General features: G+C 36.2%; 5 protein-coding genes and 1 non-coding gene across 10 annotated transcripts; 1 reads left to right on the forward strand and 5 right to left on the reverse strand.

The window, feature by feature from the left end:
- Positions 1–11,950: 11,950 nt before the first annotated feature.
- LOC125655130 (tripartite motif-containing protein 55-like) lies at positions 11,951–44,881 on the reverse strand. Of its 2 annotated transcripts, XM_056142974.1 has the most exons (3): positions 44,762–44,881; positions 30,067–31,865; positions 11,951–17,579 (listed from the first exon to the last, which is right to left on the reverse strand). In XM_056142974.1, the coding sequence occupies exons 2-3, from the start codon at positions 30,081–30,083 to the stop codon at positions 15,899–15,901; spliced, it is 1,698 nt and encodes a 565-aa protein (XP_055998949.1). In that variant the 5' UTR covers positions 30,084–31,865; positions 44,762–44,881; the 3' UTR covers positions 11,951–15,898. The 2 variants fall into 2 exon arrangements, with proteins under 2 accessions (XP_055998949.1, XP_055998951.1); XM_056142976.1 differs by lacking the exon at positions 30,067–31,865 and having other exon boundaries at positions 44,810–44,872.
- Positions 44,882–52,575: 7,694 nt separating this feature from the next.
- On the reverse strand, positions 52,576–95,789 carry LOC125655122 (acylamino-acid-releasing enzyme-like). Of its 4 annotated transcripts, none has more exons than XM_056142961.1 (23): positions 95,744–95,789; positions 92,695–92,927; positions 92,302–92,395; positions 89,772–89,850; positions 88,806–88,939; positions 85,876–86,013; positions 83,730–83,818; positions 78,410–78,450; positions 78,191–78,312; positions 76,907–76,964; positions 74,954–75,054; positions 72,523–72,574; positions 71,029–71,114; positions 70,581–70,716; positions 70,405–70,482; positions 68,809–68,889; positions 66,051–66,139; positions 64,934–65,044; positions 63,428–63,476; positions 62,507–62,537; positions 61,770–61,872; positions 59,164–59,270; positions 52,576–55,731 (listed from the first exon to the last, which is right to left on the reverse strand). In XM_056142961.1, the coding sequence occupies exons 1-23, from the start codon at positions 95,753–95,755 to the stop codon at positions 55,629–55,631; spliced, it is 2,127 nt and encodes a 708-aa protein (XP_055998936.1). In that variant the 5' UTR covers positions 95,756–95,789; the 3' UTR covers positions 52,576–55,628. The 4 variants fall into 4 exon arrangements, with proteins under 4 accessions (XP_055998936.1, XP_055998938.1, XP_055998937.1 ...); XM_056142963.1 differs by lacking the exon at positions 95,744–95,789 and adding an exon at positions 95,591–95,729; XM_056142962.1 differs by lacking the exon at positions 95,744–95,789 and adding an exon at positions 94,259–94,352.
- Positions 52,824–53,183, reverse strand: LOC125655145 (DNA-directed RNA polymerases I and III subunit RPAC2-like). The gene has a single exon (XM_048885322.2). The coding sequence runs from the start codon at positions 53,181–53,183 to the stop codon at positions 52,824–52,826; it is 360 nt and encodes a 119-aa protein (XP_048741279.1).
- On the reverse strand, positions 85,352–85,425 carry Trnat-agu (transfer RNA threonine (anticodon AGU)). The gene has a single exon. It is a non-coding gene; the product is annotated as a tRNA-Thr (tRNA).
- Positions 95,790–95,965: 176 nt separating the features above from the next.
- Positions 95,966–111,769, forward strand: LOC125655144 (39S ribosomal protein L42, mitochondrial-like). Its single transcript, XM_048885321.2, has 6 exons — positions 95,966–96,080; positions 108,947–109,013; positions 109,449–109,536; positions 109,700–109,732; positions 110,457–110,578; positions 111,666–111,769. Exons 1-6 carry the CDS (start codon positions 96,005–96,007, stop codon positions 111,721–111,723), a joined length of 444 nt encoding a protein of 147 aa, XP_048741278.1. The 5' UTR covers positions 95,966–96,004; the 3' UTR covers positions 111,724–111,769.
- On the reverse strand, positions 100,215–108,625 carry LOC125655137 (uncharacterized). The gene is made up of 2 exons (XM_048885309.2): positions 107,981–108,625; positions 100,215–102,172 (listed from the first exon to the last, which is right to left on the reverse strand). The coding sequence occupies exons 1-2, from the start codon at positions 108,033–108,035 to the stop codon at positions 101,454–101,456; spliced, it is 774 nt and encodes a 257-aa protein (XP_048741266.1). The 5' UTR covers positions 108,036–108,625; the 3' UTR covers positions 100,215–101,453.
- Positions 111,770–122,114: the final 10,345 nt, after the last annotated feature.

The raw sequence follows: 122,114 nt of genomic DNA on the forward strand, positions 1-122,114 counted from the left end.
TGCGAGCATCAATTCTTTTAAAGAAAGCAAGAATTCAATTAAAAAGATCGTTAATTTTCATTGTGGATATGTAGTTGGATAGTTGCTCTTTGTAAAAGAATTATTGCTCGCATCAATGTCATTAATTTAAGAGAGCAATAATTCAATTTTTGCGGGCAATAATTGAAGAATTCAGCAGAATAATGAATGATATCAACGCATTCAATTAATGCGCGCAATAATTCAGAATCGAGGATATCATTAATGATTGGAAGAGACCTTCAATTGATTTGTTGCGTGCATCAAATGAATTGAGGATCTTCAAATAATTAAAAATATCTTCAATATTATTGGAGTTTATTTTAATTCGGTGTTACAGAAGTCAACGAAATTATAAAGTGTACACACACGGGAAAATTAGTCATATTACAGTTTCCATGGAAAACTCGAAAATGACCTGCCTTGGATTGGGGTACTATTGGTCGAAGTCACAGGGAGTGCGCGACGTATCGGGATTTAGCATATACGACGGTTCTATAAAATCTATATACATTTAGCTAATTATCAGCTCATTCTGAAAGTGCTGTATTTGACTGCTGTACATATGAAACTGCATTTGTCTACGCTTTAAAGGATGTTAGAGTGTAAATTTACACGATTAAATGTGATGAATATCAGAAGATTGATTGAATATTGTTTTACGTCCCCCTCGGGAATACTTCACTGATATGGAGACGTCACCACTGCAGGTGAAGGGCTGCAAAATTTAGGCCTATGCTCGGCAGTTATGGCCATTGAGCAGGGAGGGATCTTTATCGTGCCACACCTGCTGCGACCCGGGACCTCGTTTTCTGCGGTCTCATCCGAAGGACCGCCCCATTTAGTCGCCTCTTACGACAAGCAAGGGGGCACTGAGGACCTATTCTAACCCGGAACTCCACGGGATCAGAAGAAACACGTACTTTTGTAAATGTTAACGATCGTCGATAAAGTATAGCTACTGGTAACAGAGTACCTGTCAGAGATAAGTTGGCAATTAGTCGCCAGTTACTTGTCAAGTTAGCTAAAATTCATCAAACTCTCAAGTGATTCTCGAGAGAAAATTTTTAAAACACCTCATAAATCTTATGTTCACCGGAAGTCAACAAGGACGTAAACGAGTCTTGCGCCACCTATGTTTGAAATAGGGGAAAGAACTGACAAATATTCGTAATTGCATGTCCCTTTAGATTTTGATTTGATTTGATGTTTTCCGCCACACTCAACAATTTTTCAGTTATATGGTGGCGCCCAGTTTTTGTTGGTGGAAGAGAGAACCCAGATACAATGCACCTGGGAAGAGACCACCGACCTTCCGAAAGTAAACTGGGAAACGTTCTCACTTACCGGCGCGAGCAGGATTCGAACCCGCGCCGACAGAGGTGAGAGGCCGTGTGATTTTGAGCGCGATGCTCTAACCACTCGGACACGGAGGCCCCTAGTCCCTTTAGAAATGGATACTGTAAGTGGTTTTAATTTCGCGGTGCTAAAAGCGCACAAGTTTTCATATTAGTCTAATTGCAGTGGTTTTATTTTCGCGGAATTCATATTTTATTTCGACTACTGGTAACTGTTCAAAACGTATTGTGCCACACTTGCAAAATGATTGCGGTTGTTTTAATTTCGCGGGAAAATCCCCGACCGCGAACATAGCGAAATTAAAACCACTGCAATACTTTCCTCATTTAGAGTATGTCCCCTGATTTTAACAATTAACACGAATTCCCTTTACACAAGGAAACATCACAGGCATTTGAAGTATGGATAGTACTTACCCCCCCCCCCCTTGATAATTTCTATTTAGAGATTGGCTTTCTATCGGGTAGTATGTGTATTTTATTATACCGGTAGTTCTAAAGCTTACAAAAAGCGTGAAATTATTACATAAATCCACAGAAGGACGAAAAAGCCAGGGAATCCACACATCGCTGTAAAAAAATATCAAAAGGGGGGGGGGTAGTATCCATACTTCAGGTGCCCGTGGGATACATGGGGGGATAGTATCGATACTTCAGGTGCCCGTGGGATACATTGGGGGGATAGTATCCATACTTCAGGTGCCCGTGGGATATATTGTGTCAAGTTAGGTTGATAAATGGTCTGGTGGTTCCAGAGAAATTAGAAGATGTGAAAAGCTTAAGGATGAATAACACACCAGAGAGAGAAATGGGATATGAATGGAAAGTATAGGATATGTACAATACTATTTTAAAGTTTCAAATTCACCTATTTAGTTGAAAAATACAGTTTGTTTTAGAAAATAACCTGAAAATCCCTGCTAGACTCCAAAGCACAAACTACAGATCAACAATAGTTACGGTAACCTACTGACCCAGCTAGAAAATTAAATGTAGAAGGAATATACATGTACATATATTTACAATAGTAGTTACGATAACCTACTGACCCAGCTAGAGAATTTAATCTGGAAGGAATATACATGTACATGTATTTATGTTTTCATTCCAGTTTCAAGAGGAAGTCGGCCATGTGGCAAAGTATTATTCCTCCTTAAAATAACAAATTGACTTTGCTCGTGTCTATGGTTCAGGTCACAGGCCCTCCGGATGCCATGGTACCCCCCCCCCCCCACATGTGTCAAGGGTACATTGACCTTTGGAGGACCTGTCGTATGGAGTAAATGTTATTAAAAACTGTATAAGGACTCCACTTTTAAAATCCATGTACTCCAGGAGAAAGACCTGCAAACCCAGGAAAGAGCTAGATTGTTCCTACAATTATTCTTTTTGCTACAAAGTTTTTAAATACCAACTGTCCAAATTTTTGTCTGGACACCAAGAATTCCTTCAGACCAGTTGGAAGCAGGGTTGGGCGGTTAAAACCGCCCCCGATTTTAACCAGTGGTTTTAACCGTCCCGGTCAATTGTGATTTAAACTGTCCATTTTCCTATTTTTGTACATTTCTTGCAAAGATAAAGATAAATTAAGTCTTTTCATTATATGGATCAATTGTTGCTTAATATTTTTTCGTTAGATAATCAAATGCAATTTCATAAGGTTAATATATTCGGCACTGTATATAAATATAGCAACAAATAACACGAGCTCTACAGAGCTATATTAAACCGACTATCACAGACAAAATAAAATACAATACAAACTATAACGATCTGTCCTAGAGAGCTTTTCTCACGTGCGGGCGCGTTGGATTTGTCTACACCGACCAAAGAGTACACTTTTCCGTATAATTATTAGAGAGCAAAGGTGAAGGGGGAGGGTTAACCACCACACACTCTACTGCATTCGGAACACCTCGCCCTTTCCTCCGTTCCTACGTAAGAATCTCAAAACTTTCAGGAGTGTATGTTTAGACATAATAGGTACATTCCCAGATTTATGAATTCATGTATCATATTAAAAACTAATTCTATATTTCTAAGAAATGAACTTCAGAAGCAATTAGATGTAAAGGAAACACCTTATATGGAAATTTTTCACATTCTTTATAGGCCTCACTCAAAATTAGATATCAAGGAAACACCGTGTGATTACTTCTATACATGTATTATGACGTCACAGAAACATCGCTACAACAAAGTTTCTGAAGATTATAAATACTACCACATTTCGTCTCCGCTCATTATCCAATCTTAATTTATGCATAAATACTCGAGGTGTTTCGTGCTTCTTCTACAAAGGCCAATTACGCCAACGCTAAAACGCTGTGTAAGTAATGAATGAACCAGAATGGCGAGAATGACGTGTCAGAAATAACCAACATGATGCAACATCTAAATGAACGTGACTGTTAGTCTGGCATTGTGACGTCACAAAACAGTTTGTCTTTAAAAATATTTGTTTTATTAAGAAAAACTAAAGATAAAATGTATAAATTGTTACATCTGTACATACAGAAGAAGGTGAGTATCGCAATTTAGTATTGGAATTGTGGGTTGGGGGATCACTGACGTAATGCCATACAACATTGCAAACAAACTTAAGGTGATAGCTTTTCAAGTAAAAGCATTCATTTCCAGTTAGTCGTATTTTATAGTGCATATCCACCTTAATTGTGTTATAAACTCTTCGAAAAGCCAAATATCCGATTCACTTACTCTCATCTGGATATTTACGAATCGTGCACTTTGCTTGGAAAGATATATATTTATATAGACTTATTTACCTACCTAAAAGGTATGTACATACATAGACTATTGTCCACATATACATATATTGATGAACTGTAAGATAAAGAAAATAAAATCAACGACTCAATCATCAGTCCACCCACGTGGTGAAGGAAAATCTTAACGAACCTAATGACGAGTTTATCGACCGTCCGCTCTTTAAGCTTGAGGCCACGTTTTACAAAAGAATTGTGAATTATCTTTATTTTTTGCGTTATATAAATTATGCTTTTACTGTAAATAAAAATAATTTAGTTATGTAATTTTGCATAAATATATATAATCTCCTAAAAGTAATTCAGTTTACGAGGTTTTAGAAATCTGTAACATTTTTAGTGTTAAAACTAGTCGTAAGTTCTGTTGTAAAAACACGGCACAGATTTTTAGGAATCTCATTAACAAAAACCCCATCCCTTACTAATTTATGCATATGATGTCCTTTTCTCCTCATCCCCTCAATAGATTCAAGAAAATCGTGCTAGATAAAAAAAAATATATTGTCGTATCTGGTGTCTAGATATGTACTAAAACTAAGATAACTATATTTAATAGATTAGGTGCTTATGTGGCGAAATTCATGATAAAAACGTTTCGTATTCTCTTCTCCTTCTGAAAAAATAAATGGACCAAAATTGTTGATAACACTGCCTCTATATGCCTCAATTACACTCACCTGGATGAATGTCAGAAACTGGTTTGGATACACATATGTTTTGATTTGCAATTATTGATATCTGCAAACTAAGGTATGAAACTTTGATTTAAGACCTTAATTAAAGGGACTGATTCACGATTTCCCCCATAATTTCGATTTTCACTTTTAATGATCAAAATACATTGTCTAATGTGTTTAAAAGATTTTACATAAAAATTTGTTAAATACTTTAACACAGAAGCTCATTTTAGAGAGTTTATTATTTGTTTTGTAAACAAAGATTGTGGTATGTTATTGTTTACGAAATTTTCAAAAGAAATGGATATTGATCGAAGTTTATTATATCTTTCACATTTCAAGCATTCTTTGGGTAAAATGTGTCATTTAAAAGTTAGAATTTATAAGTATACAAAATTAAGATGTTTTATATTACAAAATTAACATATTACTGGCTTGTTTGAAAAGACTCGAGTCTTTGTTTACATAACAAAGATTTAAGGCTAAAATATTGCTGTTATTTTTGCGTTCAGAAGGTAAAAATTTTGGCTGTCAATATTAAATCAGTTATATTTTTAATGTTTGACATCCAAAATGAATTTTTTTTTCAAAAATCGTGAACCAGTCCCTTTAAGGATAATCAATTTAGGAGGTTAATTATTGTTGGCTTCTCTGCATTAGGTACAATGATAAAGAAATGTACATTTGTGCTATCCATACAGTAAATGTTGTTATCTTCTCTGCATTAGGTACAATGATAAAGAAATGTAGCTATTCATACAGTAAATATTGTTATCTGTGAATTGATACGCGAGAGCATGTTCTGTGTAATAAATTTTGAAATCGAGGCAGATGACTGACAAAGTAGTTGATGAGGGGTTTCAACACCCTCGTTTAAAATCAGCATTTAGCAAATTCTCTGGCCATTATAACGATCATTTTTACGAATACAACCTGTCATTGGATAAGATGCTGTCTGATATGTTTCATATCAATTGAAGTCTTTTTACACACGATTTTAACTAGGGATTACTCCGTTTACCCGATCGAGATATACGAATGACGGCGGGTGTGACCGGTCGACAGAATATGCTTACTCCTCCTATGCACCTGATCCCACCTCTGGTGTGTCCAGGGATTCGTGTTTGCCCTTCGGTATCTTCACCTTTCTACTCTACTGACAAACAGAAGAATGTTACATGGGTATCAACAGTCTCGTTTAAAGTTAACATTTCGCAAATTCTGTAGTTGTTATAATGAACCTGTCATTAAGTCGAATGTTGTCTGACGTATTTCATATCAATTGTTAGGCCATTCTTTATATACTGACTTTGACTTTGAATTACTCCGTTTACCTGACCAAGATAGGTTACTCACGGCGGGTATGACCGGTCAATATGAAATACTTACTCCTCCAATTGTTATGCATGCGTGAATATTGTTTTTGAATGCCTGTTTAATATGGTCTCTTTTCTTTACATACGGACTTTGACGACTACGGATTACTCTGTTTATATGATCAAGATATGTGACTCACTGCAGGTATGACCGGTCAATAAGGGATGCTTACTCCTCCTAGGTATCTGATTCCACCTCTGGTATGTCCAGGAATCCATGTTTGTCCTACTCTTAATTTTATATTCTTTATAGAATTTATGGGATTGATCACTTCTTCATGTAACTTATCCTACGATAATGCATGGTCTCTTGATATCTCTTACAGCCAAGCCCCCCCCCCCCTCCCCCCAATACACGTGGCTGCTGAACACAGATCTTTACCATAGCTAGTTTTTCTACAAATTGACTTACATTGAACGTTACATACACTGTATTTAACAAACACTATGTACATTGGTTGTACATGTAATGTTATAAATAGTAACTGACTATAAGTATATACAAATAGTTACAAGTATCAGGTTTATTGCGCTAACTTTCCTACATTAGGTACAAGAATAACTGATTATAATGCAACGGATTACAACTGTGCCGACATTTTTAATTGTCCTTATCTTATAGCTTAAGTATTGTTTGGTTAAATGTTTGTTGTGAATCATTCTCCATTTAAGCCCATCTTATGATCCCAGAAAAAGAATAATTATGCATAGATTAAAATATAGCAAGTTTATTGTTGTTTCGGATTTCAAAAATTTCGGTTGAGCATCACTGAAGAGACTTTATTTGTCGAAATGCGCATTTGGCGCATCTAAATTAGTACCGTATAAGTTTTAGATATATACAATAACTGATGTATATGTACAGGCGCGTAGCCAGAAAGAAAATTAAATGTATGCAAAAAAATGGCAAGGGATCTGGGGGTCGCATTGAGGCCTCCAGTGGGTCCAGATGGCGAAGCCCCTGGAATTTACCAATGAAAAAACCTATTTTTGTGCATAGAAACACGGTTTCTCGTCAATTTCCAAACCCAAATGAGTTTACAAATTTATTTTCTAAAGTGTTTTATTTTGCCAACCCACTGTATGCACAATGTATTTGGACTGACTTTACATTCGTTCTAAGAATGTTTTCGTTGTTTTCGAGTGATAGGGTCTATATATATATATATATATATATATATATATGTATGTATGTATGTATGTATGTATGTATGTATGTATGTATGTATGTATGTATGTATGTATGTATATATATATATATATATATATATATATATATATATATATATATATATATATATAGGGATAAATCTCCGATATAATCTTCTAGAGTGCTCGACGTGGCCTCACGGAGCTACATAAATTGACGATCAGATTGAGTTCAATCACATAACATTTATTTCTCTACAGGCTGTTTCGTAAGGGGATGGTTTCCCCTCACTCGTCGGGAGAAAAATGACATCTAACGAAAAACATCCGCGTGGCTGAGAATATGTTACACAGAAACATACTGGATAGTTGCTAAGCATGATTACACACAGGATTGAGTAAATAGAAATTTATGGGAATGACGGCAAGTGCTGACAAGTTCTGAACGCTTATTCAATGAGGATTTTTCGGGATGACATATTATAAAGAATTTCTCTGGAATACACTTTTTTGAAATGTTTGAGTATGATGATGTTTTTCCTAAAATTTCCCACTTGATTTTGTAGTCAATATTTTTGTCTTTCAATGTCCATATGAATTTGCTGAGCTCGGTGGTATTTTTTTTCGTGGAATTACGGAATGAATGAGTGTGGTTGGCGTATCTTAATTTGAACTCGGTGTCTGCTAGTCCCACGTAGCTCTCTTCTTGTCCATTATCGGCTCTGACTCTAGCTAAATACACAATTCCGTGGGCGCGACATTCACCGTTGAGCGGGCATTGGTCTTTGTTTCGGCAATTACACCTGTTACATGTATCTCCGGTCTGGCGCACTTGTTTGATTGAAGCGTTATGCGAGTCAATTACATTTTGCATGGATGGCATACAACTGTATGATATTTTAATAGTGTTTCTGTTGATAATCGGGCGTAGAACATGGCCTATCGGGAAACACTCATCTATAATTTTGAGAAACTGTTTACCCAAGTTTGTTTTTACGTTACTATCATATGGGGGGTTAAACCATGTAATGTTACGGGAACGATTTTTTCTGCTGTTCTGTTTAGTTTTGGCTGATTCGTCGTATGTTAGCTTGTATTTATAGCCGCTTTCATCAAGTGCTTTTTGGTATATGCCGGCGGCTTTGACGAATTCCTCTTTGTCCGATGAAATTAATGACAATCGGTGATTGATGCCTGATGGTATAGCTTTAAGTATGGAAGGCGGGTGGTTACTGCCGGAGTGTACGTAACGCGGAATGTTGCCGGGTTTCAAATACGGGGAATGTTTACTTGTATGTAAGTTCAACGTTACGTCCAAATAGTTGACCACCTTCTTGTTGGCATCTATAGTGATACGGAGACAAAGATGGCATATACATATATATGCCATACATATATATATATATATATATATGGTAAATGTTACTGATAACAAAGATTTACAACTCAGGTTGCAAGACCTATCTTTAGATTCTGGACAGGATCCAATCGTCGACACTCCGAATTACACTAAGAACTCACCACAGCACAGAAAAAAGCACAGTCCTACTGGAATCGGGAGAACTACCACTTAACCTACGTTGACTCCAACTTTCTCTAAGGTACTGGGTTAGGGTCTCCTCTGACAAAACAAATCCTGCATACATTATTGCAAGAAACTCATACATACTCATACACTGACACCAAATCCAGCGAAAGGTGGGGGAGGGTAGGAGAAATGGACCATTTGGCTACAAAATATGGAAATATACAAACACTTATCGGCTACCCGAGCCACCAATCAATAAATTACTACCAATGGCTCCATGGACCTTTCCTCCTACAGTTTGCACCAATATCGGCAATGCAGTCACCAAAACACAGTAACCCATTATAAGTTAAAGCAATGGCACTGCAATACATAGACATACACTACCAAGGGTTCCAAAAAATCTACACTGATGGAAGCAAATAACCCACCACAGGCAAAACGGGTGCAGTCATCTATGACCCCAGAGGTCCCATAGAGGAGGGGTATAGATGCACGGACATCTCTGTCTACTCGACGGAGATGGTTGCTCTAATTGCGGCACTCATATACATTCACAGTAAGGGATGTCGGAGAACGGTAATTCTCAGTGACTACCTTAGTGCAGTACGAATATTTCAAACTAGTAAGCCATATCTTCTCAACACCATCCGTACCCTCTTGCATCATTCCACACTATACAATCAACACATCCACTTCCAGTGGATACTTTCACATGTCGGCATTCAAGGAAACGAGACTGTCGACAACACTGCCAAAGAAGCACTAGGTCATAGCAAGGTTACATGTGACATATGGCTAGGGGTAAGAAATTTACAGCTCCATACATATAATCGGCATCTACAAACAACAGCTAAACTCAAACTCCAAACTCATAGCTAAAATCAAACCCAACCCATGCTCAAAACCTCTCAAATATCACTCTAACATACACTATGACAAAATCATCACACGCTTGAGTGTAGGAACAACCAATCTATTGGGCGATTTAGGTCAGTACACCAGGCACACAAACAACAAATGTACACACTGCCAGGTCCCAGAAACAATCGCCCATTACCTTTTACACTGTCCACTTCACAGCCACTATAGAACAAGCCTCATACAAACACTACACGCAGCAGGAGTCACTACCTTTTATCTTCAGACTCTGCTAACCATATCCACACTATCGTACCAGCAATATTAAAGTTTATTACATCCATTGGATATACTAACTATATCTAAGTGTGACTTATTGCTCTTGGCTCGAACTCCGTAACTTATTGTAGAGATACCCCAGTTGGGGTAGGAATCGGCCATTTGCTTTTGGTTGCATCTTCTCTCACTCTCCACTTCATCATCCTCTATCATCGTAGCGGTTTGTGTGGGTTGGCACTATGTCAGGTCAGAATTTGTCTTACTGACACCCTCAACTGTCAGACACTCCTGAATTAACACCTCTGGTGACAGGAGTGGCTGACAGTTATTCTTTTTAACCTTTAAGGGCCGCTGGAGGTATCAGTCACTTCTGTTAACTGTATGTTCCCGGCTATAACGCATGCCCACCGCCATTAAATTTATACACCAAAATACCCAAACATACCATAAACATATCACTTACCCTTGGCAGTTTCAGCTTATGCCTTTACCAAAATAATATACCCCCCTCAACTAATTCCTTTTATATAATGTGAAAATAAAAAAAAAAGACTAAGATGCATATCGTTCCCTAAAAACCCCCCACAAATCACAGCCAACACTCAAATACTACATCTCTAAGTCCTTAATATTAAAACTTTCCATTTAGGTCTATTATTAATTTATTTTGATATATCCAGGCATATCCTGGATTAAATATAGGATTCAGAATCCTATTCCCTCTATTATGAATAAAAGTATGCTCCTTAATAGGGTATAAAGCTCTCTGTGTTATAGTTTAAATTAGGCACACATGCACTTAAATTCTTTCAAGTAATTTTTATACAATAACGCATCGGTACTAGAGGCCAACTATCTCTTAAAGGCAGTAGTCTAACGCGTCTTCTGTGGTTTTCTCATAAAGTCATGGACGTGCGAGCTTGGTCAACTCCACGTTAAACACTTTCGGCGATAAATATCTTTGCACACACACCTATCCTTCTGCTTTCGGTCAATTAATAAGGAAGTTTAGGCGACTATCTAAATCATTTAGACAAATTGAAGCACAGAGTTGGTGAGTTTCTGCACTGGATCCGGTGTGGGGCTCCCTCGTACCTCCTTTGCCGCATCCTCAACACAGCCTTTAAGAAGACCGTCTCTACGATTTTACTGAGGGAGATCCGAGGGTCGATCGGCCACAGATGAAGAATATCAAGCTATCTTTAAGAAGCCTTTCCCCTGATTATACTGTGATCCGTGAGCGATCGACTGGAGGAAGAGGATATGGACCCATCCATCACCTTTTGGAGGACCTAACCATCCCCGGATTTTCAAGAAGGCCCGGCCTCGTTTCCAGGCACAATGGGATATTTTAACGGCAAAAACTCTATCTCTATCTCTCTTATATGATGTGTACGCAGTTGCGCCTGATATAGATATATAAAGCTACTGATTAGCGATATACGTGAGCGGATCAAAGGATCTAATTTTAATTAGATTGCACCAAAGGCATAGTGATATCACAAAGCCCTTCACCTGCAATGGTGACGTCTCCATATGAGTGAAAATTTTTCGAGAGGAATGTTAAACAATATAAAATGAACCAACCTCATCCTATGGCCAGCTTTTGTATTAAACATATTGACTTCAGGTGTTAAGGTAAATTACTCGAAATCAAGAAACTGTTCTCTTTTATTTATTATATATCTGTTTCCAACTCCTTCAACATGTTGACCCTAAAATCACTAAAGAAGATTGTTATCACATCTACCCAATATTAATATTTCTATAGAAAATGAAATGCAAATGTTGCAACCTTTAAATCTCTTCAACAAATTTCTTACATATATGTACATGTTCACTGTACTTGACCCTTTGACCCCAGAATCAATAAGTGTTATTTTCATATCATCAAAATAAAAGTAAAAGAGAAAATCAGTTAAGGCCAAAAAGACTGTTTATTTTCACCTCAATCATTTATTCATTCAAACATAAAACATTTTTTTTCTGAACCAAAATAGGAAATGAGACAGAACAAGATCTATTTCATTGTGTTCACCTCTTTATAATATTTGAGGTAATACTCCCTGCAATATACACTATCATTTCATAACTTTATCGACGTGAACATCTTCCATCTCCAAATACATGATCAATGCTTGAAATATATGATGTGTGTAACAGGAAAGGAGAAAATGCAACTGACCAGGCCGGAATTCAAACCTGGACCTCCTGAATCTTTAGTCAGGTGCTCTACCAACTGAGCTATCTGACCACCGATGATCGAACCCGGCTGACCGCTACATGTGTTTCTCACGACAACCAGATGACCTGAGCTGAGGTCAGTACATGTATACCACTGTCATTAGAAATATCAGCATCAAATACAAACATTTTATCTTTCTGTGCTACATACAAAAGATAGTACTGACAGAATAAGATATTACAATTTTTTTTAAATAGACATGTCTCAAAGAAATAGATCAGTCAATCTGAAACAAGAAGCCCATGGGCCACATTACTCACCTGAGTCACCCTGGCTCATATTTAAAGACTTTCCTATATATTGACATGTAAAACTTTTATCCACATTGTGGCCCCAAGCTACTCCCTGGGGCCATGATTTTTTCAAATTTGAATCTGCACTATGTCATGAAGCTTTCATGTAAATGTAAACTTTTCTGGCCAGTGATTTTTCAGAAGAAGATTTTTAATGATTTTCCCTATATATTTGTATGTAAAGATTTGATCCCCTACTGTGGCCCCATCTTACCCGCGGGGACCATGATTTTTACAAACTTCAATGTCCACTATGTCAGGAAGCTTTTGTGCAAATGTAAACTTCTTTAGCCTAATGGTTCTTTGGGAGAATTTTTTTAAAGATTTATTTCTATTTATTAGTTATGTAAAACTTAACCCCAAGGGTAAAAAGTTTAACAAACTTGAATCTGCACTATGTCAGAAAGCTTTCATGTAAATCTCAGCTTTTCTGGCTCAGTGGTTATTGAGAACAAGATTTTTCAAGATTTCCCTATATATTTGTATGTAAAACTTTGATCCCCCTATTGTTGTCTCATCTTACTCCCGGGGGTTATGATTTTAACAAACTTGAATCTGCACTATGTCAGAAAGCTTTCATGTAAATTTCCACTTTCCTGGCCCAGTAATTTTTGAGAAGAAGGGTTTTAAAGATTTTTCCTATATATTTGTATGTAAAACTTGTATCCCCTATTGTGGCCCCGGGGCATCCAGCTCCCGGTGGTCATAATTTTAACAAACTTGAATCTGCACTATGTCAGGAATCTTTCATGTAAATCTCAGCTCTTCTGACCCAGTGGTTCTTGAGAAGAAGATTTTTAAATGACCCCACCCTATTTTTGTGGTTATCTCCCCTTTGAAGTGGGCATGACCCTTCATTTGAACAAACTTGAAAGCCCTTTACCCAAGGATGCGTTTTGCTAAGTTTTGTTATTATTGGCCTAGTGGTTCTGGAGTAGAAGTCGAAAATGTAAAAAGTTTACAAACAGACGACGGACAACAGACGATCAGAAAAGCTCATTTGAGCTTTCAGCTCAGGTGAGCTAAAAAGTGAACAGGTTTACATGGAATAATAAAACATTTTCTAAAAGCTCGGGAGAAATATAATACCAACAAACAAAATTAATGGACAACTAGAAATATGTCCATAGGACATGAATACCCCGCCCGATGTGACATTTGTAATGCAATATGAAAATAAAGAACCCATGAGTCACCTTGGCCCATATTAAAAAATTTCACCTATATATTTGCATGTAAAATTTGATCCCCTATTGTGACCCCAACCTACCCAGTGGGCCATCATTTTTAGAAACATAAATCTGCACTATGTTAGAAAGCTGTCTTGTAAATTTGAACTTGTCTGGACTAGTGGTTCTTGAGAAGATTTATCAAGACTTTTCCTTATATATTTTCATGTAAAACTTATTTCTTATTGTGGTCCCACTCTACTCCAAGGGCAATAAATTTAACAAACTTGAATCTGCACAATGTAAGGAAGCTTCCATATAAATTTGAACTTTTCTGGCCCAGTGGTTCGGGAGAAGAAGTCGAAAACGTAAGAAGTTTACAGATGGACAGACAGACGACGGACAAAAGGTGATCAGAAAAGCTCACTTGAGCTTTCAGCTCAGGTTAGCTAACAACGGAAAGTTTTCATCAGAAATGCTCACATTATTGAGCCTTTGGCTCAAGTGAGCTAAAAAAAAACAAATCACGGTGTATCGCTACCTTCTTATGGCTTGATATTCTGTCCCCATTCACAATGGAAAATCAAAATCCTAAACCCTTTTTCTTTAAAGAAAATCATGCAGATTAAGGATGACCATAGGTGCGATTGAAGGGGAAATATCTTCATGTAAAAAAAACTTTATAGCTTTTTAATAGAGACAGAAAATTGCTGCACACTTTTTCATTCACCATATCATGAATTAGAAGAGAAATGCAGTGTTTTCACAATAGGGAATACACTTTGTTGTGTTAGTATCAGGGTTTAAACCTTTAGTGAACTTAGTCTGGTGTGGTGCTAGCCTTTATATAGGTAAATCTGAGTTGTGTTTAAGTTCAAAAGGGGCATAACTGCCAGAAAAAAAATATTGAATCAGAATTTCCTGGGAATATGCACATCTACACAGTGTGTCCTCATTAGCTACAAAGTTTCATGAAATTCTGTTGAGCGGCCTCAGAGGAGTTGCGCTGACAAGAACAGGACAAACGGGCTCGAAATTCTAAGTTCAAAAGGGGCACTGCATAACTGCCAGAAAAATTATTGAATCTGAATTTCCTGGGAATATTCACATCTACACAGTGTGTCCTTATTAACTACAAAGTTTCACAAACTTCTGTTGAATGTTCTCAAAGGAGTTGCGCTAACAAAACAGGGATGACGGACGGTTCAAAAATATTACACCCTTCGCAACTTCGTGGGGTATAATTAAAATTTGACTTGTAAATCTGATCCTCTATTATATGTCCTGGCTATATTAAGAAAGGGACGAAAACAATCTTCATTAATTGCTTTCAAACTCAGCTATACACCAAGATAGGAAATAGTGAGGTCAAGGTCATAGGGAAGGTCAAGGTCATAAAATAATACCACAGTGAATAGCTACCACTAATATGTATCAGTGTAAAAGGTTTCATAAAATATTGTCAATAGCTGCTTTGAAATTGACCTATACACCAAAATAGGAACTAGTGATATCAAGGTCACAAGGAAGGTCAAGGTCATATAATAATGCCACAGTTGAATTTTTACCACTAATATGCATCAGTGTAAGAGTTTTCATAAAAATAGTGTCAATACTTGAATACTTGTTTTATAACTGAGCTAAACATCAAATATGAAAAAGTGAGGTCAAGGTCACAGGAAATGTCAAGGTCAAAATTATTGATGCAGTTGTATAGATGATACTAATATGTATCAGAATGTAATGTTTGATGAAAACATCTTGTATAGTTTCTTTGAAACTGAGCTAAACACAAAGTGTGACAGAAGGACGGACATGACAAACACTACATGACCCGGGTATATTCATACCAGGCCATAAAAATGTCTAACATAGGAATGATAGGATGCTGCCATCATACAACTTGATTTGTGAGATAACATTCCAATAAGATCTGCTATCAGCAAAGTTTGTTATTTGTTGTGTTTTAGAAGTTGGACATACATTACATAATTTGTCATCCAGATAATTTAAAGAAGTTAAGTCTGGGGTAGAGTGTTTACAATTGAGATTTCGAAATCTCCGAATCATTCTCCACACATCCTGGCAGATGAAATAAGTTTTAACCATTTTTACCTCAAATATTTTGAAGTCTCTAACTTGCCTATAAACAATAGTATTTATTGTAGATATTTGATTTTCTTCACATTTCCACTATTAAACTCAGTAACAAATAAGTTGTCACTTTTGTCCACACATAAACTGAATGGATTATTCAGATCACAGTTGTCTATATAGCGGAGGAACTGTCCATTCTGGTCCAGAATGTGGATACAGTGGTTATCACGGTCTGCTGTCAGGATCTGACTCTGAATGTCTGTTGTGATTCCCCGCGGTCTGAATGCTTTGTTTTTGGTAGTAGAAGAATGACCAGTGTATCTAAATCGGAGTTTTCCATTCTGGTTGACCACCACTACTGCACAAGCTTCTGTGTCAGCCACACAGATATCCAGGTTTCTGTTCTCACTGATGTATTTGATTTTATTATTTCCTGAATATAGAGGCTTCCCCTCATCATCATACTGGATTGTTTGTTTCTCTGTGGAACCTGAGTAATGGACAACTTTGGATTGTGTTTGATCATCACTGTACACAGTAACCAGGAGATCACCAGAGGAGGTGACACAGAGTTGAGTGGGTATCAAGCCCTGTAGTCTGATCACCTCCTCTGTCTGTCCACTCTTCACTTTATTCACAGTGTTTGTTGTACTATCAGAGTACACTAGATCCCTATCACTTGTCACCGCTATATCATTTGGTGGTCCCCCTGATTTTGTTTTGATTGTATTGATAACTGTACCTTGAACATTAAAGCATTTCATATCACTGACTTCTGCACTTGTCCAGAATTCTTCTTCACTCAGACAGGTAACACTGCGGAAGTCTTTATACCCAGTATTTATTGTAGCGACGAGCTCTGGTTCATCCATCAGTTCTTTGGGTGAGGTTTCTGCTTTCTTCAGTGTGTAGCCATTTTCATCTCTGGTAAATGATAATGGTATCAAAGATCCCAGCGACTTGTAAAGCTGTTCACTGTCTATCGTGTTTGGACTAAATGTAGGCAGGGAGACTCGGACTTTGGGAGGAAGTTTTCTGAATTCTTTGTTTTGGGATCTGTATTCCATGGTCACAGACACTTCATTGGATTCCTCCATTTTCCCCAGAGTAATCAGTGATTGCTCAATAAGGGACTGTATCTGCTTTATTTCATCCAAATGTTTCTTCAGAATTTCCAGGTGTTTGATTTTCATCTCTTCTATTTCATGTTTCATTTTGTTGATGACATTGTCAATTTCTTTGTGCCATTCCTCTCCATGTTTTGTGAATACTGTTGTAAATTTCACATATTCTCCATCCAAATTGGTTATTTGAGTTTCTAAATCAGTGGACATTTCTTCATATGTTGGAGAAATAATGTTTTCTATCTCCTCTGAATCTTTTGTAATGTCTGCTTTTTTGTTCTTGTAGATTTCAGAAAGAATGGAAAATGTATGGCCCTTGTGTTTATCTGCAGATATAGTACACAAAGAACAGACAGACATGTCACATTCCTTGCAATGAAATTTACATTTTTCGGTTTGATGTCTGCTACACTTTGGATAGATCAATGTAGATTTTCGCTTTTGGAATGGTACCACTATGTGTTTTTGATAGTCATCAACAATGTGTTTTCCTATACAGGCAATGCATAGATTGACGTGGCAGAAATCACAGTACATCTGTACTATAGCCGTCTCACATAGGTCACATCGGACAACATCTTGGGCACTGCGGTGAGGGTCCATGGCTACTCTATATGTTCTACAATTGAAGAATATGAAATTTATTAACTGTAACACAACAATTTTGGTTAAATAAGTATACTAGTTAGAAAGTTTTATATAGACCCGTCATATATATAAAAAAGATCAAACACATAAATCATATATACCACCAAATCTTAATTCAAAACTGTCATATAGTCAGTACAAATATTTCAAACTATTTGATCAATTTGTATTTACTTTTCATCAGTGGCGGATCCAGGATTTTCAAAATGGGAGCCCACATGTAAAATCTGGAGTCTCCATCTATTTATACCAGTTATGTCTTGTACATATTTAGCGAAAAGTGTGTGTGCGTGTTGGGGGGGGGGGGGGGGGGGGGGGGGGGCTCTAAATCTGCCACTGTTTAATCAACTTTGATCCAATGTTTTCAATTCTTGGTCCTCAGTACCCCCTTGCTTGTCGTAAGAGGCGACTAAATGGGGAGATCCTTCAAATGAGACTGCAAAAACTCAGCAGGTGTGGCACGATAAAGATCCCTCCCTGCTCAATGGCCATAAGCGCCGAGCATAGGCCTAAATTTTGCACCCCTTCACCGGCGGTGGTGACGTCTCCATATGAGTGAAATATTCTCAAGAGAGACGTTAAACAATATTCAATCAATCAATCAATTCTTGGTAACAACTGAACTCAAATTAAACATGCTAAAAGGTTAACTTGGATTGTCCTTCTGATTGAACAGGTATCAACTCACTGTTATCCACTCGCGGAAATAGTTTTTAATTCTGATGTTAAGACGTTAATGATTTCCAATTTCGACTTTGTTATGATTTAAAACTATAATCAGAATAATATTTTAGGTCTAAAGTAAATTGAAAAATAAAATTACTCAAATGAAATAAAAGCAATTTATAATTGCCTTTAAAGAGGTTCGCACCTGAGATTTCGAGTAACGTCAATTTTTTTGGGAAGTGTATTTTTGATTTCTACATTGAAGGAGAATTAGGAAATTAAAAAGAAAATCTGGGGTTTCAACACTTGTTACTGAGCTACAGTGTTCTAAACATGACCTTTTTACACTTAAAAAAGCATAGCGCACTTGGTATGCAATTTCACCTACATAAATACTTCTTTCTTGAATATCATTTTTTTGCAAATATTCTACTATATAATGTCAGTTTATACTTGTGGTTACCCAAATTACGCAATAAACATATCTATATGTTGATAGTATCTTTATTTGATAAGCGTAAACATCACCGTGATTATATAGAGTATATAGTAGATGCAAGGTGAAGATAACGAACAGTGATCAATCTCATAACTCCTATAAACAATACAAAATAGATAGTTGGGCAAACACGGACCCCTGGACACACCAGAGGTGGGATCAGGTGTCTAGGAGGAGTAAACATCCCCTGTTGACCGGTCACACCCGCCGTGAGCCCTATATCCTGATCAGGTAAACGGAGTTATCCGCAGTCAAAATCAGTGTAGATGTAACGTGATGGGCCTCAAAAATTGCAAACTGTTGCAAAAGGCCACCCTAAACCAGAAATAAAACACTGAAATTGTTTTACTTGAGTATGACTGTAAGGTGGCCCTCTTGTTGAAAATGGCTAAAATATGAAAAAATCGTTCTCAAAATTTTCTCGACATTTAGCAGCCTGCCAAACGTGAAACCTTTAAACTTGCATCCCTGGGTGGCCTAGTGGTTTAGGTGCTCGGTAATCTTACACTTAAAGCATACATTCCGAGTTCAAGTCCAATATTTTCCTAATCTATTTTTTTTTTGCTTTACATCTTTTTTTGGTTGTTTTCTTGTGTGTGTGGTGTATTTGTGTGTTTTATATAAATGTGATACATATATCATAACAAATATTAGTCATTTTCATCATAACTTCCAATATTTGCAATTACGACTTAAAGAAAAGGAATTTATTCTGAGATCTCTGTAGTTCCATTTGTTTACACTAACCTGCTCCTGTATGCATAGGATTTTCAAATAGCAATGTGGCTGACGAAAAGCTAAACAAATACTACAAGAAAAGGGGCACAAATGCATAGCATGTAATAAGTAAAAATAGGTCAAGGGAGGAAAAATAACTGTTATGCAGTTTGAATTCTCAAAAGTAAACATAAACAAGCATTCTGAGAGTATTGCATACAAATACATAATCCATTACCGGAGGCAAAAATTAAGGTACCTCAACAATATTCGAAGTTCATTGCGAGACTAAAGTTATGGTAAAAGGGAAGATTGGGAAACCAGGATAGGAGTGGTTGGAAATCAACTACTACTCAGGTACAAAGACTAGACCAAGAAAACTAATTCAAAATCAATCTGTAACTTGTTATGGCAAAGCAATCATCATGAATATCAAATGAATATCTGCAATCATTACAAAAAAAAGTATGGAAAACTGATAATTCATGCTATTTTTCTAAATCCAAGGGCCATTACTTAGTGAAAAATCAATGGACCGAGACGAAATTCAAACCTGATTTGCAACTTGTTATGGCAAAGCAATGTAGCAAATATCAAATGAATATCTGCAAACACGTAAAAAAAAAAAAGTCCGGACAACTGATAATCCATGCTATTTTTCGAAGTCCAAGGGCCATAACTAAGTGAAAAATCAATGGACCGGGACCAAATTCAAACTTGATCTCTAACTTGTTATGGCAAAGTAATGTACCAAATATCAAATGAATATCTGCTAGCACAACAAAAAAGTCTGGAAAACTAATAATTCATGCTACTTTTCTTTTCTAAGTCCAAGGGCCATAACTATGTGAAAAATCATCGGACCGTGAAAAAAAATGGAACTTAATCTGTAACGTGGTATGGCAGAGCAAAATATCAAATATCAAATAAATATCTGCAAGAACAGAGAAAAAAAGGCGGAAAACTGGACTGACGGACAGACGCACGGAGCGCGAACCTAAAGTCCCCTTCGACTTCATCGGTAGGGGACTAAAAAACTCATGTAACAACTGCCATATGATATTTAGGCAAAGCTAAACACTCGAATTATCAACCAAAGGCAAATGAACTGATAAAATCTATTAAAGGCGCTGCAGAAAAAGACAGTGAGCTAAGTAATATGTAAAAGGGTTGTTGTGTGATATGAATGCAACTATGAAAATATTGTACCATTCATCATTCCACATAGGAACATGGTTTATTGATCAAAGAATGAGTCATATAAATGTCAGTAATGCTAAACTACAGCAGTTATTTATCTTGGTTAACGAAATATCAAAAACGATGGACTTGTATTTAAACATTACATGCCAGTCTATTATTAGAAACCGGTGTTTTCCTTTTAGTTTTCTGAGTCAGCCGTTTCGTCAGCAAAAGCGCTATACCTCTTTATTCAATTAAACTTGATTTGTCTGTTGGTGTCAACACAACATATGATAAGCAACACAAATCAATCATTAATTAAAATAGATACATAATCATGTCTTCTAACACTACAAATAAAAAAAGTTTAATACTGGTAATGGAAATAAATAATGACCTTTTTGCACCTGATATCCGAAAACACTCATGACCTCAAATTTGAGAGTTTAAAAGTGCATATTAGGAGTAATGTCAATTTATAAAATTTCACATGTTTTTCAAGGTCTTCTCTTAGGATTTGAAATAGAACTAAAAAAAGTGGGGGTTGGAGACCAAATTTTTAAATTATTGGCGAAATTATTGGATTTTTATACAAAATTTCAAGTAAATTAATTTGAACTTTTTTTCTATTTGGAAAAATATATCAATCAAATTTATATATTACAACATTTGAACTAATTTCAAGTCTCATCTACTTTTATCATGAAATTTTAAACTAAAATACACGTTTAGGAGTATAGAAATAGAAAATATATTGGATGAAAGACAAACTGTAATGTCATGCAGATTTAGAACGTTTTGATTAATCAATCCTTTCGCCACAAAATATAGTCCCTGCAAAACCTTCAAAATTAAAATTGATACATTTTTTTTCAATTGGATAGGGTTCAGTAATAATTTGGCATCTATGTGATACGCATGTTCACATAAAATGCTGTTATCGAAGGCTGCAAACTATTTGAGTTGTCTTTCATTGCTCTCCAATTACTTCCCTTGGGCATATATAAATTAAGTGCCCCGGATTAAATCAACCTTTTCCATTTATAACTGCTACACACAGGTTGGTGTTCTCCTATTTCACAAGAATTTGTATTTAATATCTGAATTTTCAAAACCCAAACCCACGCAACCTGAATTGTTCTGTTGTCTTTGCTTTTTCTTCTGAAACCAGAATACTGCTTGTGCTTGTTTTATCTTTCAGGTTACACTCTCCCAAATAAATGACTTTGGTGTGACGGATGAGCACATTGCCCAACGATCGGCTTATTATGTACATGTGAAAAATATGACATTTGATTTGAAAATTCGGCCTTGATTTCTGCTCCTCCCAGGCTTAAGGCCATGTTTGTTTGATGTGTTTGAATCTCGACCTTGATCTCTGTATCTCCCAAGGTGAAGGTCATATGTTGAATTTGTTTTTAAATTTGACCTTGACTTCTACATCTCCCAGGGTCAAGGTCATCCCTAATTGATGTTGACTTTGATATGATGCTTTTAGGGCTTGCTATTTGTGTGAGGCAGCCCACAATTTGAACTTGATTTGTTTGCTTTTGATACTTTAATCAGCGGTGCCCTTTATTGCCAAATAAAATCTATAAACACGTATTGCTTGTGTCTGTTTGCCCTCTCTGAGATAAATGTGTAATATGTTTGCACCAATGGGAAACATCTAGTATCTCCAAATAAAAAATAATGTAAACATTAGAAAAAATTATCTGGCTGAATTATTCTCCTATGTAGTCTTTGTCTCTGTGAAAGTCCAAACATATTTGAAAATAAATCAAACAACAAAAAATAAACAAGAGTCCTATTGGCCACATTGCTCACCTTGGCCCATATTTAAAGATTTTCCCTACATATTCGCATGTAAAATTTTGATTTCTATAGTGACCCAAACCTACCCCTGGGGGCTATGATTTTTACAAACTTGAATCTGTACTATGTCAGGAAGCTTTCACGCAGTCTTCGATGTTAACCGGTGGCCCGATGCCAGTGGGATCTAGCTTCTAAAAATATTTAACCCAGGAGTCCAGCGGGCCTGTAAATGTTTTCTTATATATGTTCTGTATATATTAACACCTATTCTCATATAATGTGGACACTTTACTGATTAACCTGTCCCCTTGCCTTGAACATGTTGATAAAAGCAGAATACTCATAGAAATTGCATTTTTCATCAAACTTTCACATGTTGTGATTAAAATTGTAACTGTGGTCCACATAGTTTTATAAATTTATTAACGACAACCACGGGAAGGGCAAGATTTCATGGATTTCGCCATGTCACATTTTAGGGTACCATATAAGGCCATCTGTATATAACCACTTAACTTCACTTGAATATAAAATTTTTGATACAAATAGTTTGAGGAGATTACCGGCTTTTATTCTGAATTAAATGCAGAATTGTTTTGACATTAAGGCATTTACGATTACTGATGAACATATGTCTCCAAGAACGATGCAATCTACGTTACCAGCATTTTAATCGAGATGGTTTGGGATTAAATGTTCATTCTTAAAGGATTAAAATCGTATTTCAACATAAAATTATATAAATTATACAAATCAAACCCATATTTTATAACTATAAAACACATATTGAAGACAATTCTTCTTAACGGTCGGATTTTCGAGCGTACGGATAAGAATGTAATCTACGTAATCGCTCTGCAACAAAACCATTTAATAACTAAAAGTAAATCTGTTTGAACGCTTGTTGTAATAAGGTGTCATAAAGTGATACAAATTCTGATAAATTTAATACAATAACATCTGTGATACTAGTACGTATCAATGTGACAAACATATAATGCCATTATTTTATATGCTACGTATTTGTTGTCATTGTCTGAATAAAGAATATAAATAGAAACAAGTAAAATCGTCCGTTTGCTGATTATCGATTTCAATGTTAGGTATGCTTACTTGCTATTATTTATCAAAAAATAAATATGAATATAGGTGATGGTATTTATATATATATTCCTTATGAACTTCCCTTGCACTACACAAGGAACTACACGTAGACTTATAAAAATGAAACAAGAAATTAAAATAATGCTGCCAGCTTGCTACAGTAGTTGAATCTGCTGTTTTAAAAATTCAAAGAAAGAAAACAAATTTTAAAATGTGACATTTTCATTTAAGTTACATTACAAAGATTGTGAAATATTGACGATTTGTAATCTACGTTATCTCCTTTTTGATCACTATCGTAACACTATCATTTAGATTAGTGTGCGATATTTTGTTTATTTCATAACTATACAAGTCGATCTATCATTTATATGTAACACTTTAGAAAATTTTCTCCTTCTCTTTACAGTGATAGAGTTAAAAAATCTTTGATCTGAAACAATTGCTCTAAAGAATAAGGAATTGTTTGATTAATCTAGAGATAATATAAATGTTTCTTTACTAATTTTACAATTTGTATATCAAAGACTTTCGTACATTGTAAACTCTCAAAATCAAGTAATTTTTTTAATGTAACAATATATTGAATTAAGATGTTTTGCTAAACTGTGTAGATAACGTAGATTACAAACTGAAAATGAACAGATCTATTCCAATGAGCATTATTTTTTAATGATTTGTGGTTGAGTGTTAAATTTTTGAAATTTTATGTTATGAATGTTCTTCGTTCATAACCTATCTTTCAAAAAAGTATTCTAAAAACTTTATTTTTTTTTAAATTCTTCAGAAAAAGTGTCCACATTATATTAGAATAGGTGTATACACATACACATCATTTAATTGAGAGTAGTATCATCAATTCAAAATATTGAGCAGACAATATCTTCCTATGTCAAGAGCGGATTGACCATGTGACCTAATAATCAATAGGGTTCATCAACTCCTGAAGATGTACCAGTGTACCAAGTTTGATGTCTGTCAAGCAAAGGGTTCTAAAGATATTGAACGGACAGTATATTCCTATGTGCAGTTTGACCCTTGACCCTTGACCATGTGACCTCAAAATCATTAGTAGTCATCTTCTCCTGAAGATGTACCAGTGTAACAAGCTTGATGTCTGTCAAGCAAAGGGTTCTCAAAATATTGAACGTACAGTATATTCTTATGTCCAGTTTGACCCTTGACCATGTGACCTCAAAATCATTAGTAGTCATCTTCTCCTGAAGATGTACCAGTGTACTATGTTTGATGTCTGTCAAGCAAAGGGTTCTCAAGATATTGAGCGGACAGTATATTCCTATGTCCAGTTTGACCCTTGACCGCACACCCTCAAAATCAATAGGTGTAATTTTCTCCTGATGATGTACCAATGTACCAAGTTTAATGTCTGTCAAGCAAAGGGTTCTCAAGATATTGAACAGACAGTATATTCCTATGTCCAGTTTGACCCTTGACCTTTGACCATAAAATCAATAGGAGTCATCTTCTTCTAAAGATATACCAATGTACCAGGTTTGATGTCTGTCAAGCAAAGGATTCTCAAGACATTGAGTGGTCAATATATTCCTATGTCCAGTTTGACCCTTAACCTTTGACCATGTGACTTCAAAATCAATAGGGGTTATTCACTTTTTAAGATGTACCAGTGTACCAAGTCTGATGTCTGTCAAGCAAAGGGTTCTCAAGATATTGAGCGGACAGTATATTCCTATGTCTAGAGTAGATTGACCCTTCACCTTTAACCTTTTGACCTGAAAAAAATAGGGGTCCTCTTCTTTTCATAACCAATTCACACATGAAATATCATTACGATCAAGTGAATGGTTCTCAAGATATTGAGCGGACAACATGTGGTCTACCGACCGACCAACCAACCGACAGGTGCAAACCAATATGAAGGGGGGCATAATAAAATCAATCAATCTCATCCCATTACAAGTTTTTGTATTAAACATATTGACTTCAGGTGTTAAGGTACATTACTCGAAAACAAGAAACTGTTCTCTTTTATTTATTATATATCTTTCCAGCTCCTTTGTTGTCACATCTACCCAATATCAATATTTCAATATAAAATGAAATGCAAATGTTGCAACCTTTAAACCTCTTCAAACAATTTCGTACATATATGTACATGTTCACTGTACTTGACCTTTTAACCCCCAAATCAATAGGTGTCATTTTCATACCATCAAAATTAACCTAAGTAAAAGTGAAGGCCAAAAAGATTTTTTCACTTTCAATCATTTATTCATCCAAACATAATATATTTTTATTTTCTGAATCAAAATAAGAAACGAGACAAAACAACATTTATTTCATATACTAAGTAAATTGTGTTCACCTCTTTATAATATTTCAGTTGATCTATTTCCTTTCAATTTTGTTTATCTCTTTATAATATTTCAAGTGATCCTCCCTGCAATCTACACTATCATTTCATAACTTTATCGACATGAACATCTTTATCTCCAAATACATGATCTATGCTTGAAATACATGATGTGTGCAACAAAAAAGGGGAAAATGCAACTGACCAGGTCGGAATTCGAACCTGGACCTCCTGAATCTCTAGTCAGGTGCTCTACCAAATTAACTATCTGACCACTAATGATCGAACCCGGCTGACCGCTACATGTGTTTCTCACGACAACCAGATGACCTGAGTTGAGGTCAGTACATGTAAACCACTGTCATTAGAAATATCAGCATCAAATACAAGCAGTTTCTCTTTCTGTGTTACATACACAAGATAGTACTGACAGAACGTACAGAAAAAGATATTACAAAAATTTAAAATAGACATGTCTAAACAAAAAATAATTAAGTCAATCTGAAACAAGAGGCCCATGGGCCACATTGTTCACCTTTGGTCATATTTAAAGATTTTCCCATAAATTGACATGTAAAACTTTGATCCATATTGTGGCCCCAACCTACTCCCGGGGGCCACGATTTTTACAAATTTGAATCTGCACTATGTCATGAAGCTTTCATGTAAATGTAATCTTTTCTGGCCAGTGATTTCTCAGAAGAAGATTTTTAATGATTTTCCCTATGTATTTGTATGTAAAGTTTGATCCCCTACGGTGGTCCCATCTTACCCGCGGGGACCATGATTTTTACAAACTTCAATGTCCACCATGTCAGGAAGCTTTTGTGCAAATGTAAACTTCTTTAGCCAAATGGTCCTTAAGGAGAAAATTTTTAAAGATTTATTTCTATTCATTAGTTATGTAAAACTTTGATCCCCTATTGTGGCCCAATCCTAACAGCAGGGGTCATGAGTTTAACAAACTTGAATCTGCACTATGTCAGAAAGCTTTCATGTAAATTTCAGCTTTTCTGGCTCAGTGGTTGTTGAGAAGATTTTTCAAGATTTTCCCTATATATTTGTATGTAAAACTTTGATTCCCTATTGTCGCCTCATCTTACTCCCGGGGGTCATGATTTTAACAAACTTGAATCTTGAATCTGCACTATGTCAGAAAGCTTTCATGTAAATTTTCATTTTCCTCGCCCAGTAGTTTTTGAGTAGAAGATTTTAAAAGATTTTCCATGTATATTTGTATGTAAAACTTTGATCCCCTATTGTCACCTCATCTTACCCCCGGGGGTCATGATTTTAAAAATCTTGAATCTGCACTATGTCAGGAAGCTTTCATGTAAATGTCACCTCTTGTGGCCCAGTGGTTTTTGAGAAGATTTTGAAATGACCCCACCCTATTGTTGCATTTTTGTGATTATCTCCCCTTTGAAGGAGGCATGGCCATTCATTTGAACAAATTTGAAAGCCCTTTACCCAAGGATGCTTTTCGCCAAGTTTTGTTATAATTGGCCCAATGGTTCTGGAGTGGAATTTGAAAATGTAAAAGGTTTACAAACAGACAGACAACGGACAAAAGGCGATCGGAAACGCTGATTTGAGCTAAAATGTGAACAGGTTTACGTGGAATGATATAACATTTCCGAACAATCTCGGGAGAAATATAATACCAACAGACAAAATTAATGGATAACTAGAAATATGTCCATAGGACATGAATTTCACATGACCGATGTGACATTTGTAATGCAATGTGAAAATAAGGGACCCATGAGTCATCTTGGCCCATATCCAAACATTTTCCCTATATATTTGCATGTAAAATGTTGATCCCTTATTGTGACCCCAACCTACTCGGTGGGCCATAATTTTTAGAAACATAAATCTGCACTATGTCAGAAAGCTGCCTTATAAATTTGAACTTTTCTGGACTAGTGGTTATTGAGAAAGACTTTTTCCTATATATTTTCATGTAAAACTTTGATTCCTTATTGTGGTACCACTCTACACCCAAGGGCCATGAATTTAACAAACTTGAATCTGCATAATGTCTGGAAACTTCCATGTAAATTTGAATTTTTCTGGCCCAGTGGTTAGGAAGAAGTCGAAAACGTAAAAACTTTACAGATGGACATACAGACGATGGACAAAAGGCAATCACAAAAGCTCACTTGAACTTTCAGCTCAGGTTAGCTAACAACAAAAAGTTTTGATCAGAAATGCTCACATTATTGAGGCTTTGGCTCAAGTGAGCTAAAAAAAATCAGGGTGTATCGGTACCTTCTCATGGCTTTATATTCTGCCCCATTCACAATGGAAAATAGGTTGCATTTTTTCATTTTGTGGAAAAAATCAAAACACTTTACCCTTTTTTCTTTAAAGAAAATCATGCAGATTAAGGATGACCATAGGTGCGATTGAAGGGGAAATATCTTCATGTAAAAAACTGTATAGCTTTTCAATAGAGACAGAAAATTTTACACACTTTTTTCATTCACCATATCATGAATTAGAAGAGAAATGCAGTGCTTTCACAATAGGGAATACACTTTGTTGTGTTAGTATCAGGGTTTAAACCTTTAGTGAACTTAGTCTGGTGTGGTGCTAGCCTTTATATAGGTAAATCTGAGTTGTGTTTAAGTTCAAAAGGGCATAACTGCCAGAAAAATTATTGAATCAGAATTTCCTGGGAATATATGTGTGCACATCTACACAGTGTGTCCTTATTAGCTACAAAGTTTCATGAAATTCTGTTGAGCGGCGATGCCGGTGTCAGAGGAACGAGTTCGAAATTCTAAGTTCAATAGGGGCATGGCATAACTGCCAGAAAAATTATTGAATCAGAATTTGCTGGGAATATTCACATCTACACAGTGTGTCCTTATTTACTACAAAGTTTCACAAAATTCTGTTGAGCGGTCTCAAAGGAGTTGCGCTAACAAAAAAAGGGATGACGGACGGTTCATAAACATTACACCCTTCGCAACTTGTTTGCGTGGGGTATAATTAAAATTTGACTTGTAAATCTGCTGCTCTACTATATGCCCTGGCCATATTAAGAAAGGGACGAAAAAAATCTTCATTAATTGCTTTGAAACTGAGCTAAACACCAAGATAGGAAATAGTGAGGTTAAGGTCATAGGGAGGTCAAGATCACAACATAATACCACAGTGAATAGCTACCACTAATATGTATCAGTGTAAAAGTTTTCATAAAAATATTGTTAATAGCTGCTTTGACCTAACCACTAAAATAGGAACTAGTGATATCAAGGTCACAAGGAAGGTGAAGGTCACAAAATAATACCACAGTTGAATTTTTACCACTAATATGCATCAGTGTAAGAGTTTTCATAAAAATAATGTCAATACTTGAATAGTTGCTTTAATATGTATACAATGTGACCGTTGAGACGAGCGAAGACCCATGATATCTTACAACACGACTTTAGGCATTTCATTTAACGCGGGAAATATAACGCGGTTGATGTAAACAGTGCATTGTGACGTCATCATTAGCTGTGATATTTATTTTCTTTCAAACCAATCAATTATCCACAACAAAACGTACGAAGGTATGGGAAAGCTTGTTTGGAATTTAAAATCATGTGTGGTACTTTCCAAACTATTTATTTGTTTTATCTACGGGGGTTGTCAATGAAGTATAACGCAGTGACGGCGACATTTTTCCGGAGGCATTATGGGTAATCCCCATCATTTTTCACCTGATGAAGAGGAAACCACATGACTCAATTGCGTAATCATTGGAGCAAGCTCGTCGCATCGCTATAATTGAGCTAAACATCAAATATGAAAAAGTAAAGTCAAGGTCACAGGAAAGGTGAAGGTCAAAATTATTGATGCAGTTGAATAGATGATACTAATATGTATTCGAATGTAAGGTTTGATGAAAACATCTTGTATAGTTTCTTTGAAACTGAGCTAAACACAGTGCTAAATGCAAAGTGTGACGGAAGGACATGACAAACACTACATGACCCGGACATATTCATGGCAGGCCATAAAAAATGTCTAAGATAGGAATGATAGGATGATGCCATCATACAACTTGTTTTGTGAGATAACATACCAATAAGATCTGCTATCAGTAACATTTGTTATTTGTTGTGTTTTAGAAAGTGAACATACATTACATAATTTGTCATCCAGATAATTTACAGAGATGGGACAGGGAGTGAAGTCTGGAGTGGAGTGTCCACAATTGACATTTCGAAATCTCCGAATCATTCTCCACACATCCTGACAGATGAAATAAGTTTTAACCATTTATCTCAATACTTTGAAGTCTCTAACGTGGCTATAAACAATAGTATTCATTGTAAATATTTGATTTTCTTCACATTTCCACTAAAATACTCAGCAACAAACAAGTTGTCACTTTTGTCCACACATAAACCGAATGGATTCTTCAGATCACAGTTATCTATATAGCGGAGGAACTGTCCATTCTGGTCCAGGATGTGGATACAGTGGTTACCACGGTCTGCTGTCAGGATCTGACTCTGGCTGTCTGTTGTGATTCCCCGGGGTTTGAATGCTTCAGTTTTAGCATTAGATAAGTCACCAGTGTATCTAAATCGGAGTTTTCCGGCCTGGTTGACCACCACTACTGCACCAGATTCAGAGTCTGCCACACAGATATCCAGGTTTCTGTTCTCACTTATGTATTTAATTGTATTATTTCCTGAATATAGAGGCTTCCCCTCATCATCATACTGGATTGTTTGTTTCTCTGTGGAACCTGAGTAACGGACAACTTTGGATTGTGTTTTATCATCACTGTACATGGTAACCAGGAGATCACCAGAGGAGGTGACACAGAGATTGCCAGGTCTCCAGCCCTGTAGTCTGATCACCTCCTCTGTCTGTCCACTCTTCACTTTATTCACAGTATTTGTTGTACTATCAGAGTACACTAGATCCCCATCACTTGTCACCGCTATATCACGTGGCCATCCCCCTGATTTTGTTTTGATTGTATTGATAACTGTACCTTGAACATTAAAGCATTTCATATCACCGACTTCTGCACTTGTCCAGAATTCTTCTTCACTCAGACAGGTAACACTGCGGAGACCTTCATACCCAGTATTTATTGTAGTGACAAGCTCTGGTTCATCCATGAGTTCTTTGGGTGAGGTTTTTGCTTTCTTCAGTGTGTAGCCATTTTTATCTGTGGTAAATGATAATGGTATCAAAGATCCCAGTGACTTGTAAAGCTGTTCACTGTCTATCGTGTTTGGACTAAATGTAGGCAGTGAGACTCGGACTTTGGGAGGAAGTTTTCTGAATTCTTTGTTTTGGGATCTGTATTCCATGGTCACAGACACTTCATTGGATTCCTCCATTTTCCCCAGAGTAATCAGTGATTGCTCAATAAGGGACTGTATCTGCTTAATTTCATCCAAATGTTTCTTCAGAATTTCCAGGTGTTTGATTTTCATCTCTTCTATTTCATTTTTCATTTTGTTGATGACATTGTCAATTTCTTTGTGCCATTTCTCTCCATGTTTTGTGAATACTGTCTTGAATTTTGCATATTCCCCATCCAAGTTGGTTATTTGAGTTTCTAAATCAGTGGCCATTTCTTCATATGTTGGAAAAATAATGTTTTCTATCTCCTCTGAATCTTTCATAATGTCTGCTTTTTTGTTGTTGTAGATTTCAGAAAGAATGGAAAATGTATGGCCCTTGTGTTTATCTGTAGATATAGTAGTACACAAGGAACAGACAGACATGTCACATTCCTTACAAAGTAATTCACAAACTTTGTTTTGATGTGTACTACACTTTGGATAGATCAAGGTAGATTTTCGGTTTTGGAATGGTACCACTATGTGTTTTTGATAGTCATCAGCAACGTGTTTTCCTATACAGGCGATGCATAGGTTGACGTGGCAGAAATCACAGTACATCTGTTTTTAATTCTGATGTTAAGATGTTGATGGTTTCCAATTTCAACTTTGTTATGATTTAAAAATATAATCAGAATAATAACTTAGGTCTAAAGTAAATTGAAAAATAACATTACTGAAATGAAATAAAAGCAATCTATAATTGCCTTTAAAGAGATTTGCCTGAGATTTCGAGTAATGCCATTTTATTTTTTTTGGAAGTGTGTTTTTTATTTCTACTGTAACATCAATTTGAAGGAAAATTAGGAAATTAAAAAGAAAATCTGGGGTTTCAACACTTGTTACTGAGCTACAGTGTTTTAAACATGACCTTTTTACACTGAAATAAAAAGTATAGCGCACTTAGTATGCAATTTCACCTACATAAATACTTCTTTCTTGAATATAATTTTTTGCAAATATTCTACTATACAATGTCAGTTTATAATTGTGGTTACCCAAATTACGCAATAAACAGATCTATATGTTGATAGTATCTTTATTTGATAAGCGTATACATCACCGTGATTATATAGAATATGTAGTAGATGGAACGTGATGGGCTTAAAAAAATTGCAAACTGTTGCAAATGTCTGCGAACCAGAGATAAAACACTGAAATTGTTTTACTTGAGTATGACTGTATATAAGTCCAATTGAGGAAAGGTTTAAGGTGGCCCTCTTGTTGAAAATAGCTAAAATATGAAAAAATCGTTCTCAAAAATTATCTCGAGATTTAGTAGCCTGCCAAACGTGAAACTTTTAAACTTACATGCCTGGGTGGCCTAGTGATTTAGGTCCTCGGTAATCTTACACTTAAGGTAGATAAATACTATTAGAAATTTCTGTCAATCAAAATTTTTTTCATTTAAACAACTAATAAACTAACTAAAAAACCCATATTAGACATATCTTTGCGGGTTTATTTTTATACTATGTGCTACAGAGCACATATACCCCCAAATGTAAAAGCCAAATTTTAACACAAGAATGCATGATCTCATGTTTTATTAAAAATATGCACCAAAGCACATCATATTAAGCTATACTATATCAAAACCAATAGCTATTCATTTACTGAGAGAATTTTTAAAGATATTCAATTGAAAACATACACAATTGCTGTTTAATCTGCTCACATCCTTCAGAAAAAAATCACAGAATATCGCAATTTTGAAAAACTCAAAATCTAAATTGTTTACATGCCAGTTTTTCTTTAAAAATATTTAGAATTATATCTAAGGTTAACAAAAAAAACCATATTTTACAATAGTTGACCAGAGATAGTTTGCAAAATAGTTTCTTGAATACGGAAACCCCCATTTTTAAATTTAAGTTTTACAATTATTCTTTGCACACTTTGAAAATAGTAAATTGTAACAGTAAATATAGTCTTAAAATCAAGATTAACAGAATATGACAATATATACACACACACATACACACACACATATATATATATACATATATACACACACATACATATGTAAAACATACTGACAATTTTGTCCTACCAGACAATTAGACCCCTTCCTTTTTCTCAAAATATTTTGGTGTGTGTGTTATTCTTTTTTTTTTTTTGGCTATCAATAATATCATACATAAAAATACCTACATGCTATCTCCTACTTATAGAAAAAATAAATATAGTGTAACATATATGTAGATTCTGGCAACTACAGCTCATGTACAAATAATTTTGTTTCTTGAAAGTACTTGTGAAGAAGAGTTCAAATATTCAACAACTTTGCTGATGATTTTCTGAGGATTTATAATTCTGGGTTTCTTTGAACTAAACACAAACTCACTAAAAGCTGTTTGAATTCCACTGTGAGGGTCACGCCTATGTATGATTTTTAACTTGTTCAAGCTTAGATTGCAAGCTATATATTGAGCCTTTTAGAGATCAATGTAGATATCATATTGCTTTGCACCATTGGAGCTAGTGAGGACTTGTCAATATAATAATTCATGGTAAATATATCTGAAGATTCACATTTGAAGGCCAAATTTGACTCGTACAGTTCTCGTAGACTACGAACATCAGACAAAGAAGTTATAACTGGAACTTTCTAGTCGGTGTTTAAAATTTAAAACCGAATACGTAAAAGCTTTCCTTAAAGCATACATTCTGAGTTCAAGTCCAATGTTTTCCCAACCTTTTTTTTTTTTGCTTTACATTTTTTGGGTTGTTTTCTTGTGTGTGTGGTGTGTGTGCGTGTGTTTTATATAAATGTTATACATGCAAGGTGAAGATAACGAACAGTGATCAATCTCATATGAAGGAACATATATCGAGCGACAAGTATCCTCGGGGACAGACACATATTAGTCATTTTCATCATAACTTCCAATATTTGCAATTACGACTTAAAGAAAAGGAATTTATTCTGAGATCTCTGTGGTTCCATTTGTTTACACTAATCTGCTCCTGTATGCGCAGGATTTTCAAATAGCAATGTGGCTGACGAAAAGCTAAACAAATACTACAAGAAAAGGGCCACAAATGCATAGCATGTAATAAGTAAAAATAGGTCAAGGGAAGAGAATAACTGTTATGCAGTTTGACTTCGCAAAAGTAAATATAAACAAGCATTTTGAGAGTAATACATAGTTCCCTACCGGAGGCAAAAATTAATGGACCTCAACAGTATTCGAAGTTCATTGCGAGACTAAAGTTATGGTAAAAGGGAAGATTGGAAAACCAGGATAGGAGTGGTTGGAAATCAACTACTACTCAGGTACAAAGACTAGACCAAGAAAACTAATTCAAAATCAATCTGTAACTTGTTATGGCAAAGCAATCATCATGGTGTAATGAATATCAAATGAATATCTGCAATCATTACAAAAAAGTCTGGAAAACTGATAATTCATGCTATTTTTCTAAATCCAAGGGCCATAACTTGGTGAGAAATCGAGGGACCGAAACAAAATTCGAACTTGATCTGTAACTTGTTATGGCAAAGCAATGTACCAAATATCAAATGAATATCTGCAAGCACAACCAAAAAAAAAGTCCGGACAACTGATAATCCATGCTATTTTTCTAAGTCCAAGGGCCATAACTAAGTGAAAAATCAATGGACCGGGACCAAATTCAAACTTAATCTTTAACTTGTTATGGCAAAGCAATGTACCAAATATCAAATGAATACCTGCAAGCACAACCAAAAAAAAGTCCGGACAACAGATATTCCATGCTATTTTTCTAAGTCCAAGGGCCACAACTAAGTGAAAAATCAATGGACCGGGACCAAATTCAAACTTGATCTCTAACTTGTTATGACAAAGCAATGTACCAAATATCAAATGAATATCTGCAAGCACAACATAAAACTCCGGAAAACTAATAATTCATGTTATTTTTCTAAGTCCAAGGGCCATAACTATGTGAAAAATCAACGGACCGAGAAAAAGATGGAACTTAATCTGTAACTTGGTATGGCAGAGCAAAATATCAAATATCAAACAAGAGATGTTTGTAAAACACATATGCCCCCCATGGTGCATAATTGAAAAGCGTTATACACACACATCATTTAATTGATAGTAGTATCATCAATTCAAAATATTGAGCAGACATTATCTTCCTATGTCAAGAGTGAATTGACAATGTGACCTAAAAATCAAAAGGATCGGGTGAATTCGGGTCATCTACTCCTTATGCTGTACCAGTGTAACAAGTTTGGTGTCAATCAAGCAAATAATTCTTAAAATATAGGAGACAATATATTACTATGTCCAGTTCAACTATTGACTTTTGACCTCAAAATTAATATGGGTCATCTGGATCTCCTGAAGATGTACCAGTGTACCAAATTTGATGTCTGTCAAGCAAAGGGTTCTCAAGATATTGAACAGACAGTATATTCCAATGCCCAGTTTGACCCATGACCTTTAAACATGTGACCTCAAAATCAATAGGGGTCATTTTCTCCTGAAGATGTACCAGTGTACCAAGTTTGATGTCTATCAAGCAGAGGGTTCTCAAGATATTGTGCACACAGTATATTCCTTTGCCCAGTTTGACCCTTGATCTTTGACTATGTGACCTCAAAATCAATAGGAGTACTCTTCTCCTGAAGATGTACCAGTGTACAAAGTTTGATGTCTGTCAAGCAAAGGGTTCTCAAGATATTGAATGGACAGTATATTCCTATGTCTAGTTTGACCCTTGACCTTTGACCATGTGACCTCAAAATCAATAGGGGTGATCTTCTCCTGAAGACGTACCAGTGTACCAAATTTGATGTCTGTCAAGAAAAGGGTTCTCAAGATACTGAGCAGAGTATATTCCAAAGTCCAGTTTGATCTTTGACCTTTAAACATGTGACCTCAAAATCAATAGGGGTCATTTTCTCCTGAAGATGTACCAGTGTACCAAGTTTGATGTCTGTCAAAAAAAGGGTTCTCAAGATATTGTGCGGACAGTATATTCCTGTGTCCAGTGTGACCCTTGACCATGTGACCTCAAAATCAATATGGGTCATTTTCTCCTGAAGGCGAATCAGGGTACCAAGTTTGATGTCTGTCAAGCAAAGGGTTCTCAAGATACTGAGCAGACAGTATATTCCCATGTCTAGTTTGACCCTGACCTTTGACCATGTGACCTCAAAATCAATAGGGGTCATCTTCTTTTGAAGATGTACTGGTGTACCAAGTTTGATGTCTGTCAAGCAAAGGGTTCTCTAGACATTGAATGGTCAGTATATTCCTTTGCCCAGTTTGACCCTTGACTTTTGACAATGACCTCAAAATCAATAGGGGTCATCTACTCCTTAGGATGTACCAGTGTGCAAAGGTTGATGTCTTTCAAGCAAAGGGTTCTCAAGATATTGAGCGGACATTATATCCCCATGTCCAGAGTAGATTGACCCTTGACCTTTGACCTTTTGAAATGAAAAACAGTAGGGGTCCTCTTCTACTCATTACCAACCCACAGATGAAATATCATTATCATCAAGTGAATGGTTTTCAAGATATTGAGCGGACAACATGTGATCTACCGACCGACCAACCGACAGGTGTAAACCAATATGCCCCTCTTCTTTGAAGGAGGCATAATAAATATCTGCAAGAACAGAGAAAAAAGTGCGGAAAACTGGACAGACGAACAGACGCACGGAGCGCGAACCTAAAGCCCCCTTCAACTTCGTCGGTAGGGGACTGAAAACTCATGTAGCAACTGTGATATGATAGTTAGGCAAAGCTAAACACTCGAATTATCAACCGAAGGGAAATAAACTGATGAAATCTATTAAAGGTGCTGCAGAAAAAGACAGTGAGCTAAGTAATGGGTAAAAGGGTTGTTGTGTGATATGAATGCACCTTTGAAAATATTGTACCGTTCATCATTCCACATAGGAACATGGTTTATTAATCAAAGAACGACTCATATAAAAGTCAGTAATGCTAAACTACAGCAGTTAAATGATGGACTTGTATTTAAACATAACATGCCAGTCTATTATTAGAAACCGGTGTTTTCCTTTTAGTTTTCTGAGTCGCCAAAAGCGCTATACCTCTTTATTCAATTAAAATTGATTTGTCTGTTGTTGTCAACACAACATATGATAAGCAACACAAATCAATCATTAATTAAAATAGATACATAATCATGTCTTCTAACACTATAAATAGAAAAAGTTTAATACTGGTAATGGAAATAAATAATGACCTTTTTGCACCTGATATTCGAAAACATTCATGACATCAAATTTGAGAGTTTAAAAGGGCATATTAGGAGTAATGTCAATTTATAAAATTTCACGCTTTTCAAGGTCTTCTCATAGCATTTAAAATGGAACTAAAAAAAGTGGGAGTTTGAGACAACATTTTTAAATTATTGGCGAAATTATTGGATTTTTATACAAAATTTCAAGTAAATTAATTTGAACTTTTTTAATAATCGGGGAAATACGTCTTTAAGAGTAGAGAAATAGAAGATATATTGGATGAAAGACAAACTGTAATGTCATGCAGATTTAGAACGTTTTGATTAATCAATCCTTTCGCCACAAAATATAGTCCCTGCAAAACCTTCAAAATTAAAATTCACACATTTTTTTCAATTGGATAGGTTCAGTAATAATTTGGCATCTATGTGATACGCATGTTCACATAAAATGCTGTTATCGAAGGCTGCAAACCATTTGAGTCGTCTTCCATTGCTCTCCAATTACTTCCCTTGCGCATATGTAAATTAAGTGCCTCGGATTAAATCAACCTTTTCCATTTATAACTGCTACACACAGGTTGGTGTTCTCCTATTTCACAAGAATTTGTATTTAATATCTGAATTTTCAAAACCCAAACCCACCCACCCTAAATTGTTCTGTTGTCTTTGCTTTTTCTTCTGAAACCAGGATACTGCTTGTGCTTCTTTTATCTTTCAGGTTACACTCTCCCAAATAAATGTCAGTGCGGCTGATACAGAAACAATTACTTTGGTGTGACGGATGAGCACATTGCCCAACAAGCGGCTTATTATGTACATGTGAAAAATATGACATTTGATTTGAAAATTCGGCCTTGATTTCTGCTCCTCTCAGGCTTAAGGCCATGTTTGTTTGATGTGTTTGAATCTCGACCTTGACTTCTGCATATCCCAGGGTCAAGGTCATCCCTAATTGATGTTGAATTTGATATGATGCTTTTGGGGCTTGCTATTTGTGGGAGGCAGCCCACAATTTGAACTTGATTTGTTTGCTTTTGATACTTTAATCAGCGGTGCAATATATAAACACGTATTGCTTGTGTCTGTTTGCCCTCTCTGAGAATTCAGGGCTTGAAGCTTACTTTTGAAGTCTCCAGGCCAGCCGGACTGATGGGGTATAATTTCAACCAGTCCGCAGAAAAATTTACCAGTCCAACAGTTTTCCAGAAATAATTAAACATATATATTTTGTTAATGTTATTAGAATGAATTGAACTCAGACAATATTGTTTCACTTAAATAGGGGATTTCTATTTACCAATCCGATTCGTCTGTTATATCTACAGATCGAAGCATGCCAAATGTGTGTATAAAATTTCATAAGTATATTTTCCAAAATCATGCTTTAGAAAATTAACCAGTCCCATCGGACTGACTGAAACAAATGTTAGTCAGTCCGCCAGACTTTTAACCAGTCACAGACTGACGGGCATATGTTAATTTCGAGCCCTGTGAGATAAATGTGTAATATGTTTGCACCAATGGGGAAACATCAAGTATAGATGCATCTTCAAATAAAAAATAATGTAAACATTAGAAAAAATTATCTGGCTGAATTATTCTCCTATGTAGTCTTCGTCTCTGTGAAAGTCCAAACATATTTGAAAATAAACCAAACAGCAAAAAATAAACAAGAGTCCTATGGGCCACATTGCTCGCCTTGGTCCATATCTAAAGATTTTCCCTACATATTCGCATGTAAAATTTTGATTTCTATAGTGACCCAAACCTACCCCCGGGGGCCATGCTTTTTACAAACTTGAATCTGTACTATGTCAGGAAGCTTTCATGCAGTCTTCGATGTTAACCGGTGGCCCGATGCCAGTGGGATCGGGCTTCTAAGAATATTTAACCCAGGAGTCCAGCGGGCCTGTAAATGTTTTCTTATATATGTTCTGTATATATTACAAATAAAGCGCGAGATTGACTCAAACTTTGTCATGACTAGCAGTCACATTTGGCATCGTAAAACCATCAACCATGCTGCCTTTTCTGAAGTATAGGGAGGGGGCTCGTCTGGGAAATTCCAAACCTCCCAAGTGTATTTCACAATCACAACCATCAGATCCAAATAAAAAAACGGTCGTACGAAAAGAAAAGACAACGAAAATTCATGCACCATTAGACCGAGGGTAGGCCTTGGCTAAGATTTGATTCTGGAGAAAACAAAATGTTTTGTGTATACAAAACAAAGTAGAACATGAGTTGCTGATGTATCTGCGAGATTAATATGTTGAAAAATAAAATCAGATGTATTATTTTAATGTCAGTTGTTCTCTAACTATGGTCATCTTGATATGTATTTTCCTACAGTAAAACAATTCAACATGCATGTATCTATAGTGTAGAATCAGCATGCAGCACCTGGCAAATGACAAGTGGTCAAATTAGAAAAAACATTTGGGCATGTAAAATATTGTTCGGGCTTGCAAAATTATTATACTGGAAAGTCCGAAGGGCCTGTGCTTCACAAAGTTTTTCGTGAAGACTGTTTCATGTAAATAGAAACATTTTTGGCCCAGTGGTTCTTGGGAAGATTTACAAAAGTTTTTCCTATATATATGCATGTCAAACTTTGATTCCCTATTGTGGCCCAACCCTACCCCCGGGGGCCATGATTTTTACAAACCTGATCTGCAATATGTCAGGAAGCTTTCATGTAAATGAAACCTTCTCTAGCCCAATGGTTCTTGAGAAGATTTTTAAAGATTTTCCCTTGTATGTAAAACATTTATCCCCTATAGTGCCCCCCTACCCCCCAGGACCATGGTTTTAACAAACTCCAATCTGCACTACATCAGGAAGCTGTCATGTAACAAGAGGTACTGTGAGCAATGCTCACTAAGAATGCCCCCCGCTTACCCCAATCTCCCAAAGGGTGTTGGTAATAAGTATAAACTACCTCTTTTCTGAGTGTAAAAAACAAATGGCATGACAAACCGAACCATATTGCTACTTCGATGTCCAGTGCGCATGACCTTTGACCTTTTGACCCCAAAATCGATAGGGAACATCTTCATCCCATGGGTAGTCCATATGTATGATATGGTGACTGTAGGTGGAAAGGATAACGCTTTAGAGCCCGGAAACCATATTGCTTCTTCGATGTCCAGTGCGCTTGACCTTTTGACCCCAAAATCGATAGGGAACATCTTCATCCCATGGGTAGTCCATATGTATGATATGGTGACGGTAGGTGGAAAGGATAATGCTTTAGAGTCCGGAAACCATTGCGTCTACAGACGGACGGACGGACGGACGGACAGACGGACAACCCGATTCCAGTATACCCCCCCCACAACTTGTTGCGGGGGGTATAAATATAAACTTTCTGGCTCAGTGGTTCTTGAGAACATGGTCCCTATATATTTGTATGTAAAATTTGATACCCTATTGTGGCCCCATCATACCCCCGGGGGCCATTATCTGAACAAACTTGAATCTACTTTATACCAGGAAAATTCCAGGTAAATCTCCACTCTTATGGCCCAGTGGTTCTTGGGAAGAAGATTTTTAAAGACTTTCTATAGATATTTGCAAGTAAAACTGTGGTACCTTATTGTTGCCCTGCCCTTACCCCGAGGGTCATGATTTTCACAAACAAGAACCTCCAGTATGTCAGGAATATTTCATGTAAATTTCAGTTTTTCTGGCTCAGTGGTTATTGAGAAGAAGATCTTTAAATATCCCACCCTATTTTTGCATTTTTGTGATTATCTCCCATTTGAAAGGAGCATGGGCCTTCATTTGAAGAAAGTTGATCCTCTTTACCCAAGGTTGATTTGTGCCAAGTTTGGTTAAAATTGCCCCAGTGGTTTTGAAAAACAAGATGAAATTCAAAATGTGAAAAGTTCGCGCCTACAGACAATTGACCTTCAATGAGAAAAGGGCTAGCTACTTGTATTTGGTTTGAGCCTTTGGCTCAGGTGAGCTAAAAAGTTCTCGTCTTTCGACCATTGATGACATATCATCATAGTTATGTTTATTCACCAATCAAGGGCCCTTGGGGGCGTGTACAGGTTAACAAGCAATTAATTATAACAATGAAAGTAAATAACACTCATTCAGAAGTACTAATACTGTCAGAGTTTACACTTCTGCACTGCACACATCTATAATTATATAAGAAATACTGATTTTTGTGATTATCTTCCCTTTGAATGGGACATGGCCCTTCATTTGAAAACTTGAAAGCCCTTCACCCAAGGATGTTTTGGCCAATATCGGTTGAAATTGGCCCAGTGGTTCTGGAGAAGAAGTCGAAAATGTAAAAAGTTTACAGAGAGACGACGGACAACAGGCGATCAGAATAGCTCACTTGAGCTTTCATCTCAGGTGAGCTAATAAATAAGAATAATAGCACTATGTGAATTTTGTTTTTGAAAGCATGATTTGTTGACCTGATTACAGATTTACAGGGGGCACCAATGGACATAGTTTCTGTGAAAACGAGGGAGTTATTTATATTCGGTCTTTCTATCCCCTCGTTTCTGTCCAAGCCTTCAAAAAGTATGTGGGAAATCAGTCGCGCTTCGGTTTGAATTTATTTCAGTTTACATTTGATGTGAATCGTTCGAAAACTTACATAAATCAATTCATGAATGATTTTGCCGCAAGGGAATACAATTGAAACCATTCAATTCCACACGAAAGCAACGATAATCGTCGTCATTTCAAACACAACAGCCCTTCGCTGTCAAATTCGCCTCCATGATAAACAATGACTTCAGCGCATGCGTCACCTCATTTTGTAAAACAGCTTGAGGCCCAAGAGGGGTGAAATGAGTTACTATTAGTAAATCGCACACAAATCTAACCTTTTCCAGTTTATTTCTCATCACACACATTGCATTTCATATCTGTGAATGGACTTATTCTTCTGAATATGAAAATAATGAATTACTGGAAACAAAATAATTAAAAAAATGTAATTGGGAATAAAAAATATTTAAAAAAGGCCACTCAAACGTGCAAAGTGGGTAGTGTGTACTGCATTCCTGAAATGGGATTAAATATCATTTAAGGAACCGCATCTCATGTGTCTATCGCCCCTTTATATTCATTCATTTCTATTTTCATATTTGTTATTATTATATTTATTCATTATACCTTCTTTTTTTAGGGGGGGGGGGGGGGGGGGGGGGGGGGGGGGGGGGGGGCGTGTATCTTCTTATAGGGAATTTCATACCATGAATTGAAAAACAACAAATCTATGACAGAACAACAAACCAGTGACAGAAGAACTTTATCTGTTTATACAGACTGTTAAACTGCAAATCAATGAAGGTTATTAATTTCAGTCCACCTAACATTTGTTGGCGGATCTCGACAGGGGGGGGGGGGGGGGGGGGTCCACGGGCTGCAATTCTCCTTTTGATTTTGGAGTGGGAGAGAGAGAGAGTTTATTTATGCGGGGAAATGACTTTTGATCGTCCACGTCTCTCCAATACGAGGTCAGCGCTTGGAAACAGAAATGGTCAGTCGTAGATTTAGTTGATACCAAGTGGAATGCTTGTCGGAATTCAATAAAGATATTTTCCAACCAGTAGAAATTATAATTCTTCATCGGCTACACCTTACCCATTACCAATTGCAAACCAGAAAGGTCCTTTTCAGTTCAACATTTACTTGTAAAGATGTACTTTACGTTCCACAATGGGCAAGGAGAGACTTTTTGGAGTTTTAGTGTCATTAATGAACGATTACCCCAACATCCAGCTGGACATTAATCATCTAACAAAGAGATTCATTCACATGCATTCGAAATAATCAATTGAACTCTTTTAGGGAAAATGACAGATCATCAATGCTGGATCAAAACTTAATTAATATTTATGGGGGGGGGGGGGGGGGTCGAAACTCCTGCAAGTTTATGCGATCCGACATCCATATTCATGTACACTGATTATTATTTTCAACATAATAAAATTTTGTTTTAAGGGGGAGGGGGTGTTGATGAAGACTAAGTGAATTAAGTTTTTGTCAGATATTAAACATTTATCAATGAATATTGTCAATATAAACGTTAGTCATATCTAATTCTGTTTTAAAGGATGTTTTAATCGGTAACTAACTTATAAAACTGCAAGCATACGATAAAAAAATATGTACACTGTACAAAACACATACCATGCTATTAACAACAGTCAACAGATCCTCTGATTAATCCTCTTTGAAAATCTATGTTCGCGCCTGATATTATGGTCGAGATCAATCAAAACAATATTTAATCCCATACATTTCAAGACTTCTGTTTATCTTTTTTCTTTCTTTTTTTTTTAATTATTATTTCTTTTTTTCTTTTTCTTTTTTTTCTTTTTTATTTTGTTTGTTACAACAATGACATTTTGAAAACAAACAGCACAGCAAAAACAATATGCACACTTATTTCAGACAATATCGAAGTTGCGATTACATATAAATTACGTACATTTTCTTCTATTTTTCATTTCAACAAACACTTTGAATAATTTATGTAGCAACTTCCTTTTTATCTATATTGTTTTCTGTATTTTCAAATTCAGAAAAATATGTCCATTCACAAAAATACGATGCGTGTGATGAAAAAATAAACTGAAAAAGTTAGATTTGTGAGCGATTTCACCCCTCTTGGGGCTCAAGCTGTTTTACAAAATGAGGTGACGCATGCGCTGAAGTCATTGTTTATCATGGAGGCGAATTTGACAGCGAAAGGCTGTTGTGTTTGAAATGACGACGATTATCGTTGCTTTCGTGTGGAATTGAATGGTTTCAATTGTATTCCCTTGCGGCAAAATCATTCATGAATTGATTTATGTAAGTTTTCGAACGATTCACATCAAATGTAAGCTGAAATAAATTCAAACCGAAGCGCGACTGATTTCCCACATACTTTTTGAAGGCTTGGACAGAAACGAGGGGGATAGAAAGACCGAATATAAACAACACCCTCGTTTCCACAGAAACTACAATGAACAGTGCCTGTTAACAGTCTGGTATATGTAATAAATCATTGTACCAGACGGTTGGTCTTGTACTCCCAGTAGCCAAGACAGCTCAGCTTACAAGTGTAAAACATGAAGAAACAAAATGTGCACGCCATTGTTAAGTAGGTCTACACGCCATTGTTGAGCCTGAGATAAAGCTAGTTAGCATTAGCAGATTCCAACTTTCGTTTTAACTTAGTTAAGTTTGCTCATTATTTCTAAATAATTAGATTCATGGAGAAAAACGAAATTTGGATGACAAGTTATTCTTCCAGTAATTAATCATAACGTTACCTGTAGCAGTACACTTCTCTAGTAAGGTCTCATCGCACTTCCATATATGTTTAATGACGTGTCTTGATTGGTATGTCACATGACAAAGGGAGACAAGAGCGCTGTGGTGTCATTCTGAAATTGAGAGTTACCTCTCTTGTCGTAGGATACCTATGTTTCTGTTCATGTGTGCCTGGAATATGGATTATGTATTTTTACTATTCCCCTAGTACTGTTATGATGTTGATATTATGAAAATAAATCAAAATCAATACCCCCACCCCATTCTTCTTTTTACAATACATTTGAAAGATGCATAATTTTCTTGTCAATTAATTTAATTCTTCCATTTTTTGGTTTTATTCGATCACGTTTTCATCTGATAAGAATGTTACCTTACACAAAATGTGAGTTGAATCATCGAATTTCAAAGATTAGAATAATTAGTCAGTGCAATTAGAAATTAATTAAAGATTGAAATAATCAGAGTTTTCTTGTAAAAACGTTTTTCTACAACGTTTCTAAAAGTAAGTAAGTAAGTAAGTAAATTTTATTTAAAGTCGACACTGTATACAAATAGCAACAAATAACATGAGCTCTACAGAGCTCTTAAACCGACTATCACAGACAAAATAAAATACAATACAAACTATAACTATCTGTCCTAGAGAGCTTTTCTCACGTGCGGGCGCGCTGGATTTGTCTACACCGACCAAAGAGTAGGCTACACTTTTCCGTATAATTTATTAAAGAGCAAAGGCGTACAGGGGGGGGGGGGGGGGGGACCCACACCCTGTACAGGACACACGTTCGCTAGCCTAATGCACCGATATATTTAACCTCTCTCTCAACTCTCTCTCTCTCTCTCTCTCTCTCTCTCTCTCTCTCTCAGTGAGGCAGACATTTTGCAGATTTCCCCCTCCTTCTTTTTTATGCAATCATTTAATTATAAACGAGTTTAAAATGTAAAGACAAAAATGGAAAAAGAGAAAAGATCGAAATTTTAAACAATCATCAAAACAACTTGGAGTCACAAAATCAAGAAATATTTTTCAAGTATGGCATGTCAAATGTATGTATTTCCGTATAAATGGACATTAAAACATATTTTTGTGAATGATAATAATAATAATTCTAGATAACGGAGGATATTTTACTAGCAATCATATTCATCAATAATATGTTGTGCACTTTAGTTGCATTACATGAATTTGCATTTGATTCAATATACTTTGTGTAAATTGACTACACCGGTGTAAAGCAATGAAATGCGAGATTTCAACAGCTGTAAGTGGAATATGACACCGTACCAAAACAAACAACCACAAGGTCTTTACAGGAAACTTCAAATCGTGGGGTAGGGGTAGGCGCTCTTACTTCAATTCATGGAGTCAATATTCATAACTTCAAGTTTCTCTTCTTCCCATTCATTACTATCAAAATAAATATGGGGATGGGCATCATAATCATCCAATATACTGTTATGATGCCCGCACCAATTCATTTATTGTCTCATCGATTGGTGAGCGCATCAATGTGGTGGAATTATTGTTTGAAAAATTTCATTTGGAGCTCGGTATTATAAATGATTTGATGATCTCATTAATTCAGTTTAAATGAATGCAAGCATCAATTCGTTTAAAGAAGGCAAGAATTCAATTAAAGAGATCGTTAATTTTCATTGTGATATGTTGGATATAGTTGCTCTTTGTAAAAGAATTATTGCGCGCATCAATGTCATTAATTCAAGACAGCAATAATTCAATTTTTGCGCGCAATAATTGAGGAATTCAGAAGAATAATGAATGCTATCAACGCATTCAATTAATGCGCGCAATAATTCAGAATCGAAAATATCATTGATGATTGGAAGAGATTTTCAATTCATTTGTTGCGCGCATCTGCTGTACATAAAAAAACTGAATTTTTCTACTACCTATATTGAATCTTTAAAGGATGGTAGAGTGTAAATTTACACGACTAAATGCGATGAATATCAGGAGAAACACGTACTTTTGTGATTGTCGATAAAGTATAGCTACTGATAACAGAGTACTTGTCAGGGGAAAATTGGCAATTAGTCGCCCGTTACTTGTCAAGTTACCTAATACTCATCAAACGCTCAAGTGATTCTCGAGAGAAAAATTATAGAATACCTTACTCATTCTCATGTCCCTTTACACTTGCATACTACTTACCCCCCCCCCCCCGGTTTTTTTGGGGGGGATAATTTCTTTCTTAGAGATTGATCTTCCACCGGGTGGTAAGTGTATATACCGGTAGTTCTGAGGCCAATCTCTAAAGCTTACATCAAGCGTGAAAGGATTACATAAATTCGTTAAAGGATGAGATAGGCAGGGTATCCACACATTTCCGAGAAATTATCGCTGCAAAACAATTATCAAAAATGGGGGGTAAGTATCCATATTGCAGGTGCCCGTGGGATACATTGTGTCAAGTTAGGTTCATTTATGGTCTGGTGGTTCCAGAGAAATTAGCAGATGTGAACAGTTTAAGGAGAATGTGATATGGGTGGAAAGTATAGGCTATAAAATATCAAATTCACCTATTTAGTTAAAAAATGCGGTTTTTGTAGAAAATAACCTGGAAATACCCGCTAGACTCAAACTATAGATCAGCTGTAGCTACGGTAACCTACTGACCCAGCAGAATTAAATCTACAAGGAATATACGATGCAAGTTGTTTCGGCCTTTTTACAGTTCGGCCCTAGGTTCGTTCGGCCTCAAGTTTTTTCGGCCTTAGATACCTAGTCGTTTCGGCCTTAGATACCTAGTCGTTTCGGCCCAAGTTTCGTAAGCGACAAAATATCGACAATATGATGTTGTTTTTGTTAATATAGATGTGTAATGAATTTATGCTATTGTTGTTTGTTGCATGGAAGCTGTTCGAGTGTAAGCTTTTGAGACTTTAATGAGGAGGAAATTTTGTATGATGAGGAAATAATTGGAGGTAGGCTTAGTGTTAGAAAAGATTATGAAATATATACAAAATTGTTCAAATTTTCTTTTTCATGATGCTTAGCAAATTGTGATACCATGATAATTAATGTAACAGAGACAATTTTATGCCTCTGTGCTATTCGACAGTCCCTTAAAGGCGAAGCGAGCAGGATTGTGATGAATTTAGGTGTTGAAGCAACACTATCTGATATTCTCACTAGATTAGACAGTGTTTATGGACTTGTCGACAGAGCAGAGGCTATTCTTGCGGAATTTTATTCAGCACGACAGAAACCCACTGAAGACATATCATCGTGAAGTTGCAGATTAGAGGACATTATGTGCAAAGTGCGACAGATTAAAGACATTGATTCTAGTGAAAAGGATTCCATGCTACACAACATGTTGTGGATTGGACTTGAACCTTCACTTAAGAACATCACTAGATACCTGTTTGACAGCATCCAAAGATTTGATGAACTTAGAGTGGCTTTAAGGAGAGTGGAACAGGAACACAAGAATGATAGAGACAATCCTGTAGAAAACAGAAATTCTATGGATCCGCCCGTGGAGATCGTATAAAAATGATATTGGAACCTGGATTTCAATGTTTTAAATGATGTAAATGAACCATTTGGCGGTATTCTTGAATCCAAAAATTTTGATGAAGTAATAGCGGCTTCAAATCAGTGAAGCCGCAGGGTATGGTCATTTTGTAAGTTAGCATTTTTCATCGACTTTCCCAGCTGTGTACAATTATTTTTTGAACTGTCAGTAAACGATGCATTCAGCTACAAAGCTATATCCCATCTTTCATGATGGATCCACAGTTTACGCAGTCTTTTCTTTTCAAATGACTTGGTTGAGTTGGGAATTTCGAAAAAAAATAAATCACATCTCCCCTTCGCATTAATGTAATTAACTGCTTGCCAGGTAGGCATCAACCTATTTATTCCTAAGATCTACCATATGCACATCTTTGATGATCTCACAGGTGCTTGGGTTCAGGACCACCCCCCATCCCCCCCCCCACCCCGAATAAGCTACATGAGTTGATTTAATCAATTTTTGTTGAAAATATTTCTAATGCATGTCAACAACGTCTTGCATATCCATAAAGTCCAAAATACATGTAATTCAAAATAAGCCCTTTAAAAAAATACCCTCACTGGTTATTATAAGTTCTGTTATAATAACCAGTGAGGGTATTTTTTTTTCAAGGGCTTATTTTGAATTATTTTGGACTTTATGGGTATGCAAGACGATTGTATTTGGGGGTGGGGTGGGGTGGGGTGGGTTATTGATTGTGTCAAGTCGATGTTTGGAAATAATACTTGACGTTAGGATATTCTCTTTCGAGAAATGTTGAATATTTGAAGTGAAGTGCATATAACGTTATAGATCTGTCAAGAACGACATTAAAACAAAATTTTTTTTATCTGCAGCAACTTTTTAATTTTTTACCAAAGAAAGCAGACGATATAGGCTATAGAACTTCTCTATCCGCTGGACTGTAAAAATCGGATATATAGACCTAATGTATATTGACAATTCAGAAATATTGTGCAAAAATACATGTTAACACAATCTTAATCTCAAACTCCAATGAGTATTGTCATCTTTCAATGTTAGGTCGCAATGCTTCTTCACAACGTTTTTTTTGGGACCGCCGCGGCGGCCGAGAGGTTAGCGTGTTCGCCCCACATGCGGTAGGCCGGGGTTGCAATCCCGGCCGCGACACACCTAAGTCGATAAAATACAGGTAGTGACAGTTCCATCGCCAAGCGCTCGGCATCAGGTGTGAATGTCACGGGTCCTCGGAGATGACCTTAAAAACAGATTACCCGTGTCACAGTAGGTGTGGCACGCTAAAGAACCCTCACTGCTCAATGGCCGTAAGCCCTCCACCGGTCTTGGTGACGTCTCCATATGAGTGAAAAATTCTCGAGCGAGACGTTAAGCAAGATACAATCAATTATTAGCATATCATAATTCTGAATTATTATTTTCGCTTTCATGAATAATTTCATTTCACAAGATGGGCGCATTGGGTTCTTTTGGTTGGCGTTAATTATTTCCTCATCCAAATATTCGAAAACACAATGCTTTTCAGATCAAAATTTGGCTCCAATAAGTGAACAAAAGAAACAGACTTCTACGCAAGACTGGTTATATTGTCAGATTATTAAAAAAAAAAAAGCTTTATTCATAATTTGCATTGTCAATGGGTTTACCTGAGCCTGTCCATTCTTAGAACAAAAGATGTAATGTTTTAAGTAGGATATAAACCTCAAACTGTCCATTTTGTGAGAGAAAGAACTGATCTCGGCCCTACGGGCCTCAACCAGTTCTTTCTCTCACAGAATGGACAGTTTTTGGCTTATATCTTTACAGAAATAAGTAAGATGAGAAAAAAGACTTAATTTATTGGTATTACAAAGGTATTTAAAAGTGAGGCCGAAATGACTAGGGCCGAAACGACATCAGGCCGAAAAAACTTGGGGCCGAACTGGAAAAAGGCCGAAACGACCAGAAATCGGAATATACATGTATTTACAACATTCAAGTTTCAAAAGGAAGTCAGTCATTATGACAAAGTATTTTTCCTCCTTAAAAATAACAGATTGACTTTGGTCGAAAAACCTTGCTTGAGCCTATAGTTCAGGTCACAGGCCCTCTGAATGTTGTGGTACCCTCAATACATGTATTTATATTTACAACAATAGTTACTGTTACGGGGTTTAATCATAAGGAAAGCCATTAAGGTCATAACTACATTACTACATAGCGAAATATGGAAGACCATTATAGAATCCAATAAAAGTTTATGTTTTGCAACTTACATATTTTATTTACACTAAAAATAAAATAAATTATTGATATTAATTCACCCTACTACATTACGGTAACCTACTGACCCAGCTAGAGAATTAAATCTAGAAGGAATATACATGTACATATATTTTCATTCAAGTTTCAAAAGGAATTCAGTCATTATGACGAAGTATTTTTCCTCCTTAAAAATAACAGATTGACTTTGGTCAGAAAACCTTGCTTGAGCCTATGGTTCAGGTCACAGGCCCTCCGAACATCATGGTACCCTCAATACATATATATATATCAAGGCTACATGTTCAACTACACTAAAATTTGGAGGTAAGCTAAAAGAGATATGGAGTAAATGCTATTAAAAACTGTACAAGGACTCCACTTTCAAAATTCACGTACTCCAGCATAAAGGTCTAGGGATCCAGGAAAAAGCTAAATTGTTCCTACAAATATACTTTTTGCTACTAAGTTTTTAAATACAGACAATCCAATTTTTTGTCTTCTGGACACCAAGAATTCCTTCAGACCAGTTGGAAGTGATATAACCTTTCAATGTTCATTCAGATTCAAAAATCATATTTTATAAATCTGTTGCTCCTTATATCATAGTGTCTAATAACACCTCTGGGATATCCAGGGGTCCGTGTTTGCCCAGATATCTATTTTGTATTGCTTATAGGAGTTATGAGATTGATCGCTGTTAGTTATCTTCACCTTTCACTCAATCTTTATACTTGTGTGAAGGCAATAACTTCACTAAGCTCAGAACTGAGAGTATGGTCATGGCAATGCTTCAGGTCTACTTCAAACTGTCCCAATCTGGGGCGCACATTATTCTCTTTTGAGAAGTCGAGAGGCATAGCCTTCATCGACTTCTCTTCGCAAGCATTCATATTTTGATTCTGGAAAACGTGTAAATGCCGGAGTCGGTGTCGGTTTATGCTTCGACCGACGTTTCAACTCAGATGTGCCTGGATTTATGCAATAGACAAATTGTTTTCAAACATTTAGCAGTAATGCACTAAACTGTCACAAGGAAATCAACACTTAATTGCTTTTAATCCATTTTCAACATGTCCCCTGTCCCGGGTTTACGTTAACTGGTCTTGGGAGCTGTCACAATAGGGGACCAGTTAAGAGAAAGCAGGCTGACGTAAACAGAGTTGTGATTTCCTTGTGTCGGTTTTGTGTATTGCTATTAAATGTTTGAAAACAAGTTGTCTATTGCGTAAATCCAGGCACATCTGAGTCGAAACGTCGGTCGAAGCTTAAACCGTCACCGACTCCGGCATTTACACGTTTTCCAGAATCAAAACATGAATGCTTGCGAAGAGAAGTCGATGAAGGCTATGCCTTTCGACTTCTCTAAAGAGAATAGGGCGCACATGAATGGTAGCACAAAGCTCGGACCTACATGTAATTTTTAACACCCCCTCCCCCCACTAAACATAATTCATTTGTCTATGCCTATCTCCACACTCTCTGGTTAGGGTCACTTTGGTATGCTATTTCCATTCACCATATACTAGGTTGCATTCTTTAAGTTTCCGTCATTTGTTGATCTCTCCTAAAAAGAGGCACATTTCCTCTAGGAAACAAAGTCAACTACATGCAAATTCAAAATTTTCTGTATCCAGGCTTTGGTCTTAGTTTTCATTTGAAAATTTCGACAAGGCTAAAATCAGGGGATTAAAACGTTCTCTCAAGTCTGAATCAATATCAGGATAAAATAACCATCTTATGGTATTTCAGAATGTTTAAATCCATTTTCGATAGGGGGATTTGAACCCCCCCCCCCCCCCCCCCCCGGACCACTTTCCAGACCCTTGCCACTTTGTGTTTACACTTCTATTTGTCATTTGTTAGGCCCGGTGTCAATCAATTGTAATAGCTAGCCTTGCTTTAGGTCTATGTGTTTGTACAGGCCATAATTTTTTGTTGCCATGTTCTACAGCAGTGTCCATCGACAAGGTAAAAATAAAAACTGAGAAAAGTTGTTCATGAACAGACATTCAAAATTATTATTAACGGAATTTGTGACATCATCATAATTCTTTTTTTACAACACTTCAGATATTAATCAACATCTTTTACAGTTACTATAACAATAAATGTCTGGGTTGCTTGTTTTAATGGCATTATACACACAGTGGCAACATGTTGGAATTTGTATAATCGACAAAACAGATTTTTCACACAGCCTGTCATAAAACTGAGAAACTATTGCGCAACTACAAATCAATTTTCAAGCATCAGCCATTTCAACATCTGATGAGAAATTGCGTCGTTTATATTCCTGAACACTAGATTGAAAGGTCTCCAGCACGTGCTCACAAACACTGTTGAGATCCTTTAGTCCTTTCTTCAACACCTCCGTACTTTCGTCGCCGTGAGTTTGAATTCTGAAGTTAATTTTGTTTTCTGACGGATGAGGAACACTGTAGCCACAGAATTGAACACCGGGGTTCTTCATGATCATATACCTCAGAGAATTTCCCAAAGTGTGGTCCTCATTATGAAACACAAATGTCTTACATGTTTCGTCTAATGACCCAGAATCCACGACTTCTAACCGTTTCTTATTCGATTGATCGCTACTCTCCATTGAGCCGGGTTTCACATGTGTATATTTTGAAATTTTTGCAATTCCGAACCCGATCGTAATATCGATGTGCATTTACATTGATCTATTATTCGCCTTGTTATTTTAGCCTAGTCTGCCTTTCAGGAGCGGTCGGGGGTGGGGGTGGGAGTGAGAGTCTACTTTGTTTTAAAAATATATTTTATACGTAATGTACACTCAACGGTCAAAAGTATTTTCGCACTGCTAACTCTCACTGTAATAGCTATATATAGGCCTATTCGTTAAAACATTCAATCATATTTTAAGAACTTCACCAAAATTTGATAATTAATGTTATCATTTTGAAATTTTCAGAATATATAATTATGTAGAGTTCACTCAAGATTCATGACAAATGTTACTTTTAGTATTATTTTATGTGGGTCAATTTCTGAACTACAAGGTAGATTTTTTAAAATGCCAATTAATATGAACTGTATAAGATTAAGTTCAAATAAAGTTCTTACAACATGATTATCCTTGTGAGTGTTCAAAAATTGCAACACATATAGAACAAATAGCAATGACAGAATTAAATCTAGGTGATTATGCATGATTAGTGAATTTTTTATAGTGATAGCTGTAGTAGAAATAGTTTTATTATATATAGTGCTTTAAAACTTGTATCATTCAATGAATTATATAGTGAAAATTAGCAGTGCTGAAATGCTTTTGATCCTTAGTTGTATATTTCTCCATACCTCACCACGTAAAACACATACCTCACCACGTAAAACACATACCTCACCACGTAAAACACAAATCCAAAAATACCACACCACGTAAAACACATACCTCACCACGTAAGACACAAATCTGAAACTACTATTTCAGTGGCAGGCATTTTTCCTCTGATATCAAGTGAATTATTTATTTATTGCTTTGTTCTCAAATTCTATGTACTTGTAATTCTAGGGGTGCACGTTCTGCTTACTTTAATCAATATACACACAGATATTCACGTCACAATATAATAAAAAGTGCTGTTAATATTGATGTCACAATCATCTAGTGATGTAAACAGATGTGAAGTCACAATCATCTAGTGATGTAAACAGATGTGACATCACAATCATCAAGTAATGAATCAAAGTAGACCCCAAGCATTTACAATGCTGTGTCCATTTTCACAAAAAAACTTATAACTAAGATAACAAATTTTCGTATCTACCTTATATTCAACTGAGTGCAACTATGCCCCAAGTAAGAATGCCAGTTTTTCTGCTATGTATACACTAAGTTTTGCTCATTTAGAAATATGTGATTGAAGAATTGCAAAAGAATTAGAGTGTTTTAAACTTTTTATCTTAATCGCAAGATGTTTTGTGAAAAGGGCCACAGGTTTTTATGGCTCAGTAAGAGTCGGGGGTGGGTGGGTGTATTTCCTGTAGAATCTCTAGGAAAAACTATCAAAACTGTGGTATATGTATGTACTAAGAATCCATAATAGTACTGTGATATTACACACAAAATTCAGGCATTCATCACACAGAATGTAATGAAAGACATCCAAAGATATAAATAAACATATTTTCAATTGCTATCAATTGTGCAAAATATGTTTATTTGTAAAATAGAACATGAATTCTTCTGACTAAAATGTAGACTATTACTTTAAACACTGCATATTACACATTTCATACTGAGGTAAATTATTAGAACTTTGGGAGAAAAATCGGAAGGTATATTTCAAATCACAAAATACTCCCTGATCACTCATTGTCATAAAAAATAATACATTATGTGCTATTGCAACCCCTTCTCATCATCAATCACTAACATGGCTGAGTGTAAAAGTATTTTGATATGGTAATCTATCTCTGAGGTATCTATTCCTTTGTATGTACCTCTTCAATGCTCCCTCAGGGGGGCCCAAAAATATCTATCTTGCACCTTGTAATATGCACTACATACCATATTGCAAGGTCAACATTTAAATCATTGTGAGTGCCTTATTTGATTTGTCACAAATAATATTATGCATTATCGATGGTCAATATAATAATAATCATAATAAAATTTATATAGCACCTTATATAAAACAAAATTAATCCAAGGCGGTTCACAAGGGTAAGAAGAGAAAAGCAACAATAAAACACAATACATGTAAAATGAAATTAAATGACAGTATGACATAAGATCTTATATCTGTAGAATTATTGAATTATCAAAATAAGAAAATTATAATTAAGATCGATAACTGAAAGGTTCATTAAATTTGAAGACTCTTATCACTGGTGTTGGGTTTTTCATCCGGAAATCCTGATTCCAAGTCAATCATCCAGCAATTACTTTCCTGATTACAATGCTTATTCATTGGCCTTGACCACAACACATTATTACTTAGCTGCTACCACGCTTCGTTACAGAATTTACTGGGTGTTTTAAACAGTAATTAAAACTGTCACATGATCGAATCCGTGAACTCTAGTCCAGGTGTTGCCAGAACCAGTCCAGAACGTTGATGCAGGCGTCCGCCGAGGCCTCCACTTTGTCGATGGGATGACAGTTATCTTTGTACCCAATCAACCTACAGAAAGTTAGACATTATTTATAAATCTACCTACAGAAAGTTAGACAGTATACTGATAAACAGGGGATGCTTACTCCTCCTAGGCACCTGATCCCACCTGTGGTGTGTCCAGGGGTCCGTGTTTGCCCAACTATCTATTTTGTATTGCTTGTAGGAGTTATGAGATTGATCACTGTTCGTTATCTTCACCTTACAGTATAGTGATAATGAATAGTCAACCTACAGAAAGTTAGACATTATTTATAAATCTACCTACAGAAAGTTAGACAGTATACTGATAATGAATAGTCAACCTACAGAAAGTTAGACAGTATACCAATAATGAATAGTCAACCTACAGAAAGTTATACAGTATATACTGATAATGAATAGTCAACCTACAGAAAGTTATACAGTATACTGATAATGAATAGTCAACCTACAGAAAGTTATACAGTATACTGATAATGAATAGTCAACCTACAGAAAGTTATACAGTATACTGATAACGAATAGTCAACCTACAGAAAGTTATACAGTATACTGATAATGAATAGTCAACCTACAGAAAGTTAGACAGTATACTGATAATGAATAGTCAACCTACAGAAAGTTATACAGTATACTGATAATGAATAGTCAACCTACAGAAAGTTATACAGTATACCGATAATGAATAGTGAACCTACAGAAAGTTAGACAGTATACTGATAATGAATAGTCAACCTACAGAAAGTTACACAGTATACTGATAATGAATAGTCAACCTACAGAAAGTTAGACAGTATACTGATAATGAATAGTCAACCTAAAGTTAGACAGTATACCAATAATGAATAGTCAACCTACAGAACGTTATACAGTATACTGATAACGAATACTCAACCTACAGAAAGTTAGACAGTATACCAATAATGAATAGTCAACCTACAGAACGTTATACAGTATACTGATAACGAATAGTCAACCTACAGAAAGTTATACAGTATACTGATAATGAATAGTCAACCTAAAGTTAGACAGTATACCAATAATGAATAGTCAACCTACAGAACGTTATACAGTATACTGATAACGAATAGTCAACCTACAGAAAGTTAGACAGTATACCAATAATGAATAGTCAACCTACAGAACGTTATACAGTATACTGATAACGAATAGTCAACCTACAGAAAGTTAGACAGTATACCAATAATGAATAGTCAACCTACAGAACGTTATACAGTATACTGATAACGAATAGTCAACCTACAGAAAGTTACACATTATTTATAAATCAACCTACAGAAAGTTAGACAGTATATACTGATAATGAATAGTCGACCTACAGAGAGTTATACAGCATACTGATAATGAATAGTCAACCTACAGAAAGTTATACAGTATACTGATAACGAATAGTAAACCTACAGAAAGTTAGACAGTATACTGATAATGAATAGTCAACCTAAAGTTATACAGTATACTGATAACGAATAGTCAACCTACAGAAAGTTAGACAGTATACTGATAATGAATAGTCAACCTACAGAAAGTTAGACAGTATACTGATAATGAATAGTCAACCTAAAGTTATACAGTATACTGATAACGAATAGTCAACCTACAGAAAGTTAAGACAGTATACTGATAATGAATAGTCAACCTACAGAAAGTTAGACAGTATGAACTAGATCGTTATAACGACTATAGAATTTGTGAAATGCTGACTTTAAACGAGGTATGTGTAATAGACAATACATGTGTATTATCATTGTATACAAAACAACTTTCATGCAGTTTTGGCTTTTCTGGGCTACTGATTTCTGAGGATAAAAGGTCCTCACCCCTTTTTCATCATTTTAATAATTTCCCCTCAATGGAAAGGTGCACAACTCTTTATTTGAATAATCTTGAATACAAAATTTGGTTAAATTGGTCCAGTGGTTCTTTAAAAGAATTGAAAATGAGATTTATTGACAATGACTACAACATCAAACGGTGGACACTTGGACCTTCGGGTCAGGTGAGCTAAAAACAAGAAACTGGGTGACAAATTAATTTTGTTGGTTAGAAGTCACAGAAAGTGTTATCACTGCCACCAATGTTAGCGAGACCATGTTTCTGGTTCAGCTTGCTTATTCTTTTGTCAACAGGATTTTCTCCACAAAACATCTGAGGAGTGTTTGAAAGACAAACAGATCTAGATGTACAGTCAAGACATAGTCAGATACACTGAGTAAATTTTGAGTTTTAATTTGGAATCAGTAAAGTTATCCATAGAGTTTACGTGTCAATGATTTGGTATCATGAATGTTGGTACACTGCGGTGTAATGTGTGATGGTGTGTATAACTAATTAACACAAATGTAATGTAAACCATCACATCCAAGTCGATTTTCTTACACATGACTCTCTTTTCTCCATTTTTTTGGTGGGGTTACATGGGGTGTGGGACATTTAATGGTGGAGGAGAGTTTGGGGTTACATGGGGTGGGGGACATTTAATGGTGGAGGAGAGTTTGGGGTTACATGGGGTGGGGGACATTTAATGGTGGAGGAGAGTTTGGGGTTACATGAGGTGGGGGACATTTAATGGTGGAGGAGAGTTTGGGGTTACATGGGGTGGGGGACATTTAATGGTGGAGGAGAGTTTGGGATTACATAGGGTGGGAGACATTTAATGGTGGAGGAGAGTTTGGGGTGGGAGACATTTAATGGTGGAGGAGAGTTTGGGGTGGGAGACATTTAATGGTGGAGGAGAGTTTGGTAACAACGCAGTTCAGTTGGCAATATATCTGATCAATTCCATTCTCGTAAATTATGTTTTATCCCTTCCCATTACAAAAAAAAAAAAAAAGAGGCCCAAGGGCCATACCGCTCACCTGAGTCACCTTGGCTCATATTTAAAGATTTTCCCTATATATTTGTATGCAAAACTTTGACCCCCCCTTGTGACCCCATCCTACCCCTGGGGGCCATGATTTTAACAAACTGAAATCTGCATATGTCAGGAAGCTTTCATGTAAATCTCAGCTTTTCTGGCTCAGTGGTTCTTGAGAAGAAGATTTTTAAAGATTTATCCTACATATTAGTATGTAAAATTTGATCCCCTATTGTGGCCCCATCCAACCCCTCGGGGGCCATGATTTGAACAAACTTGAATCTGCATTATGTCAGGAAGCTTTCATGTCTGACTCTATGGTTCTTGAGAAGAAGATTTTTAAATGACCCACCCTATTTTTGCGATTATCTCCCCTTTGAAAGGGACATGGCCCTTAATTTGAACAAACTTGAAAGCCCTTCTCTCAAGGATGTTTTGTGGCAAATTTGGTTGAAATTGGTCCAGTGGTTCTTGAGAAGAAGATGAAAATGTGAGAAGTTTACGACACTGACAACAGACAAATTTTGATCAGAAAAGCCCACTTTGGCTCAAGTGAGCTAAAATCGGATATAATTCTGTCTGACCTGCATTTTTTGTTCCTGGCCTTCATCTGTTTGTAATATTCCTCACCCTGTTTTGGAGGAACACGGGCATCATCTAACCCAAGCATAATCAACAGTGGGGCCTGTACCTACATAATACAAAACAAGAGGTACTGTGAGCAATGCTCACTAAGAATACCCCCCGCTTACCCCAATCTCCCAAAGGGTGTTGGTAATAGGTAAAACTTCAGTATTATGATCCAAAAGGTATCTAGGAACACAGCATCTCCATGCGATGAAAAAAGCCATTAAAGAATTCAAATGGAAACCATATTGCTACTTCGATGTCCAGTGCGCATGACCTTTGACCTTTTGACCCCAAAAATGATAGGGAACATCTTCATCCCATGGGTAGTCCATATGTATGATATGGTGACTGTAGGTGGAAAGGATAACACTTTAGAGCCCGGAAACCATATTGCTACTTCGATGTCCAGTGCGCTTGACCTTTGACCTTTTGACCCCAAAATCGACAGGGAACATCTTCATCCCATGGGTAGTCCATATGTATGATATGGTGACTGTAGGTGGAAAGGATAACGCTTTAGAGCCCGGAAACCATATTGCTACTTCGATGTCCAGTGTGATTGACCTTTGACCTTTTGACCCCAAAATCAATAGGGAACATCTTCATCCCATGGGTAGTCCATATGTATGATATGGTGACTGTAGGTGGAAAGGATAACCCTTTAGAGCCCGGAAACCATTTTACTACTTCGATGTCCAGTGCACTTGACCTTTGACCTTTTGACCCCAAAATCGATACGGAACATCTTCATCCCATGGGTAGTCCATATGTATGATATGGTGACTGTAGGTGGAAAGGATAACGCTTTAGAGCCCGGAAACCATATTATTACTTCGATGTCCAGTGTGCTTGACCTTTGACCTTTTGACCCCAAAATCGATAGGGAACATCTTCATCCCATGGGTAGTCCATATATATGATATGGTGACGGTAGGTGGAAAGGATAATGCTTTAGAGTCCGGAAACCATTGCGTCTACAGACGGACGGACGGACAGACAGACGGACAACCCGATTCCAGTATACCCCCCCCCCCCCCCCCCACAACTTGTTGCGGGGGGTATAATAATCAACAGCGGGCCTGTACCTACATAATACATACAAAATAATCAACAGCAGGGCCTGTACCTATATAATACAACTATGTAAGTACATGTATCATGATTGTTTTTTGCTGTAATCACAGATCATTAATATCAATATAAAAAAATACATAATCATATTAATCTTTATTTGATTAAAAAAGCATCAGATATTGTATAAACACATTGACAAAAGTAAAAGTTCTTGTTTTGATCTATTAGAATTAAACAAGCCTCGGAATCTGTAAAAGCTGTACATAACTGTGTGTGTCACATCTACAGTATGTATGTGTGTGTGGATGATCAGTTCTGTGTCACATCTACAGTATGTGTGTGTGTGGAATGATCAGTTCTGTGTCACATCTACAGTATGTATGTGTGTGGAATGATCAGTTCTGTGTCACATCTACAGTATGTATGTGTGTGGAATGATCAGTTCTGTGTCACATCTACAATATGTATGTGTGTGGAATGATCAGTTCTGTGTCACATCTACAGTATGTATGTGTGTGTGTGTGGAATGATCAGTTCTGTGTCACATCTACAGTATGTGTGTGTGTGTGTGTGTGGAATGATCAGTTCTGTGTCACATCTACAATATGTATGTGTGTGGAATGATCAGTTCTGAGGTACATGTAAATTATGTGCTATTTATACCATGAAACCAAATACAACTGTGTTTTCAAAACTGTTTTATAATTTCATTATTGCAGGAATTAGTAACCTAAAGACCTCTATATGTTCCAAGATTCTTCATGATGGATACGTACATACATGTATATATAATATGCAACTTGTAAGAATATTCATGATGCATTTGATACATTGATATGCATTCAATTATCAGCCTGTTGTGAAATTGTCAAAAGAATTGATAACTTTGATAATGTGAATCCCCCCCCCCCCCCCCCCCCCCCCCCCCCCCCCCCCCCCCCCCCATTGATCCATTGATAAAAAGAGAATAAGTAAAATTCTTGAACACAAATTGTAACTATTTTGGTGAAATCCAAATTGAACGATGCGACAAAATTATTAGTCTAAGAAACTGAAATTATGTTATGAAAGAAATCAAAAGCATTCATCCACAGGAACCTGAAGCATGGATACTACTTACATCCTCCCCCTTTTTAATAGTTTTTTTTTTTAGGCGATAATTTCTCTGAAATGTGTGGATTCCCTGTCTACCTCATCCCTCTTTCAATATTCTATGTAATTAATTGTTTCATACTTTTGTAAGCTTTAGAGATTGGCCTTCTACCATTATGTATTTTATTATGTATCCTGTTCATTGACAGAGAGTTTGTGTTAGCAGTATTGATAAATTTGTTCTTTTACTGCAAGAAGGCATTGCCCTAGCAAATACTAAAACGATCTAAATGACACAAACAATGCAAATACACTAATTACACACATATCTTACCTACATAATGTAGAGGAGACATCTTCCACATTTCTATACATACATTAATTACACACATACCTTATCTACATATTGTAGGGGCGACTTCTTCCACATTTCCGTTAATTTCTCTCCAGTTGTTAAGGAATCATATGTAAATTCAAATCCACTCTCTGTATGGCACCTGTAAAAACAAATGTATTACCTCCGAATGGCAACCTTTGATTGTAAATCCTGTTGAACCTAAATAAAATTTTCAACATCAACAAATACAGCATTGAGAATTTTCAGAGCCAAATTTGATATCCATATCCATATCATTGATTACAGAAGTGGATTTTTCTTTCTGTGATGTAAGAATTATCACAGTTCTAACCTGAGTCACTTTACAGAGACGTGATTGTGACTTCAGATTTAGCCCTGCAGATATATGTTATTGGACAACTGTCACTACATGAGGATGCTTGATTTTTTATTTTTTTTTTTTGACAAACTGTTTGCCAGTTTGGTGGTTGAGAAAACTCTGATGAATTTCCACTAAAGATCTTTGGATCTCTACTAAGGCCCTGCCCACACACTTCATTCTTGTCCCCTAAAGTAGAATATCAATTTGAAAACATCTGGCTACATACATGAACATACATGTAAATGTTGTTCTCAAAAAGAGAGTGCTTACATATTTCCTACAGGTGGTCCTAACGTAATCTTAGAATCCCTATTGTGGTCTCAAAAGCACGCTAATAACAGAGACATTTTTTTTATGAAATGCAGCTTTGTGTAAAATCAGATGTAGAGATGTTTCTATTCCTTGACCTTACCAATCTGGAATGTCTGATTCTGGCATCATACCTAAAAAGACAAGTAAACAAATAAAACATTCTGACTGGGTCAACCAAATCTGTATTACAATTAATAAATCCATCCTAGATATTACAGTAAAAACAGTTATAACAGTTCGTTATAACCAAACTTCATTATACAGTAAAACACGATTATAGTGAACCTCCAGGGCCAGCAATAAACAGTTCATTATAACCAAACTTCATTATACAGTAAAACACAGTTATAACAAACCCCCAGGTCAGCAAAACCATTTCATTATCATCAAACTTTGTTACAGTGTAAAACTTATACGGTACCAATTTTGATGCACCAGATGCGCATTTTGACAAATAATGTCTCTTCAGTGATGCTCAACCGAAATATTTGAAATCCGAAATAACTATGAAGTTTTAGATCTAAATATAGCCAAAAACAGCGTGCCAAACAAGTGGAGCCAAATTCGTCCAAGGATAAGAGCTATGCATGAGGGAGATAATCCTTAATTTTTAAATGAATTTCTAAATTTTATAACAGCAATTAAATATACATCCGTATTTTCAAGCTAGTAACGAAGTACTTAGCTACTGGGCTGTAGAGACCCTCGGGGACTAACAGTCCACCAGCAGAGGCCTCGACCCAGGGGTCATATATTCAATAAAATTTTCATTATTTTCTTCCCATAGGGGAATAAATATCACTTCGTATTCAGCCTGAATTTGTTTTAAGTGTGTTGTTATAAGCACATTTTACTGTACATAATAAACAGGGTGAGGTACATATACTTTCCATAGAAGTCCGACATGATATGGGGAATCAGATATCTACATAATTATATCTTATTGTTAGTGCTATGATTAATTCTATTTTCGACACACCTTGACCAATGAAAGAGGAAGAAATAACAAAGGTTTCCTTACTTGCTATATTTGTCACTGGGTTTCTACAACAAGCTACTTTGTAAAACTCCTGTAAAAATAAATACCACGTGTTTAAGATGTATACAACACATGTTCAAGAAGTATACCATACATGTTCACTAGGACAGTCAGAACATAAATGTATAGTCCAACTAGGATAGTCAGAATATAAATGTATAGTCCAACTAGGATAGTCAGAATATAAATGTATAGTCCAACTAGGATAGTCAGAATATAAATGTATAGTCCAACTAGGATAGTCAGAATATAAATGTATAGTCCAACTAGGATAGTCAGAATATAAATGTATAGTCCAACTAGGATAGTCAGAATATAAATGTATAGTCCAACTAGGATAGTCAGAATATAAATGTATAGTCCGACAGTCAGAATATAAATGTATAGTCCAACTAGGATAGTCAGAATATAAATGTATAGTCCAACTAGGATAGTCAGAATATAAATGTATAGTCTGACAGTCAGAATATAAATGTATAGTCCAACTAGGATAGTCAGAATATAAATGTATAGTCCGACAGTCAGAATATAAATGTATAGTCCGACTAGGATAGTCAAAATATAAATGTATAGTCCGACTAGGATAGTCAGAATATAAATGTATAGTCCGACTAGGACAGTCAGAATATAAATGTATAGTCCAACTAGGATAGTCAGAATATAAATGTATAGTCCAACTAGGATAGTCAGAATAAAAATGTATAGTACAACTAGGATAGTCAGAATATAAATGTATAGTCCGACTAGGACAGTCAGAATATAAATGTATAGTCCAACTAGGATAGTCAGAATATAAATGTATAGTCCGACAGTCAGAATAAAAATTTATAGTCCAACTAGGATAGTCAGAATAAATGTATAGTCCAACTAGGATAGTCAGAATATAAATGTATAGTCCAACTAGGATAGTCAGAATATAAATGTATAGTCCAACTAGGATAGTCAGAATATAAATGTATAGTCCGACTAGGACAGTCAGAATATAAATGTATAGTCCAACTAGGATAGTCAGGATATAAATGTATAGTCCAACTAGGATAGTCAGGATATAAATGTATAGTCCAACTAGGATAGTCAGAACACAAACATAAATTCAATCTACATTGTAACATAGTCAGAATACATGTCATACTAATGATGTAGCATCAGATTAAAAATATACAAACTAATTACATATTCAGATGAGTTGTTAGAACCTACATGACTACTTACAGAGACAGAATACTCACCCATCAGATGACTTGTTATAAATATTCCCTAAGACTACTTTATTGGATAGTGATCAATCAGATGTGTTGTAGAAATTTTTTTATGAATACATGTACTTACTGGATATTGGCCAATCAGATGCGTTGTAGAAAATTTTCTATGAATACATGTACTTACTGGATATTGGCCAATCAGATGTGTTGTAGAAAATTTTCTATGAAGACTTACCGGATATTGGCCAATCAGATGTGTTGTAGGAAATTACCCATGAATACTTACTGGATATTGGCCAATCAGATGAGTTGTTAGAAATCCTCCATGGGATCCACCAAACACAGCTACTTTACTTTCATCTATTTGATCTAATTTCACAACACTCTCAGCAACTTCCTGCAACAAGGAACAAAGTATGTTACATACATAGAATATCATAAAACAAATAACTCCCCTCTTGTAAAACTATAATTCTCTCACATTATTACAATGGGATATGTTTTAATAGTTAGTCTGATGAAATGACAACCTCTGAGTGAATCATCCTTCAACAGAAATTTCTTTCTACATAGAATTACATGGTGTGCTTTCATTTCTTACACCCTTAAAATCATTTGTACCTGGTACAATATCAGCTAATAAGTGTAACATTTCTATTGGACACAAAATCCGCTGATAAATGTAATATTTCCACTCCACACATCATCTAATAAGTGTAACATTTCTATTGGAAAATAAATATCCCTTAAGACTACTTTATTGGATAGTGATCAATCAGATGTGTTGTAGAATTTTTTTTATGAATACATGTACTTACTGGATATTGGCCAATCAGATGTGTTGTAGAAAATTTTCTATGAATACATGTACTTACTGGATATCAACTGATAAATGTAATATTTCCAATAGTTGTTACTTGGTTGGAATGGCAAAACCATTATTAATTATAAAATATAATCACTTCTAAAACAATTTTCATCCATGGTTTCTTTTTTAAAAATGACCCTTTGTACTGTATATTAATGGTTTATAAGTGCACTATTTTTCCCCGCGTAAGGTAGACAGATTAAGCACGACGTCTGAGCCACGGATTCAAAACAAATTCAATCAGCTGTTTCTACCATACTGGGGATCATCTCAAAATTAAGTGAAAAGAAGACGTATGAGATAAATAGAACATCTATAATTGCGTATTTTGATATTTGGTTTATCCAACTCGTTGATATGGTGTATTTATTTGCTCGGCAAGCCTCGCGAATAAATACACCATATCAACTCGTTGGATAAACCAAATATCAAAACACGCAATATAGATATCCTCTATCTACTCCACACAAAATCAGCTGATAAGCGTAACATTTCTATTGGACACAACATCAGCTGATAAGTCTAATATTTCTACCTGACAATCTTTCACATCCATGTCCCCTACATTCCCAGGCAAGGAGCGAAGACTGTTGTCTCCGTAACCAATGGAGCCTCGGTAGTTAACTGGGAAGAAAAAATAATACTCATTGTAATAAATAATATAATATGGTATCAATATATACTCAGTCTTCACGAAAAACTTTGTGAAGCACAGGCCCTTTGGGCCTCCCAGTATAATAATTTTGCAAGCCCGAACAACATTTTAATGGCCCAAAATGTTTTTTCTAATTTGACCACTTGTCATTTGCAAGGTACAAGCATGTTCTACTGTAGGAAAATACATATCCAGATGACCATAGTTAAAGAACAACTGACATTATTATATCTTATTTTATTTTTCAACAGATGACATCAGAAGCTCATGTTCTACTGTGTTTTGTATACACCACGTACAAAACATTGTTTTCTCTCGAATTAAATCTCAGCAAAGGCCCACCCTCAGTCCAATGGGGCTTAACTTTTCGATCTTTTTTTCTCCTTGTATTACTGGTTTTTTATTTTTTTATTTATTTGGATCTGATGGTTGTGATTGCGAAATACGCTTGTGAGGTTTGGAATTTCACTGACGAGCCCCCTCCCTACACAGGTTGAATATCATTTTACGTCCCTCTTGAAAATATTTCACTCATATGGAAACGTCACCACTGCCGGTGAAGGGCTACATAATTTAGGCCTATGCTCGTCGCTTATGGCCATCAAGCAGGAAGGGATCTTTATCGTGCCACACTTGCTGTGACATGGGGCCTCGGTTTTTGCCATCTCATCCGAAGGACCGCCCCTATTAGTCGCCTCTTACAACAAGCAAGGGGGTACTGAGGACCTATTCTAACCCGAAACCCCACAGGAATCCCAACACGGACATTGGAAGTTAATGTAAATATATACAGTGGAACCCCGTTATTACGTTTTCCATTTTGTCACGATAAAATAACGTAATACCGGGGGCAACGTAATAAACGTTCCCAGTTAAATCCGTTAAAAATATCATTTGGAAATTGTATATCGTCCGTTGGTACTCCGTGAAGGGGTGTGTGAATATATCTTTACTGTTTCTTTGTTTAAAAGACTATGATACTTTGTTTTATTTACATCTTATCTTTAATGTCCGTAATTCTTCGTGTTCTTATCCCTTTTCTTTATTTCGGTGTAGGATACATAAGGATGTTTTGATAAACGTTGCTTTTTCTGCATTCGTTTGGACCGCCATTTTGTTCAACTTTAAAACAATGCGTTCATGTAAATTTCTCTCAATAACTCGTTCCGGTTCGTATTCAACATTCGTATTTAAAAAATAACAAAACATCGTTTTTATTAAGTTCTCTAATTACACAATACACAACACAATAAAAAAATCCCACCCCAAAAACAACAAAACTATAGACACAAAACGCACACGATACCCAACACTTGCACACTTCTCACCAACGATAAACATGCACGGAGAACAATTTAAGCGCAATCCACATAAAAAAAAAATATAATGATGCACGAAGATTTCATTTATAACGCTAAATGATGGCACTAAAATCACGTGCGCTTCAAGGGATTTTAAAATATTCACTGAGGTAAATGCCGTGCACAAATCGGCCGATAGATTGGTGTATGTATGGACGAGATTTACGAACACCCAAGCTGCATGTCCAAACAACGAACAATTTTTTTAATTGAACACCTTTAGTGACCTATGTCCAATCAGTTACCCAAGCGGTTGTAACATTGCTACGATAAATTTTGTCTTTCTTGTTTGGTACCAAAGCTGTCCGTGAATAGAGTTTTAATAGCGAAGGTAATCACACTATGCTGAACACGCAGGTGGTTGAGAAATTATTTCTTTGATTATCAAAATATGAAAAATGAAGTAAATTTCATAGAGTACAGTTTCTAAATAAACATTATTTAATTGTTTATCACTGGCTTCTATACGGGGTATTCACCTGTATTGATGTCGCTAGATCTATCGAAGCGTGATCAGTCAAGCGTCTCTAATCCCCAAACAGACCAGGAAATTTACGTGGTGACTGCCTCAGGCAGTCAAGGTGTGAATGGCTTATTATTTTGAGAATCACTATTGAATAATTAAGGGTTTATTACGTTTTTGTCGGAATATTTACAACGTAATACCGAGTCCCGGCATTTTAGGACAACGTAATAACGAGGTCTATTTTATATAGGTTTGTTAAGAAATGGTTTTGTGCTTTGAAATTCCAACGTAATATGCGGACTAACGTAATAAAGGGGGAACGTAATAACGGGGTTCCACTGTAGTATGTGCATGTATTGTTTATATATGCACACACTATATACTTACATTAACTTCCAGTGCCTGTGCCTCCCTATACTTCATAAAAGGCAGGATGGTTGATCATTTTTCGATGCGAAATTTCATTGCTACATGTAAGTCATGCAATATATACAATAAAACATTTACAGGCCCTCTGGACTCCTGGGTTATATATTTTTAGAAGCCTGATCTCGATTTTACTGGCCTCAGGCATCGGGCCACCGGTTAACGTCGAAGACTGATTACTTTAAAATAATGAAACCTTACACTGAGATGTCAGTATCATACATTGTGATCGTTCCATATAGTGAAAAGCCATGGAGGTGGAAATACTGTGCGCTCTAACATTTTATGACAATAAGTAAACATCTTAGACGAGTGTCAACATTTCAATGAGGGAAATACAAGTAATTTTCATGCATTTGAACTACCTGTAAATCTATAAACTTACTGTATATCACTGCAAATCCAGAGAGCGTAAAAACAGCAGGGAAAAGCTTGAAATCTGTAGTGAACACTGAATGCGGACCACCTGTAAAATCATATCATGTTTATCTGTAGAGGAGGGATGCGTTTCCATTACAAAATCAAATGTACAAGTCCCTGTATTTAGGATGGACGATGCAAGTGTAGAGAGAACGGGACACAGAGGGGTGATGGTGAGAAAATGGAGGGGGGTGGTGAGGGAGAGAGGGCTGGGAATAAGAAGGAACTAGAGTTTGAAGAAAGATATTGTAAAAGATAGAAGAAGGAATTTGTTTTAATCACCCTCACTCTCTTGTACACACTTTTTCAGCTCTAATGAGCTTTTCTGATCGCCTGTTGTCCGTCATCTGTCCATTTGTAAACTTTTCAACATTTTTGACTTCTTACAGACCACTGAGCCAATTTAAACTAAACTTGGTAAGAAGCATCCTTAAGCGAAAGGCTTTCAAGTTTGTTCAAATGAAGGGCCATACTCCCTTCAAAGGGGAGATAATAACAAAAATGCAAAAATAGGGTGAGGTCATTTAAAAATCTTCTCAGGGACCGCTGAGCTAGAAGAGCTGAAGTTTAAATGAAAGCTTCCTGACATAGTGCAGATTCAAGTTTGTTAAAATCATGGCCCCTGGGGTAGGATGGGGTCACAATAGTGGATCAAAGTTTTACATACAAATACATAGGGAAAATCTTTAAAAATCTTTTCAAGAACCACTGGGCTTGGAAAGTACAAATTTACATGAAAGATTCCTGACATAGTGCAGATTCAAGTTTGTTAAAACCATGACCCTGGGGGTAGGATGGGGCCATAAAAGACGATCAAAGTTTACATACAAATATATAGAGAAAACTATTTAAAAATCCTCTTCTTAAGAACCTCTGGGCTAGGAAAGAACAAATTTACATGAACATTTCCTGACATAGTTCAGATTCAAGTTTGTTAAAATCATGACCTCTGGGGATAGGATGGAGCCATAATAGGGGATCAAAGTTTTACATACAAATATATTGGGAAAAATCTTTAAAAATCTTCTTCCTAAAAACCACTGGAACAGGAAAGTACAAATTTACATGAAAGCTTTCTGAAATAGTGCAGATTCAAGTTGTTAAAATCATGGCCCCCGGGGGTAGGATGGCCCACAATAGGGGATCAAAGTTTTACATACAAATATACATGTATAAAGAAAATTTTTAAAAATCTTCTCAAGAACCATTGAGCCAAAGAAGTTTACATCTACATGAAAACTTCCTGACATAGTGCAAATTCAAGTTAGTAAAAATCATGGCCCCCAGGGGTAGGATGGGGCCACAACAGGGGATCAAAGTTTTACATACAAATATAAAGGGAAAATCTTTAAATATGGGAGAAGGTGACTCAGGTAAGCAATGCGGCCCATGGATCTCCTGATGATATTACTTTATTGAATACTGTTCAAGTATTTCCAGTGTTACCAGAAAATAATGAACAGAGTCTTTGAAGTTAACATTTATTTTACATTATTTATTGAGGTCGCAAAATGATGGTGAACATTTAAAAATCAAATAATGTACTGCTACAAATACTCACCATGAGGGAACACAATTAAGGGGTGTTTATCTTTGCCGTTTTTCGGTGTGACTAGAATACCTTCATATTCAAGTGTACCTGTAAAAAAAAAAATGAAAATGTGTCTATGAAATAAACTTGAATTAAAATTCTCATGAATATACAGATATAAAGACTCTAATGTATATATAACCTACCAACTTTAGGGTGAGGTCGATTTGTCGGGAGGAATTTAAGGACCTCAAAATTGATGTCCAGAGATGGCTCGGGGTCATCTAGAGGTTGGAACACCGCTGTAGATTCTTGTCCACTCTCTGGAAGTCTGCATATACTCTAAAAATAGATGTCATCAATATCAAACCCAACCCTTGTGACTGGGGACATCATGCTCATCCAGGACACACAGGGTACTCCTTACTTTTAAGGAGTGCATCTGTAAAGAATTCTTTCTTTCTTTTTATTTTCACTGCCCCTTTTGATGCTGTAATTCAGAAGTTTACACGTTTTCTGGAAACCATTTGAAAATTAATCATGCTAAGGCCCAGCTTCTTACAAAACATGGCAGTTGGTTAATGCTGTAAATCAGAAGTTTACACATTTTCTGGAAAGTTTGAAAATTAATCATACTATGGCCAAGCTTCTTACAAAATATGGCAGTTGATTGATGCTGGAGTGAAGGACTAACAGCCTGTTGTCAATAACATCAGTGACCCTCAGACAGGTGTGGGATTCTGAAAAATAAAACATTCTGTTCTTGAGCTCACATTTCTACATTATACTTATTTAACCTCTTTTTAAAGTATGAGATTCATATCCTATAAAAATCAGAAAAATGTTGTTTACTTCACGAGAAAAAGATTGAATGTCATAAAACGCACCACTGAGAATGGGCGTGAAAAATGGCATTAACTTCACGAGAAAAAGATTGAATGTCATAAAACGCACCACTGAGAATGGGCGTGAAAAATGGTGTTAACTTCACGACAAAAAGATTGAATGTCATAAAACGCACTGAGAATGAGCGTGAAAAATGGTGTTAACTTCACGAGAAAAAGATTGAATGTAATAAAACGCACCACTGAGAATGGGCGTGAAAAATGGTGTTAACTTCACGACAAAAAGATTGAATGTAATAAAACGCACCACTGAGAATGGGCGTGAAAAATGGTGTTAACTTCACGACAAAAAGATTGAATGTAATAAAACGCACTGAGAATGAGCGTGAAAAATGGTGTTAACTTCACGAGAAAAAGATTGAATGTAATAAAACGCACCACTGAGAATGGGCGTGAAAAATGGCGTTAACTTCACGAGAAAAAGATTGAATGTCATAAAACGCACCACTGAGAATGGGCGTGAAAAATGGTGTTAACTTCACGAGAAAAAGATTGAATGTAATAAAACGCACCACTGAGAATGGGCGTGAAAAATGGTGTTAACTTCACAACAAAAAGATTGAATGTCATAAAACGCACTGAGAATGAGCGTGAAAAATGGTGTTAACTTCACGAGAAAAAGATTGAATGTAATAAAACGCACCACTGAGAATGGGCGTGAAAAATGGTGTTAACTTCACGACAAAAAGATTGAATGTAATAAAACGCACTGAGAATGAGCGTGAAAAATGGTGTTAACTTCACGAGAAAAAGATTGAATGTCATAAAACGCACCACTGAGAATGGGTGTGAAAAATGGTGTTAACTTCACGACAAAAAGATTGAATGTAATAAAACGCACCACTGAGAATGGGCGTGAAAAATGGTGTTAACTTCACGACAAAAAGATTGAATGTCATAAAACGCACCACTGAGAATGGGTGTGAAAAATGGTGTTAACTTCACGACAAAAAGATTGAATGTAATAAAACGCACCACTGAGAATGGGCGTGAAAAATGGTGTTAACTTCACGACAAAAAGATTGAATGTAATAAAACGCACCACTGAGAATGGGCGTGAAAAATGGTGTTAACTTCACGACAAAAAGATTGAATGTAATAAAACGCACCACTGAGAATGGGCGTGAAAAATGGTGTTAACTTCACGAGAAAAAGATTGAATGTAATAAAACGCACCACTGAGAATGGGCGTGAAAAATGGTGTTAACTTCACGAGAAAAAGATTGAATGTAATAAAACGCACCACTGAGAATGGGCGTGATCTTTCCGGTCTCCGTGTTCACCACCAGCACTCCCTGGATATATAAACAAACAGATGAAAAAGTGTCTCAGACTCATCTAACAGTCTCAGACTCATCTAACAGTCTCAGACTCGTCTAACAGTGTCAGACTCATCTAACAGTGTCAATCAAATGTCTCACTCATCTAACAGTCTCATCTAACAGTCTCAGACTCATCTAATAGTGTCAGACTCATCTAACAGTGTCAATCTAATGTCACAGACTCATCTAACAGTGTCAATCAAATGTCACAGACTCATCTAACAGTGTCAGACTCATCTAACAGTCTCAGACTCATCTAACAGTGTCAATCCAATGTTACAGACTCATCTAACAGTGTCAATCAAATGTCTCAGACTCATCTAACAGTGTCAATCCAATGTCTCAGATTCATCTAACAGCATCAATCAAATGTCTCAGACTCATCTAACAGTGTCAATCAAATGTCACAGACTCATCTAACAGTGTCATACTCATCTAACAGTGTCAGACTCATCTAACAGTGTCAGACTCATCTAACAGTGTCAATCCAATGTCACAGACTCATATAACAGTGTCAATTAAATGTCTCAGACTCATCTAACAGTGTCAATCAAATGTTTCAGACTCATCTAACAGTGTCAATCAAATGTCACAGACTCATCTAACAGTGTCAGACTCATCTAACAGTCTCAGACTCATCTAACAGTGTCAGACTCATCTAACAGTCTCAGACTCATCTAACAGTGTCAATCCAATGTCACAGACTCATCTAACAGTGTCAATCAAATGTCTCAGACTCATCTAACAGTGTCAATCCAATGTCTCAGATTCATCTAACAGTATCAATCAAATGTCTCAGACTCATCTAACAGTGTCAATCAAATGTCACAGACTCATCTAACAGTGTCATACTCATCTAACAGTCTCAGACTCATCTAACAGTCTCAGACTCATCTAACAGTCTCAGACTCATCTAACGGTATCAATCAAATGTCTCAGACTCATCTAACAGTGTCAATCCAATGTTACAGACTCATCTAACAGTGTCAATCAAATGTCACAGACTCATCTAACAGTCTCAGACTCATCTAACAGTCTCAGACTCATCTAACAGTGTCAATTAAATGTCTCAGATTCATCTAACAGTGTCAATCCAATGTTACAGACTCATCTAACAGTGTCAATCAAATGTCACAGACTCATCTAACAGTCTCAGACTCATCTAACAGTCTCAGACTCATCTAACAGTGTCAATTAAATGTCTCAGATTCATCTAACAGTGTCAATCAAATGTCTCAGACTCATCTAACAGTGTCAATTAAATGTCACAGACTCATCTAACAGTGTCAGACTCATCTAACAGTGTCAATCTAATGTCACAGAATCATCTAACAGTGTCAATCAAATGTTCTTGACTCATTGTTCACGATATTTATTTTATTTTCATTCATTATTTATTATAGTCTTCTATATGTAAGACTTTTATTCACGAGAGCTCTATTTTTGTGAATGGCCAGTCTTGTGAAATTACACGTAAATAATGTTCTCGTAAATCATAAATGACATGTGATTTATAGTTCTCACAAGTAATTACACAATTCTCAGCTAATTAGGTCTCTTTCAATCAAGACATTTTAAACTTTACAAATTTTGGTGTATACATAGACATATCTTGTAAATTGAATAGAGGCACCAAGAGCGGGCATCCATGACAATAGGCAGTCAGTACAATATCCGACTGGGCTACCCCGCTAGGCAGTCAGCACAATATCCGACTGGGCTACCCCGCTAGGCAGTCAGCACAATATCCGACTGGGCTACCCCGCTAGGCAGTCAGTACAATATCCGACTGGGCTACCCTGATAGGCAGCAGTCAGCACATTATCCGACTGGGCTACCCCGCTAGGCAGTCAGCACAATATCCGACTGGGCTACCCCGCTAGGCAGTCAGCACAATATCTGACTGGGCTACCCCGCTAGGCAGTCAGTACAATATCCAACTGGGCTACCCTGCTAGGCAGCAGTCAGCACAATATCCGACTGGGCTACCCCGCTAGGCAGTCAGTACAATATCCAACTGGGCTACCCTGCTAGGCAGCAGTCAGCACATTATCCGACTGGGCTACCCCGCTAGGCAGTTAGAGTGAAAAGGAATATATAAGTATTGATGACATTTGTATTTTCATTCATGTTTCACAAAAAGTCAGCCATTATTACCACATGTTAATCCTCCTTAATATCTCTGTATTTCACGACTGAAAAGTTAAATGATACTCCTTATCAACGTCCATGCACAATACTGTTTACAGACCGAAAAATCACTTTAACTCCGAACAGTTTTACTGCAAACACCTTACTGGGGAGAAAAGTGAGACCGAAAATGAATGAAATTGACTTATCAAATACAAATACCAGCTGACGTCTCCACACACTGTTGATGAAGACCCTCTTCCCGTCCGACGTCCAGCATCTCTGAGGTAGCGACATAGAGTACACACCAGGACAGTCATCCCCTACAAATTCCGTACAGCGAGATAAAGAAGCAGACATGACAGTAACTAGAGTTCACGATGCATGGTCAGTCAAAAGCTCACTCTCTCTACATTCCTTATAGTGCGTACTTAATTTGGATAAATTGTTGTTCAGCAGAAATTCACAAGAATATAAAATTTTGAATATCATAACTCAATGGACTTACCAGGTAGATGCACATACATGTAAATCAGTGATAACAAATTAAATGTGAGAATTTTACAGATTATTATTTACTTTCGTATCAGAACGAATCCACAATACCCAACTACAACTACTCCATATAAACAGAAATTCATGTGACCCGAGTAAGCCAGATCAGCCAATCAGAGCTCAGAGTAAGCCAGACCAGCCAATCAGAGCTCCCAGTCGGGACCCGAGTAAGCCAGATCAGCCAATCAGAGCTCTGAGTAAGCCAGATCAGCCAATCAGAGCTCCCAGTCGGGACCCGAGTAAGCCAGATCAGCCAATCAGAGCTCCCAGTCAGGACCTGAGTAAGCCAGATCAGCCAATCAGAGCTCCGAGTAAGCCAGACCAGCCAATCAGAGCTCCCAGTCAGGACCCGAGTAAGTCAGATCAGCCAATCAGAGCTCCCAGAATCAGTACATAGTACATGTAGTACTGCTACATTAATGTAATCATTCTGTATATACTCCACTACAGCTTTCACATTGAGATGGAGTCTCTCTGCTCATTCATTAAAACATCAGAAGTGTTGATCTTGAGGAGTTTGTACATGATAGTTATACAAGGACAGCGATATCTACAGCTGTATGTATGTTACACAAGGACAAAGATATTGTTTTTTGTCGTTGATATCTTTACAAAATGTAAAGATAGTCATTTCCTCATCAATGCACAGCAGTTGTGACAATATGTGTATGAATCTTGATAAATATAGTGCGTCAATTTTAACGGCTGGGAATTCCAACAAGAATGAAAGCAAAATATAAAATTTAATATAAACAAGAGGTACTGTGAGCAATGCTCACTAAGAATACCCCCCCCCCCCCCTTCTCCCGATTATCCAAATCTCTCAAAGGGTGTTGTTAATAGGTATAAATTACCTCTTTCCTGAGTGTAAGAAAGAAAAGGCATGAAAAAACATTGGGTAGTCTCTTCTCTAGGAGCACTTGACCTTTGACCTTTTCACCCCAAAATTGATAGGGAACATCTTCGTCCCATGGGTAGTCCATATATATGATATGGTGACTGTAGGTGGAAAGGATAACGCTTTAGAGCCCGGAAACCATTGTGTCTACTGACGGACAGAGACAATAAGATTCCTGTAACCCAAACCCCCCCCCCCCCCCCCCCCCCCCACCTTTGTTGCGGGAGGTATGAAAATAAATTTCATGTTTGAAAATACATAAAATAATTTTTTTTTATTCTGTATATACATACATACAAACATACATACATAAGATACCAAGGATAACCCATTAAGCTCGAAAGCTTATTTCCAATGGGGTCCTTTTGATGCATGGATGTTTGCGCTAGGGGGTCATTTATGTGGGAGGAAACCAGAGTACCCAGAGGAAACCCACGTGTCCGAGCGGATGACCGCCATACCCTCTCACCTACAACCACTGCCGATCACGGGGATCGAACTCAGGTCGCAGTGGTGTGAAGCGAGAGTGCTACCTCTGCGCTACCCAGACACCCAAATACATCAGGGTTTAATTATGACACTTCAAGCCAGCATACTTTTCCTTAAGTGCCAACACACTGCATGACGTAAGCTGGCATGAAGCACCACAATTCACATCCTCCTGTACATGTATTTTCAAAATGAAATTTATTTGGACTATATATACTCTGGAGTGATAATACCTTTGGGATCTTTCACAATATCCACCAGAACAGTTAGTTTTCCCGTCTTCATGTCACACTGTAAAACAACCACAGTCACCATACAATAAGCATCATCAGAATGAATGCGGTAGATAGATCTTATCTCTATTTAGTAAACAATGACATGTACATACTACAACAAACTGTCGGAACAAAATATAATGCCATTATAGCATCAAAAATAAAATAACAGTGATTCAGAATTAAAAATATTATTTCTTGGGATCGAGTATATCATACTTTTCAAATGATAAAAGAATGACAAATTAAAACCCCCGAAGCTTATTTCCACTGGGGTCCACTAACAGTGAACGCAGTAAAATGTCCAAGAACATACATGAGAAAATATATACACCTTCTCCCAAAATTGATATCTACATGATATAATACGCTAACCTTTTGACCTCAAAGTCAATAGGGTCATCTTCTATACCTATGAAATTTAATGGCTATTTTATCATTAAAAGATTCTTAAATTCCATATAAATATGTCACATAACAATTACTATATGCATGCAAAAGAACCCAATGACATTTGACCCTTTCACTAGAAATCAATAGGGGTCATCTACTAGAACAATCGTAACTACTCGGCTATTTCCGTAACCGCAAATGAACCTCGTATGCAGATTGACGCCATCAGAGTTGGTTGCTACATTGTATGTGTACACAAATTAATGTAACTATGACGTCACAGTCTTATGTTACAATATGAAACGCGAGCTTTCAAATGCATTTAAAATGTCATATATATCTAAGGTATTCTACCACTATCATTTTCCACTAAGTTCATGTTTATGTAATAGAGTGAATAAGACGTTAATAATACCAAAACTGAATCTGTGGGGAAAATTTAAATAACACACTATGGAGGGATTCGGTTCTGGCCTTTTAACCTCATCCACAGGCGCGCTTCCGGCGAAGAAATGCATCGATTTGATGCAATTCTTGCGCCGTCGATCCACGTCCGAGTCTTCTTACCAGTTACGAAAAAGGATGAGCGCGTGATCCGATTGCTACTAGAAAAGACCAACCTGCCTATGAAGTTTGATTACCATTGATAAACATAAGATTCTCTAGTTATCAGTGGAACAACTGATGAATGCACCTGAGAGTAACCTTTGACCTTTTGACCTGAAAATCAATAGCAGTCATCTGGTTGTAATGGCGTAATCTCTGCTGACAGACGCAGTGATGTATATGTGACTTTCTCCCTCAAAAGGGAGCATGAGAGAGAGAAAGAGAGAGAGAGAGAGAGAATACCATCATCAGTCTAGAACATTGGTAGTGTGGGCCCCCAATAGCGTTGTCTAAGTAAATCAACTTTGATCCATCTGGACTCAATCTTGGCAGCCAGCTTGCTCTGTTTTCTTCACTGAGTTGCTCTGTTTGGATTTGTACAGAACATAAATTTCACTGTTGTTCAATAACGGATAGCAAAAAAAACTATTTGATGTTTTATGTTGTTAAAACTAAACTTACTGATGGTTGATGTTTTCAAGTCCAAAAGGTAAATTGCTGACCTACAAGATTACAAAAAAAGATTCATTAACCATTATTAACAACTCCAATGTGCAAAGTTAGTGATAGACCAACAGACAAAATCTATAGGAAATATGTCCGGTCTATAGCAAGGTGAATATGTCATGACCGGTTTGCCTATAGAGTGAACTAATGCAATATCTTCAAGACAGTTACACATTTTTGACATTCTGTAATTGAATAATCATTTAATTGCTTCTAAACTATCATCAAAGAATAAACAGTGCTGTAAATAATTTAATCAAAATGAAGTTATATATCTGTCTCAAGTTATGAAAGAAATTAAAGATCTCTGTTACTATATTGTTCGTCTGTAGTGAATCAGTCAGGTCAACAGAAAGTGAAATCGTGGTCTAGTGAATCAGTCAGGTCAACAGAAAGTGAAATCGTGGTCTAGTGAATCAGTCAGGTCAACAGAAAGTGAAATCGTGGTCTAGTGAATCAGTCAGGTCAACAGAAAGTGAAATCGTGGTCTAGTGAATCAGTCAGGTCAACAGAAAGTGAAATCGTGGTCTAGTGAATCAGTCAGGTCAACAGAAAGTGAAATCGTGGTCTAGTGAATCAGTCAGGTCAACAGAAAGTGAAATCGCGGTCTAGTGAATCAGTCAGGTCAACAGAAAGTGAAATCGTGGTCTAGTGAATCAGTCAGGTCAACAGAAAGTGAAATCGTGGTCTAGTGAATCAGTCAGGTCAACAGAAAGTGAAATCGCGGTCTAGTGAATCAGTCAGGTCAACAGAAAGTGAAATCGTGGTCTAGTGAATCAGTCAGGTCAACAGAAAGTGAAATCGTGGTCTAGTGAATCAGTCAGGTCAACAGAAAGTGAAATCGCGGTCTAGTGAATCAGTCAGGTCAACAGAAAGTGAAATCGTGGTCTAGTGAATCAGTCAGGTCAACAGAAAGTGAAATCGCGGTCTAGTGAATCAGTCAGGTCAACAGAAAGTGAAATCGTGGTCTAGTGAATCAGTCAGGTCAACAGAAAGTGAAATCGTGGTCTAGTGAATCAGTCAGGTCAACAGAAAGTGAAATCGTGGTCTAGTGAATCAGTCAGGTCAACAGAAAGTGAAATCGTGGTCTAGTGAATCAGTCAGGTCAACAGAAAGTGAAATCGTGGTCTAGTGAATCAGTCAGGTCAACAGAAAGTGAAATCGTGGTCTAGTGAATCAGTCAGGTCAACAGAAAGTGAAATCGTGGTCTAGTGAATCAGTCAGGTCAACAGAAAGTGAAATCGTGGTCTAGTGAATCAGTCAGGTCAACAGAAAGTGAAATCGCGGTCTAGTGAATCAGTCAGGTCAACAGAAAGTGAAATCGCGGTCTAGTGAATCAGTCAGGTCAACAGAAAGTGAAATCGCGGTCTAGTGAATCAGTCAGGTCAACAGAAAGTGAAATCGCGGTCTAGTGAATCAGTCAGGTCAACAGAAAGTGAAATCGCGGTCTAGTGAATCAGTCAGGTCAACAGAAAGTGAAATCGCGGTCTAGTGAATCAGTCAGGTCAACAGAAAGTGAAATCGCGGTCTAGTGAATCAGTCAGGTCAACAGAAAGTGAAATCGCGGTCTAGTGAATCAGTCAGGTCAACAGAAAGTGAAATCGTGGTCTAGTGAATCAGTCAGGTCAACAGAAAGTGAAATCGTGGTCTAGTGAATCAGTCAGGTCAACAGAAAGTGAAATCGTGGTCTAGTGAATCAGTCAGGTCAACAGAAAGTGAAATCGTGGTCTAGTGAATCAGTCAGGTCAACAGAAAGTGAAATCGTGGTCTAGTGAATCAGTCAGGTCAACAGAAAGTGAAATCGTGGTCTAGTGAATCAGTCAGGTCAACAGAAAGTGAAATCGTGGTCTGTAGTGAATCAGTCAGGTCAACAGAAAGTGAAATCGTGGTCTAGTGAATCAGTCAGGTCAACAGAAAGTGAAATCGTGGTCTAGTGAATCAGTCAGGTCAACAGAAAGTGAAATCGTGGTCTAGTGAATCAGTCAGGTCAACAGAAAGTGAAATCGCGGTCTAGTGAATCAGTCAGGTCAACAGAAAGTGAAATCGCGGTCTAGTGAATCAGTCAGGTCAACAGAAAGTGAAATCGCGGTCTAGTGAATCAGTCAGGTCAACAGAAAGTGAAATCGCGGTCTAGTGAATCAGTCAGGTCAACAGAAAGTGAAATCGCGGTCTAGTGAATCAGTCAGGTCAACAGAAAGTGAAATCGCGGTCTAGTGAATCAGTCAGGTCAACAGAAAGTGAAATCGCGGTCTAGTGAATCAGTCAGGTCAACAGAAAGTGAAATCGCGGTCTAGTGAATCAGTCAGGTCAACAGAAAGTGAAATCGCGGTCTAGTGAATCAGTCAGGTCAACAGAAAGTGAAATCGCGGTCTAGTGAATCAGTCAGGTCAACAGAAAGTGAAATCGCGGTCTAGTGAATCAGTCAGGTCAACAGAAAGTGAAATCGCGGTCTAGTGAATCAGTCAGGTCAACAGAAAGTGAAATCGCGGTCTAGTGAATCAGTCAGGTCAACAGAAAGTGAAATCGCGGTCTAGTGAATCAGTCAGGTCAACAGAAAGTGAAATCGCGGTCTAGTGAATCAGTCAGGTCAACAGAAAGTGAAATCGCGGTCTAGTGAATCAGTCAGGTCAACAGAAAGTGAAATCGCGGTCTAGTGAATCAGTCAGGTCAACAGAAAGTGAAATCGCGGTCTAGTGAATCAGTCAGGTCAACAGAAAGTGAAATCGTGGTCTAGTGAATCAGTCAGGTCAACAGAAAGTGAAATCGTGGTCTAGTGAATCAGTCAGGTCAACAGAAAGTGAAATCGTGGTCTAGTGAATCAGTCAGGTCAACAGAAAGTGAAATCGTGGTCTAGTGAATCAGTTAGGTCAACAGAAAGTGAAATCGTGGTCTAGTGAATCAGTTAGGTCAACAGAAAGTGAAATCGTGGTCTAGTGAATCAGTCAGGTCAACAGAAAGTGAAATCGTGGTCTAGTGAATCAGTCAGGTCAACAGAAAGTGAAATCGTGGTCTAGTGAATCAGTCAGGTCAACAGAAAGTGAAATCGTGGTCTAGTGAATCAGTCAGGTCAACAGAAAGTGAAATCGTGGTCTAGTGAATCAGTCAGGTCAACAGAAAGTGAAATCGCGGTCTAGTGAATCAGTCAGGTCAACAGAAAGTGAAATCGCGGTCTAGTGAATCAGTCAGGTCAACAGAAAGTGAAATCGCGGTCTAGTGAATCAGTCAGGTCAACAGAAAGTGAAATCGCGGTCTAGTGAATCAGTCAGGTCAACAGAAAGTGAAATCGCGGTCTAGTGAATCAGTCAGGTCAACAGAAAGTGAAATCGCGGTCTAGTGAATCAGTCAGGTCAACAGAAAGTGAAATCGTGGTCTAGTGAATCAGTCAGGTCAACAGAAAGTGAAATCGCGGTCTAGTGAATCAGTCAGGTCAACAGAAAGTGAAATCGCGGTCTAGTGAATCAGTCAGGTCAACAGAAAGTGAAATCGCGGTCTAGTGAATCAGTCAGGTCAACAGAAAGTGAAATCGCGGTCTAGTGAATCAGTCAGGTCAACAGAAAGTGAAATCGCGGTCTAGTGAATCAGTCAGGTCAACAGAAAGTGAAATCGCGGTCTAGTGAATCAGTCAGGTCAACAGAAAGTGAAATCGTGGTCTAGTGAATCAGTCAGGTCAACAGAAAGTGAAATCGTGGTCTAGTGAATCAGTCAGGTCAACAGAAAGTGAAATCGTGGTCTAGTGAATCAGTCAGGTCAACAGAAAGTGAAATCGTGGTCTAGTGAATCAGTCAGGTCAACAGAAAGTGAAATCGTGGTCTAGTGAATCAGTCAGGTCAACAGAAAGTGAAATCGTGGTCTAGTGAATCAGTCAGGTCAACAGAAAGTGAAATCGTGGTCTAGTGAATCAGTCAGGTCAACAGAAAGTGAAATCGTGGTCTAGTGAATCAGTCAGGTCAACAGAAAGTGAAATCGTGGTCTAGTGAATCAGTTAGGTCAACAGAAAGTGAAATCGTGGTCTAGTGAATCAGTCAGGTCAACAGAAAGTGAAATCGTGGTCTAGTGAATCAGTCAGGTCAACAGAAAGTGAAATCGTGGTCTAGTGAATCAGTCAGGTCAACAGAAAGTGAAATCGTGGTCTAGTGAATCAGTCAGGTCAACAGAAAGTGAAATCGTGGTCTAGTGAATCAGTCAGGTCAACAGAAAGTGAAATCGTGGTCTAGTGAATCAGTTAGGTCAACAGAAAGTGAAATCGTGGTCTAGTGAATCAGTCAGGTCAACAGAAAGTGAAATCGTGGTCTAGTGAATCAGTCAGGTCAACAGAAAGTGAAATCGTGGTCTAGTGAATCAGTCAGGTCAACAGAAAGTGAAATCGTGGTCTAGTAAATCAGTCAGGTCAACAGAAAGTGAAATCGTGGTCTAGTGAATCAGTCAGGTCAACAGAAAGTGAAATCGTGGTCTGTAGTAAATCAGTCAGGTCAACAGAAAGTGAAATCGTGGTCTGTAGTGAATCAGTCAGGTCAACAGAAAGTGAAATCGTGGTCTAGTGAATCAGTCAGGTCAACAGAAAGTGAAATCGTGGTCTAGTGAATCAGTCAGGTCAACAGAAAGTGAAATCGTGGTCTAGTAAATCAGTCAGGTCAACAGAAAGTGAAATCGTGGTCTAGTAAATCAGTCAGGTCAACAGAAAGTGAAATCGTGGTCTGTAGTAAATCAGTCAGGTCAACAGAAAGTGAAATCGTGGTCTGTAGTAAATCAGTCAGGTCAACAGAAAGTGAAATCGTGGTCTAGTAAATCAGTCAGGTCAACAGAAAGTGAAATCGTGGTCTAGTAAATCAGTCAGGTCAACAGAAAGTGAAATCGTGGTCTGTAGTAAATCAGTCAGGTCAACAGAAAGTGAAATCGTGGTCTAGTGAATCAGTCAGGTCAACAGAAAGTGAAATCGTGGTCTAGTAAATCAGTCAGGTCAACAGAAAGTGAAATCGTGGTCTAGTGAATCAGTCAGGTCAACAGAAAGTGAAATCGTGGTCTAGTGAATCAGTCAGGTCAACAGAAAGTGAAATCGTGGTCTAGTGAATCAGTCAGGTCAACAGAAAGTGAAATCGTGGTCTGTAGTGAATCAGTCAGGTCAACAGAATTTGAAATCATGGTCTAGACCAATTGTCTTTAGTAAAGAAAAGTAAGTTTTGCACCTTGCAGCTCAAAGTTTCTATGAAAAATCTGGAAACATGTAAAGTTTTTACATTGATTGACATAAACTACAATATCTATAAATAGAACTTGCTTTCTGATTGGACAGTAGGTCAGTCCCAGCCGGTATGGTTCTTGCTTCCAACCCACAAACACCAATTCATCCTTTGGAGTCCAGATGGCCTAGTAAACATTTAAGAAGTCAGTGGGATGGTACATCAATAAAAAATTATCACTATTATTATTATTGTAGTATAGGAGAGAGGAGAAAATCTTTGGCTGGACAGGGAATTGAACTCGGGACCGCTGCATTACTAGTCAGGTGCTCTAACCACTGAGCTATCCAGGCTGATATCCATGGTCCGTATAGCCCTAATTACTACATTCCTCCCTCCTTAAATATCTTGACACTTGAAGTCATCAACTCAGGATCGTAATCCCCATGCAGGCATTTTCACCCGTCAGTTGCAGGGGCGGGTCTATGGCACCTTTAAAACATTTTTGTTATGCAATCCTTTGTCTTTTTAGGCTTTTATATAGAAGAAAGTCCCCTTGTAGTGAAAAGGTTACCTGTAGGTGTCCAATAAGTTGACAATTGCTGTCTATTATTTTTAAGAATGGACAGATACTGTCCGTTCTTAAAAATAATGGACAGTAATTGTCAACTTATTGGACAGTGCCAGGTAAACCCAATAACTTATTTGACGTCTACAGGTGGGCTGAAAATAAGAGAAAGACAATATGTTTGTCAAGAGATATAAATTTGATTTTAAATTCCCTACAAGTAAGAATCAACACAGATATCGGAAAAATCACTGAAACACTTAAAATGATATTTCCCCTTTAAGTTACTAGAATTCTCTGCTTCAACTTTAAGATTTATAATTTTTAAAATTCCATTGGCCATTATTATATCACATCAAAACTTAAATTTGAAAGACATATTTCCATACTGTATTTGAATTTCGCTGAATTCAGAGGCACATTCCAAAACTTCTTCACAATGCTTTTTTAATGTTTTTTTTTATTAGCATATCCTAATTCTGAATTATTATTTTCACTTTCATGAATAATTTCATTTAACAAGTTGGGCGTATTGAGTTCTTTTGGCTGGTATTAATTATTTCCTCATCCAAATATTCGAAAACACAATGCTTTTTAAAATCAAAATTTGGCTCAATAACTTTCTCACCTTCCATATCCAGAATATAACGCTCATTAAGATAATATTTGCAGCACTTTCATTAAAAATCCTTAAATTTTGATTGTGCAATGAAAATGCTCTCCCCATCAGTGGAAGACATGTTGATATGGCTCAGTACTATAGAGTGAGTGAATATAAAATCTGCAGTACAAGACTACTTATGCGACACTGTCCAATAAGTGAACAAAAGAAACCGACTTCTACACAAGACTGGTTATATTGTCAGACTATTCAAAATAGCTTTATTCATAATTACCATTGTCAGTGGATTTACCTGAGACTGTCCATTCTTAGAACAAAAGATGTTACAGTTATGTTTTAAGTAGGATATAAGCCTCAAACTGTCCATTCTACGAGCCTCGATCAGTTCTTTCTCTCACAGAACGGACAGTTTTTGGCTTATATCCTTTACGTAGTGTATATATATATATATATATATGTATATATATATATATATATATATATATATATATATAAAAATGTAGTATATATAGGAGAGAGGAGAAAATCTTTGGCTGGACCGGGAATCGAACCCGGGACCCCTGCATTACTAGTCAGGTGCTCTAACCACTGAGCTATCCAGGCCGATATCCACGGTCCGTATAGCCCCAATTACTACATTATCATTATTATCATTATTTTATTCATTTATAAAGCGCAGAATTACATTTAGTTTCTATTAGAATTACATTTAGTTTCTATTAGAATTACAGATAGTTTCTATTAGAATTACAGATAGTTTCTATTAGAATTACAGATAGTTTCTATTAGAATTACAGATAGTTTGCGCTGATGTGTAACAGGAATGGAGAAAATTTAAGGCTGGACCGGGAATCAAAACCAGGACCCCTTCTGGTGCTCTATCCACCGACTTATCCAAGCTCATATCCGTGGTCCATATAATCCAAACAACTACTCATATATCTTTCAATATTTCAATTCCCTATATATTACAAGCTCTTTGCAAAATTAATTTCAAAGTCTACCAGCACAGCACAAAGTATTAACTGAATGGCATAATGTTATACTGTATTACCTGTCCAACAGAGAGATCACTGGGAATGGTGTCCAGCGTGTTTATATCCCCACTCTCTAGGTCCAGGACATTTAACGCCAGATTGTGTTTACTTATCAGCTGTTCTCCCCAGTCCTGCTTGAAGTCATGCTCGTGACCCTAACAATAAAACAAAACATACTCAGGTCACTGGAAAAACACAGCTTACAAAATTTGAAATTAGATCCAATTTATTTGTATTTTAAATTTCTAAAGATCTATAAGTAGCAACAACCATGCTCGCTAGGTGGCGCGTCATGTTCTATTTCTATTTCTACAGGAAAAGTGGGACGAGGTTCCACCCATTTTTTACGGGCTAGTATGGATAAACCTAGAGCCTACGAATGATGCGAAGTTGTCATGATCGTTCGAATCTAAAATAGCTATATTTAGCGTATCTCACGTAATTAGGCACATTCCAGAAAATTCCTTTGAGATTGAAGCGATTAAGCAGAGCGAGTATATGTAAACATTTACTTAACGGTGAAATACGCAACAAAGAGTGACATATTAATACATTTTATGCATGAATAAATTATACTGAGGTCAAACATGGACGATAATTGCCCGTGTTCATATAGTATTTGATTGATTTAGATATCCAGGGAAAGATAACTCCCATTATCACGCCTCAGACAAAATTGTTGAAATCTAATTGGTCAGATCTTGGTCACATGACGCTGTGAAAAAAACCGTATCATGCGAGTAAAATCCATATTGGGCTAGTAATTTTATTTATAGTCGGGTTCGACTTGCAGCCGTGTCAAAAGTAAAGACATTTGACTAAGTTGTATGATATAGACCCCCACATATACAGTTAGAGGTCTTCGACGTGATAAATTCGTTACACAGTTAGTTAGTGACCTGATACGGAAAAATACATGGTGTGAAAAGAAAACCCGTATCGGGCGAGGCGAAGCTCTAATATTATTAACGTACTCACAACGTACCGGTGGTATACATTAATACAATGTTTATACATTTTTGAATGATGAGTGAATCTTTATTTTCATCAGAATCTTTTCCATCACACTCACAGACCAGGTCCCCATACCCCTACCAGTGTCAATCTGTGACTGATAGCAGTGCGGTATTTAATTTGATATAGTCTAGAAGAAATTCGAAATATGGTAGTGACATTTCTTCCTCACTGAATTAGCTGGATTTTTAGCGTTTAAAGAAAAGTGGGGCATGGACTGGGGGGTTAAAAATGCTATTTGCCAAATTTTCAACAATATTAATTACAAGGCAAGGCAAAAGGGGTCATAAGCTACAGATGATGCAATTTTCTTAATTAGTGACTTACTTACAGATAAATCAGGGACCTATATACTATAGTTAGTATATAGGTCCCTAGATAAATAAAGTAACTTACAAATATTTTATTTATTTATTTATCTATCATTTCATTTCATTTTTTTTTTTAATATCATGGTTTGTACTTGAAGAGTTATCGCAATAAAGTGACATTAATTATTAGTGTTACAAAAAAATCTGATCATGCAGTTTTTAAATTTCTGAATTTTGAAAAAATAAATAATAGATTCTGATACCACTCAGCCCCCCGACTGGCCAGAGAATTCTGCTTCTGTCAATTCTGATGCAACTAGCTCAGCCCCCAGACTGGCCAGAGAGTCCACTGTTTCGGTAAATTCTGATAATGATGCAACTCAGCCCCCCCCCCCCCCCCTGCTCTACCAGAAGTTCTCGGAAAAGACCTGTTGATGTTTAATAAATCAGTTTTCCTATCAATTTTACTTTTGCTCCTGTTCATCAGTTCATTAGGCTATGGCCCAATCTGATTAAATTTAAGATCGTTGATCCGCTCCGTATTCCTCTTCCTTTCCTGTATCTGTGAAGTCCAGAGGTGAGATATATTCTTTCCAAAACAACTAAGAATGTTCATGGAACAATTTAGTATTAATTGTTTTCCTTTTATGTTGTATGCCTTATTTCAAGAAATAACTTTCAAGTCACTTTTTAATGTGAAATGGAACATTTTCAATTTTTGACAACCTAACGGTAGGGGTGTTTAAGACACTATACCTCATTTTCTGTAAGGAAGTGGAGTAAAAGGAATTCAGAATTGGATTCAGCATACTCAAAATTGGTAATTACACCTGCTTTTTATTGTTTTGGGTAATGGTGTTTCAAGAAATAAAGTTGGGTCACTTTTTGATGCGAAATGAAACATTTTCCGTTTTTGGCAACCTGACGGTAGGGGTGTTTAAGACACTATACCTCATTTTCTGTAAGGAAGTGGAGTAAAAGGAATTCAGAATTGGATTCAGCATACTCAAAATTGGTAATTGCACCTGATTTTTATTGTTTTGGGTAATTTTAAAAAAATGGGTGGTGGTTGCTACTATAAGGCTTGACAATCACGTTGTTCCTCTCCATCCTATACAGCGGTATATATATCCAGAACACAATTTGCAGCCTGTCTATAAATAACCGTAAACCATCCCTAACCATGTTTTCTTTTTGTGCCATCAAATTTCATGATTTTGCCAAACACGATTTTCTTTGTACATAATTTCCAGACAACTTATGTCCCTTTAATTCATTCATCTAGAATAAAAACTTTGTGTTTTACTATGATCATTACAAAATTTCATGATCATTTCGGAACCAGCGGACTGTCTACAGACACTGAATAAAAGTACCAGAATGGTAAAAAATATCTCACTATTTTCTCACATTATTGCATTATTGTACGCCATCACAACATTAATCCTCTTTAATGATAAAGCAATATTCTAACGTTTCAATAGTATTCATTTTTACAAGTTGACTTAAAAACATTTTGAGTGTACATGTATATTTTGAAGGAAAAAATATTTTACATGAAAATTATGGTGTTAGAGAATTTTTACAGTTCTAGTACTTCTGACTACTGCCTGTATATTTACCCTGACCGGGGGTTCTCCATCAGTTTTCTCTCCTGCTTTGGTATCAAAGAATGACACCATCTTGGGTGGCTTCCTCTCTGCTACGTATAACAGCTTTGTCTCATCTTTAGACCAATGCAGACTCCCAAACTGACCTGCAGAGGAATGGAAGAACAAGCTCAATGACATAAAAAAAAATCAAATTTGGGTCTTAGATACACCAAATTATTCAATATTCTTTTATACAGTATAAGAAAAAAATTCAAAACTCCCTCTTTAATATCAATATCTAAGGTTTGTTTTTCAAGTTTAATAAATCTGTATCTCACACCACAAGACAACAACAACAACAACAACAACAACAAACAACAAACAACAACAACAAACTTATCATACTGAAGACAGTTTTATTAGCTGCTTTAGAATACTTAAGGATCTTGAAACTACCGGCTAAATACTTTAGACATTTATTGACTTAAGACAAAACATGGCTTAAAGGGACTGATTCATGATTTTCCCCAAAATTGTCTTTTTCACTTTTAATGATCAAAATCTACTGTCTAATGTGTTTAAAAGGTAGAGAGTTTATTATTTGTTTTGTAAACAAAGATTGCGGTATGATATTGTTTACGAAATTTTCAAAAGAAATGTATATCGATCTAAGTTTATTATATCTTTCACATTTCAAACATTTTTAGGGTAAAATGTGTCATCTAAAAGTTAAAATTTGTGACTACGCAAAATTAAGATGCTTTATATTACAAAATCAATATTTCACTTGCTTGTTTGTAAACATAAAATGACTCGAGTCTTTGCTTACATAACACAGATTTAAAAAATATTGCTTTTATTCTTGCATTCAGAAGGTCCTAATTTTGGCTGTCAAAATTAAATGAGTTATATTTTTAATGTTTAACATCAAAAATGAAAAATATTTTTATCAAAAATTGTGAACCAGTCCCTTTAAGATATTAAGATATACATTACCATCCTTAGTGCAGATCTTCCCATGTTTTTCTTTGCCCAAGACATCAAACTGCTTGATCTTTTTACAATGATTCCAAATCTGTTGGGGTAAATGAGATCTATATATATATATATATATATATATATATATATATATATTCTATAATTTTTCTCCAGATGGATTGATCTTCAGTTGTAAACTAGAGCTGTCCTAACGTACCTATATCCCTCACAGGGCACATCCAAAACTAGAGCTGTCCTAACGTACCTATATCCCTCACAGGGCACATCCAAAACTTAGTCTATTTAGCTTACATCCACTTCTCTAAAGAGAATAATCAAAAATTGGATACATTTCAAAAACCATAAAATCAAAAGGGGTCATTTTTACAGTCACACCAGGTGAAAGGGAAATCATTACAAACCAGCACACCAATGGCCCCGAAATTGTTTTCCTATCTTAAGAGTCCAGTTTGCTTGGCCTGTGACCTTTTGACCCCAAAATCGATAGGGATCACCCTCATCCCACAACAAACCTATGAATCAAGTATGCAGAAGGAAAATCACTTAAAGCCTAGAAATAATTTTTCTAAATCAGTGCCTGTTGCACTTGACCTTTGACCTCAAAATTACTAGCAATGATTGTCATATTCTAATCTCATGTATGCATCATTTGTGAATGTAAAATCAAGTACAGTGGAATCATCATTGTTCGTGGGGGACTGACGTTCGTGGATTTCGTGGGTCACTCTTACCCACGAATTTACGTGTCCTCGAATATTTTTTTAAACCAAGTAGAGTTATCTTTCCTAGTGACATCGTATCGCCTACCCACGAGATTACGTTCTCATGAACCAGCAAAATTTTGCTTACCCACGAACATTGGCCCCCACAAATTAAAATGATTCCACAGTTGCTGTAATTAAATATCAGCTTTAACCACAATATCAGTTTTAACCACTTAACTGGACTCACTAATATCAGCTTTCACCACTTAACTGGACTCACTAATATCAGCTTCAACCACTTAACTGGACTCACTAATATCAATTAACTGGACTCACTGATACCAGCTTTAACCACTTAACTGGACTCACTGATATCAGCTTTAACCACTTAACTGGACTCACTGATTTGACCTTCACAACAAAATTAGAGAAGGAATAAAATAATAGCTTTTAAAAAATTCTTCACCATTTTCTTAAATTCATGTCCAGTTTACTTGACCTTTAAACCCCAAATCAACAGCCTAGCAGTCATTTCCATACCATCAGACATCTGTGTACAAATCAACAACAGTCATTTCCATACCATCAGACGTCTGTGTACAAATCAACAGCCGTCATTTCCATACCATCAGACGTCTGTGTACAAATCAACAACAGTCATTTCCATACCATCAGACGTCTGTGTACAAATCAACAGCCGTCATTTCCATACCATCAGACGTCTGTGTACAAATCAACAACAGTCATTTCCATACCATCAGACGTCTGTGTACAAATCAACAGCCGTCATTTCCATACCATCAGACGTCTGTGTACAAATCAACAGCCGTCATTTCCATACCATCAGACATCTGTGTACAAATCAAGAGCTTAGCAGCCATTTCCATACCATCAGATGTCTGTGTACAAATCAACAGCCGTCATTTCCATACCATCAGATGTCTGTGTACATATCAACAACAGTCATTTCCATACCATCAGACATCTGTGTACATATCAACAACAGTCATTTCCATACCATCAGACGTCTGTGTACATATCAACAACAGTCATTTCCATACCATCAGACATCTGTGTACAAATCAACAACAGTCATTTCCATACCATCAGATGTCTGTGTACAAATCAACAGCCATCATTTCCATACCATCAGACATCAGTGTACATATCAACAACAGTCATTTCCATACCATCAGACATCTGTGTACAAATCAACAGCCGTCATTTCCATACCATCAGACGTCTGTGTACAAATCAACAACAGTCATTTCCATACCATCAGACGTCTGTGTACAAATCAACAGCCGTCATTTCTATACCATCAGACGTCTGTGTACAAATCAACAGTCATTTCCATACCATCAGACGTCTGTGTACAATCAACAGCCGTCATTTCTATACCATCAGACATCTGTGTACGAAATTTCACCACTATACACAAAAAGGAAAATCAGTTAATACTCCATAACTGTTTCCTTTTATTAGTATCCTGTTGACCTGCTCTTTGACCTTTTAACCCCAAAATTACTAGAGATGATCTTTAATATTCAATTGTCCCATTCACTGCTCACCATTCATATGAGTTAAATCAGTCAAAGCTTCAACAATTTACTACTTTTAAAACTAAGCAGACGACCAGATGGACGATATTCCTATATACAGTACATGTATACCTCCCAAACATTGCTGGGCATGTAAATATCAGTTAGCAGAGGACAGACATATTTTTTTGGTTTTTGGACACAAGCATTCACACTGACCAGTAGAGATGTTTTTCTGACCTACAAGAGTGCACACTGACCAGTAGAGGTGTTTCTTCTTACCTCAATGAACTGTTTCTCTTCCCCTCCTTTCTTGGGTGTAAATTTTCTAATGATCGCATTGAACTTTCCAGAGGGTGCTTCCTCATTGTACATTCTGTAAATAAGAAAACTCAGTACGTAACGTTTCCATTTCCGTCTTTACCCATACTTTAAATAATGCAATAAAAATGAGAAGCTTTTCTGTCTCCATTCGAACACAAGAGTTTATTTTCTGTTTGCCAACACTACTTTTGTTAATTATCAGTGTAAATATCATCATAAAATCAAAAGCTTTATTCAAAGGCACTAAACAGAAGCAAGAGTAACTGGAAAATATACAGCAGACCGAACATAATTATTTCTAAAAGATTTCTCCTTTTTCATAATCATTGCATCACTGACCCACGTTCTTACACATCATTATCCGTTGTTGAAATCTTTCTGTGAATTACTTCAAATTTGGCAGGACTGTTCTCAGTGACAACATAACTCTTGGTGAACTTCACCTTCTCCAATCTGTCAAGGTCACTCTGATTCCATATAGAGTTGACAGCTATCTGGTTCTGGATGCCATTATAAGAGAACCAAGCTACCACTGGTTCTGGGTGAGAAACCAGTCTCCTGTACACTTCGATGGCTGACGTTAGCTGTTTAAAGCGAACCAATTATGCTTAGTTAACTTAGTAAAACAGCTACTTATAAATGATGCATAATTTCAAATGAGACCATGCAACCTTGCGAAATTACTGAGCATTCAAGGAAATACATGTACAATGGGGAAAAACCCTCTTATGCTAACAAAGACACATCACACACCACTCTTCATTGAATATATCAAACACATTAAATATTCAGTGTCCATTTTCCTCATCTTTTAAGAAAAAACATGAAACTAAACAAAACAACCCATCACCCTCACGGAGTGACAATACGCAATTTCCAAGTTCCCCAATAGTTCTTTCCCTTTGTGGAACTCTTACGCACAGTGAGACGCAAAACATCCTTTTGTCCACACGCGGTGGATACAAATGCTTATCACTGCTTTCATATATTGCCTAAAGGATGATTACTAGACATCATGCAACTACCCAAACTGCTGGGACACACAATTTTATTAAGATTATGGGCATTTGATAATAATAAAATAGCTCATACAAAAATCGATAATCACTATCTTTCTTTGATTAAAATATCACTCATAAGGTCAGGTTAATGTATACCAAGGACTGATATAAACAAAATTTACGCTTTCAGAACTTTTATTCTCATTTAATACATAGCTAGTCTATAATATATGTATATACATCTTGTACCCATCCAAGCGTTCAACAGATTACTGAACGTACCTCCATCACAGAAGAGCTGATATCTTGGAACTTGCGTATTAGGTTATACAGTGTTGATAAGATTTTCAATGAGTACACAAATCGATATGTATAAGCTTGAGCTATATCTAGGTCATTATAGCTACCCAGGTAACCCTTGATAAATACATGTAACAGCGACTTCTCGAATTCTGAAATCTTCATCTGTTGCCACGAATCTGTTACTATGGTAGCATCACTTACCTGCGGTTACCTCGATGATAAATTTATTTAATAAATTATACATGTGTAGGGCCCTGCCTGGTTCGCCCTCGCTATGCTATAGCTTAAGGTAGATGGGCAGGTAATTTATAAACCTGGCTACAATCAAGGACCTAAGTCTAAGAAAGATGCAGCCCATGAGAAAAAATCCCACTATTCTGAAAACCAGTCGTTTTGAAATCGAATGAAAAAATACAAAACAAACTAATAATGTTCGCAAATGAAATTCTGAAATATCAGGTATAAAAAAAACACATTTCCTAAACATTATACATATAGCTGATTTCTCCGATATTATTTACAAATTAGCCTCCATATATATTCCACAACCAGGGATCGAATGCTAGAAAAATCATAGCATACCAGCACTGTCATTACTCACACTTACAAACCTTCATATCAAGGATTGTATATTGTTTAACGTCCCTCTCGAGAATATATCACTCATATGGAGACGTCACCACTGCCGGTGAAGGGCTGCAAAATTTAAGCCTATGCTCGGTGCTTATATATCACTCATATGGAGATGTCACCACAATCTGATTAAAATAAAAGTAGCGACATAACAATAACGGAGCGGATCAAAGATCTTATTTTAATCAGATTGATGTCAACACTGCCGGTGAAGGGCTGCAAAATTTAAGCCTATGCTCGGCGCTTATGGCCATTGAGCAGGGAGGGATCTTTATCGTGTAACACCTGATGTGACACGGTACCTCGGTTTTTGCGGTCTCATCCGAAGGATCGCCCCATTTAGTTGCCTCTTACGACAAGCAAGGGGGTACTGGGGACCTATTCTAACCCGGATCCCCACGGGACTCATATTAAGGAAGAGTAGTTGTAGGATATGCTTTAGGTAATGACCCACATGCTACAATCTAAACTATATGCCTACATTGTTATTTATGCTTCTAAAAAACTGATTCATTAAAGTTTAACGATGCCTTAAAGGATCCACCAAAAAACTATATGTGTAACAGGAAGGGAAAAAATTCACTGGACCAGACCTTGATTTGAACCTGGGCCCCCTGAATCTCTAGTCAGGTGGTCTAACAACTGAGCTATCTGGCCACCAGTGACTGAATACCAGGTTACACTAGAAAACAAGGTTACAAGGTAAAATGCAGGGTTACAGACCTTTCTCTCAACACCCTCTTATCTTTAAATGCAGGGTTACAGACCATTGTTTCAACATAAGAGAATAAGAAAGGTCTGTAACTCTCATAACCCTGCATTTAAAGACAAGTGGATGTTGAAACAATCGTCTGTAACCCTCATAACCCAGATAAGTGGGTGTTGAGAGAAAGGTCTGTAACTCTCACAACCTTAAAATAAAGGTGGTCGATATTTACTAGCTTTTTAGCACTATCAGACATATATGTTTGATATGCTACATGGATAAAAATATTGTCCCCATTGTAACCTGGTTACAAAATTGCCACCCGGGGAAACTGCTCCAATTTCTTGACATATCTAATGCATTAAGCTGCCCTGGAAGATCACAGACACTACTCGGTACATAATATAACCGAAATTTGTACAATTCACTAAAGCCACCATAGAAACGACCGAAGGTACAATAGTTTTCTGACCACTAGAGTCCACTCCTACAAATAGTAATTACTTATCAATAGTCCCTTTAATGGTAATTCCTGTCATTTCTTTGATAATTTCTGTAAATGACAGTAATTTAGCCTAAATTTTAGGTCATTCTAATTTTTAACTTATGCCGTTATGGCCTCTTTTTTCTTCTTTCTGCAGCTTTATCAGTCTTAAAGGCAACAACACGGACATATTTCCGTGCCAATTTCTTTTTTCGGACTAGGAAGCTCCAACTCATTCCTTGTTAAGTTATATTACAGCTGTAAATTAAATACCTTTGCATTCATTATTGAACAAGTCGAAATGAAAGTACAAAATAATTTGTACGTATAATTATTTCATTCTCAGTTTGTGCGTTGAAGCCTACATTTTCATTTATCCATTTATATTCCCTTTACTTTTTATGATAAGATGATTTAATTTAATTAATTTAATTTAATTTTCATTTGATTATCACGAAACAAATTTACAATGAATGGGATAGTTCAAGTTTACCTGCAGACACGTTTTAAGAACGACTGGTGAAAGTATTCAAGATGGCAGCCTCCCTGCAGAGAATCAGGCTCAGCTTTTCAGTTTTGAAAAATTTACGTATACATTCAACGTCAAATGGCAAGTATTCAGGTGGAATTAACGAGCAATAGATTAGAGACATAAAGGTCGCTCAATAGTTAGAAAAATCTGTCCTTGTCTCGGGACAGGCCTCACCAAAACCGGGTCCGTAGGACATTGTCACCTTTACTGCTTTAGTCAGATATATCTGACCCGAAATATTTCGGACTATATCACTTTAATTAACAGTGTTTAACAGGTTGGGAGCACTGGGTACCTGTAAAGTGCGAAACAGATTGTATAACCGAACTCTTTTAATTAATATGTATACGGTGTGACCGTTGGACCGAGCGCAGCATATCTGAATACATTTTCAAAATATCTATGTTGAAAACAAGGAAAACTGATCTGGTTCACTTTCAATACGTAGGATTACTGTCTTGCTCTTCTCGCCAATGTAGGAACCAGTTTAGCGGGAAATGCAACGAGCGTGTTGTGACGTAGCCTGGTAGTTGTGACGTGACTGTTTACATTTCTTTAGACAATATTTTAAAAAGAAAGGGGGAAGAATATGATTGTCATCCTTTCCTTTCAAATAAGAAAGGTTTGTAATAAGATTTTTTATTATTATTTTACGAATCGAACCATCCGCCATTTTGTACGAGGGACTTCTGGGATTGGCGTAAAAAAAAAATTCTTGTTAGAGGTTGAGATTTAGCTCGGATTATTTCCCGCGCTCTAGTCATTAGAGCTTGCAGTACGAGCCAGCGCTCGCTATAATAATTAAAAACAGTATCTTAGTTTTTGATTAAATACATTTTACAGAAGTATCAGACATGTTAGCACTTTTTCTTCTTTTTACATGAACACGAGTTTTTCTCGTTTGTACAGGATATATTTACTCTCGCTGTTTTAACGATAAAACATACAATATCACTTTCACATAGAACATTCTATCTAGCCCTCACCAGGTCCGTAAGGCATTGTGTGTGTAAATCACTCCAACGATAGAACATTTTATCTAGCCATCTGTGGGTCCGCAAGGCATTATAAATCATTTTAAAGGACACATGACACAAAAAATTATTTGTCTGTAATCATTGTCTTTATAATCCTTAAGTCAGATTCTCACACTGAATCTGTTAAACAAGCATCTGATAACAAGACACAGCTGGAAATAGTAATCTGTAAACACCAGCCGAAGCAGTTCTCCGAGCAGTGCCGACAGTTAATGAGATAAGAGTCACGTGTGTGTTATATACGTCAGAGGTGAGCTTCTTGCAAATTCTCACCGTAACGTATTCAATACAATGGCTAAAGACTTATTAGAACTCTGATTTATTTAAGAAATAACAAAATTCAATTGCAGTAAAATATTGGAAATCAAGTAATAAACTTAAACTTTGATATTCACATTTGCAGCAGATTTAGGTTGTTGATCCCCCCCCCCCCCCCCCCCCCCCCCCCCAACCTCTAAATTGCTAAACATATATAAATATGTACCAGTATGTATATCATGTATATATTGAAAAAAAATCAACAAAAATTCCGTATATGTCTAATGAATTGACATCATGGCATTCTGAACCCCTTATCTATAAAAATGTATGTCACATATAAATAATGTAAGAAACCTACCATAAAACAAATGTAGGAAAAAAAAGTCACAGAAAAAAAGTCACGGATAAAGAATCACAGGAAAATAAGTCACAGGAAAAAAAGTCACAATATATATTTTGTATAAAAATCACATCATGAAAAAAAGTCACAATATATATTATATTATATGTAATGGGGAAAATTCATAGTATATATTTTGATAGAAAAGGGTCACATATACAAAGGGGAATAAAGTCACAGTATATATATTTTGAAAGAAAACCACACACACACACACACACACACACACACACACACACACACACACACACACATATATATATATATATATATATATATATATATAAGTCAATTATTATATAAGGAGAAAAGTTTTACTTAAATTTGATTCAAAGTTAGAAGATTCCATGTTTTTTTTAATCATTTGCAACAAACAAATAACCCCAATAAAAATTAACTTTTAAGTATTTACAACAGTTGTTGACAGGGACTGTTGAGATTAATTAGTGGCTTCACAAGGCACCTTTCCCCTTTTCTGGACAGTGTATTCCCTGTATAAGTAGACAAAATGGCATCAGTTTACAATCTTTGAAGCCATACATAGGATGAAGGAAAAAATATGTTTGTTTTTTTTTTTAGCAAATGTTAACTATTCATCGGTGCTTTATTTTTCCTACGTATGGTCAAAGTCACTCTTTATAAATATTGTGACTTTTTTTCCTTGGTATAGGCAAAAACAATAAAAAATTTTGAACAAAAGAAATTGTGACTTTTTTTGCTAGGTGTGGTCATAAACACTCTTTATACATATTGTGACTTTTTTTCCTGTGACTTACTTTCCTGTGACTTTTTTCCCGTTTACCCATAAGACAGGGATTATAAAAAATGATCTTTGTTTTCTTTTGGTAACAATTTTCTCTAGCAAATTGCACCCCCTCCCCAAATTTAAATTTGAATCCTGATACAAAATACGAATAGTAAAAAGCAGTTAACTTGCAGCACATATGTAATCATATTGTAAAAAAAAAAAATTAGTTTTTTTTTACCTGAAGTATTTGTTGCTTTCTATATGCACCATACCCAGATGGGTTTTTTCTCTCAGTATTTGATGAAGTTGAACATTCACCTTGGGTAGGCCACTCAGCATCGGGTACAGCATCATCTTTTAACTGAGCACGAGCATTATGATAACCTAATTCAGCTAACCGGGGTGGATAACGAGAATACTGATCTGGCGTAAAGTGTTTCTCACATATTTTACTGTATTTGGTTAATGTAAGGTCTCGTCTATGACAGTAATGTACCATGCTTTTTGAAGACCTGCATCTTTGGGGAAGCGAAAAAATGACACATTTTTGTCCACTTTTGAAGAAGTTGAACAATTATAAACAGCACAATACGGCATCCTTACAAACTATATGAATAACTCTTAAGATACAAAGAAATATGAGTGTGCATGTTCTTTGTTTATGACAGCATTTAACCCATTACTGGTAATTAGGGAAACTGTTTGTCTTTGATCAGTAATAAGAAAGATTTATAGTATCTCTTCTGTAGAAGCATATAGCATCTCTGTGCTGTAGCTCATCTCTGACGTCACCCCGACCGTTTCCGATCTCTGGGGTTTAGAATATGCATATTGAGGTCAGGCTGCTTATCAGTACAGTGTTACAGCTTTAGCTGTGAAACGGATGCGTGTTTAACAGATTCAGTGTGAGAATCTGACTTAAGTATTATAAAGACAATGATTGCAGATAAATAATTTTTTGTGTCATGTGTCCTTTAACGATAGAACAGTCCATCTAGCCCTCACCAGGTCTGTAAGGTATTATCACTTTAACAATAGAATATTCTATCTAGTCACTTTTAGGTCTAGCAAAAGACAACACCAAATTAAGAACTGTTCCTCAAAGCAACATTGTGTGCAATTTACATACCAAGTGAAGGGAAGAGCATACAATTATATGATACTTTATCTTTGCAAGCCAAGTGTCCGATTTGCAAGGAGGCGAGCGTTGTTGGTTGGCCTAAATATGTACGGACAATATCCTTCTAACCAAGTTGGCTGGCCTTAGCATGTACAAACAATTGAACCAAGTATGTACAAATAATAGCACCAGGTCGACTGGCCTTAGTATGTACGAATAATAGCACCAGGTCGGCTGACCTTAGTATGTACGAATAATAGCACCAGGTCGGCTGGTATTGGCATGTACAAACAATAAAGTCTCAAGTTAATTGAGGAACAATTTTAAATATTCAAAGCATCTAGATCTTGTGTATCTAGATCTAGATCTCGTGCATCCATTTAAAAAAAAAAAATCCTTGATACATTACGATCTCCATTTACATCTCCATTTACGTTTAAAAATTTTAGTCAATAATATTCACCATTTTTGAATGACTGCAGCCACATTTCAGATTGCCAAGAAACTCGCATCGTCTTCATGACGATTGTTGACAACCTGGTGCCCATATATTTTAGGACTCATTCCTAAATCTACAATTGTTCAACTAACATTTGTACTTTCATCCCAATAGGACATTCCTGTAGGAAAACAATAATAGCTGTATGAGAGTAAATAAATATTTATTAGAAAACTAACTTACATAACATCAGGATAAAAATATAGGTAGTGACAGCAACATGAACATTTTAGCAACTATTGGCATTTGACCTTTGGTCAGTCGTGCAACAACTTGACCTCTGATTACCTTTGGCAAGTCGCACAATCTTGCTAATATACATCTAAAAATTATAACATTTTCTATAAACACAACGCTTTCCTTCACATTTTTCATTATGCAAAATAAAGAGAAGTTGGCAATACTATGAACAAAAAATATATCAAGAACGAAACCTTAAAATGAAAATAAAATGGACAATGACAATTTCTTAAAAATGAAATAAAGTCAGCATTCTGATAACAAGTTGCTCTACCTTGTTCATTATAAATATATGGCAACAAAAAATAGTTAAAGCATATCTAAAAAGATAACTAAAGATTAAAAATCAATAAAAGGGCCATCAATTTCAAAAATCACTTTGCAACTTCAAAGTTTACATATATAAAATATCATTAAGAATTTTCAAAACACTTTTGTAATTTAACACATGCTCAATATATAAAAAATATATGAAATGGTTGATCATGTGATGTAGAAAGTTTATATTGCATGCATTGCAACATGAATAGTCTTATTAACTCAACATTGTTTAATGTATCCACCCCGTCAACTAATTTTTTGGTTAAGTTATGTATCACACTTTGTGCATAATTAAGTTACTGTATTGTATTATATTTGTTTTGTTAGATTAATTACAATGAACTTGCTTTTACAATAGACTCCATCCCATGAAAAAAGACAGTCAAATTTATCTTGAAATTCATAAAAATAAAGTGTTTGAAAATGTTAACAGCATAATACATGTAGTTTAGAATCAACTACAAAAGCACATGGACAAATAAATATATTCCATATAAATATTCTTTAGAAGAGGTAATGTTCCAAGACCGAAATGATTTACAAAATGCTAAAAAAAATTATAGTCTATAACATTATTAATGTCTGGTGCAAATATTTTGTCGACTTCTTTTAGGTGATAGCCATTGTGAAATTTGTATTCATATTACTAGCAGCATTTTTATCACGTTTTAATACAAGTGTTCAGTGGAGATGCAGCATCATTGCATATAATATTTACTACAATAGTTCAACGTCACATTCAAAAATTCCACGATTCACAAATTTCACAATAGTTCAACGTCACAAATTTCACAAATGATGGTCTATCTTTGATGTTCTGATGTTTCACTTGCGATAATACCTGGCACTTTCTGCGGCCTTGTTGATGGGGCAGTGGCGGAGGGTGTGGGCATGGTCTCCGGTGGCACCACAGGTCGGACAGACATACTTGCGGAGGATAGGACAGATGATTTTGCCGCGGTTGTCCTTCAGCAAGTGGGTTGTGTAGAACTCTCGGGTCTCACCATTCTTCTTGCACAAGACACATGCCTTCTCATCTAAGGGAAACACAGGTCGTCGTGGATTGACCAGTCCATTTCCAATTGCGCCTTTGTACTGGAGGTCGTCAAGAGAAAACTTTCTGTTTTGGAACATGGGATCGAATGAGTTTGGACGAGAGGAACCAAGCGAGTTCTCGCAATACGAGGGGATGGGTCTCCAGTCCTTTGGGTATGGCAATGGCTCCGGTGGACAATCTGAATTCAACCCCTCTTCTTCCGTCAAAGTCGGAGCATCCATGAAGGGGAACTTCCCATTCGCTGAGTAGAACATGTCACCGTTTTCAAATGTCACCCACAGCGGACTCTCCTCCTTCCAACGCCTCCTAGCGCTCGCTCTGGTATATGCAGAATCTTCCGATTTCATGTCGTCGTCAGAAGTGTCCAGGGAAATATCGATGTTGCAGAGGCTTTCCCGTTCCGTATCGCTATAACGAGGCGAGTCCTCCATCATCATGAATTCGTGTCCGATGTCTTGACTTGAACGGTTATCGCTCTGTTGCATGTCTGCAAATTTAAATGTGAAAATTATATAGTGATAATCCCTGGCAACACTATACCAATTTCAGTTTTATTAGCTACATTACATTACGCCATGTTGATCAAGGACATAACCATAAAAAAAATCATTACATGTTTGAGAACGATTACACGCACTTCAAAATATTATTTTAATTTTGGACCCTATGTGGAATATGTTGGGAGGGAGGTCTATGTTAATGGTTAAGGTCACACCTCTCAATTGTGCACAAAGCAGTTTGTATAGAAACTCGAATACTGGACCAAGCCTACAATATTTTGACCACTGTAAATTAAATATTGTGCAGGTTTTTATAAGGGTCTGTATAGGGGGCTAAAATAAGGCCCCATTCCCAATGCTAATTACAGGTATTTCCCCCAAATTTTGCTTTAAAATTTCCAAACAATGAAAACAAATCAAAGTAGGGTAGGCCTATTGTTCATAAATCTTTGCAGACCCAAGGATTACAATATTTGCTTTGAAAAACTCAAATAAACCATATTGTAAAGTGACATTCTTGGACACTACATTTCATAAATGTGTCGTATTGCTATATGTTCCTATGCAGACCATACATCGTAAATCATGTTTATTCTACACAACCTTACTTTCGCATGGATATTCACGAGACACACCTTTAGCAAATCATTACATAATGCTCAAGCTTTTTATGAACAGAAGAGAAAAAAATTTCCAAATCAGACCAGATCTCGCAAGGCATGACATACAGCACTTGCATATATATACACAAAGATACCATGGCAACAGACAGAACTGTTGTATGACAATATAACATGGTTACTAGATTCCTTATTCAACACAAGATAATCTATGTATTTTTGTTGTCTAAATGTGTAATGGTTTATTCACGAGAACTAAATTTTCACGAATGACTAGTCTTGCAAAATTTCATCTAAACAGTGTTTTCCCAAATAAAATTTGATATACAGTAAGGCCATAATTTGAACAAACTTGAACTACTCTTAACCAAGATACCTGCATTTTGTCTGGTCAGATTGTAATACTTAACTGTCAATTAGTTGACTAACCACAATCAATATATTAATGGACAAGTCATAGCAATTTTAATTTGAATTGAACCACTGGGCCAGGAAAGTTTTTGACATGCTGTAGATTCAAGTTTGTTCCAATCATGGTCCCCAGGGGTAAGGTGGGGTCACAATAGGGATCAAAGTTTTACATGCCAATATGTTGGAAATATCTTCCAAGAACACTGAAGTCATGTCAATAATCAAGCATCCCCAGGTAGTTCAAATTAAACGTTTGGTCAGATAGGGGTCCCTAGAAGTAGGGTGGGACCAGACCTCAATATGGGTTTTACTTGGTCATGGGTAGGAAAACATTTTCGAAAACAACAGGGCCACGATTAGTAGCAATAATATGCAAGCATCCCCATGTAGTGCAGATTCAAGTTTGTTCACATTGGGGCCCCTGTAAGTAAGTAAGAGAGAGAGAGAGAGAGAGAGAGAGAGAGAGAGAGAGAGAGAGAGAGAGCACGGGGATCAAAGATTTGTATGAAAATGTCTATAGGAAACATCTTTTGAAAAATCTTCATCTCTTTAACAACAGGGCTACGATTGCTCAGCTTAATAATCTTAATAACAGCAGGGCTACGATTTCTCAGTTTAATAATCTCGATAACAGCAGGGCTACGATTTCTCAGTTTGATATGCGAGTATCTCAATAAAAACAGGGCTATGATTTCTCAGTTTAGTATGCAAGCATCTCCAGGTAGTGCAAATCATGTTCAAATCGTGACGATCCCTGGGGCAGGTTGGGGATACTATCGGGGATCCCTGGGGCAGGTTGGGGATACTATCAGGGATCCCTGGGGCAGGTTGGGGATACTATCAGGGATCCCTGGGGCAGGTTAGGGATACTATCAGGGATCCCTGGGGCAGGTTGGGGATACTATCAGGGATAAGTTTTGCACAACAATCTACAAGGAAATCTTCCATCTCAACAACAACAGGACCATAATTAGTAACATCAATTCAAATTCAAGTTTGTTAACATCAGGGCTCTCATATATTTCATATGTGTATTCCTTGTGACCAATTCAAATTCAAGTTTGTTAACATCAGGGCTCTCATATATTTCATATGTGTATTCCTTGTGACCAGATGAGTTTTAATATTTTACCAAGGTTTTAACCTTGTGCCCTCGACCTTTTAGCATGACCTACTTTTAAGAAAACTTGACCTATTCCACATCTCATGAAACAATTAAGGTAATTCCACCCCTCTAGAATTATAGGTTCAATCTTATATTTGAATGTTGATTGTTCAAATAATATATCTTAATACCCAATAAAAAGGATAAAACAAGTATGTTGCTGTATCAATTAAAATTTTAACAGTTAGCACACATATACCTGTATCAACGTCAGAAAATTGCAACTTTCCCTTAACAGCATTATCAAAATTTCACAAAAACTGGTTAAAACGATACAATAGAGTATTCATAACAAGTTCATGAAAATGTTCCTTTAAACTACAAAATGTTTGACAAATTAAATATATCGCATAATGGACTTGATAAATGATTTAATGAAATCAGAGTTATTGCCCTTGGATTCAATATTTTGAAACATATATAATTGATTATTGATATATAACTTAACGTAGTGCCACACTCCTGTGACATCACAAGATTTTCCAAAGTCAATAATTTAATGACTGGAACATAAATTTTGTTGGAGTCTTTTTCAATAGTTATTGTAAAAAAATCTTGTTAGCCATGAAATATTTCAAAAGTCTTAGTTATATTTGAATAGTCAATAATGTGTTTCAAAATATTGAATCCAAGGACAATAACTCTGTTTTCATTAAATTATTTATCAAGTCCATTATGCAATAGATTTCCTATATTTTTCACAAACATTTTACCAAGGTGATAAGGAATTATTATCTGTGTCTTTTCATGTAATTACATAAAATTTTAATCCATCAGTGGTTTTGAATAGCTCAGCTGTATGGTGCCAGACTTAGGTTTTTTATGGGGGTATACATACTCTGGAAGCTATAGATTTGAAATTATTAAAGAAAGGTATGGATTGTTTTTCATAAATAACTACAACAGATGTACATCTACTAATATAAACAGAAAAAATGATATGTAAACCATGCTATAAGGAAGTTGTGTCTATATTAGTTTGTTTTTCAACATTTTGGAGAATAAGGCTAATTCAATAATTTTGCACTTATTATACTAAAACTTGATGAACATATTGAAAATGACATGTGTTTTAGTTATTGACATGTTTCCTGATAAATAAATGCAATTTAAATTATTATTATTTTTTTTTCATTTTAAAATAACAGATAACTGTTTCCAATGAATTTCATAAAAATCTACATAGGGGTACACGACTTCAGTAGTGACTGTAATGAAAATTAATATGGAAATCCTTAACTAATTTGCCTTTTTTCATTACTCTGAATGTTAATCTATTGATTCCAAACAAAAAATATGCTACCTAGACCCCAAAAATTCAGGACTAAGGACCCACCTTAAGACTTTGAAATCTTCTATGGTTAACAATATTTTTTACAATAACTATTGAAAAAGATTCCAACAAAATTTATGTTCCTGTCTGCATAAATCATAATAAATCGCCGACTTTGCAAAATCTTATGATGTCACAGGAGGGTGGAATTACGTCAAGGTATATAACTTTCATATTTTGTATAGCAAGAGCCATCATTTCGTACTTGGATCTCGATCTTCTCCAGAATTCACAGCCATATTACATGTTGTCATATTGGTATTGAGGCATCTTCAAGCTGTGTGAATTTAGTTCAGTTGTGATCCTTCAGGGCTACTTTGGGGTCAGAATTTTTCATAGGAATAAAGATTGGAAAATTATTTATTTTTTAAATCTCAACAGCAGGACCAGGGCGACTTAGGCGAGTGATGTGACCCATGGGTCTCGTCTTTTCAGTACTTCACATGTTCTTTCGGATAAGGAATGCAATCCTTCATTTGAATTACTTTGACTTTTGAAAAATAGCTCTTTATTCTAATAACCTCAGTTAAATTTGTTTTACACACGATTGCTTTGTGGTGTTTGTTCAATTGAAACTGGTCTTATATTTATAAATTTTATAAATGTCACATGACAACAGACACTTTTGACATAAACTAACACTCAAGCTCTCAACTTTTTATTTTTATGCAAAGGGCTACAACTCTTGTAAAAGTGAGCTAAGCATTTTGCAGTTATTCACTGAATAAGAAAACTGCAAGTTACATTTACTTGAGAAAGCACAAATTATTAACAAGAATCGGAGAAAGCAAGGGCCGAGTTGCGAAAATCTTGATTTTGTTCCAAATAAATCAACACGCTTGATTTATTACCACCCTTTAGCCAAAGACACATATTTCTTAGTTTATTTGGGAACATGTACATGTATATTGCCACCAACATATTGCTACAATGTACTTTATATTACAGTCAATTACTATTGAGATTGTTTGTCAACTCTTTAGTTTATAGGTATTTGATTGACAATATTCACATAGGGCTTATTGGCAAAAAAAGTTTAAATTGATGATTTCAATTTTCCACCTTATCTATATGTAAAAGTGCATTATGCTAAACATTCATGATACATTCTGTAACTATTTTTTTCAAATTCCTTATTTTCAATATTAAATGTATAGCACAATCTGTGATCTATTGTACAAGGAATTTTATTAACCAATCAAGGGACCTGAAAGACTTTTTGATTTACAAGAGTATATATTAATCATTGGTGCAGAATAAAATATGAGATGGTCAATCCTTAATGCATAGCAAAAACACAACAGAATCTGAAGGCCACTACATAGATGCATGGGTTGATCATATATATTTTGACTTAGTTTTGAAAGCAAGTACAAATATAAAATTCCTAAATGAGTTGGGGGGGGGGGGGGGGATTATCAATGATATTCAAATATTTTACTCCTTCCTATACAAACTTTCTCCACTGTTTTGGATTGAGAAATCATGGGAATAAATTACATTCCACAAGGCAAATCATATCTAAATCTTAGTTTTTATTTCTATCATGATTGTAGCAATGGTAGTAAAATTGTCTATTGATACCGAACAGAAACAATAGAATACTGAATATACATAATTAAATTTCAGACTCGATTGAGGGCTCAAAATCATTGCAACACATGTCAAGATGTGTCATCATCACAAGACAATCTAGAAATTTACATATCATTATTCCCTGGTCTTCCGTGTATTAATTTTGTTGAAAAAATGATAGGTAATCAAAGTTTTCTCTTTATTAGTATATATTTATGCTTAAAATTGAACACAAGTAAAGATTCACGAGAGATGAAAATTTCTGCATAAAGTAGTCCTACAGTCCTTTCTTTTTAGCTTCAAGAAAATTACTAGTTTGTAAAATTTACTTACAAGTTCTTTCAGTTTTTAAGGATTTTGAAAAAGTAAAAAGTTTGAGATGCTTTTAAAATTTTATTTATATTGAAAAATGTAAAGTTTTTTAATTTAAAAAATGTAATTTGATTTATTTGAAGTTTAAAATCATGAGAAAACACCTTAGGTACTCCTTAATTGTGAACTTTTTGTCATTAAAGGAATTTACCCTGTGCATTTTTAATAATTTTAAAATGCAATAATGTAATTTTTTGTTTAAACAAATATAACTAACAATTTTTGTATGAAGTTTTTTCTGTTGATTTGATTTTCTATTAAAAATCATTTTGGTTTAATTCCATTGCTTATAAATATGCTAATAAATTAAATAACTTACTTTTAACAATTTGACTGGCGAGGTTAAAGTAGTCCTGGTACACGTTATACTCCATCACTAAGTCTAATGTTAGTTCTTCAGCAAAATGTCCAAATTTTTAACTTTCAGACACCCTTATACCGTTATATTAGAGTGGACTAGTCTATTTCAAAGGGGCGCAAATACTCGGGACGTTACTGCTCATTTTGTATATATATACTGAATTTAGTATTTTCTTAATCTCTAAAATCACGTTACAAGAACAATCCCATATCAATTTATTGATACCTTTTTATAAATTAAAGTCTATATTATATTTTCATTTGTTGCGTGAGAATTTTGAAAATATGAATAAGAGAATCGTTTCACCTCCTTGTTGGTAATAGTATCACCCGGTGGGGTGTCGGGCCATCAAAGCGCCGCCGTGTAACGGGTACGCGTATTGAGTCCTCGGAGCGCGTGCCCTTGAAACAACATAAAAACGTTTGTTGTTGGAGATAAAAGTAAAGGAGGGTTTGAAATCGAAACGAAGAGCAGAAAAAATCGTGTTATGTTAACTTCATACAAGAAACCGCGGGAAAAGAGAGCCTTGCAGACATAAACAGAGTTATTAATTGAAACGGGACTTTTTAAAAAACCCTTTCAATTTAGCGAAATTCTATAGATGTGATAAAATTACCGCCTATCTCTACTAATTATAAGTAACAGTTCTTGTTTTCTTTAGGTACTATTTTTTTTTTTTTTTTTTAGATGTGTGTAGGCCCGATGGGCCGGATGCTTTAATGGGAAAACTTTGGAATTAAAATAGTAAAATCATCGAGATGAAATATTTTTTGGAAATGAAATATAGCAGTCCTAGATATACATGTTCAGTACTGTAATTCGCAGTCCTAGATATTCATGTTCAGTACTGTAATTCGCAGTCCTAGATATACATGTTCAGTAGTGTAATTCCGTTATATCTAACGCCTTTAGTGTTGTTTTTAGGAACGATACATAGACGATTGAAGAGCAGCAAAACTGAAGAACACGAACAACAAAGTTTTTTAGAGAGGTTGGTTTGTTTGAATCCACCACCACCACCCCCCCCCCCCCTTTTCTTTTTTTTTTTTTTTTTTTGCTACATACATGCAGGTTCATCACTTTTGTAAAGTTCAATGTAGATTGAATATATTAGATTTTATAGTATTTGGTGTAGAGTTCTATTCCCTTACCCTTCCAAGCGATATAATTGTCTGTGAGTCTAGCTTTTATACAATATATATTTATAAAATTTTATCCTTGGTGTTCTGAAACTTAAAAAGTCATTTATAACTAGTAACTGTCGTGTACTGGTGTCTACAGTCATTGCCACTGTTAATATAATCAGGAATAGGAGCATACTGTTTTACAAACATCTTGTGTAGAACTAGTTTGACCAGTTCCTGACAGGGAGACCCGTCTACAATTAGCAATTAGAATGACTAGTTTACTTTAATTGTCTTCACAGTACCAAACCGTCAGTGACTCTCAGCGCGGATGAATCCATGGTAATCTGTTTACACCCAGAAGCCAAATTTCCCTATGAGTGCACAAAGGTATGACAAGCCTTGTAAAAAAAATTTAGCCATAATTTTTTTTTTAATTTAATTTTATTTCATTTTTTTTTTTTTATTTTTTTTTTTTTTTGTAATTTTATTTCACATTTGGTTAATGTATCTATGTAAATAAATTAAATTTTCTTCTTCCCCAATTCTGCAGCCAATGCCAAGAGACACTGCAGACATGTCAAAAGTAAGTCTCACATTGTCATATAGTTTAAAATAAAAAGTAAAGAATCAGTTATATAATTATTACGTTACTAAAAAAAATAGTGCTATTTCAACTTGCATGTCAGTTACCGCTATCTATTTATCTTGTATGTATAGGAAAAATATGATTCACTCAGTTCGGTATTCTCAGTGTCAATAGATATTTGACTTGCACATTTATTAAGATGGTCTCTTGTATATTTATGGGACAGTGTATAACAAGATGAAAATTTTATTCGCTAAACAGTACCCAGAACAGATGGTAAGGGGACATGGAGAAAATAAGGGAGTTACGCCCATTAATCTCAGCGGGATCCCGTAAAGGGAAACAACTTTTCAAAACATGTAATTATCTACCGGTAAATGATTGAAGTGTATCAATGTCTGAATTGAAGGATATTCCAATTATACAATTATTGTGGGTAATTATTTAGATTAATAATGAGATACCAGATAGAATCCTAATCTATCGGTTTTATTCGCACGGCCACCACGCGATTTTCGAATATACATTGTATTTGATCATCCTTTCTTCACTGCTAAACAATGTTTAATTGTAATGTGTGAGGGAGGGTGGCTTTATTGTTTTTATAGACTAATGATATAATTCAAACATACTTTTTGATTTAGTACCCCCACCCACCCACCCGCGCGCGATATTTGGAAGGTGGACAGTACACACGGTTTATCATTCTGTCTGATTTCAGGGCGATTCCCCGTTGAAGATTCAATATCTACAAGACCACAAATTAAGACACAGGCCGGATGGTCCTACTGTGTCAGAGCTGGCCAACATCTTCTACGACACCAAACATCAGTTTAACCCCAAGTAAGAAACTCTTCTGTTGCCCGACGCTAGGATTTTAAATCTTGCCGAAAACTTAAGTCAGAATATTGAGATGCTTTATATTAACCAGAGAACTGAAAGTCTAAATCTGTACTCTGGTGACGTCATTTTATTAAGGAGGAATAACACCCCCAGAGAAATCTGAGATGAATGGAAAATAGAGGATATGTGCAATAATATTTTGAAATTGAAAACTTTTATATTTACCAAATTACCGTATGTAGTTAAAATATACAAATTTAGAAGAAAGTACTCTGGAACAAACTAAAAACTGCACTAGACTCCAACCCGCAATCTACAGATCAGCAATCGACATGTAATTCTCCCGATTAATTAGATTTAAGAGGAATATGCATGTATTACTGATATTTGTATTTTTATTTTTCATAATGAAGTCGGCCATTATAACATTGTATTGGACTTTTAACTACATGTAGTTGAGAGTTTTAGCGCAGTTTACAGAAAACTTAGGTTACATGGATATTGGCAATTCGACTAGTATAGAGTACATTTACTTGACCATTGGACCAAGGTTTTTCCTTTCAAATCTGTAAGGCTGTTTATATTGCCCCTTTTATGCGGAAAAAAAATTGTACCTCCAAACAAGGGGGGGGGGGGTCCTTAGTGTACGTATTTGTCCTACGACGTAAAAATTATTGTGGTACACATTCTATTGAATATGAAAGTTGAGAATAAATATCTTCGTAAAATAATAAGGAAAATCTTCTTCCAATGGTCGAGTGCCTGTGGAGAATTATGGCACAGTTCACAGAAAACGGCCGGTATACTGAACGGTTTGATTTGTATACAACTTTAATCCGGTCTGCAGATATTTTTTTCTTCAGGAAACCGGGGCCTAGTCTCTTTCAATGTTCCCATGGTGTTCTTTTCCCTACTTTCTTTGGATGATTAAATATTTTGTGTTGGAAAAATATTGAATACACACAAGAAACGTAATTTCCAGATGTATACAGGTTCTGTTCTCAAAAACTGTGGAAACATTCACCTGATAATGATTTAGAATCTGTCGGACATTTTTAAGATTCATATTTATTTTTCTTTCTTTCAGACAGAGACAGAGGAGAAGAATGCGAAATATCCCCCCGCCGGATCGCGAAAGCATATGAGACTGTGTATTTTAAAATTGAAGATTAAAACGCTACAAAACAAGAAGAATGTTTGTGTTTATAAGATAGATTGGTCACCTTACAATAAATGTTTATAGCATCTTAAGATAGACCAGTTCCTCTGCATCCTTACACTTTCCTTTGCATATTAAATTTAAAAAGTTGAAGCCAGATATATTTAATTCGTCACTGTCACAAGAATTGGGACCTGCATCGCTCACTTTTCTACATGGGCTCTAAATTTGATGGGTACAGATTATTTTGGTAACAGCCTTCGATCTCTTGTTAAGCAGGGGTGCGGCATGGGAAATACTTACGGTCGCTTTTGTTTATATATCTATACAGGGTTTTAATTGATTTGAAGAATTTCCAGGTCGATAAACATATGGTTGGATTGTCTGAATCGGTTAAATATTTACAGTATGCATGAAATTAAAAATTGCACCGACTTTCAACATTGGAAATTTAAAAGTTACTTGCACATTCTACCACAGGGGCTATTGAAGTTTAAAGAGTTTATTAAAGTATGAGGAAGTAAGTAGCGTGTAAATGATGTGACATTTTGATTGACAGGTCCGAAATATTCCACACTAGTCTGAATTTCGCTGCTGTCATAGGCGAGAAACCACCCGGTGATCTGGACCGGTAAATGTCCTAGTAAAAGTAAACACGTGGAATCGAGAGAACGATGACGTATATCTCTGTTTTATTAAGAACCTGTAGCTTGAAATTTGGCGTGCAAGTAGTTAAAACATTAATCTACGCAAGGAGACCGGCAAATTACGCATATCACAACTAGTTTAAGATTTCTTAGGCATTTAAAGCGAGGGAATAGTTTTTTGGTTTTTTTATCTGGGTCAGAGTTAGACCCCTTTCTATATATATGGTATCACAGAGTTCGGACCCAAAACGGGCTTAACCCTGCCTTGCACTAATCATGAGTGCCTTTGCCCTACGTGTCATTAACTTATCAAGAATTTTAAGATAACTTCGGATATAATATGATAAAGACCATACCTTTATCCTGTCTTTCAGTACACTGGTTTTAATCAAGCTGGCTTTGGATGTTAACAGCATATGAATATTTTGAATTTAGACTATCAAGTATTTATATAGTGTGGGTTCGAATTTACTAATAAGTATTACTCATTAAGAGTTAATTTGAACCCAGGAGACATAATTGCCCGTAGTATAGACCACTGACGCTGATATCCGTAGGGGTCCTTAATTACTATACAACGGAGCACTCGTATGTGATAATTAGACCCCCAAGCGATAAGTGTCTCTGGGATAGAGGGATCGAGTGGTGCCCCGAGAAGGGAGGAAATACGTGATCTTTACAAACAATTTAATTCAATTTTTCATTGTCCTTGAGTTATATTCCATTCGTCACCGGAAAACATTCAGTACATGTGTGTACACAATATATTTAATTGTTATAGGTAACAACGGGTGAGTGAACAGGGGAAGATAGAAGGAGAAATTACTAATATAATATAATCACATTATGAGTTACACATGTCATCAGAAAATTATTATAACTACATTATTGACTTAACAACGCTAAACTTCGTTTTTCACAGCTTGTACTAAAACAGAATTCCCAAGTTATTGAGTTTAGTATTGTCTATATTAAGAAGTTGGTCAATTTATAGACACCTGGAGTGGATTTTACAAAAGAATTTACGACTTCCGACAAATTTTACATACTGGATTTTTCAACTTTATTGTAAATCATTCACTCCGAATGCAAAATATTTTCTAAAGAAAATATTGAAAATTTAGCCTCAGAAAAGTTTTAATTCATTCATTCAAAGTAATAACTGTATAATACAATTTAACACTTGCTACTTTGTCGTAGGTTGTTTTGTGAAACAGGCCCCTGGATTTTTGTTATGGGGAATTTTAAATATATTTCTCAAATCAATATAAAATGGATATTCCAGGACAAAATGAAACTCATTTTCTTTATCATTATTATGTTACATGATTTACAAATCCCCCCCCACCCCACCCCACCCCGTTTAAGTTGATAAATCGTTTGAGATATGATTGTAAACAAAGGCTATATCTATTAAATGTTGAAAATAAAAACCACTCTTTGGTGAACTTGAAAGCGGCAACATTAGATTTTGCTTGGAAATATCCAATATATCCTGAACTGAATTATCTTTTCTTATGATCTCTGATTATCTTGTAATTTTGAAGTTGATTCGCAGGCAACTCGTGAAACAAATATTCCAAACCGATGCTTGACAAACCAGGTCTTACATTAACAATCCAGCTGTCATCGTTTGCAACACTATTTCAAAATACAGTTATTCGTGGTTTAATTTTCAACCAGAATTTAAGAAAAAAATTCTTAATTTTCTTCTACTGTAAAGTGGGAATATACCAAGCTCACAATATACCATACTATTGTTAGTTCTATTGTTTACCCCTAACGTTACTTTTTTGTACAAAAAGAAAGATGCACCTTTTTAATGCCCGGTGCTTTATGAAAACCCCAAATTTCACATGCATAGGAAAGAATACTGTGTACATAAGTATTGAATATTTACCATTGTGATTTAACAGTAAAATAATGATTTCTCTAGGTATTGGATACCGCAAGAAGTGCTTCACGTCCTTATTCTGCAGCAAGTTTTTGTGTTTCAAAAAAAATTCTATAATGATTAAACAACATTCCTAAATCAAATGTATTTACAACTTCACGGCACTGATTATTACACACCCATTTCTCAGTTTCAAATATTTTCCCACTATTTGTAAAAATAACGATCTTGGTTTTTTGACACATTCACTATTAAATCTCAATTATTAGAACAATTATAGAGAATAGTTAACATGCTTTGTAACCCTGAAGGTGTCTCCAATATAATTACCACGTCGTCAGCATGCATTATTAGAGAAATGTTTAATTTGATAAGTGGACAATTGTTACTAACGAAATATATCACAAATCATTGACATAAAGAGCAAAAAGTAATGGTGATAACACTTCGCCCTGCGTAAAACCCATTTCATTGCTAAAATATTTGCTGAAAACCCCATTGTATTTTTACATTATGATTTTACACTGTTGTACAAAGATTGGATGACTTGAAGCAGTTTTTCTCGAATACTAACATTAAACAATATGAACCCTAACTTATACCAATTGATAAAGTCAAACGCCATTTGAAAATATACAGAACCAACAATATAAAGGTTGTTTGTTTTTTTTTACGTGTATTAAAATCGCGGTTTGTTTGACACAACCATTACAATCAGGTAGGAATTATTATACCGAGTCTTCACTGTTCATGAAATGCTCACAGTAGTGTGTCTCATAGAAAAAGAATTATTATACGGAGTCTTCACTGCTCATGAAATGCTCACAGTAGTGTGTCTCATAGAAAAGGAATTATTATACCGAGTCTTCACTGTTCATGAAATGCTCACAGTAGTCATAGAAAAGGAATTATTATACCGAGTCTTCACTGTTCATGAAATGCTCACAGTAGTCATAGAAAAGGAATTATTATACCGAGTCTTCACTGTTCATGAAATGCTCACAGTAGTCATAGAAAAGGAATTATTATACCGAGTCTTCACTGTTCATGAAATGCTCACAGTAGTCATAGAAAAGGAATTATTATACCGAGTCTTCACTGCTCATGAAATGCTCACAGTAGTGTGTCTCATAGAAAAGGAATTATTATACCGAGTCTTCACTGTTCATGAAATGCTCACAGTAGTGTGTCTCATAGAAAAGGAATTATTATACGGAGTCTTCACTGCTCATGAAATGCTCACAGTAGTGTGTCTCATAGAAAAGGAATTATTATACCGAGTCTTCACTGCTCATGAAATGCTCACAGTAGTGTGTTTTGGCTTGTAGATTTGGGGATATAACTAAATGTGGAAACAAATCCTTAATGAAGTTACAACTTACAGTCTCAATTTAATTTTCATCTCAATTTAGCTTTTATATTCTCGATTTAATTTTTATATTCTCAAGCAAATTCAGATCTCGTTCAATATTTTAGCATTTAAAAAAATAGGTATGTTGGTTGAATGGTTGTATATTGATTAACGTGTAATGATTAACTTCCCGCTCGAGAATCACCATTGCTGCAAAGGGCTGCAAAATTTTTGACCTACACTCGGCGCTTACGGCCTTTGAGAAGGGGGAGGGGGTCTCTATTGTGCCACGCCTGCTGTGACATGGGACCTCGGTTTTTACGGTCTCCTCCAAAGGACCGCTCCATTTAGTCGCCTCTTACGACAAGCAAGGGGTACTGCGGACCTATTCTAACCCGGATTCCCACGAAAGCTTTTTTAAAAAAAGTAAAGAAATGGGTGTTTTAACTGCATAACTATAACGAAGAACGTCACACGAACTCAATGGGGATGGAGGTCATGCTCGTGACTTTTACCTCAAACTCTCAGAGAGAGAGAGAGAGAGAGAGAGAGAGAGAGAGAGAGAGAGAGAGAGAGAGATTCATATTTATGATCACTATTGCTAATTACTGGTACATAAATTTCATTTCTGCGAGGGGATCAATTGTACAGGCCAAGAAAAAAGGTTAGTGAACCTTTGAGATAAATTTCCTTTGACAGACGGACGGATGAGATTACCTCTCTTGAGTCTTTTGTTAAACGGGGGGGGGGGGGGGGTGTCTTAGTAAGTTTGAAGGCAGTTGGGGAGAGATAAAAACTTAAGACTTTTATTGACCGTCTACCTAACCATCCTCACAACGCCAGGGGATCACGGACACGAGTGGACTCAGGACCCCTGACATTGTGAGAATGTTACCTAACCATCAGACCAGGAAGGGATATGTACGGTGTGAACTGTGGTAACCCGTGTCCTCGTAGGATGCAAGAAATGTGGTATACCGTGTCCTCGTAGGACGCAAGAACTGTCAAATTATCTCATGATGAATTCTTAACTTATAATTACAGTATTCATAACGTGCAATTAGAACTAGTTTATATTTCATAAGACAGATAATTAATGCTTTAGATAAAGGTATCATTAAGAGGGAGCTGGATTGGATTTCACAGGGGGCTTGGTAAGTCACAGTAGTTGTTTTAAAATTGGATTGGGGGGGGGGTGAAGAAAGAGTCGTTTACTGACGATTTTAAAAACAAGAGAAACTTAATAAAACTACGTTAGAACGAGAGTAATATAAGCCTTTTGGCTTGTTTTTCAATCTATTGAATGTATAAGACATTGCTTGTAAATATTGTTATCAAATTATTTACGAATAAATATTGTTTTAAACTAAACCAAACTAAAATTACGTTGATAATCGCTGTTAGGGTAAAATATAAGGATGAATTATTCATAGGAAGACAATAATTATTTAATTACCAAAATTACACATTCATGTGGCTGTTTTGAGGTTAAAAAGTGTTTGAAATAGTTAAATACTGGTTTTATTACTGATATATGTATATATATAATATAGATCAAATTTCATTGAATTTAAATTTTATTGACAAAATGACAGTTAAAGCCCCTTTAAGCTTCATTTGTAAATCAGGGATGGATCCTAACAAATTCTTGAAGAGAGTGTGACCCATATCGATACCCCCCTCCCCCCCCCCGAAACACCATTTTTGAACTTCGAAAGTTCAAACACAGGAGGATTCCAATCCATGTATCCCCTCTAGATCCGTAACGAAAAATCAGAGCAGTTTCTAAAGAAAGCCAGTAAATAATTTCTAAAAAGTTTTTAAAATGAGTATGAAGAATTTCTTTTTGTGTCATGCATGTACACTAATTCACATTTAGACAGTTAAAATGTCATTTGCGTTGACCTTGACAGGAAAAACTGCAGAAAACATGAGAATGGTGTTGAATTTAATGTTGTTTAAGATTCGCTTGATCTAGTCTGTCGTTTTCGTGATCGTTTCAGACAATGCTGCGCATGTCCCGACCATGAAAGGATGAAACAACAACTCGCAAGGGGCCGAGATCAAAAGATCGACGTCCGATGTAAATCTAAGTTCTAATAGTTAGGGGGAGTTTCTATCATCCGACATCGATTACACTTTCGTAGAAAAAGAAAAAAAGACAAGCGACTGTTAAAAACCACATAATAAAATTACATTTCAATGAACATTTAATAGTTTAATGTACACTTTCATTTGTGAATACACAGTAGAAAAGGTACATACAGTGTTATTTATACTCGTATGTTTTTTTCCTTTTATTAAATTTGTTGTAACATTTATCATATTTAATTAAAGCGGAAAGGGGGGGGGGGGTTGAAAACTGTGGATTTAGTTTTTTGTCAGACATTGATCTCGCCTCTAAGTGATAGGAAAATAAACAAAGAATACGTTCGTATGAAATTTATTGACCACGCACTGTGTAACCATGGTAACGGGTACTTTTAATGTGAAACGAAACAAAATGAAATGAAACGAAACTTACTGAAAAGAAACGAAATCAAATAAACATCTTACAAAGCATTACGAAACAAAACAGATTGTATAACCGAACTCTTTAATCATAATGATATAAAATGGTAATATGGGCGAGTATCTCAGGCCCTGTGAAAGTTGACACCTTTGATGTAATCTTTCGGGTGGATTGATACATTTTTAAGCGGTCTATCGGTTAGGATAAAAAGAATTATTTGAAGAAGCCGGTGTCTGAGAAAGTAGAAAGAAAGAGCACGCTACAACATCGTATTTGTCTACCTTGTTTAACCAACAGTATCCACATAGGTACGTACATTTGTCTTTAGAGCAAAAACTTCTGAAACAGGTATTTTTGACAAAAGGCGAATCCAGTGCCACGGCGATACTTTCCAGACCCCCTCGTTTAGTGCGCTTTCCCGGACTTCCGACCTGTAACTCCGTTCTGTATGTACATGGTTTCAAGAACGCGGGGGGGGGGGGGGGGGGGGGGGGGGGGTAGTAGTTAAAAAGAGGGCAATATTTTAAAAGTTGGAAATGGGCCGGGAGCTAAGCATGAAGTGAATATTCAAATTATATTAAGTATGCAATTCGGATCTTCAAATTTCAGAACGGGAAGGGGGTGGATGGGGGTGGATAGACCAGAGGTCTGGTGAAACACCCTAAATGAAGGGGAGGGGGGTACCGGCACTGGATCCGCTTAAAAATGTACCAAACAACCGGAAAGACCACATCAATGGTGAGGCGACTTCCATTTATATGTGACAATTTTCACAGGGGCCTGAGATGCTCATCCGACATCCATATTACCAGTTTGGTTATATTCTTGTAATCGGTTTCCTTTCGTTCTGTTTCGATTTGATTTTGCTTCGATATAGGTTTGGTTTCGGCAGGTTTTGTTTTGTTTCGCGCTTTACAGATAGCCCCTGTGTAACAAATCCTATTTTAGTTTGCTTGGTGCGCGATTTTCATTATCCCAAATGCATAATTTTCAGGTGCTCAATTTTGAGTACCGGTACATTATATGCACGGTTTTTAGTAATTCAGATGCATGTTCACGATTTTCAGTATACCAGATTTATGATTTTCAATACCTCAGGTGCATGGTTTTTTTCCCTTCAGTATACCGGGTACGCGATATTCAGTATGTAACGTGCGCAATTCTAATTAAGTATACCAGATGGACGATTCTAAGTATATCAGACGCATGATTTTCAGTATATCAGACGCACGATTTTAAGCATACCAGACGCACGATTTTCAGTATACCAGATGCACGATTTTAAGCATACCAGATCCACGATTTTCAGTATACCAGACGCACGATTTTCAGTATACCAAATGCACGATTTTAAGCATACCAGATGCATGATTTTAAATATACCAGATGCACGATTTTATGTATACCAGATACACGATTTTAAGTATACCAGATGCACGATTTTAAGTATACCAGACGCACAATTTTCAGTATACCAGATGCACGATTTTCAGTATACCAGATGCACGATTTTCCGTATACCAGATGCACGATTTTAAGCATACCAGACGCACGATTTTAAGTATACCAGATGCACGATTTTAAGCATACCAGATGCACGATTTTAGATATACCAGATGCACGATTTTAAATATACCAGATGCACGATTTTAAGTATACCAGACGCACGATTTTAAGCATACCAGACGCACGATTTTAAGTATACCAGATGCACGATTTTAAGCATACCAGATGCACGATTTTAGATATACCAGATGCACGATTTTAAATATACCAGATGCACGATTTTAAGTATACCAGACGCACGATTTTCAGTATACCAGACGCACGATTTTCAGTATACCAGATGCACGATTTTAAGCCTACCAGATGCACGATTTTAAGCCTACCAGATGCACGATTTTAAGCCTAATAGATGCACGATTTTAAGCCTACCAGATGCACGGTTCTAAGTACACCAGGTCGGCGATGTTCAGCTAGTATCCTGGTATGTGAATTGATTGTAACGTCAGGTACCGGTGTCCACTAACCTTATACCGTGTTTAATAATGTCCAATATAACGTTTACCTTGTAGAAAGTGAAAAATATCAAGGTATATTCTCGTGTAAATGTAGCCGATTGTTCGGGGGGGGGGGGGGGGGGATGGATGAACACAAAAAGTTTTCTTTGTTCAATTCATCTATCTTTTTTAAAAAGTAGCCTTAACTTTTGGCGAATATTCTAACGTATATATTACGGAGGGGGTGGGATTGGGGGGGGGGGGGGGGGGACTCCGCAGTCAGGACATCAACACCCCATATGCAACATCTAATTTTGAAGATTTAGTCTATACTGAACGTATTTTCTACCTCGAATGATGAAGAAAAGAACATGTGTTTTCGTAACATTTTGTAACATTTTAAAAGTTTAGATCGACCATTAGTGGACGTAAGCTTTTGATTGTAAGATCTCAACGCAAATCGGATGATGTTTTTTTTTTTCAGTTGGATTATCAAATTGGGCGGAGGTGTTTGCAACAACTGCAAGACGTACATCTTCTTTGTCGTTAGTTTCAGAAACCCTTATCATGCCTTCTTTCCGTGCAGTAATAGATTTAACCAGATAATGGATCCTTTTTGCAAAAATTGGAAATGAACTCGCCTTGTCTGATGCCGAAGCGGGGGAAAATCAACACCCTAGTTAACACCCCAACTGTTCCTTTAGACGCGGTTAAATTGGTTTCATGTGATCATGTTTCTGAATGATTCAGGAAGGGGATTCCAAAGTTTCGCAGACTCGTATCTGAATAATTTCAAACCATATTTGGTTGTCTTTACTTTTGGCAGAATTACAGTTTTTGTATAAATCTAAACGAATGTGGTGTTTCTTTGATTTGAATAAAATTCTGTAGGTAGGCTGGAATTTCATTATTAAAAATCTTTAAACACTCTTAATGGTTCCAATGCGTTTAAATCTTAGGTAAGGTAACTTTCTGAACAAGATAACTATAAGAGTTCTTATAATCATCATATGGATACAAGATATTTTATCAACCAATCAAGGACCACGGAAGGCATTGTTGACAAAGGAAGTATAATTCAAACATTGTTTCTTTACATACGAAACGTAGATACAGTGTATTTATATCTAGGTCCTTGTTTATTATGGATATCTCGGAGGTTAGTGATTAATGTCTAGTTTGTCGGGTATGTGAACTATACAATGGAAAACGTGATGATTTACATAATGGCAATGCATTTACACGAGTGAGTTAATTAAGATCGTACCAAAACTGACCTGTAATCTTAGGTTTTGCTTGTATCTTCTTAAATTCATTAATTTGATAATGAAATATCCGATTCTGATTCTTTATTTGCGTGAGCCACAGGCTCATTGGATATCATATGTACATAAATACAATTACAAAACCAGTGGCGGATTTAAAGGGGGGGGCAGCCGGCGCCCCCCCCCCCCCCTCCCCTCCCCCATAAAGTTTCAAACTTAAGATAAATCGTGGTATCTTGTTCAGAAAAATGTACTAAACAATGTAAGAAGCAATAATTTCTTCCACTCCCGAAAAATAAATGACAAAATCTATTGATTTCTTGAATTACTTAATTTTTTCCAAAAGCCCTTAGAAGTTACGTCATTTTATTAATTTCACCTCAGAAAAATTATAGAAAATAGTACAAAAGACTAAATAGGAGATATATAAGCCCTATAAAATCTGTAAAATCCAGGAGCTTCCGGGGCTTTGCCCCCTGGCCCCCTACCAAGGCTTTGCCCCACACCCCCTGCCTCATAAAGTGGCGCCCCCCTCCCCCTCCCGTAACCGCATTTCCTGGATCCGCCCCTGAAAACAATCCATGATACTAATATCTAAAGATGTTCTGAATCAACTAATATAATCCATGGCATGTATTTGGCATATTCTGAAAAATATGGTAGACATCCAATATATTGGAGGTCTGGGAATCTAAACCTTGAATGTGT

The sequence above is a fragment of the Ostrea edulis genome, chromosome 7, assembly GCF_947568905.1.
Source record: "Ostrea edulis chromosome 7, xbOstEdul1.1, whole genome shotgun sequence".
NCBI classification, from domain to species: domain Eukaryota; kingdom Metazoa; phylum Mollusca; class Bivalvia; order Ostreida; family Ostreidae; genus Ostrea; species Ostrea edulis.

Excerpts from the sequence above, each read along its gene's own strand:
- LOC125655145 (XM_048885322.2), bottom strand. The coding sequence starts at position 53,183 with ATGGAGAGTAGCGATCAATCGAATAAGAAACGGTTAGAAGTCGTGGAT.
- LOC125655122 (XM_056142960.1), bottom strand. The coding sequence starts at position 93,809 with ATGAAGATTTCAGAATTCGAGAAGTCGCTGTTACATGTATTTATCAAG. Across the intron at positions 92,928-93,626 it reads TCAGCTCTTCTGTGATGGAG|CTAACGTCAGCCATCGAAGT; the intron begins GTACGTTCAGTA and ends CGCTTTAAACAG. Across the intron at positions 65,045-66,050 it reads TGGATGTGAAAGATTGTCAG|GAAGTTGCTGAGAGTGTTGT; the intron begins GTAGAAATATTA and ends TCCTTGTTGCAG.
- LOC125655144 (XM_048885321.2), top strand. The coding sequence starts at position 96,005 with ATGGCAGCCTCCCTGCAGAGAATCAGGCTCAGCTTTTCAGTTTTGAAA. Across the intron at positions 109,733-110,456 it reads ACACTGCAGACATGTCAAAA|GGCGATTCCCCGTTGAAGAT; the intron begins GTAAGTCTCACA and ends GTCTGATTTCAG. Across the intron at positions 110,579-111,665 it reads AAACATCAGTTTAACCCCAA|ACAGAGACAGAGGAGAAGAA; the intron begins GTAAGAAACTCT and ends TCTTTCTTTCAG.
- LOC125655137 (XM_048885309.2), bottom strand. The coding sequence starts at position 108,035 with ATGGAGTATAACGTGTACCAGGACTACTTTAACCTCGCCAGTCAAATT. Across the intron at positions 102,173-107,980 it reads CGCCAGTCAAATTGTTAAAA|ACATGCAACAGAGCGATAAC; the intron begins GTAAGTTATTTA and ends TTAAATTTGCAG.